Source organism: Capra hircus, chromosome 4 (genome assembly GCF_001704415.2).
Source record: "Capra hircus breed San Clemente chromosome 4, ASM170441v1, whole genome shotgun sequence".
NCBI lineage: Eukaryota > Metazoa > Chordata > Mammalia > Artiodactyla > Bovidae > Capra > Capra hircus.
Window position 1 is genome coordinate 87,487,224 of NC_030811.1, and position 104,096 is coordinate 87,591,319.

General features: G+C 42.0%; 1 protein-coding gene across 2 annotated transcripts; it reads right to left on the reverse strand.

The window, feature by feature from the left end:
• On the reverse strand, positions 974-103,704 carry ABCB1 (ATP binding cassette subfamily B member 1). Of its 2 annotated transcripts, XM_018047300.1 has the most exons (29): positions 103,482-103,672; positions 102,828-102,901; positions 102,299-102,425; positions 97,690-97,750; positions 85,752-85,923; positions 73,511-73,562; positions 71,024-71,215; positions 70,422-70,593; positions 62,918-63,042; positions 50,149-50,320; positions 49,091-49,204; positions 48,836-48,946; positions 48,623-48,748; positions 48,313-48,516; positions 46,874-47,044; positions 44,707-44,868; positions 43,490-43,666; positions 42,821-42,967; positions 41,521-41,628; positions 38,307-38,384; positions 35,543-35,626; positions 29,169-29,372; positions 20,426-20,526; positions 17,851-17,991; positions 14,666-14,822; positions 12,855-13,052; positions 5,811-6,017; positions 2,453-2,599; positions 974-1,588 (listed from the first exon to the last, which is right to left on the reverse strand). In XM_018047300.1, exons 4-29 carry the CDS (start codon positions 97,690-97,692, stop codon positions 1,385-1,387), a joined length of 3,729 nt encoding a protein of 1,242 aa, XP_017902789.1. In that variant the 5' UTR covers positions 97,693-97,750; positions 102,299-102,425; positions 102,828-102,901; positions 103,482-103,672; the 3' UTR covers positions 974-1,384. The 2 variants fall into 2 exon arrangements, with proteins under 2 accessions (XP_017902789.1, XP_017902788.1); XM_018047299.1 differs by lacking the exon at positions 102,299-102,425 and having other exon boundaries at positions 103,482-103,704.

Genomic DNA, 104,096 nt, shown 5'->3' on the forward strand with positions numbered 1-104,096 from the left:
CACTACTCAAGGGTTTGTCATTTTAATCTGCATTTCTTTGGGACCGTGCACTTTCTCCAGCGTTTCTTCTTTGGGAGTTTCTGGACCATGTTCTATTCCCATTTTTCCTTGGAGGTGATGGCATTTTTGTTCCTTTTAAAATTCTTTGTATTTTCAGGATACTAATTGTTCATAATAAATATGGCAAATATTGCTCCCAGCTTGTGCCTTTCAGTCATGTTTATAGTGCTTTTTGGCTTTTTTGTAGTCGGAGCACCATTTTGATTGCATTTAAACTTAGGGCACATTTTAATCTGCCACCAGAAGGATCAATTTGGAAGAGACCAGTTTATTGGAAAAAGTGATTCAATATCAAAGCAGAAGAATTTTATTGTTAAAAGTACAAAAAGGAACTTCTTGGTAGTCCAGTGGTTAAGACTCTGTGCTCCCAAGACAAAGCAGCCTGGGTTTGATCCCTGGTCTGGGAACTGGATCCCACACGCTGCAACTAAGAGTGTGAATGCAGCAAACAGAGATCCCACATGCCGCAATGAAGATCGAAGGTCCCACATCCTGTGACTAAGACCAGCGCAGCCAAATAAATACATGCAAATATTTTTCAAAAGTACAAAAAGATGAAAATTCTGTAAAAGCCAATGACAGTGCAACATAGTCAACATACACGACAGTATATGCTTCACAGCTGTCCATCCTCTGCCCATTTCAGCCCCTAAAATCCTGTACTGATCTATGTGACTGGTCTGAGAGTCAGCATAATGTGGAAATACAAGAATCAGCAGGATCAAGTTCAGGAAGAAGCCATATGGCTTTTAGAACCCAATGTGAAAAGGCATGTACAACAGGAACTAATACACAGTTTAACCATTCTTACAAAATTAATGGGAGTTTTTAAGGAATTCCTTTTTTTAAGTGCAGAAATGATCTTCAATAGTCCAAGTGAGAGATGACAGATTTACAGGCACTTCATACAAGATGACTCATATAAAAGTTTAGTTTTATTATAGGCACTATATGCAAACATTCAGTACTTTTTGCTACTTCTATAATCTTTTAGCAGGGTCGTCAGTTACAATTCGAATAAGAAAATATAAATAAAAATTATACACTTTATTAACAAAATCTACTTTGAATGATTCTATAACTTGTCTAATGCAAACCCACTGATTTACTCCCGTCGGTGATGCTTCTTTCTGTTCTTTCAATTATAAAGTCTCTGAAGACCCAGAACAGAGTGGGATGGATCTTCCATTGCGGCAGGAAATGTTAAATAAGTAACTCTACATAGTTTCTCTGGTAGGTGTTCGCTTTTTAATTTTTATTAACTGCCATATTTTAACAAAAGTACTATAAGACAATATTTGACAGCTTATATGGTCACCGTTCACTAGCGCTTTGCTCCAGCCTGGACACTGACCATGGTGAAATAGATGCCTTTCTGTGCCAGCAGCTGCTGGTGTGTGCCGTGCTCCTTGATTCTGCCATTCTGAAACACCACTATCAAGTCTGCGTTCTGGATGGTGGACAGCCGGTGAGCGATCACGATGCAGGTGCGGCCCTCTCGGGCTTTGTCCAGGGCTTCTTGGACCACCTGTTCAATAATCACACAAATTACCTCTGGTCAGAATAATCCTTCCCCTTGAATTCCTCCTTCACAACAAGCCTCACTATTAATGTATCCAACGATAAGTGCTTCTTTAACAGTATCAGTGGAATATAATACGTATTTTACAAAGCAAGGGATCTGTTATACTGGAAGATACCGAATCCTAGTTTGGGTTAGTTCTTGGGTAGGGGCTATCTCCAAGTTGTGACTATAAATACAGCCCCTGCGATCACTTAAAAGCATTCAGTAGTGGGCTTAGCCACGCAGCATCCTTCTGGTCTAGCACTACAGTTAAGTCAGGAAGCCTAGGCACGGGCCAAACACAGCTTCTTTGAATTTTGGTATTTTTAAGATTAAAAAATAATTCTCAGTACAACATTATAAAACAACTGTATTCCAATAAAAGATTTTTAAAAAAACAAAACTCAGAATGAGATTATCAGTCAGATACCTGAATACTCAACTTTTTCTCAAACTAAAAACAATAGCTAGTATTTACCTTAAGGAACAGCCAGGTTTAAACATTTTTCTGCGCTTCCACTTTTTTATACAGTTGTGGAGGAGATGCTGTCAGTAGAGATGGGACCATGCCTCCTGAATGCAGCTTCTTGGATCAATACACAGTGATCCAGGGCTATCTTTTGGAGCACACGTGCTCTAAGACTAACTGCCTCATTTCATCTTAGTTCTCTTGAATGACAGCTACAGAAAGTGTTTAAATTCCACTGAAAGTAACAAAATTTGTTATCAGCCTGAATTTTGTTCTCTACTGTGGAAGAGAGTAGCGCAAATTTAAACCATCTAAGGACAGCTGCTTCAAGTGTGAATGAGACCAATTGAAATTCTCACCTTTTCACTTTCCGTGTCCAGAGCCGAGGTAGCTTCATCCAGAAGCAAGATGTGAGGCTGTCTAACAAGGGCGCGAGCTATGGCAATGCGCTGTTTCTGGCCACCAGAGAGCTGAGTTCCTTTGTCTCCTACTCTGGTGTTGTATTTCTGTAAACAGGGTTTTGTTATTATGAAAAGCAGAACTGATCAAGCTGTGAGAAAGAGTCTGCTTGCAGAAAATAGGATAATCACGTCCATATACACAAAAAGGTTGAGGTTCAGAAGCTAAGAATGGGTTGATGGGTTTAACAGCAAAAACATAGCTCTAAATGGCAGGATTAATTTCTCTTCTTGAAAACAGACATTTGTGTCTTAAAAATTATGTTTTAGTGTAGACAAATTAACATGAGGAAGACTACTGCTGCAATGTTAGTCTCTTCAAGCCTTCTGGTTTCACTATATTTGGCTCAAAGACTGGTCAGAGGAAGGAAATTTGATTTTAACAGGCTATGCGTAATAATATAATTGAAGCTCATTTTATTTATGACCAGTAGGTGATGCTCTCTGCATTATTTCAGAAAGTGAGGAAGAGAAGATTCTTAGAATGCTAACCTTTTGCTGTCTGTTTTTATAAGACTATTTCCAAAGCGTCAACAATTTTAATGGATGCTAAGAAATTCTATTTTGGTATCTAACTTGAAAAGCTGAACTCTCCTGATTTACTTTTGTTTTTAGATTCTCCTGAAATTTTTCACATATTGTTTCCCACAGTAGATAATTAAGTACTAAATGTGATGATAATGACTAGAATTAATAGGGCAAATAAGTGAGAGGAGAAATGCAATGTATAACCTAGAAAATCACATTATCTTTTTTTTAATTCTCAGATCCTTGCCAGGCTGAAATCCTGTAAACTGTGGGCTCTGATTCTGACATCCAGAGTTCGATTTTAAATCATGTCCTACCTCCTACTCTGTTGGTAAGAATGTAAGCTGGTGCGGCCAGTATGGAAAACAGTATGGAAATTCCTCAGAAAACTAAAAATAGACTTAGCATATGATCTAGTAATCCCACTCCTGGGCACACATCCAGACAAAACTCTAACTCAAAAAGATATGCACACCCCTATGTTCATAGCAGCACTATTCACAGTAGCAAGACATGGACGCAATCTAAATATTCACCAGCAGATGAACAGTTAACAAAGGTGTGGTACAATGGACTATCACTCAGCCATAAAGAAGAATGAAATAATACCATCTGCAGCCATGTGGATACAACTAGAGATTATCACACTAAGTGAAGGAAGTCAGAAAAAGAAAGACAAATATCACATGGTATCACTGACATGTGCCACCTAAACTATGACACAGATGAACTTAGCTGCGGAACAGAAGCGGGCTCGCGGACACAGAGAACAGCCTTGCGTTGCCAGGGGAGCGAGGAGCGGGAGGGACGGAGAGGGAGGCTGGCGTAAAGCAGAAGTAATTATTATATACAGGAGGGATACACAGCAAAGTCTAGTATGAACCACAAAGGTGAAGAAGTAGGTCCTTGGACAGAAAGTAGGACTTAAGGGGTTTTGCCTTTTCTTTCCACATGTAGACACTGAGGAAAAGAATTCTGATGTGTACAGGCGTGTTCTGTGGACAGAGCCCAGAGCCCAGGAAGATGGGTCCCTGTGGCAGACAAAGTGAGAAGAGGAAAGATACATTTCATAAGCTAGATAATAATCACTCTCAGTATTTGTCTTTGTTAACCTCTAGCCCAGTAGTTGTCTAACTGTACCTGCATCAGTTATCACCTGGGGTATTAGAATACAATTTCCTACACCCCAGTTCTAAGTTTCTGGTGCAGCAGGTCTGGGGGAGGGCCTGAAAACCTGCATTTCTCACAGGATCCCAGGTGACACTGAGGTGCTGGCCCATGCCCAGACTAACTGACCTCATCACTAGTGAAGGGGACTAAAGGCATGCACTGAATGTTCCAGCCTTGGGAAGGGCCCATTATCCACAGACGGGCTAGAAGGTTAAAGCAGGGGAGAGAGGGGACACTGCTTCTTCCTGGGGGACTGTGATGTGTGGTGACGGCAGTGATCCAGAGAAGAGCCTCAAGAAAAGGCAGTCTCGGGAGCAGCCTAGGGCCATAAGGCATTGTCATCTTTCCCCACGAGGAGAGGACCTTCTCTGCCGGTTTGAAGCTGAGCTGTGTTTTCACGGGGCAATTCCTTATGATAAAGAACGTAACTTGTGACAATGGGGGGGCATGAGACAAGACAGGTCTAGTGTATATGTGTTGTCGTGTCTGAGTCTTGCAACCCTGTAGACTGTAGCCCGCCAGGCTCCTTTATCCATGGGATTTTCCCGGGCAAGAATACTGGAGTGGGTTGCCATTTCCTACTCCAGACAGTCTAGATGCACTTAAAATACAGGACCTAAGTGGCTTAAGAGAGGGTAAGAGGCTCCATTTATCTAACTTCCTAGGAGGAATTCAGAGGGCACCCATGGGACAACAGCCCAGGGGGGGCTTCAATATCTGTCCTGCAAGTGGGGCGTGGGGCCCATGGAATGTGCAATGGCGAGAGATGCCACCATACCACGGACACTCCAGTAACTCACCCTTGCTCAGAGCCTTTTTTCTGAATGGGTCCAGTCCCCTGGCCTGGCCTGACTCTACAGAGAGAGGCTCGAGGCTTGGGGGAGAGCTGCAAGGAGGTGGAAGGAAGGTTCGGAGAGAAATGATGGGGAGGGTCACACCTGCTTCTGTGGGCCCCGTGCCCTGATGTGGAGGGAAAGGCCTCCCAGACGTGTACTTTTAGTCAGACTGCTCACAGGGAGTCAGGCAGGTGGTTGGGTAGACATGACATAGGATGGGGACGGGAAGTGTCATAGAAAGATGACACAGATGGGGATGGGAAGTGTCTTGTAAACATGACATAGACGGGGACGGGAAGTGTCCTGTAAACATGACATAGAAGGGGATGGGAGTGTCTTGTAAACATGACATAGACGGGGACGGGAAGTGTCCTGTAATCGCGACATAGACGGGGATGGGAAGTGTCCTGTAAACATGACATAGATGGGGATGGGAAGTGTCATGTAAATATCACATAGATGGGGACGGGAAGTGTCATATAAACATGACATAGACGGGGATGGGAAGTGTCCTGTAATCATGACATAGACGGGGATGGGAAGTGTCCTGTAATCATGACATAGACGGGGATGGGAGGTGTCCTGTAATCATGACATAGGATGGGAAGATGCTTGTCCACATCGGGGGTGTGTTTTGGTTGCTCATTTCTCTTCACCTTTGGGATCCAGCCCTTTACGAATCACAACCACAGGCTCCCAGGCACCGCATCTGGTGAGAGACTTACGTCCGGCAGCATCTCGATGAAGGAGTGGATGTTGGCCTCCTTGGCCGCGTGCTCAATCTCCTCCTGGGACACGACCCGGCTGTTGTCTCCGTAGGCGATGTTCTCGCCGATGCTGCAGTCAAACAGAATGGGCTCCTGGGACACGATGCCCATGTGTGCACGCAGCCACTGGACATTCAGCTGCTTTACTTCCTTGCCATCGATAAACTGAAAACAAGAGATCATGGATCGGCCTCAGAACCAGAACATTTTTGAATTTAGCAAAATGAATGTTGTCATTTCCTACGTTAAGACTGCCAAGTTGTTATGAGACTGCCATTGTGGCTTTTAGTTTGGCCTGTCAAGGTTAACTGAGTCAGGTCATAACTGCATGCTGTAGGGAACTGTCATGTTTCTTCCATTTTAACTCTGGCTCCTGATATACGCATCTGGAAGGCAGAATAATTGCTGTCCCTTGGACTGCGAGATCAAATTAGTCAATCTTAAGGGAAATCAACCCTGAATCAACCCCCCACCACCACTGGCAGGACAGATGCTGAAGATGAAGCTCCAGATTCACATCAGATTTTGGTCATCTGATGTGAAGAACTGACTCACTGGAAAAGTCCCTGATGCTGGGAAAGATTGAGGGCAAGAAGAGAGGGGGTGACAGAGGATAAGATGTTGGATGACATCACCAATGCAATGGACATGAACTTGGGCAAACTTCGGGAGTTGGTGAGGGACAGGGAGGCCTGGCGTGCTGCAGTCCGTGGGGTCGCAAAGTTGGACACAACTGGGCGACTGAACAACAGCAACAAGACATAATCAGGCCCATCTCCTCCATCCAAGATATCCACGGTCTAATTCATGAAACCTGCTCATGTTATTCACACGCAGAGAGAATTACAATGGGAGGTTGCTCATCACCTGACCTCACATGAGGAGCTTATCTTGGATTATCCAGGTAGACCCAGCATAATCATAAGGGTCCTGAACTGTGTGGGGGTGGAAGGCAGGAGACTGGGGATCATAGTGAAGCAACATGGGGAGGACTCGATCAGTCGTTGCTGGCTTTGAAGATGGAGGAAGAGCCATGAGCCAGAAAAGATAAGCAAGCAGATTCTCCCTAAGGGCCTCCAGAAGGCACACAGCCCTGCTGACACCGTGAGGTCTACTTTGGACATCTGACTTCCAGAATCTATAAGACAGACCTGTGGGGTTTTACTCCCCTAATTGGCTGTAATTTGTTATAGCTGTCACCAGAAACTAATAAAACATATTCTATTTCTGGAATATATTCTGGCATTCTTTTATTTTTTAAATAAGATGACTTTTTAGTTTTAGTTTTCTGGCTGTACCACGTGGCACACAGAATCCCAGTTCCCCAAGCAGGGGCTGAACCCTAGTTCAACTGGAGTCTTAACCACTGGACCAGCCAGGGAAGTCCCCCACCCTTATTGCTATGTACTGATTTTTCACAGGAAAAGCATCCACGATTCAATTGGAAATAACTAACTGCTATCACCACATAACAGGCCTGGAGGTCACATTTCTGACCTGACCTGTTAGTTAGGATCAGGTTTCTGAGGACTCAAATGAAACAGAAGTGAGCGTGGGAGGATGCCGCTATCTCTCTAAATAGTTGTTGATCTTAGGAAAGTGAGTTAGTATCTCAGTTTCTCTGCATGTAAAATGGGGATGATTAGAATCCCTAAACTCCAGAATTGAGGATTAAGGGACGTCAGCAGGGACCCCACTGGGCACAGGGCGAGGCACAGAGTGTGTGAAGGACTGTCTGTGGTTTGGCACGGCGCCTGTGTGATGCACTCGGAACCTCAGCAGAGGGACAGATGTCTGAGGGGATAAAAGGATGGACAGACATGTACAGCTTACCCAGAGCAGCAGGAGGGAGAGCCTGGCCTTTCTCTAGGGACCTGGCTCCCCTTGGATCACCCTGCAGAAGCCTGGGGCGTGCCCATTACAGCCTCGCAGATAAAAATCCTTCCTCTCTCATGGAGACGTATCTGCCCCAAAGATCTACTTTGCAAGAGAACGCTGGCATTCAAGTGAGAGCTGCCATAACCGCAGAAGAAGACATCAGTGACTCAGCTTTGAGCTTTTCTAATACTGATGAGTATATCCTGAGCTATAATGAATCCCAAGTGCCTGGCTGCACGCCTCTGGGAGACAGCTGGCCAAGGACTGGGTACATATAGTCTTTGCTGTAGGAAGGTAGCTTCTATTTGTGAAACTAGCAGGTGCAAAGCTGGATTGAAAACACAGCCATGACCTCAACAGTATCCAGCCCAGTTGTCATGGAGACTATTCCAAGCATCTACGCTCCAGGTTTCCTCATGGTGTTAAGTGAAAGTGAAAATTAGAGGCTGAAGAGAGGAAGGACAAACCACACAAGGATGGTCACAAACCATATAGCAGGTCAGGCTAGATGGAACACGGCGTACGTGAGGAATGGAGAACTGAGGAAAGAAAAAGAATTTTTTTTTTCCAGACTTGTACCCTTAGGGGGCTTCCCTGATGGCTCAGACACTAAAGGATCTGCTTGCAATGCAAGAGACGCAGGTTCAATCTCTGGGTTGGGAAGATCCCCTGGAGAAGAGAATGGCCTGAAGAAGTCTGTGGACAGAGAAGTCTTGGGGCTACAGTCCACGTTGCAAAGAGTCGGACACAACTGAGCAACTAACACACACACACACACACACACACACGAGAAAAAAAGACACTGTTTAACTAATATAACCAGATGACACACACACACACACCTAGGAGAAAAAAAGACACTGTTTAACTAATATAACCAGATGAATATGACTGATCCCTGCAAGCTTCAATGTGTTTTTCCACCAGACATATAATAAGATGCTTAGAGCTCCTCATCCCCACACTATACACAGCTACTGCTAACTATTTAAAACTTGCGTTTCCTAAAGGATCCTTTCCTGAGGGAAAATATGTTTAAAAGTCCAAATGTGAAAAGATCAATGCACATCTTCTTTGGCTGAGGCACGGGTGGTGGTCTGAGGAAGACCAAGGAAATCCAGTGAGTCTGTGAACACTGCTCAAAAGATCCTGGCCTAAATGAGAATCTCAGGTAACACGCTGACAGTAACAATGAAAGGCTACATTAAAATGATGAGCTATCCCTCTTCTAGACTTAAATCTACTGCCTGATTTCAGTAGCACAACCAAATGTTAAATATGTATCATTTTCCTGTTTGTATTTACTCTGAAATAATCATTTTAGATAAGTTATTGAGCACTGATTATATTATAGGTCCTGTGATTAAGTATGCCTCATGCACTCTCTCATTTCGTCTTGACAAAACTGGCAAGATAGGTGTGATTTTAATCCTCATTTTACTGATGAGGATACGAGCAGAGTTCGGTCGCTTGTGCAGGGTCACATTCTTAGTGGCTGAGGAAGCTCAGGTCTGCACACTACAGGTTAGATTTTGGCTACACAGTGGTTGAGAATTGAAAAATACTTCCCCTCTTCTTTCAAAGGAACAATGTGTCCATCTTAGCCTAGGTACCCACTGGGTAACAGCCAGACAACAGGCTTCTAGCTGTGTCCTAAGAGGGAGAGAGGACTCTGATGGTGGTGTGTAGCATGGGCAAGGGGACAAAGGAAAGGTCAGCGGAAGACCCAAGACTCGAGTGAGTCTCAGTGAAGCTAATGAATGTAAGATTCAAGGACCCTCATCTGCAGGCAAAGGCTGGGAGTTATAGAATGTCCTGGGTGAGGGGAGGCCAGGCTGTAGTCAGGGGGCTTTTCTGGCTAAGCCTTTAGGATAACTTGCCTAAAAAGGAGAGGGATCAGAATCCTTAAGGCTTTAATATTTTGTTGTGAATTTTTTTCATTAGAAGTAAATATTTACTCTTGTGACTAATTCTGTGTTCCTAACTTCGGACTCTTTCAAGTATAGTCCCTGAAACTGTACAACTTTCAGGCCCCACAAAACTTAGAACCTCTACTCTCTGAACAATCCCATAGCTTCCTTTTGTAAGACTCGCCACAATGTGACCTGAAACTTGCAAAGTTACCAGTTCAGCGGTTCTCAAAGTCTGGTTGGCATTAGAATCATCTGGGAAAGTAAAAAATGAAAAGGCCAGGTCCTAATCTGTGTAAATGAGCCAGGGTGGCTGCATTCTTTGTGAGCTCTCCAGGCCATTCGGACCCACACCAGTCTGAGAACCACCGCTCAGGTCAATGTTGCTAAGTGTGACTTGAGGCTTGCTGATGGTCACGAGGATTTCCTGACCTCAGGGTCAAGTCCTTGCTTCAGTTCTTACAATCAAATGATGCTCCAGTCCCCAGACTCATTTTTTTTTTCATGGCAGTAAGAACTAATTGCTAATAACCTATTAACTTAGTCTTTCAAGATCACTAATTGATGTTCATAAACAGAACTTGGCACATTTACTAGCCTTTATTGTGGGCACTTGACTAAGAAGCCTGGCTGCTGTGTAGCACTTGGTGGCATTTCAAAGCTCTAGTGCAAACACACGGGAGCAGATCATCGTGTTCCTCCAACAGATGAGGGCACTTTGCAGGGCATCATCACTGTAGTCCTGAGAGGGTTATTCTCCTGTGCACTCAGCACTCATGTCCATATTCTCCTGTGTCTGTCCTTTCCCCTGTCAAGGGGCTGCAGGTCTAAAATCTATTTCCTAGGCTCCCTTCTGGTGCCAGAAGTAACTAGGGTCTACCAGTGAGATGCCCTGTGCAAAACCTGGAAACAGAAACTGTGGTGAGCTGTCAGCCGCGTTCTGGCAGAGCAGCTCTTGCAGCAGCGAGACTCTGTTCTTGTGCCTTCAAGCTCGGAGCAGCTGAGACACGGGCACAAGCCCAGCAGCTCCCTGGCCGCAGGATCACAGCTGCGGCACTGATCTGCATGCTGGGAGCGCTGACTCCGACTCCCCCTCTGCCAGTGATGACGTGAGTGCTGAACCCCTTATTAAACGTGCAGCTGCTCCGATGCCCACAGCACTTTGTTTCCTACGCCGAACCATAACTGACAAGGTTCACGTCTTTAATTTTGCTCCCTGCCTTAATGTATGTGGAGAATACTCATTTATTTCTTCACTTTCTTGTAGTCTGATTATTTTACTGTTTACCATTATTGCTGTTTTCAACTCCAACACTCTGTTATTACTAAGAGTTTTCCCACTACAGTGACTATGAGTGCAGCTGGGGGGGCTGGGTGGGGAATGAAATTTTTTGCCTTTCCTAACTGGGTTATAATCAAACAAGTTTGAGAGTCATTATTCTAATTAAATCTGCTGTTTCAGCCAACTTATGCTGCATGTGGACACCATTAGTTGCTTTTGTTGTGTCTGACTTTGTGACCCCATGGACAGTAGCCTGCCAGGTGTCCATCCTGGTTGGGCAGTGCCCAGGCCATTCCAGTTGTTGAATATTTTGAATGTCACCCCTGAGTATAACCAATAACTCAAGGCCTACATAATGGAAATGTTTTGCTATAAATTTCACTCCTTCCTAATTTGATTCTTTTCTAGTCCCCATTACAGTCATTTAAAAATTCACTATTTGGGGGAGATCCCTGGTGGTCTAGTGGTTACAATTTTGTAATTTCACTGCAATGGCCCAGGTTCCATCCCTGGTCAGGGAACTAAGATCCCACAAGCTGCACAGTGCGACCAAAAAATAACAATAAAAAATGTCCCTACTCCCTTCACAACACTTTCCCCGTGCCTAAGATAGTCCCTGACAAGCACTCATTGACAGTTTACTCAATGTCCCATGAATAAATCTGACCCTTCACCTAAGATAGTCCCTGACAAGCACTCATTGACAGTTTACTCAATGTCCCATGAATAAATCTGACCCTTCACTTACCCTTTTAGTTTAGAAAGAAAAGAGAATCCCTCCATGTTCTTTATCTGTTTCCCAAATTTGTTGATATCGCTTTTTTTTCCCCTTAGAAGGTGTGTGAATTTCCTTTCTCCATCAATGGTTTTATCCCATCTTCAGCCATAACAATGTTCACGATTCCCCATGATGACCGTCTCCCCTGGGTTCTGCCCCGGAGTGTTTTCCTTCCCTCTCCTTTGGTCTGCCACTGGCCTACACACACTTCGTGTCCGTTCCCTCCTAGCCACTCCTCAGCCATGCCACCTGTTTTCCCCCAGCACCACTTCACTGAGCAGCCTGTGAAATGCCAGAAGCAGCCCATCAGCGGCCAGATCCTCCCACGTCTCTGCAGTCTTCATCGTGCCCGTCTCTCCACGGCATCTGCCACTGGGGCCGCCTTCTCCTTGCCATCCCTGGCTTCCACCTGGTTTCTCTCAGCACCCCTCCTCTGCCTTTCTGGATTTCCACTCCCTGGACCTTCTCATGTAACTGAGACCAAGGGGAGGGGGAGGGGGATGGCAGGCAAAAAGGCTGCCTGTAGAGGAGGGGAGGGTAGCAGAGTTGAGGGAAAGGACCAATTGGCTGGAACAGTGGACACAGCTTTGAGACTGTATCAAGCAGGTCAGGCTTTAAGTGGAATCATTGTTTAAAGGTTTGTAAAGCCATGGCTTATTGTCAAGAATTAAATACATCTAGGCATTAAGAAGATGAAAAATTTGGAATGAGCTGAACAAGAAAGGATGCTCAGAAGGACCTAGAGATCATTATACTAAATGAAGTAATTCAGACAGAAAGGCAAATATCATATGCTATCACTCATGTGGAATCTAGTTTTATAAAATTATACAAATGAACTTTACAAAACAGAAAGAAGACTCTCAGATTTCGAAAACACACTTATGGTTACCAAAGGGGAAACATGTTGGAGAAGGATAAATTAGGAGCCTGGGATTAGCACACACAATCCTCTATATATAAAAAAGGTAACTGACAAGGACCTACTGTTGAGGGAACTCTACTCAATGTTCTGTAACAACCTATATGTGTAAGGAATCTGAAAAAAGAGTGGATATATGTATAACTGAGTTGCTTTGTCATATACTTGAAAGCAACACAACATCGTAAATCAACCACACTCCACAAAAAAATAAAGAAAATAGTGTGCTCACCACTGTGCCAGCCAAGGGGTCATAGAACCGCTCCAGGAGCTGGACCACCGTGCTCTTCCCGCAGCCGCTGCTGCCCACCAGGGCCAGCGTCTGGCCCTTCTTCACCTCCAGGCTCAGCCCCCGAAGCACCGGGACGTCTGGTCGAGTCGGGTAGTTGAACACGACGTCATTAAATGCCACACTTCCTTCTACTGTACTCTAAAATCAGGACAGTGAAAGTATATTTCATTGCTGCAATCCTGAAAACTGACTTTAGAGCCAATCCTCTGTACTGCCAGGTATCAGAAGGCAGCAATCTTGGATTCCAATCAAGCTTCAGTTGTAACTGCTAGAAAGTAATACAGATCTAAAAGGGTCAGTGTTCCCACCGCATGTCTCATTAACACAATACAAATGTGATAACCCAAAGCTATAACAGAATTACCTACACATAATAAAACCTGATTCGCAGGATTTGTGTATAAAATGGGCAGTATTCCTATATCCCTGTGGCTTTGTTATATAAAAGTACTAGATGTTAACATGCATCAATATTATCAGCATGGGGAGGGAGGTGGGAGGGGGGTTCATGTTTGGGAACGCATGTAAGAATTAAAGATTTTAAAATTTAAAAAAAAAATAAAAAAATTAAAAAAAAAAAAAAAAGATGATAGGAAAATTCAGAGCAGACCAGTATAGAGACATTTTCTCATAGAATACTAATTTCAGTCTTTTCAGTTTCTTAAAGAAGTAGTACTAGGATTCTGTCAAAAAATTCCTGCATATACCATTTTATATCATTATATCTATTCATTCTTAAATTTACATACTGTAGTATTAAAGTCTTACCTAGTGTTTAGGATGAACCATTAAACATGTGTAATGAAGAGAAAGATGATTCTTATTATTGATAAAAACCATTCTTTACTATCCACAAACTTTCTAGTAACTGTAACTCCAGGTCGGGACTTAGATTGAAATGTTATTTATTCATTTGGACTTTTTACATGAAAATTCTTGTTTTCTAGGTCTCTTAATTGAGAATGTCTGGATTCCAATTTGCTTTCAAGCTTTGTGACCTATTCAAATGATTTATGTTTTCTAAGTTTTACTTTCCTAATAATTGAAGGATAAGTATCCAAAGTATCTAAAATGTTATGATGTGTTTGTGAGGATCAAATATGATAAATGATATAAAGTATTTGTCCCAGTACATGGCACATATCAAATTTTCAAAAATATCATTGTCATAATGAGTATTAACATATGTTCTCATGCTACTTATTCATATGTAAAATGAGTTTGTATTTTTAGTCTGAGAAAGAAAATATTAATTAATGTGTTCATTAAACTATTTAATGCCAACTAAAAAAAAAAAAAAAAAAGAAAAGCCTTAAACATCATATAATATTAGGAAATAAAAAATAATTTACAAGAGTTTGTTTTATAAGACTACTAACGACATGCCAAAAGTATGCAAAAACCAATTTAAAGAGGTTCCTGTCACTCAAAATAGGACGCTTTAAGCATAAGAACATAATTTTAATGAATTAAAAGTATTTCAAATAGGTTTAAGTACATAAGTCGATATGTAAATACTGAAAACAATAAATTTACTGGTCCTTTTTTGGAGGATGATGGTGTCAATACCTTAAAACTAATAAACGAAAAGAAAGAAAAAAAAAATAAATAAATAAATAAAATGAACCCATGATCAAGAAAGTTTCATTTTACTACCAGCAAGTACAAGCACAGATTTTATTAAACTTCCACTTAGATTCCATTCATTCATCAGTTAGGAGCAGGTCACATACTCAAAACACGAAACTGACCGGCTTTAGGCCTTCCGTGCTGTAGCTGTCGATCAGAGGAATTTTTTCAATGATATTGATGACGTGGGCTGCTGACACTTTGGCCTTGGCATAGTCAGGAGCAAATGAACTGACCTGTCCCACAGCCATGGCACCAAAGACAACAGCTGAGAACACTCTGCCAACAACAAAGACAAAACGTGTCAAGAGTTACCGACTGCGATGCCAGAGTGACACTTCTACAACCTGAGAGCGCTACCTCAAAGAATCCCAACACATTAGCCAAAAAATAAGACAACCGTTTCCTATAAGTTCATATCAGTGTGGTTAACTGATTGTAAAATGACCCCATGTTTCATCTCTCTCTGGGTTTTTCCCTTCTTATAACGTGACCTTGCAGCCTCTCCATGGAAGAAGTGGAATTTGTCTTCCTACCCTTGGAATCTGGGTTGGCCTAGGGACTTGCTCTGGCCAACAGGATGTGGTGGAAGCGACGGTTTCCAGCTCCAAGCCTATGATTCAGGGGGCCTTGCATGCTCCTGTCACAACCACAAGCCCGGCTGGCTTGCTGGAGGACAAGGCACAGACAGAAGAGTGTTGTGTGGGCCCCAGCCAACCAGCCCATTGCTCACTGCACCCACGCGTGAGCCCAGCTGAGATCTCCTCTGCCTAGCCCAGACAGCAGAACTGCCTGGCTGACCCACTTAAGACTTCAGAGCCAAGAACAAATGTTCACTATTGTGCATTCCTGGGGGCTAGTGGGTGGCTGCCTTGTAGCAGTATCTGTGGCCATCAATAATGGACATAGGCAGTTTTGGGGAACTGGATCAGAGCCTTAGAAAAGCTGTGAGCCATGCAGCAAGGAAGAGAGCTCCTTACACAGCCAGATAGTGTGCTGCTCTCAAGATGCACTGAGTTCTTTTGGGGTTTTTTGGCCATGCTGCAGCTTCTGAGATCTTAGTTCCCCCTAGGGATCGAACTCAGGCCACAGTACTGAAAGCAACTGAGTCCTAACCACTGGACCACCAACGAAGTCCCTACAAGGCCATCCTTAATCTACATCATGAGAATCATAGCAGCTTCAAGTCGGGAAGGACTTCACAGGATGTCGAGTCCAGCTCTCCAAGTTTGTGCCAGGGCACACACCCCAGGCCAGCTCCCATCCTTTGTTTTAGGAAGGAGGAAGTTTGCTAGAGGAAGTCTTTTGTTAAAAAGTTCCTTTTCAAATCAAGGAGAAATGTACGTCCTTTTGCCTAATACTGCCCTTCAAAGAACTGGAATATAAGTTAAAAAGCCCTGTGCATCTTTGGTAACTCCTTTCACTCCCAACATTCCAGCTGCCCTTCTCTGGACACATTGATCAAAATGTCTTTTTAAACAGTGGGCCTAGAACCGATACAACATGGGGATCTTCCCAGGATCATACCATGAGTCCAACAGATCCATTTCTTTGGGCTCTATGCCTGAGCTAACGGAGCCCGCAGCGCTGTTTCTAAACACCTCGGAACAAATCACTCAGATGGTTCATTTGGTCTTCTTATCTAGACCTGTGGGATCTTTTTCAAACAGATAGCTCTTCAGACAGGTCTCCCCTATCCCTCACTCAGAAGACTGCTTTTCCGAATCTAACAATCCAAGAGTCAGTAACTTCCATCAGTTGAATACCTTAACCTCAGAGTAAAGCACTAATTTGGATTCTCTGGTGACTTAGACGGTTAACAGTCTGCCTGCAATGCTTCTGAACCGTGGCATTGGAGAAGACTCTTCAGAGTTCCTTGGGCTGCAAGGAGATCCAACCAGTCCATCCTAAAGGAGATCAGTCCTGGGTGTTAATTGGAGGGACTGATGGTGAAGCTGAAACTCCAATACTTTGGCCATCTGATGCGAAGAGCTGACTCATTGGAAAAGACCTTGATGCTGGGAAAGATTGAGGACAGGAGGAGAAGGGGACGACAGAGGATGAGACGGTTGGATGGCATCAGTGACTTGATGGACATGGGTTTGGGTGAACTCCAGGAGTTGGTCATGGACAGGGAGGCTTGGCGTGCTGCGGTTCATGGGGTCACAAAGAGTTGGAGACGACTGAGCTGAAATGAACTGAGTTCAATCCCTGGCTCTGGAAGACCCCTTGGAGATGGAAATGGCAACCCACTCTAGTATTCTTGCCTGGAAAATCCCATGGACAGAGGAGCCTGGTAGGCTACAGTCCATAGAATCACAAAGAGTCAGACATGACTGAATGACTACACTTTTACTTTCAAAGCAATAATTATCAAATAATTATCTAATCAAGCACCAATACCAGTGATGCCTGATTATAATCTTTTGGTCATAGTTATAAAGAGCACCTGCATATCATCTGTCAGAGAGGTTGGGTGGAAATTTTACAATCTTCTGTTGGGGTCATCCTGAGAAACCTGGAATGCATGCACAGATCGACGTCTAAATAGGATGGGAATGTTATACTGACACATACTTCCAAGTTTCCATGATGCTGGTTTAAATATAAAACTGTCACCACTGAGTATGGTATGCTATCAAAGGGCAGCTCACACATCACCAAATCAAGACACTCAGAAAAATTACACTCACTTTTCACTACCAAACCACATATTTTAGTTTAACTGTATATTCAGTATTTTAGAAGGAAGTCCAGGCCTGTCTTCTGACCCAGGTACAATCTTCTGCATTTCAGAGTGATGAGCCAGATATTCCCATGGAGCTTTCCTTTTTCATTCCTCAATTTCTCCAGCTCTTACCTTCTAATTCCTTTTCTCTTATCAAGCAAAGCAAATGTATCCTAGAATATTCCAGGGCTCTCAGAACTCAGTGCTCCACATCTATTCTTTAGCTGCCCTGTTCAGAATCTTCTCAAAGGAACTAAGTACTTGACTCTGGGTGAGGCTCCTTCCCAAACACCCAGGCCTGCTGGAAACCCCTCGATGAATCACAAACCCCACCTAGACATGGATTTGAGAAGGTCAAATGTGTGAGTCAGTACTGGGGAGAAGGGCAGATACCAATTCTCCAAATGAAATGGGATGCTTTCAGAGTAACACACAGAGACTCAGAGGCAAAATGCCAACTTCTAAATCACCAAAACCTCTTCATGAAGCTTCACAGTAAGGCTTCCTATCCAGGCATGAAGCACATGCTCCTTGGTTTCATTTCTAGAGCCCGACTGTCAATAGGAGCCCCATACTTACAAGAGAACATCCTGAAACTCCATGATGCCTTGGGCCACCAAGTAGGCACCAAACCGGAAACAGCCAGCATAGGAGAAATACATCATTGCCTGAGTGATGGAAAATGTAATTCCAAAGACATGCGCTTTCCTCAAAGAGTTTCTGAAAAGAAGACATTCTCACATTTACTTGACTTTCATTTCTCAGTCCTTAAAACATAATCTTTGATGCATTAGCAGTAGGGGATGGTGGCATAGCAGACAAAGTGGGTTTCATTTCCAAAACATTAAGTTTGGTCCTCATATCTCCACTTTAACGGAGAACTAACCACACCCTGAAGTGTTGAGGTCAAGGTAAAATAAGCCAAGGACAAGAACAGTTTCTTCGGGGTTAAGGCACTCTTATTTGGAACCAGTCTGTTGTTCCATGTCCAGTTCTAACTATTGCTTCCTGACCTGCATATAGGTTTCTCAAGAGGCAGGTCAGTTGGGCTGGTATTCCCATCTCTTTCAGAATTTTCCACAGTTTATTGTGATCCACACAGTCAAAGGTTTCTGCCTAGTCAATAAAGCAGAAATAGATGTTTTTCTGGAACTCTCTTGCTTTTTTGATGATCCAGCAGATGTTGGCAATTTAATCTCTGGTTCCTCTGCCTTTTCTAAAACCAGCTTGAACATCTGGAAGTTCACGGTTCATGTATTGCAACAGACTGGTTCCAAATAGGAAAAGGAGTACATCAAGGCTCTATATTGTCACCCTGCTTATTTAACTTATATGCAGAGTACATCATGAGAAACGCTGGGCTGGAAGAAGCACAAGCTGGAATCAAGATTGCCAGGAGAAATATCAATAACCTCAGATAAGCAGATGACACCACCCTTATGGCAGAGAGTGAAGAGGATCTCAAAAGCCTCTTGATGAAAGTGAAAGAGGAGAATGAAAAAGTTGTCTTAAAGGTCAACATTCAGAAAGTGAAGATCATGGCATCCGGTCCCATCACTTCATGGCAAATAGATGGGGAAACAGTAGAAACAGTGTCAGACTTTATTTTTGGGGGCTCCAAAATCACTGCAGGTGGGGACTGCAGCCATGAAATTAAAAGATGCTTACTCCTTGGAAGAAAAGTTATGACCAACCTAGGTAGCATATTCAAAAGCAGAGACATTACTTTGCCAACAAAGGTCCATCTAGTCAAGGCTATGGTTTTTCAAGTGATCATGTATGGATGCGAGAGTTGGACTGTGAAGAAAGCTGAGTGCCAAAGAATTGATGCTTTTGCACTGTGGTGTTGGAGAAGACTCCCGAGAGTCCCTTGGACTACAAGGAGATCCAACCAGTCCATTCTAAAGGAGATCAGCCCCGGGTGTTCTTTGGAAGGAATGATGCTGAAGCTGAAACTCCAATACTTTGGCCACCTCATGCGAGAGTTGATTCATTGGAAAAGACCCTGATGCTGGGAGGGATTGAGGGCAGGAGGAAAAGGGGAGGACAGAGGATGAGATGGCTGGATGGCATCACCGACTCAATGGACATGAGTTTGAGTGAACTCCAGGAGATGGTGATGGACAGGGATGGACAGCACTCCAAGGATGGCATGCTGTGGTTCATGGGGTAGCAAAGAGTCGGACATGGCTGAGCGACTGAACTGAACTGAATTGAAGGTACTCCTTCCCATTTCCCCCACCCGTGGACATGTAACATATATGTACTCTACACTGAACAGTTGCTCAACACGTGTTGACCCAACACCCATGAGCTGCAGGGACGTGAAGGGCCATGCAGAGGTGCCAGCTATGTTCTTGTCCTTGGGGACCCAGGAGCTGAGCTGGATGACTCATGCAGTGGAAGTTTCCCTTGTAAAACGTTACAGCAAGAGAGGAGGAGGCACTAACCCTCTGGGGCTTTAGGGAAGGCGCCCCCAGGGAGTTAACATGTGTGGTTTTGAGCCACATGGAGCTGGGTGGTATGGGCACAGACTGGTGAGTGGGCCTGTTTCAAGCAGAGCACCTCTGCTTCTGTTTCGAGGACTGGGATTTAAACAATTTTTTTCCTTTAAAAAGGCTCTATTACAAAACCCAAGTCTGCTCCTTTCATCGTATAAGAAACAAGAGAGTCAAAGAGGTCGGGCCTGCTCGTATCCACGTCACTTTTTAGAGCACTCACCGTGAGTTCATTAAAGGACAAAGGGTCTGCACTGGAGACAGGTAAAGAGAACAAGGAAGGGAGGGTGTCCTCAGGAAGCACCCCCTCAAGCCTCACAGACACCCCGAATTTCATGTTCCACAAAGAACTCATTCCCAGCAGAATCATGTAGTAGGGTCATCACGCAAACACAGGGTCAGAGGCATTCTCAGTATCCTCGCTCCCTCCCCTGCCCTCGGTTACTTGTTCTCACTGGATCTGCCTCAGAGATGTCCTTGCCTTAGGTCAGGTCCCGTGATTCCTCTCTTGGAGAATTACAACTGCTTCCCAATTGGTTCCCTTCTAGAAGTCTCTCCACTTACTCCCTACCTTCTGGTCAAAGTAATTTTCCTGAAAACAAACCTGATGATTGAAAACCTCCCCATACTCCCTCCTACTCATCAGTGGCTATTACCTGTATGGTACCTGCAAACTCTGGGCATACATATATTCAAACCTCTCCTCCCGAGTCAAAGAAACAACAGTCCGGAAGTTTTCTATCGCTTCAGTGGCAATCTGTAAGAAAGAACACTCCGTCACTAAAGGTACAAAAGCCAACAGTGGCAATGAGTTGGAATTCCACTAGAGAGATTAATATTACATATTAAATAATATTTATCATGACCTCTGAGTTTCTTTGCTATTGAAAGAGATACTAAGTACATTATTAAATTGAGTTTTAGATCTGGAAAGAACATGAGCTAATTTAAACTCCTCTCTACAGAGAGAGATTCTCAAATGTCAACAGATGAAGGCCGCTACCTAAAGCCACATAGCTTTACAGGAGGGAAAGTAACCTGAGAATTCAGTATTTTACCTCTATTGAAGTGCTCTTTCTTTTATGATGGTCACATAATTTTCAGTTCATAATTATTATATATAAATTATAATATCATTATAATTGCTATTATTAAAACTATATAATGTTTGTATTTTTCTCTGCATAATTGTCATTTGAGACAACTACAGAATATTTGTTAAATACTGAAAAGGTAAAGAAGGTAATAAAAAGTTACATATTGGTGTATTTTACATAATACCTTACATGCTGTTATTTTCTAAAAACATACCTGTTTAATAAAATTGAACTGAAGTTCTATGTTTGGCTTTACAGTCTTATTTTTTACTTTAACAAATATCAAGAGCCTTTTCTAAGGTTATTAAATATATATATTAACAATGAGTTGTTTAAAGGGCCACTGAACAAAGCTTTTACTGAACAAAGTTTTCCATTCTTATTAAAAAGACTGCTGTGAAAACATCCTTGTACATTTATGTCCCAATTAAATTATTCTCTTAGACATTCTTAAAAGTGAGTTAACAAAATCAAAGAAAATAATTTTTAAGGAGTATAGCACATATTAACAATTTGTTTTCCAGAAAGTTTCTATCATTTGATTATGCTTTAGTTGAAAGTTAACTTCCAACAAGGCTATCTCATTAGGACGAATACATCATTTACCACCTTTTAGAGTCGGGGTAAAAAGGCTATAGAAAATACAGAAAACACCAGTGTACAATACAAAATGATATTTCAGCCTGCTTCAGTGTGGGACCTTAAAACATCTGTCTTGTTCTCATCTATAAAATGAGGGTAGACAAGAGGGTCTCTGGAGTCCCTTTTAACTCTAATTTTAAGACAAATAATTTTTAGATTGTAAGTCTAAATTATAAATCACTAAGAGAAATTACCCATATTAAGATGTACTTCCTTTCTCTGGCCTCTTCCCTGGTCAGAACTGACTCTAATACAGACAAATTCAATTATATGAGAGTGATTTATGGCAAAAAAAAATCACAAATCCAAAATCTCACTGATTACTGAACCCTATACCAATACCTACCTTCAAAGATAATAGTGAATATTTGACAGGATGTTTCTGGTTTTAAAGACTAATACAAAAGGCTACTAGAAGAAAGAAATTAATACCATATTCTTAAAAACAAAAAAAAAGTATTTTAAAAATAAAGTTAAAAATATTATATTCTGACCCAGCAGGCCAACAAGACTGAACTAAGTTTACCATAAGCTACTAACAAATACAGGGAAATGTCCAGATTCAATTTATGTTAAAATATTTTATGCAATTCTTTACATATTATAAAAATTATACTTATTTTAGAAAACAGTAACAGTGCAGAAAGCAAAAAGTTAGAGGAAAAAAACCCACCTCCAATCAAACCCTCAGAGATAATCATTGGTAGAAATATTTTCATTTATGAGGCTTCAAACAAAGAAAAGAGGCTTACTTTGCAATAGTTAAGAAAATTCAGCAAACTTTAAAACTGTCTGCTGAAGAAAACCAGACTTTACTGTGAATTCCAATGTAATGATTTTAAGAAATACTTATTTTCTGGGCACATTTTTTCTAACGCCAGTGCGTATTGTTTGGTTTGTATCGTCATCACTTTATAGAGTGCGTGGACAGCCCAATAAAAGTGAGAGTTCATGAGTTACACACCTTCAATAATGAGTAAAAAATATAATCACTGCACAATCATCTTCATCTTGTCACACAAGAAGAAATTAGGAAAAGGCTTAATTAGTATTCTGCATCCTCACAGCTTCATTTGCTCCAGATTTTACATAGAGACTCAGTAACCACTGTGAGGAGAGAGAAGTTGTAATTCAAGAGGAGGAAATATCGATAGCACTGGGTTTCCCTCAGAAACCATCATGTACTAAATAATTTTTAGGAATGCAAAAAATATGCATACATTTCCTGAAAAACCTCACACTTCTCTTTCTACCCTTGTAGCAACTCAAGCGTGATTATGGCTTTTATTTCTAAAAAAGAAAAAGCACTGATTCTATAAAAATGTTCATTTGTGAATAATGTGACAGAAATCAATGGGGCAGAGATCACGAGCAGTGTAGAGGTTTTAAGAGCCGGCTCTGAGATCACACAGTCCTGCTCTGCAATCCTGGACCTGCTCCGTCCTTCTAAGGGAAACAACAGATATGCTACTGGTCCCCACCTAGGTAGGGAAGACGGTCATTAATCAATAAACAAGTGGGAAAGAAACAGCAAGTGCAGAAAAGTGTTAGGAATGAACTCGAATGTCAGGAGAGACCTCTCAGAAGAGCTATGAAGACCAGAGGGAACCAGCTTGGAGTTTTGTAGGAACTGAAAGGAGGCCCATGGGGCAAGGGCAGGGTGGATGAGGGAGACAGCAGCGCAAGACAGGGTCAGAGCAGTCATCATGGGCTGGCTCACGCAGAGTTTCATAATCCAGGGTTGATTTTATTGCCAGTGTGATCAGAAGTCACAAGAGGGGTGGAGGTTCAGTTCAGTTCAGTTGCTCAGTCGTGTCCAACTCTTTGAGACCCGATGAACCGCATGCAGCACACCAGGCCTCCCTGTCCATCACCAACTGCTGAAGTTCACCCAAACCCACGTCCACTGGGTGATGCCATCCAGCCATCTCATCCTCTGTCGTCCCCTTCTCCTCCTGCCCTCAATCTTTCCCAGCATCAGGGTCTTTTCAAATGAGTCAGCTCTCAGCATCAGGTGGCCAAATTATTGGAGTTTGAACTTCAGCATTAGTCCTTCCAATGAATGTTCAGGACTGATTTCCTTTAGGATGGACTGGCTGGATCTCCTTGCAGCCCAGGGGACTCTCAAGAGTTTTCTCCAACACCATTGTTCAAAAGCATCACTTCTTCGGTGCTCAGCTTTCATTATAGTCCAACTCACATTCATACATGACTACTGGAAAAACCATAGCCTTGACTAGACGGACCTTAGTCGGCAAAGTAATGTCTCTGCCTTTCAATATGCTGTCTAGATTGGTCATAACTTTCCTTCCAAGGAGTAAGCGTCTTCTAATTTCACAGCTGCAGTCACCATCTGCAGTGATTTTGGAGCATAGAAAAATAAAGTCAGTCACTGTTTCCACTGTTTCCCCATCTATTTCCATGAAATGATGGGACTGGACGCTATGATCTTAGTTTTCTGAATGTTGAGCTTTAAGCCAAACTTTCACTCTCCTCTTTCACTTTCATCAAGGGACTCTTTAGTTCCTCTTCACTTTCTGCCATAAGGGTGGTGGCATCTGCACATCTGAGGTTATTGATATTTCTCCAGGCAATCTTGATTCCCCCTTGTGCTTCTTCCAGTCCAGCATTTCTCATGATGTACTCTGCATATAAATTAAATAAGCAGGGTGACAATATACAGCCTTGACATACTCCTTTTCCTATTTGGAACCAGTCTGTTTTTCCATGTCCAGTTCTAACTGTTGCTTCCTGACCTGAATAAAGGTTTTTCAAGAGGCAGGTCAGGTGGTCTGGTATTCCCATCTCTTTCAGAATTTTCCACAGTTTATTGTGATCCACACAGTCAAAGGCTTTGGCCTAGTCAATAAAGCAGAAATAGATGTTTTTCTGGAACTCTCTTGCTTTTTCCATGATCCAGCGGATGTTGGCAATTTGATCTCTGGTTCCTCTGCCTTTTCTAAAACCAGCTTGAACATCTGGAAGTTCATGGTTCATGTATTGCTGAAGCCTGGCTTGGAGAATTTTGAGCATTATTTTGCTAGCGTGTGAGATGGGTGCAATTGTGTGATAGTTTGAGCATTCTATGGCACTGCCTTTCTTTGGGTTTGGAATGAAAACTGACCTTTTCTAGTTCTGTGGCCACTGCTGAGTTTTCCACATTTGCTGGCATATTGAGTGCAGCACTTTCACAACATCATCTTTCAGGATTTGAAATAGCTCCACTGGAATTCCATCACCTCCACTAGCTTTGTTCGTAGTGATGCTTGCTAAGGCCCACTTGACTTCGCATTCCAGGATGTCTGGCTCTAGGTGAGTGATCACACCATTGTGATTATCTTGGTAGTGAAGATCTTTTTTGTACAGTTCTTCTGTGTATTCTTGCCACCTCTTCTTAAACTTAAGCTTCTGTTAGGTCCTTTATTGAGCCCATTTCTGTCCTTTTTTGAGCCCATCTTTGCAGGAAATGTTCCCTTAGTATCTAATTTTCTTGAAGAGATCTCCAGTTTTTCCCATTCTATTGTTTTCCTCTATTTTTCACTGATCGTGGTGGAAGGCTTTCTTATCTCTCCTTGCTATTCTTTGGAACTCTGCATTCGAATGGGTATATCTTTCCTTTTCTCCTTTGCTTTTCGCTTCCCTACTTTTCACAGCTATTTGTAAGGCCTCCTCAGACAGCTGTTTTGCCTTTTTGCATTTCTTTTTTGGGGGATTGTCTTTATTCCTGGCTCATTACAATGTCACGAACCTCCATCCATAGTTCATCAGGCACTCTGTCTATCAGATCTAGTCCCTTAAATTTATTTCTCACTTCCACTGTATAGTCAGTCATAATGGATTTGATTTAGGTCATAACTGAATGGTCTATTGTTTTTCTCCACTTTCTTCAATTTAACTCTGAATTTGGTAATAAGGAGTTCATGAACTGAGCCACAGTCAGCTCCTGGTCTTCCTTTTGCTGACTGTATATAGCTTCTCCATCTTTGGCTGCAAAGAACATAATCAATCTGATTTTGGTGTTGACCATCTGGTGATGTCCATGTGTAGAGTCTTCTCTTGTGGTTCTGGTAGAGGGTGTTTGGTATGACCAGTACATTTTCTTGGCAAAACTCTATTAGTCTTTGCCCTGCTTCATTCCGCATTCCAACACCAAATTTGCCTGTTACTCCAGGTGTTTCCTGACTTCCTCCTTTTGCATTCCAGTCCCCTATAATGAAAAGGACATTTTCTGGGGGTGTAAGTTCTAGAACGTCTTGTAGGTCTTCATAGAACCATTCAACTTCAGCTTCTTCAGCGTTACTGGTCAGGGCATAGACTTGGATTACGGTGATATTAAATGGTTTGCCTTGGAAACAAACAGAGATCATTCTGTCGTTTTTGAGATTGCATCCAAGTACTGTATTTCAGACTCTTTCGTTGGCCATGATGGCTACTCCATTTCTTCTGAGGGATTCCTGCCCACAGTAGTAGACATAATGGTCATCTGAGTGAAATTCTCCCATTCCAGTCCATTTTAGTTCACTGATTCCTAGAATGTCGATGTTCACTCTTGTCATCTCCTGTTTGACCACTTCCAGTTTGCCTTGATTCATGGACCTAATATTCTAGGTTCTTATGCGATATTGCTCTTTACAGCATCGAACTTTGCTTCTATCACCAGTCCCATTCACAACTGGGTATTGTTTTTGCTTTGGCTCCATTCCTTCATTCTTTCTGGAGTTATTTCTCTACTGATCTCCACTAGCATATTTGGCACCTACCAACTTGGGGAGTTCCTCTTTCAGTGTCCTATCTTTTTGCCTTTTCATGCTGTTCATGGGGTTCTCAAGGCAAGAATACTGAAGTGGTTTGCCATTCCCTTCTCCAGTGGACCACATTCTGTCAGATTTTATTGCCAGTGTGATCAGAAGTCACTGGAGGGGTGGTGGTTAGCAAGACCTTATTTGTGTTATAAGAGATGACTGTGGCCTCTGTTAGACAAATATAAAACGTGGACAAAGGGACCAATTAGGCTGCTGCTATGTGACTTTTGTCAAGTTACCTAACTCCTCTGAACCCTGAGTTTTATGATCTAACAGGGTAATTCAAAAGGGTTATTGAGAGTATCAAGTGAGAACATGTAGCATTCTTAGCATGATGCCTGGTATATAATAAACAATCAATAAATGGAAGCCTGAGACTGATGATCAGATGGGAGCTGACTTTTACTATTTCATAGACTGGTTGCTGCAGCAATCACTTCCCCTACCTGCTCTTATGTCTCTCATGAACCACCACTGATTTAGAGCATTTACCTCACTCCCGACCTTTATCCAGAAAACCTGCTAAACTCAAACATCTCTGTTTCCATCTGTACCCCTTCACCTGCCTGACTTCCAACAAATTACCAGAGTCTTAAAGCTAACGCAACACTTCGACGGAAAACCTGTGGCTTGCAATGAATCAGCTTTCGACTGGTCTTCTTCCTACAAACAACCTGAACCTCCTCTCTGGGGCACTTTGAACACCTCCGTAAAGGATGACACCAGAAACAGTAATGCACTTTCTTCGTGTGCACGCTTTTCCATCTTCTCATTAGACGAATCAACACCACAGGGGAAAATCCCACAAAGGACAGGGTTAAATGGAGTGACTGGTCACAGGACGGACTCCCTGCCAGGGGCCAGCGTCACCTGGGCCTGACCACAGCCAATGTCCGAGGGCCAGCACCATGCTGCTGGACTTCAGGACCAAAGGGAAACCTCACATGAGGACTTTCTCCCCCAGACAATCACTGAGAAGCACTAAAGCTGATCCAAAGAAGTTTCCTGAAGGAATCCCAAGGACATAGGTTACAGAAAGTCAGAGGAGAGAGCAGGGAGGCAACGGAAAAAGCGTGAGTGCTGATAACCAACCAAAGGACCCCTTTCATCATCCTTATTGGTGAAGTGCCTGGTCCAGAGACAAAGGACCCAAGGCCACTGGATCTGCCCGGGTCACTGCCTTGACTCTTAGGGACCTTGGAGGGTCCACAGGTAGATGTCACCCTATCCTGGACGGTAGGCCTAGTTCTGAGGGAGCTCGGCTCTGACTGCTCATTTCTGCAGTGATACAGATCATGTGATATCAGACTATGCTCCACCATCAGCAGACTCTGTTTTATTTTTTTTAATGGAGGATAACTGCTTTACAATGTTGTGTTGGTTTCCTCTGTACAACAATGTGAATCAGCTCTAAGTGTACGTATACCACCTTCCTTCTGAGCCTCCCGCTTCCCCTCCATCCTACTCCTCTAGGTCAGCACAGGGCACTGAGTTGAGTTACCTGTGTTAAACAGCAGCTTCCCACCAGCTATGTATTTTACACATGGTAGTCTGTATATGTCAAAGACCTCTTTGTTTCTTAACTGAGGTACAACTTGGGAGCATGACTGTCTGGGTTTGAATCGTGGCTCTGAAACTTATGAGCTCTAAGGCACTGTGGCATTACCTGCCTGTGCCTCAGCCTCCCCTATGAAAGGAGCTAATAGAAGAACCTGTCTCACAGGCCACCCTGAGGAGCAGAGCAACTGCCGTATACACATCTGTTCAAAACAACAACTCTACTCAAAACTCGGTAATAACCTAAGTGAAGAAAGAATTTGACAAAGAACAGAGACATGTGTAACTGAACCACTTTGTTGTACACCTCAAACTAACACAACAGTGTTAATCAACTATACTCCAATATAAAGTAAAACTTTTTGGGAAAAAAAGGGGAGATTCAAAATGCAAATCAAGCAACAATAACAAACAGGCAAGCATGCAACATGCTCCCCCATCCCCAGCAAAATGTGTTAGGGTAAAGGGTAAACGGGGCTTCCCAGGTGGTTCAGGCACTGGTAAAGAATTCGCTTGCCAATACAGGAAACAGGAGACGCAGGTTTGATCCCTGGGTTGGGAAGACCTCCTGGAGAAGGAAGTGACAACCCACTCCAGTTATTTTTGCCTGGGAAATCCCATGGACAGAGGAGCTTCGCAGGCTATAGTCCATGGGGTTGCAAACAGTCGGACATGACTGAGCGACTAACAACAACAGACGGCAAACACAGGTAGCATGAAGGGAGGAGGTGTAATGATGGGGAAAGAGTGATAATATCTTAGCCAGTTAGAGTGAATACCTTTGAGACTTTTCAAGTTTTTAAAATCTCCCCTCCCCACATCTAGTTAAATAGGCCTCCTTTCCTCAATAAAGCAATGGATTTCTGGAGAAAGGTGAAAGGAGAAGAAAAAGTGATATGAAAACAATTGTAACTAGAAAATCCAACAAAATGAGTCATCAGTCTGTGAGTCTAAGAATTGGTTTTGCTACTTTTCTTCAGTTTGCAATCTGCTGAGTAAGTGTCAAATAAGACAGCTTTGAGGAATGGTTATAAAAACATTCTCAGAGACTTCCCTGGTGGTCTAGTGGTTAAGACCCCTGTGCTCCTAATGCTGGGGGTCAAGGTTCAATCCCTGGTCCAGGGACTAAAATCCCACATGCTGCAACTAAGTTCACAGGCCACAACGAAGACTCAGCACAGCCAAAGAAACAAAAACCAAAGCCATCCTCAGAGCATAGAAAGTAGCCATGACTAACAGAACAACACTGCTTAGAATATTTTACTCGACCCAGGTCAGAAATTTTATCTCATTTGACTCACCTTCCCAGCACCTTCCAGTTCTTTCTTATCTTTCAGGGCTTGTCCAGACAGCATTTTCATTTCAATAACTCCTGCTACTGCAATGATGGGTACAATTGCTAACAGGAGAAGTGTTAACTGCCAGCCATAGATGAGGGATATAATAATGCCTGTGCCAAGATTTGCAATATTCTGGGTAATTACAGCAAGCCTGGAACCTATAGCCTGCAAAACGAACAGAAAACACTGTTAGAGAGACACCTTCCGATCATCTCTGAAGTCCATGCTTATGTATTTTCTTAGGGACTGTGAAAATTCAGCTTTGTGAAAATCTCATCTCCTCAGTTATGAGCTAATAAGTTAGTAATAAAAGTTTACATGTAAATGTATTTGGTTTCCCAGATGAGGATTTCCATGACCTCAGAATAAATACTGAAAGTAGGTCAATAATTCGAGTTCAATTACATATTTCTATCTCATTTGATTTTTTAATACCACGAAACTTTTCATTAAACAATGACACCATGATCCCTAATACAAACTCTGCAAATTAGCAAGATAAAATAGCCTGACAATTACGTTCAACTGCGACTGTTGGAAAATCCAATGTTAGATGCATAACTACCCATAATTTAAGCCCAATATTGAACATTGAGGGTATCCAAATATTTTGTGGCTTATTTGAGATGCTTCTTGTGTTTAGAGGGCTTCCCAGGTGGTACAGTGGTCAAGAATCCACCTGCCAATGCAGGAGACGCAGGTTTCACCCCTGGGTCAGGAAGATACCCTGGAGTAGGAAGTGGCAACCCGCCCCAATATCCTTGCCTGGAGAATCCCATGGACAGAGGAGCCTGGTGAGCTACAGTCCATAGGGTCTCAAAAGAGTTGGACACGACTGAGCTAGAGCTAGAGAGACTGTGTTCAAAAAAAATACACAGATCTGAATGTTACGGAATTTAAATTTACAATACTAAGCAGACATCCGAACCTTCAGTTTACATGCCAGAAGGAGCCTGAAGCATAACTGTCAGAAGCTTTCAGTTATTTCCAACTGAAAAGTCAGAAGTCAAAATACAATGTGAATTCACTTCACTACTCTACACTTCTCTCCCTTACCCTGGAAACACCCCACAACCTCAAGCCTTTCCAAATTCCTGCTCTGGCCCATGTCTTATCAACACTCCAAATTTCCTCTGCCTGAGTGGGGCCATTCTCAGGGAAAGATTAATGATGGAGAACAGTCTAGAATGGTCTCTCCACCTCTGGGGCCCTGGTCAAATTTTCCCCAATCCCAAAATGACTAGGTACACTGATTAATAACCAAAGTTTCTGGCGGCTCTGAGTTTTAAGACAGAATTCTTTCCAAGCCCCCTGCCTCAATGTCAACCTTCTGAAATCATTGAAACGTATGTTGGTATAAACACCAAACCAGTAACTAGCGGGAAACAGTATTAAAAAAACTACCAATAGCTCTATAATTAAACTCCATACCAAGGAACTGCACCAGGGCTGCAAGAAACGGCATATGTAACAGAGCATTTATTTTTATCTGATGCCATCACTGAGCTTATATAAAGAGAGGGTTAGCCATATCTGGCATAAGTCAGAGTGGAGTGGGCTTTCAAATCAGCTCTGTATTTGCACATTTTCAATTTCAAAGTCAAGGGTTATAATCTGAAAAGAGTCTGTGGCACAGGCAAGATGGAGACTGTTCCTTTCTCAGTATCCCCAAGCCCTTACTCAGAACTCATTTCCCACAGCACCTGACTGCAAGAAGCACTCAGAATATCCCCCAAGTTCACAGCAGACAAATTACTCCAGTACCTAAGCTTCCATACACATAAATGTTTCACTGAGGATGGCAGCCAAGGCCACAGAAATAAGTAAAATGGATCAAAGATGCTTCATGAAAGATGATCCAAAAAGCCTAGAACCTTAAGCTGGCGGGGAAGTAAGCCCCTTGGCATAGTATGATTAAATGATTCTGGTGACATTGCACTGGTTACTGTTCTTTATTCTAATGACACATTCACCATCCCAATATCTATTCTTCATACAGAAAAAGAGTCTCTAGAACAATCCAAGGGAGAGCATAGATTACTAGAAGCCAGAAATTTTTCATTTCAGCAGTGAGGAGGAGGGCAGGTAACATTCTAACGCCAGAGCCCAAGAGTGAAACAAGGTTAGGGCAAAAATGCTCTAATATCTGAAACTCATGAAGTCTATCCTCGAAATCTCTCCACCCCACTATGCTAGCACATTTTTCTACCCACCTTTTCCAGTCTCTCCCTCTCTTATTATTTATTTCCTCCTCAGAGCACCATCAGATCGCTTGAGACCCATTTTTAAATATGTGTGTTTACTAGGAAAAAAAAAAAAAAAGCCTATTTCCCAAACCTCCTTTTGAAATTAAGAATATTTCATCTTTCTCTCATCTCCCTTCTCTAGAAATTTTTTTTCTAAAATATATAGTTTCTTTTGACTTCTGCTGCTGTTGTTGCTAAGTTGCTTCAGTCGTGTCTGACTCTGTGCGACCCCATAGACGGCAGCCCACCAGGCTCCCCCGTCCCTGGGATTCTCCAGGCAAGAGCACTGGAGTGGGTTGCCATTTCCTTCTCCAATGCACGAAAGTGAAAAGTGAAGGTGAAGTCTTTGACTTCTATATGGCCCTTATTTGCTTTTTTTCTCAAAATTCTAACACTTCTATGAAAATTAAACAGCCCACCATTTTATAGGCAAAATATTGAGATTTTTGAAAGAAAATAAAAGTTTTCTTCTGATTTATGATTAGCAGGATTAAGCAAGCTACTTACTCAAAAATATCAAGACATCAGAGAAAATCATTGATGGTGAAGTTAAATATGAAAAAATTAGATGAACATCATTACTAACTATATACACACAGACTTGAGTTTGCCCTGTTTTATGTGGCAATGAGTTTTGACAGCACTGCTTGCCTAACATATGTATATATGTATATAAATTATACTACTTCCTACTGGAAAATAGATACACACATGTATATATATATGTGTATGTATTCTCTATTCGAGCATGCTCAGTCGTGTCCAACTCTCTGCAACCCCATGGACTATAGCCCAACAGGCTCCTCTGTCCACGGAATTTTCCAGGCAAGAAAATTGGGGTGGGCTGCCATTTCCTCCTCCAGTGGATCTTCCCGATCCAGGGATCGAACCCGTATCTCCTGCATCTCCTCCATAGAAGGCAGATTCTTGGCCACGTGGGCCACCTGGGGAGCCCCGTGTGTGTATGTATGTGTATACATTTATACAAATACAGCACACATATCCACCATCATAGGCAGGTCAGTTGGTGGCATGGAGGGGATTCAACTGTCCTCTCTCAGCCAATTTGTGACAACAGCTATTCTGAGCTTTCTGGTTCTGGTGAAGCTCCCCTATCTGCAGTATCCAGGCAGCATCTACTCAACGTTAGGCTGCAAGGGACCGAATTAGTGGGCTTCCTCCAGGATGAGTCCTCCACACCAGACGGGATGTGGGGCGTGTGTGTCGGTGGGAAGTACCTGAACACACATGGCAACGTCTCTGTGAAAGAGACACTGAAGTTATGGAATCAAAGTTTAGCTAGGGAATACTGGCTTTAGGAAACTTCAGGACACAATTTGTTCTCAGAGATCATTATCCCCAGGAATCACCCTTCCAAGGAGCCAGCACAACAGATGAACCCCAAGCTTGTGGACAGATCCTCATGCTAATTTATTTATTTATTTATTGCCATTCTATGTTTTATTTTGAAAGTTATGGGTATTTACATTTATGAAATTTTAGTCTCTTTTTTTCAACTGGAGGATAACTGCTTTACAATGTTGTATTCATTTCTACTGTACAATGTGAATCAGCTATCATCTTATGCTAGCTTAAATTAAAAATAAAATAGAGTAATACTTTACATCTTCTTCCACCTACCACCCCACTTCCCTGCCCCACTTACCAGGAAGTCTTATAATGATTTGTCCAACTGTGTCCTATTCCTCTTTCCCTCTTTGTCTTAAATTCATTCCCACCAGGCTTTCATCCCCATCACACCATGGAAACAGGTCTTGTTTGAACCACAAGCACTTCCAAGTGGCTACAACACTGTACAATGTATGCTTGTTTTGCATGCTTATCAGCAGGATTTGAGACCCTAGACTGCTCTCTCCTTAAAATGCTTTCTCATGTTGTTCTAGGATACTGCCCATCTCCCTCAACATCCAAGAATTCTTGCTCTTCTTTGCTGGGTCATCCTCGTAGCTGAGCTCAGACTATGCTGTTTTCTCTACCACCCATGCTCCCTTGGCTATCTCCTCCTGACTCGTGGCTTTAAAAGCCACCCAGGGGCTGAAAAATCTCCTAATGTTTATTTCCAGACGTCTCTGCTAACCTCCAGACTTGCAAACCTATTTGCCATCAGGACATCTCCCATGTACTGTGGGCATCTCACATGTACCATGTCCCAAACACAACTCTTTTCACAGGTTTTCTGGTTTCATTAAAAAATAATTCCATTTCTTCAGTTGTACAGATCCAAAATTTTGGAGTCATCCTTAAATCTCCTTTTTCTTATATCTCATAACCACATTCAGCCACTCAACAAATTCTGTTGGCTATTTCTTCCAACTATATCCAATTTGATTTTGTCATCACTTTCACTATGACTATCCTAGTCTAAAACACTATCTTCCCTCCCCCTGGATTACTGCAATAATCCCCCTGCTTCTCCCTGGCCCCTTTACCCTATTCACACAGCAGTCTTCAGAATTTTCAGATCATGTACCTACTATGTTCAAAACTCGACAATGGTTTCTCATATAACTTCAGATATGCTGTTGATCTCAACTTACGACATTTCCTTTCACTCTTTTTATTCCCAGCTATACTATCTTCCTGATACTATCTTTCTTGCTGTTTTAGGACCAGTTGTGGAAATACAGGCTCCAGGAGCCTCAGGAGCTTTGCACTTGCTGATCCTTCTGTTAGAGAACATGCCTCTCTAGACATCTACAGGGCTGGCATCTTTCCTTCCTTCATGCCTCTTGAGTATGTCACCATACCACTGAGCCTGAGGCCCTCCTTCCCCACCATGCCCTAACAGCATATCCTGCAGCCATTTTTCCCATAGCACTTACGACAATCTGACATCCTGTGAGGACTTCATAAGGGCAACATTATTGTCTGTTGAGGAAGTTCAAAGTTACTGCAAGTGATGTTTACATTCTGTTATATTACATTCTGTACAGTTTGACCTAAACCTCAATTTCTGTTGATGTGTTTGCTTTAAGAAAAGAGATCTGTATTAAAATAACAATGCCTAAGATTTTATTGTGATTTTATAACTCTGTATGTGCTTCCACATTCATAACTGAATTTATCCTTATAGAAGCCCCATGTATTAGTTAGAAGAAATGTAATCATAGTACTCTAAAAGCTAAAGATTGATCTGGTTCAAGGGAGGAGAGATCACATGCTCCCCCCGCCCAAATCCCACATCATCCTGTGGATTTTTGTCATAAAGAGACCAGGTGGCACTAGTGGTGCAGAACCTGCCTGCCAATGCAGGAGACATAACAGACGTGGGTTCAGGCCCTGGGTCAGGAAGATCCCCGGAGGAGGGCACGGAAACCCGCTCCAGTGTTCTTGCCTGGAGAATCCTCATGGACAGAGGAGCCTGGCTGGCCACAGTCCATAGAGTCGCAAAGACTCAGACACGACTGAAGCAACTCAGCTGCACACATGGTACAGTTAAAGAAAAGACAGTCACTTTACCCACCAATCAAAACCTGCTGGTTTAACAGTTTCCAGTTGTATTAATTAAAGAAATTCATGTAGCAGCAGAATTTAAGTTTTATAGTCTGATAAAATTGTTCCTTTTATCCTTGCTTTAATTTTTTCATACTGTTTTCATTTCTTTCAACCTTTGTCTAAATTTTCTTCCCTCCCCTCTGAATTCAGTGACCCTAAACTTTCTTGCAGCAACTACACACACTTTTTTTCAACAGCAATTACAATTTTGGGGGGACTAGCAAACCATTAAAACACATTGAAAAGATTAAAAAAAAAAAAAAAGCCTTGCATGATACACTGATAAACACTTCCTTTTAAAATAATTATCCGTCTACATGTATTTAGATAATAGCACGAATAAGATGGAAAATAACAAAACAAAGCTCAAAAGTTATCACTGTTATAGTGATACAGCATGTGATATTTAAATAGATAATATTTTTTCTGTAAGGCACATGATATATCGCATAGGTTAAAGGTTTGACATTTTCTAAATGATGATGAGAATTAACTGTAGGGAGAGAATTAGTTTCATGCTCAAATTCTAAATGGCCCATTAGGACAATCACAGCAGAAAGGAGGCTGTCATACCCCTTTAACTTGAGCGGCGTCATTGGCAAGCCTGGTCGTCAATGCTCCCGTGGTGTTTTTAGGGTCATCGAACCAGCTCACATCCTGTGGCAGAGAAACTCATTTCATTATCTTAAAGCCTGACGCATGAGACCTTCAGCTCAAGAGCACTGACAGGGTGCCCTTATTATCCTACACTAAGCACTTAGGATTTGACACTGAGTAGATAAGAAAGGGACTTAATAAAGTCATAAAGAGATCATCTCTCAAAAAATTTTTGAGTGCCTACTCTGTTCCAAACATAATTGCTACATGTTGAACCTATTCAACACTGAACAAAAATGACAGAGTTGCTGCTTTCATGAAGCCCAGATTCCAGGGACAAAAGCCACAAATTAATATACACCATGCCAAGGGGTAATAAATGCTAGAAGAAAAACAGAATGGGGTAAGAAGGGAAAAAAAGTTGGTGGAGGCACCATTTTATAGATTGGGGAGGTGAGAGAGAAGGCCTTGCTCAGGTGACCTTTGAGCAGAGACCTGAGTACAGAGAGATGAGAGTATCTGGACAAGGAAAGAACAGCACGTGCAAAAGCCCCGAGGCAGAGGCATTTCTGATCCGCTCACATACAAGCAAGAAAGCGTAAAGGTGGTCACCAGCCTTAAAAGCACCTCTATGTAAATGTACAGAAGCTGCCTCTTCCTCGGGACAGACATCCATTCTCACTGGGCTCTCCCTCTTCCCTACCCCCATATCCACTTACGTCAGCCAATGTGTAGGGAGTAGACTGTGTATGGGGAATGAGGTGAAGCTCTTGGAGATGAGGTCTGGGGAGGTAGTGGGGACACAGGGTTTATGACTTTATTAGCAAATGCAGAGATTCTAGATTTGGGGAATTCCCTGGTGGTCCAGTGGCTAGGACTCCATATTTTCACTGCTAGCGGCCTGGGTTCAATCTCTGGTCAGGGAACTAAGATCCCACAAGCTGTATCATGTTGACCCCCCCACACACACACAAAAAAAAAGATTCCAGATTTTACCCTGAGAGATATGGGCAGCTTTTAAGCAGAGGGATGTAATTTAACTTTTATCTTGGAAGAACGATTCTGGTTCTTGGGCAATGAACCTACTGGACTAGGATAAGGATTGAGGCAGTGAGACGGGTTAGGAGGCTGTTGTAATATCGGACAGAGAAGAGGAGACAAGACAACTCCTAGGACTTTAACCTGAGCAACTGGCAGAATGGAGGGGCCATTTACTGATATCGGGGAGGTCTAGGTAAGGAGTAAGCCCTTTGGCGAAGGGTGGGAGGGGTGTCCAAAGCTCAGTTTCGGAGGCATTTGGTATGAAATTCTTAATAGACAGTCAAATAGAGAAGTCAAATAAACAGCTGACTATGGTTTATGGCCGAATAAATGAATTGGGTTAAAAAAAAAGATCAACCAATGAAATCTAGATTAAACTTTAACATTCAACATACAACAGGACTTTATTTATAATAACACTTACACTTTTAAATGCAAAAATACTAAAAATACTGTGAGTTTGAAGTCTCAGTTTGTATCTGTTACAAAAATAACTAAGGTCATAAGAAGTTATCTCAACTGTGATTTGCAGTTAAAGCAGCGTTTATCAAATATTCAAGAAAAAACTAAATATAATGCACTATAAATTATTATAGTACATATCCATTTGCTTTTTAAAAATTTTTAAGTGTTTAAGTGTCTCCCCCATTGGAACATAACTGCCGTGTATACAGGCACCACTCTGACTTGAAGACCTTACAATACCTAGTATATCATGCCTTGTAAGCAGAAGGCACTTAATGCATGATGGCTAGACTGAATAATTGGTGAAGAGGGTATGACACAAATCCTCAGCTCAAATCCAAAGTATAAGGGGCCTAGGAGTTGGCCTACGGCCTGGCTGGGGAATGGGGCATTTAGCCCTGGGCCCAAGCCCTGAGTCTAATTCGGATCTTTCTGACTGAAAATCCTGACAAGAGGCCCTACACCAAACAGTGCTCTCTCACTCCCTGGACTTGGTCCTGGCTCTGTCAGTCCTGAGCCAGCAATCCCCATAATCAGTCTTGTTTTTAAGCGGCCAGGGGTCACCATGCTTATGAGCCAGGGTTCAAACCCAGCCCGGTGCCCACAGGTATATCTGAGGCATTCTTGTTAAGTATCACTGTATTAGTGATTTTTAAATGGAAAGTTACAAAGTCACAGGCAAAATGTGTGTGATTGTTAAAGACACCTTCCCCTTTGCACTGATCTGCTTTGAGTGACATGTCTAGGACCCCCCTCCCCCTTCCCCTAAGCAAACATTCACATCCATGTGCTGTCAGGGCCTGGAGGGTGCCCAGTGGGGGGGACCTAAGTCACTATCGGCTAGGAACAGTGCAGCTTGAACGAGCCTATCAGTCAAGCCCCAGCACAGAAACCAAGCAGCACCAAGTGGGCCACGGGCTGACTTTTGACCTGTGGAAAGAAAGGGTTCAGAGGGCACTTCTTGGCAGGAATAAACATGAGCATCACGGGTCTCCCAGGGAGAGAAGGAAACAAAGAGAGGAGAGGGATGTGGGGGCACGGAAGATCGCTTCCATCTCCTCTGCCTACAGCTGCTGAGGCGGAGGGCGGAGGGGAGCCTGCCCGGGAGACGCCCTGGTCCCGAGCCCATCCCCGGCGGAGCACCCCAAGCTCACTCTGCGGCACCGACAGCAATCCCGCCGCCTCCCCACAGGGCACAGTGCACACCCCCGGGCGCCATCCCCGGCAGGCCTACCTGTCTCAGCATCGACCTGAAAACCAGGTACCGCAGCCGCCTGGTGAGGATCTCGCCTGCTTTGCCGAACGTGAAGCCCTGTGGAGAGGGACACGCCACAGGGAGAAGGCTGGTCAGAGGCCCGGCCGCCGCCGACACCATGGGAAAGGGACGTGGGGTCAGCGCCGGGGCAGGACACAAAGTTGGAAAGCCCGGTTTCAAGGCTTGGCAGCTCTGCTTCTCAAACAGCGACCACGAGCGTGGCGCGCCACCAGCAGAGGAGGGAGGATCTGATTTTGAAATTGACACTGCTGCTCCCCAACCAGCCGGCGAGCCCATTGCGGATCTACAAGGAAGTGGTTCCTCTGTCTCCCATCCCACTCCCGCTTCTCTCTCTCAGCAACCAGGGCCTGCCACTGAGGAAACTGGGAAGTTGTTCCCAAGGCAAGGGAATTCGACTCTAACCCAGGGGTTTATATTATGAATCATCCCAAGCAGGAAATTTCTGAGAGTGAATGAGGGTGGAGGGATGGCGGGCACTGGTCACAATTACACCAGACCTGAGGTGCAACCTGGAAAAACAGGAATCTGCAGCCCCTCCAGCCATAAAAGATGCAGAGAATAAAGATGTCAAATGCTTTGTTTCCAAGTTAAAAGAAAAGCCAAAGTCTAGGAGAGAAATAGGCTGGAAAGGAAGCTTACTGGAGAGAGTTTTCTGCACTGATCTCCCCCTTCCCCAAGGATATGACCTATGCCTGGGAGGAGAGAAGAGCATAAGATGTGATTGTGTGGCCATGCTGGGCCACATCTGGGGAGGAAGGAGGAAAGACCCTCGTCCCGGAGCTTGGGGATATATAGGGCCAGACTGAGGCACTGCGCCACTTTCTCTCTGGAGCTCCGGGAAGGGGAGGTTCACAGATGGAGCCTGCCGCACAGTGGCCCAGGGAGAGCAGAGTGGAACTGGCTGGATGGTGCACTGAAGGAAGGGAAGCCCTAGTAAGAGCCCAGAGTCTCCTGCCGCATCCGAGACATGACGGAAGGCAACTGTAGCTCCTCCACACTCCCAGGGGGCAGGCTGGACATCATCAAGAGAGAGAGAAGAAACACAGGCAAAGAGCCCAAGTGGAGAGAAAGTGAACTCTTCCTCATGGTCCTGACCAAGGGGGACAGCCAGGCTGGACCGTGTAACTGCAGGCCACCAGCCCCTCTGGTCACCAGTGTGAAGCAGGGGGCAGGGGAGGTGCACAGACCAGCGCCCCCCACCCAGTGCTACAATGCTGTGTACCCTCTGCTAAGACACACCAAGCCAGGGACAAGGGGGAGAGAAAGAGACCCTGGATTAACTGAGTTGAAGCCCTCCATTACCAAAATGATTAACCTTACTAGGAAGTGACCAGATGAGGGTTTCTGCTTTAAAATGAATAAAACCTGAACTATCCTGCCCACTATGAGAATACTACTCCTGTCATTTGATTGAGAACTAGCCAGTGATAAGTATGTCAGGAACATTCTCTCTACAAGTCCTCAGGACAAACCTATAATTACCACTTTACAGAAGAAATGGAGGTCGAGGGAGGCTGGGAAGTGGCCAGAGGCTACAGTTCTAAGGTGCGAGAGCTGGAATCTGATGTGCATCTAAGAGAATCTTAACCAGAATGAGCACCCAGAGCCTGGGCTGTAATCCCCCAGTGAGCTCCTTCCTTGCTTTTCTAAATGAGGGGCTAACACCATCTAACACCATGTTCTAATCCCATTGTTGGCACAGTGCCACCTCTGCACTTCCAAGATCCTAGAATTCACAGGCTTAGTTCTTACCTCGGTTTGCCAGGCAAGCCAGGCTCCACTCTCCCTGGGTATCACTGTGTGACAAAGGTACCACCTTAACTGCCTTTGCGTCACCAGTTCAGATTTCCAGCTCAAAGCCTATCCCGCTCCAAACTCCTTAACCAACTGCACCCTCAGCAACCTCTACATTTTCCCAACTTCTCTGGCATTAATACTTGGTATGACAATCTTGCATACAAGTTAGAGTGTCACATTTATTCTAATATGATCAGATTCCCCAAAGAGACTTGAAGGACTCAGTAACAAAAGAGTCCATGGTTTGGGATCTCCTATCATGTCCAGAAAAGTGTCCTGTCTATTCAAAATATATAAACATGCTCACACCATGCAAAATAAAGAGATCTATTGAGAGTTCTATCTTTAAAAAATGCATGTGACTAATCACTCACTCTGGAGAAGGAAATGGCAACCCACTCCAGTATTCTTGCCTGGAGAATCCCAGGGACAAAGGCGCCTGGTGGGCTGCCATCTATGGGGTCACACAGAGTCAGGCACGACTGAAGCAACTTAGCAGCAGCAGCAACCACTCATTCATTTAATAAGTGATTATGTTTATAATCATCTCACACACAACTAGGACCTCACCTCTTTTCATCATCAAGAGTCAGCTACCATTATCACCATTTTAATAGATGAGGGAACTGAGGCTTACACAGTTCAGTTATGTACTTGTTCAAGGACACAAAATTAGGAACTGGTGCAACTCATACCTGACTCTACACCTAACACCAAAGCCCATACTGCCTTACCATGTGGAGCTTCTAGAGTGCTTAAACTCCTGGCAATTTCATTTCAGCCAAATGATCTGCAATCTGTAAAATCTGATACTTTACATATGCTTACTACACTTTTTGTTTGAAGACTGACATTCTTCCATCATCAGAAAGGTTCCTTCTTCTTCAGGAAAAGAATGACAAACTCTTCAAATATTTTTGAAATCAGCATGACTGGCTTGTGGGGCTCTAAGGTTTGTTCTTGCTTTTAGAACACTGGAAGATACTTGAGTATCAGAACTGGATGGCAGTACTTATATACCCAAACATGTGTCCACAGCTCCCCTAGATTCCATTTCTAAGACCCCTGCTTTTACTTCCAATCATTGTGTTAGATCAAACACTCTCCGTTCCCTCTGACTTCATGAACATTTCAAGTCAGGGGAGAAGGTGGGGAGAAGGAAGGAAGCAAGGGTTCCTTCCCTTGGGGTGTAAGAGGAAGCCAGAGGAAGCAAACATCTTTGGTTTAAGCCAAGGAAACTGACTGCTAAGAGCCCAGTGACTAGAAGAGTGACTCTGCTAAACAGCAAATCACACAGATGTTTAATAAATTCCCCCAGTTGGGTAATGATACATTTCTCCAAATGGAAAAAAACAGTGAAAATGTAGACCCTTACCTGAAGGAAAAATGTAATAAAAGAAATAATTCCAAGGATTAGAAACAACAGTGAAAACAAGTTACTGTTCTGTCGTTTGGTCTCGTCATCGTCACCTCTGGTGAAGATCTGGCAAAAGAAAATATTTAAGGGTTTCAGTACCACTGAAGAAATCATTCAAAGTCTGACCCATGTTACATCGAGTTATAGTATTTGGGGTCAAGAGGGCCTTAGCATGTGGAGCTCAGGCAGGCTTCCCTAAGGCCAGACTTAAATGGGGCGGTATCGTGCCTTCCCTGGGGGCCAGGGCCTGTCATTCATTCACTAATCTATCCAACTCTTTCTCCGCTCATACTCCTTCTTGAAGTAATGGGTGCTTCAAGTCAGCACCAAACCCACTACTGCAGAACTGGGGACAGACACTCTCCTATTCCTGTGATGGAGACTACACTGTATGGCAGTCTGTTGTTTCACACGGGGACATTTCCAACTGTCCCCAGGTGTCTGGAGACACATCTGCTGATGTGGTTTTGGTGAGCCCAGGAGGTGAGCTCATATATTCAGCCCAGGTCTCTCTGAAGAAAGGATGCTTCTTTAGCCAGCCTTCTTTGTAGGGTGGCCTGTTGGACAGTGGGCAACTAGAGCCAGCTCACCCAGAACCACACTCGGAGACCTTGGTTAAAAGAGCTAAACAGGATGCCTTGGGCTCAAAAAGCATGCAGAGAACAACCACTTCACAGGGAAAGGAAACCATCTTCCTTCACACTGGGCCAAAATCTGACTTTAAGATTGTAACTTTATGGTTGAAAATGACATCATGAAAAGCAGGTGCGACCAGTATCTGTCAACCTGAATCTTTTCAAGCCGTCCCATTTGTTTTCCTCTTAATACTCGGGACAGACATCCCACAGAGGCCAAGTGCCCATCACATCCTGACAAGCACACGAATCAGAGAGTGGCTCTCCATTGAGCTGGTGTGATGAACACGCGAGGAACCCTCTCTGTACACCAGTCACAGAACTGTTCCTGTGCCTGACTCAGAGTCCAGCGATGGCAGGTAGGGGACAGTGGCCTAGTCAGTTTCATGGACTGATTTACAGGATCTCATTCCCAAGGCCCTAGGGTAGAAACCAACTGCCACGACAAAGGAAGTTTTGAAAAATCAGTTTTCCTATCACAAATAAGACTTCTACATCTTCAAGCTGTTATATGAAGGTACAATGCATGTTCTTGTGGCTTTTATATAAATTTACAAATACAAATAGTTCATTCTTTAGTCAGGACTCACAGGTATGTCCCCAAAATGAACATAAACACTTACTCCTATAATCCTTGAAAATATGACTGAGAATGCTGGTTGCAGAGCTCCATTTATAATGGCGCAAAATACACCAACCACAAAATAAGGCCATTCAGTTATATTCAGCTTCAGAATCCTCCAAAAGGAAACGGGAGGTACACTTTCATCCTGGAGAACACAAAATATTACAACAAACTCGTTAGGAAAATAACTGATCTTAATGGATTGAACTGACGTACAGTTCTTCTGTATGCACAACAGTTTTTAAGCAAATATATCTTATTCCTACTTCCTTATCAATTGATGGCTATGGAACTTTTCTTAAAGAGTGCTGACAGATTCTGTTACATTGTGCCTTCATTTTTAAAGGAATACATGATGAGTCCATAAATATTTAAGTCTGACCAGACATCTGGAATGTGACAAGCATATTTGTAAGGATGAAAGAACAAAAATGTTTGTATTTGAAGACCCACTATTATCTCTTTACATTATAAACTCTAATTCTAAAGTTCTTATCCTATAAATTATCATTCATAAATTCCACCTTAGAGTTAACATGCTGAGATTTGGGTCTGTGGACCAAGCGAAGGGACAGGACAGGGAACTCTGGATAATCCTTTCTTGCTCCCACTCCCATCCCAGCCTTAGCCCTCTGTTAAAGACATCAGTCTGCAGCCTCTTTTGTACCAAAGTTTCTTCTGTACTGAGCTTTCTGTCCTGGCTTTGGGATCCACGGATACTCCTGCGAGTTGATTTTCTTCTGATTAGACTGGATCTTGAATCTTGGGAGGACGTGTACAAGTCATCAATTTTACTTAGGGATTCACCAGGGGTATTTTCCAATTCAAGTTCATTTCCTTTTGTCTAAAATAAACAAGAAATATGCATAAGTTGGTTAGGCGGAGTTAACCAACAAAATCTAATCGCTCAACAGCAGGTATCAAGGAAAATGGTAATTTAAGTCCTTATGGGAAAGGATGAAATGGAACTGCTATTTTTTTGGTGTGATTATATTTGAAAATTGAAACCATTAAATAAGGATCCCTATAAACTATGCTGAAACAATATGGCATCCATTCCAAGTATCTTATCTAGTCACCTCCTCTGTGTGAGTGATTTTGGCTCAATCAGATTTGCTTTGGACCAGTGACATCACACAAATAACGGTGCAAGTCATACTGTGAGACACAGTGTTTTCAGTAGACATGTCAAAAAAAGTGACAGGTAAAGTTAACTTTAATAATATATTTTATCTAACCTTTAATGTATCTAAGATATTAATGTAATCAGCATAAAAACTTTTTGAGATACCTTGCATTTTTCTTTGGACTAAGTCTTTGGACTCTGGTATGCATTTTCAACTTACGACCACTTCGATTCAGATTAGCCACCACTAACGTGCTCAATAGCCATGAGTGGCTAGCAGCTGCGAGAGTGGATACTGCTGTGGCTGCTGGTTAGCCACTCAGTTGGGTCCTGCTCTTTTTGCCACCCCATGGGCCATAACCTGCCAGGCTCCTCTGGCTATGGAATTTTCCCAGCAAGAATACTGGAGTAGGTTGTCATTTCCTTCTCCAGGGCATCTCCTGACCTAGGGATTGAACCCACATCCCTTGCTTGGCAGGCAGACTCTTTACCACTGAGCCACCTGTGAAGCCCCTACTGGAGTGGATAGCTCACTTTTAAGCCTTTATAATTTTACCTTTCTCTACCCTTCTTCATTTCTCTCCTTTCAAGAAGGAAAAAAAATATCTAAAATCTGGTGTGATCTTCCTTGCTTCCCACCCCAAAATTTTTTCCCTCTTCTCAAAATAATCAATAGTAACATTTATTTATAGCACCAGATACAGCAAAATCGGCTCATGCCTGGGATACTTGAGGAAACTGCTAGAGTCAGACTGCACCTGCATTGTGACAAGTTTGAAGTAAATGCCTCTCTTCCCCATGAGCTCATCATGACTGCCTTCCTCCACGATGACTCCATCATCAAGACCAGCGATGACGTCAGCATTGCGAACCGTGGACAGACGATGCGCTATCACAATGGTGGTCCGGCCTTCTCTGGCCTAAAGGGAGAAAATCTCGTTTTTGAATACATGAAGGATTATATGAAAAACATTCAGTAATTCAATGTATACTTCCTGACCACCAATGCCCTGGACATTGCAAAGCTGTGTAAGCCATATGAGGCAGTCTCTGGCTTCAGTAAATGTATTGTTAATGGTTTAAATGATGTTTTAATAAATATAAACACAAATATGATAGTCTCATATTAACACTATGTAAGCCTCTAAGATTTTACTCAATCTCTACTAGCCTAAGTTTACGTAATCATCCAGGGCGTATACAGAGGTAAAACACTCGACAGCCCAGGAATCAGTCAATCGGAGCAGACACAGGCCCGCTGCTATCCCGTGAAGCCAGCCAGCAGCAAGGCCCCCTGGAAGTCCCCCTGTGCTCTCTCACAGACATCTGGATGACCAAGACCAACACTAAATGTGAGGCAACACAGGCCAGACTTCAGTGTTGCACTGATCTGAACTCAAACCTTAGTTCTGCTCTGTATGAGTTCCAGGATGTTATACAAGCCTTTAAACCTGTGCAAGGTTCAACTTATTCACATATCAAATGGGGATAACAGTGCAAGGCCACTTTCTGGAGTGGTTGTGATATACAATAATGCACAGGTAGCACTGTGATGTACACAGTAAGTGCTTAATAAATGATGCCTATTTCTAGGGAGAAGCATTATGGAGAAACTAAGGAGCTAAGTAAATGTCTTAAACACCCAATCTCGTTTTTATTTTCATATGGAACAAAGCCAGATAACCAGCACTTGTCTGAGATTTCTTTAATCTTTATAATTTCCCCAGTGCTTATAATTTTTCTTACTCATATTTCTGTCTTGGAACTAGCAATAAAATTCTCAGAATAAGCTAGCAAAAAGAGGTATATGGATCAGTATGAAAAAGAGAAGTGAGAAAAAGTCTAGGAAGAAAAAAAATGCACATCAGAAAAATTAGGTGGAAACAACCAGAAAGCAGAGAAGACAATGCATCGATTCTTCGGATGTTTTCAAAGGATGAGATGTGGAATGCCCCCTTCAAAATGTGCATTAAAAGGAAAGGTATTTTTTAATGCAATCTTTCTAAATTCATTTTATTAATAATTTAATACATAGAAACATGGTAGAATAGAAAGAAAACACAGATAAGCAAAGTGAAGAGGGAAAAGCCGACTCAATCGCATCTCCATCTATTCTGGTCCACCAAATCGTTAGGGACCTTTTTTCTTTTTCCTTTCTCAACAATCTGTTACGCACTCTGACAGGATGTTTAGCGAAACAGAGTTGTTTTGTTATTAGAAGAGGGGGATAGTTGGAGCAGAAATGAGCTCATCTTTCAGTTCTCCCGGGAGCACTTCAACTCACAGCACTTATGGGTGAAAAGGTTTCCGTGTTCCGTGTCCTCACAGAGCGAGCCTACTTGTCATCAGACACCGGAGACCAAGCACACGGTGACTGGCGTGGCACACACTCAGTCTAGCCGGTGAGTGAGTCACGTGGACTCAGGTACTGCAGGAAGGTCGAACTCTCCAGATGGTCAAGGACATTTCATTTCATTCCCAGCGTCATCAACTCTCTGGCACTCTCCTCAAGATAAGATGTCTGTCATTTCCCAATTGTCTTTGATAGGCATCTGATCTCCTGAGAACTAGATGTAAACCTTCCTCGTGGTGACAACAGTAAAAACTCATAAAACCTAGGTATCAGGGTGATCTCTAAGGCTAAGTTTTTAAGAGCACAATGAAGACCAACTTTCACCTGAGTCTATATTTCTCATTGTTTAACTTAAAAAAATGTGCAAGTATCTTTCAATGAAAGTTTATTCATCTCTACCTGAAAATATACCAGAGAAATAGAAGTTATACAGATCCAGAGAGGCCTGATGGTTTTAGTAGCTTAAAGAATTACCTTAGGAGAGATTTCTTTAAAAATAATATTAAGAAGAATTAACAACAGAATGTTCTTATGCTTATAAACCAGCTAGGATTGAACTGAGGTTCACCCACCTTATCCAGGGCAGCCTGAACCACCGCTTCACTCTCCGTGTCCAGCGCTGAGGTGGCCTCATCCAGCAGGAGGATCTTGGGGTTGCGAACCAGGGCCCGGGCAATGGCAATTCTCTGCTTCTGTCCACCGCTTAGCTGGGCTCCTCTCTCTCCAACCAGGGTGTCAAATTTCTACAACATCGAAAACACAGGAGGATTAAACAACAGAATAAGCAATCTCAGCTCAGATTTTTAAGATGGGAAGTAATCCTATAAACAACCCAAATCTAACAGGCAGTATGCTCTAGTTTTGTGTGTGTGTGTGTGTGTGTGTGTGTGTGTGTGTGTGTGTGTCTCTGTGTGTGTGTGTGTGTGTCTGTGTGTGTGTGTGTGTGTGTGTGTGTGTGTCTCTGTGTGTGTGTGTGTGTGTGTGTGTGTGTGTGTGTGTGTGTCAAGTCACTTCAGTCGTGTTCAACTCTGCGACTCTACGGACTGAAGCCCACCAGGCTCCTCTGTCCATGGAACTCACCAGGCAAGAATACTGGAGTAGGCTGCCATGCCCTCCTCCAGGGATCTTCCCAACCCAGAGATCGTCTCTTATGTCTCCTGCGTTAGGACGTGAGTTCTTTACCACTGGCACCACCTGGGAGGCCTCAAACTTAGCAATGCTGCTGCTGCTGCTGCTGCTGCTGCTAAGTCACTTCAGTCGTGTCCGACTCTATGCGACCCCATAGACGGCAGTCCACCAGGCTCCCCTGTCCCTGAGATTCTCCAGGCAAGAATACTGGAGTGGGTTGCCATTTCCTTCTCCAATGCATGAAAGTGAAAAGTGAAAGTGAAGTTGCTCAGTCATGTCCGACCCTCAGCGACCCCATGGACTGCAGCCTACCAGGGTCCTCCGTCCATGGGATTTTCCAGGCAAGAGTACTGGAGTGGGGTGCCACTGCCTTCTCCACAAACTTAGCAATAACCAACCCTAATTAAAAAAAAAAAATGTCAGGTCTTCCCTCATTGTCCAGTGGTTAAGAATCTCCCTTGCAATGCAGGGCACACCTGTTTGAACCATGGTCCGGAAAGATCCCACATGCCACAGAACAACTAATACCTTGTGCCACAGCTATCGAGCCTGTGCTCCAGAGCCCCGGAGCCACGACTACTGGCACCTGGGTGCCTAGAGCCCGTGCTCTGCAACAAGAGAAGCCACCACAATGAGAAGCCCTCGCCCGCAACTGGAAAAACCCTGCTGGCAGCAATGAAGACCCAGAGTAGTCAAAAAATAAGCACATGTTTTTAAAAAGCATGTCTGCTACTAGTTGATGCTAGTTGAGCTTTAAAATCTGGAGTCATCTTGATCTGCCACCTTGGGAAGTTCCTCCAGTTTATATTCCTGCCCTGACTTCCTATGCATCAGGCCGGCGTGCCATGACCCTCCAGCACAACAAAGATGGAGAAGGACTCACATTAGGCAGTTTCATGATAAAGTCATAGGCGTTGGCTTCCTTCACAGCTTTCTGAATCTCATCCATGGTGACATCTTCACGGCCGTAGCGAATGTTCTCAGCTATCGTGGTGGCAAACAGCACAGGCTCCTGACTCACCACCCCGATAATCTCCCGCAGATACCTTACGTTGATGGTCCTGATATCCTGTCCGTCAATACTGACCTAAAATAAAAAGGAGCTGTGATATGCACATAGCGCAGATTTGTGATGTGCGACCTGCTGAGGTAAGTCAGAGCTGCAGCATCTGGCTGAACAAGAGTCACCTCACCATGCCCTCCGTGGGGTCATACAGCCTCTGCATCAGCTGGACGGTGGTGCTCTTCCCACAGCCGCTGTTCCCAACCAGGGCCACCGTCTGCCCACTCCCTACCTTCAAGTTGAGGCCCTTCAAGATCTATGAGAATGAACGAGAAATAAACTTAAACCACAGATTTCAGGACTACGTACATTGTTGAATTGTTGAGTCATCATTTCATTGTACCTTAACTTCATTTCGAGATGGGTAATGGAAGTGAACATTTCTGAATTCCAGATTTCCTTTAATATTGTCGGGTTTGTGCCCAGTGTTTGAATAGCTGTCGATGCTTGGTTTCTAAACAGAATACAATTTCAGAAGGTTACAGCAACTACTAGGTTACAATAAATACATTACAACTACATTTGTGGAGAGCTGAATAAAAGTGATAAAGAAATACACTGTTTTAGACAGACAGATAAATGGCCAGCCCAGACTTACGTTATCAATGATCTTGAAGACTTCATAAGCTGCTCCTCTTGCGTTTGCAAATGCCTCAATGTTTGGAGATGCCTGTCCAACACTAAACGCTCCAATTAATACAGAAAAGAAGACCTGAGGAATGTGAAGTAAAAGCATCAAGTTAGTTAGTATTTAGTATGCTTTTTTCATATTTTTAACATCGTTAGTTAAATTTTTACATGACAAGATAACATATGAATACTGACTAATAAAACTATTATTTTTAAAATTGAGGTACTTTTCAGTTGAGAATGCTGAATTAGTCTCACTGGATCTGTGAAATAATAAATTCTATATGACTGCAATATTTTCATATGTCTTCAAAACCCAAGAATTTTGGTTTAGAGCATCAGCAGGGTATACTGGAGATAAACCCTACTATGAGAGTCAGAAACCTGAGGTCTGAACCCTGGATTAAGCTCTAAATGGCTGTATGTCTTCAGGTGATTCTCTGACAGTCTGGACTTCAATTTCTTTATTTGCAAAAAGAGACAAGATTCTGTTTTCCCTACCAAGCAATCTTAGTGTTGTTGTATCAAGTGGAACGGTACTATAGGAAAATATTTTTTAAATATTTTGCCCAAATGAGTTTCTTATCGTACATTTGACACTGTTTCTCTAGAGATGTTAAAGAGGACTAAAGTCACTGTTCATTTCTTTGTAAATCACACAGTAGTTATATTATCCAACAACTTACAGAGAAGAAATTTTGCTAAGTGTTTCTATATTCACTTTCTCGACTAGTCCTTACAACAACACTAAAAGTTACGGCGTCTTAACTCCTGTCATTTCCATTTTGTGGAAGACGTAACAGAGTCTTCAAAAGTCTAGGTCGCTGAACCAAATCATACAGGCAGTAAGTGGCACAGCCAGAATTTGAATCAGATCAGCCTGATATTAAATCCCAGGCTCTCACTCACTCTTCTTGGCCATTATTTAATAATTCTTCAAAAATAATTCTCTAACAGTCAAACCAACACTACTAAATTTCACTGCCATTTTAAAGGTGATTCATCTCTTACTATGATATCACTTACTGTGAGCACTTGTCCAATGGAATATTCTCTTGAGAGGACCAAGGAGGTCCCATACCAGAACGCCAGGGCATAGGATGCATAGATCAACAGAAAAGCAGCTCCCATAGAGATGTTGGCCGTGATAGCCTTCTTTATTCCAATTCTCTTGGCTTCTTCCAAGTTTTTGTTGTACCTGGGAGAAGTAACAAATTATCACACATGCTTGTAAAATCTTACAAAATGGGTCAATACAGCATGATGGTTGTTGAATACTCAAGACGTGCCAAGGCCTCTGATGGGTGCTTTGCATGCATTTTCTCCCTTTTGTCCACAGGTTGACCCTATGATGTTAGTACTATTTTAATCTCTTTGTGTAGAAAAGGAAACTGAGGCCTTATGGAAATTAAGTAATTCGTGGAGGCATGTTCTAAAAGCACCATCTCTGGCCTTAGCAATAGTGAAATAAAAGAAGTAATACTTAGCAAACTTACAGCACTTGCACTGTTCATATATAAGACAAAACACAAGCTATGAAAACACTTGTGTTTTCCCTTTAAAATCTGCATGCATTTTAAATGTATTAATAAAATGAAGATATAATGCTAGAAAGTACTCAATATAGATGCTTGTGGAGATGTGGACCTAGAGACTATCATACAGAGCAAAATAAGTCAGAAGAAAACAAATATCAAAAATTAACACAAATATGGAATCTAGAAAAATAGTATAAACGATCTTATTTGCAAAACAGAAATAAAGACACAGACATAGAAAACAAACATATAGACATCAAGAGGGGGAAGAGATGGGGTGGGATGAATTTGGAGGTCTGGACTGACACATATACCACTACTGATACTATGCAGAGAACAGACAGCTAATGAGCACACGGAACTCTACTCAGCGCTCTGTGGTGACCTAAATGGGAAAGAAATGAAAAAAAGAAGGGATATGGGTGGGTGGGTGTGTGTGTGTGTGTGTGTGTGTGTGTGTGTGTGTGTCTCTGACTCTCTTTGCTGTATGACAGAAACTAGCACAACATGATACAGCAACTATACTCCAATAAAAATTAATTTCAAAAAGAGAAAGTACTCAATATAAGTAAGTCCTTGAAACCTCTGCACATCAAGGATGAAGGCAGTTTGCTCCCTGCCCTGCCTTCCTCTGGGGCTGCTGGAAGGACCAAATGAGAAAAACACATGCGTAGGAGCAATCTGAGTGCTCTGAATTGCCGTCTAAGACTGTTTACATGTAAATAAACCATGTCCTGTGCTAAGTCCTGTCGACTCTTTGCAACCCTAAGGATTGCAGCCCACCAACCTCGTCTGTCCCTGAGATTTCCCAGGCAAGAATACTGGAGTGGGTTGCCATGCCCTCCCCTCCAGGGGATCTTCCTCACCCAGGGATTGAACTCAGGTCCCCTGTATTGCAGGCAGATTCTTTACCATATGAGCCACCAGAGAAGCACCCATGAATAATTCTTACAGCAAATACAGGGGATTACACAAAAGAGGGCAAAACTGAGGAAGCAAACAAAAACCAAAGCAATGCTGGAGAACATTGATAGACATTTCCCTCTCATTCTAATCACTTAACATAATTTGAGCACTTTTTAAACCCTGAGGAAGTGGTTAATTTCTGATATTCAAATTAAAGGAGATAGGTGCACAGCAGACTGCTCTGCTTAAGAGAGATATGGAGATAAGTGAATGGGGATCAGATTTAAAGGAAAAGAAGGATCTTTGCAGATACAGACCCATGGTAAAACTATCAGAGAGAGAACAGACTGTAATTAAGCCTTAAATCTGTCCTTATTCTCTTAATACAACTCCCTCAGGACATCAGAACATTGCCTTGCAGAAAGAGGAGCTCATAATTGCTGAAATGAAAGAATTTATTTTTAATAGGACGTATATTTTGAGTTCTTTGATCCATAAACACAGGATGGTATAAACATTATACAGGATTATATTAATTTTTTTGGAGGATTTGTTCCATTTGTTAGAATGTACAAGCAGAGGTCAAGCCCTGCTCAGACATGAGCATGATTCTTTCATGCCCTCATGACATTTAAAAACTACTTCACCAAAAACCAGTTACCAAAGCATGGCATGGCCCAGTGAAATTTACATGATTACTTCCTAAAGAGTAAATTTAAACAGAACTTTACAGTGATAAAATGGTAATACATTATGAAAGTTTCTCCCTCCAAAAAATGTAAATCTCCAACTAGCCAGTTATAACCCTTGACCAGAAAATTATTTTTGAGAAATGTGCTCCAGTGGTTGAATATACAGTCTCCCACTTTATGAGCTGATGTGATATGAAAGTACCACTGGGCATAACTTATACATGATTACATTTAAGGAACTTTAACGCTCATGACTCACACTTTGTTTTGCCTTTATTTCAGTTCTTGCTTACCGAGACTAACGTAGAAATCACTGTGATATGCTGTGTCCCAAGCAGCCAGAAGAAACTTTTGCACAGGAAGAAGCAACAAGGAAGAAAATCACTTAGATGCCAGAAGAGATAAATGAAAAAAAGAAGGGGGTAAGGAAGGAGGAGAAGCACGCACTACTCCTTTTGCATAGGCTTTTTGATTAGCTTGTCAACAAAAATGTCACATGTACAAAATCAGATATTAAAATCATCAATTCATTAAAAACTCTAGTATCAAAATGGTAAAGTAGAATTTCCTAAAAGGGGTCAAAGTTACATAACAAAACACTGACAATTAGAAAAAACTATTTTTCTTAAGTAATATGAACACATTTATCAATGATGCAAATAGCCACCTATGGGAGCAAGGAAAAATTTCTGCTGTGTGTGCGTGTGTGTTAGTCACTCAGCTGTGTCCGACTCCTTGCAACCCCATGGAGCCTGCTAGGCTCCTCTCATGGGATTCTCCAGGAAAGAATACTGGTGTGGATAGCTACTCCCTTCTCCAGGGGATCTTCCCGATCCAGGGATCAAACCCAGGTCTCCTGCATTCCAAGCAAATTCTTTACCCTCTGGGCCACCAGGGAAGCCCCACTGTATACTACTGAATTAAATTCACTTTAAATTCTGAGAGAATTTGAGAGATCCTACTATACCTGCTAATTTGAAGAGAAAATTAGAGTAAGACCTTAATTACCTGTCTATGTGGAAGCAGCAAAGGGAAGAATAAGAACTAGAAGGAAAACTGAAGAATTATATTTGGTCTAAGAATAGCTTTAATAATTCTATTATCGCTGTTGTTTAGTCACTAAGTCGTGTCTGACTCTTCTGCCATCCCATGGACTGTAGCCCACCAGGCTCCTCTGTCCATCAGATTCTTCAGGCAAGAATACTGAAATGGGCTACTATTTCCTCCTCCAGGGAATCTTCCTGACCCATGGATTGAACCTGTGTCTCTCACATTTACTGAACTGGCAGGCAGATTCTTTACCACTGAGTCACCTGGGAAGCCCCTTAATACTTCTACTTTCAAATTAAATCCCAAATCCAGGGACTTACCATCCTTCTCCTAGAATATTTCAACAGTTTTCTGAGCAGTTCAAATTTTTGATGGCTCTCATCCATTCACCTCTCGGCCCTACTGCACCTGCGCAGCCGCCACTCCTTGGACATGGGGTTGCTTACTCGGCTGCTGGCCCTGACCTCGGGTGTGGGGTTGCTCCTCTCGGCCACCGCCCTTGACCTAGGGTGTGGGGTTGCTCCTCTCGGCCAACGCCCGACTTCCGGCTTGGTGAAGCTCCTCTCGGTTGCCGCCCCTGACCTCGGGTGTAGGGTAGCTCACATGAGTTACTCCATGTTGAAGATCAGGATGGGCTGCCGTGAGGAGATACCCCTCGTCCAAGGTAAGGAGCAGCGGCTGTGCTTTGCTGGCAGCCGTGAAGAGATACCCCACGTGCAAGGTAAGAGAAACCCAAGTAAGACAGTAGGTGTTGCAAGAGAGCATCAGAGGGCAGACACACCGAAACCATAATCACAGAAAACTAGTCTATCTGATCACATGGACCACAGCCTTGTCTAATTCAGTGAAACTAAGCCATGCCTGGTGGGGCAACCCAAGATGGGCGGGTCATGGTGGGGAGGTCTAACAAAATGTGGTCCACTGGAAAAGGGAATGGCGAGCCACTTCAGTATTCTTGCCTTGAGAACCCCATGAACAGTATGAAAAGGCAAAATGATAGGATACTGAAAGAGGAACTCCCCAGGTCAGTAGGAGCCCAATATGCTACTGGAGATCAGTGGAGAAATAACTCCAAAAACAATGAAGGGATGGAGCCAAAGCAAAAACAATACCCAGCTGTGGATGTGACTGGTGATAGAAGCAAGGTTCGATGCTGTAAAAAGCCATATTGCATAGGAACCTGGAATGTTAGGTCCATGAATCAAGGCAAATGGGAAGTGGTCAAACAGGAGATGACGAGTGAATGTCGAATTCTAGGAATCAGTGAACTAAAATGGACTGGAATGGGTGAATTTCACTCAGATGACCATTATATCTACTACTGTGGGCAAGAATCCCTTAGAAGAAATGGAGTAGCCATCATGGTCAACAAAAGAGTCCGAAATGCAGTACTTGGATGCAAGCTCAAAAATTACACAATGATCTCTGTTCATTTCCAAGGCAAACCATTCATTATCACAGTAATCCAAGTCTATGCCCTGACCAGGAATGCTGAAGAAGCTGAAGTTGAACAGTTCTATGAAGACCTACAAGACCTTTTAGAACTAACACCCAAAAAAGATGTCCTTTTCATCACAGGGGACTGGAATGCAAAAGTAGGGGGTCAAGAAACACCTGGGGCAATAGGCAAATTTGGCCTTGGAATATGGAATGAAGCAGGGCAAAGGCTAACAGAGTTTTTCCAAGAGAATGCACTGGTCATAGACAAACCCTCTTCCAACAACACAAGAGACGACTCTACACATGGACATTACCAGATGGTTGACACTGAAATCAGACTGATTATATTCTTTGCAGCCAAAGTTGGAGAAGCTCTATGCTCTATGCAGTTACCAAAAACAAGACCGGGAGCTGACTGTGGCTCAAACCATGAACTCCTTATTGCCAAATTCAGACTTAAATAGAAGAAAGCAGGGAAAACCACTAGACAATTCAGGTATGACCTAAATCAAATCCCTTATGATTATACAGTGGAAGGGAGAAATAGATTTCAGGGACTAGATCTGATACACAGAGTGCCTGATGAACTATGGATGAAGGTTCGTGACATTGTAAGGAGATAGGAATAAAGACAATTTCCAAAAAAAAAAAGAAATGCAAAAAAGCAAAATGGCTGACTGGGGAGGCCTTACAAATAGCTGTGAAAAGAAGAGAAGTGAAAAGCAGGAGAAAAGGAAAGATATAAGCATCTGAATGCAGAATTCCAAAGAAAAGCAAGTAGAGATAAGAAAGCCAGCAATCAATGCAAAGAAGTAGAGGAATACAACAAAATGGGAAACTAGAGATCTCTTCAAGAAAATTAGAGACACCAAGGGAACATTTCATGCAAAGATGGGCTCGATAAAGGACAAAAATGGTATGGATCTAATAAAAGCAGAAGGTATTAAGAAGAGGTGTCAAGAATACATAGAAGAACTGTACAAAAAAGATCTTCATGACCCAGATAATCACGATGGTGTGATCACTCACCTAGAGCCAGACATCCTGGAATGTGAAGTCAAGTGGGTCTTAGAAAGCATCACTGCAAACAAAGCCAGTGGAGATGATGGTATTCCAGTTGAACTATTTCAAATCCTGAAAGATGATGCTGTGAAAGTGCTACACTCAATATACCAGCAAATTTGGAAAACTCAGCAGTGGCCACAGGACTGAAAAAGGTCAGTTTTCATTCTAATCCCAAAGAAAGGCAATGCCAAAGAATGCTCAAACTATCGCACAGTTGCAGTCATCTCACACGCTAGTAAAGTAATGCTCAAAATTCTCCAAGCCAGGCTTCAGCAAAACGTGAACCATGAACTTCCAGATGTTCAAGCTCATTTTAGAAAAGGCAGAGGAACCAGAGATTAAATTGCCAACATCCACTGGATCATGGAAAAAGCAAGAGAGTTCCAGAAAAACATCTATTTCTGCTTTATTGACTATGCCAAAGCCTTTCACTGTGTGGATCACAATAAACTGTGGAAAATTCTGAAAGAGATGGAAATACTAGACCACCTGACTTGCCTCTTGAGAAACCTATATGCAGGTCAGGAAGCAACAGTTAGAACTGGACATGGAAAAACAGACTGGTTCCAAAAAGGAAAAGGAGTACATCAAGGCTGCATATTGTCACCCTGCTTATTTAACTTCTATGCAGAGTACATCATGAGAAATGCAGGGCTGGAAGAAGCACAAGCTGGAATCAAGATTGCTGGGAGAAATATCAATATGCAGATGACACCACCCTTATGGCAGAAAGTGAAGAGGAACTCAAAAGCCTCTTGATGAAAGTGTAAGAGGAAAGTGAAAAAGTTGTCTTAAAGGTCAACATTCAGAAAGTGAAGATCATGGCATCCGGTCCCATCACTTCATGGCAAATACATGGGGAAACAGTGGAAACCGTGTCAGACTTTATTTTTCTGGGCTCAAAAATCACTGCAGATGGTGACTGCAGCCATGAAATTGATAGACGCTTACTTCTTGGTAGGAAAGTTATAACCAACCTAAATAGCATATTAAAAAGCAGAGACATTACTTTGCCAACAAAGGTCCGTCTAGTCAAGGCTATGGTTTTTCCAGTGGTCTTGTATGGATGTGAGAGTTGGACTGTGAAAAAAGCTGAGCACCGAAGAATGATGCTTTTGAACTGTGGTGTTGAAGGAGACTCTTGAGAATCCCTTGGACTGCAAGGAGATCCAACCAGTCCATTCTAAAGGAGATCAGTCCTGAGTGTTCCTTGGAAGGACTGGTGCTAAAGCTGAAACTCCAGTACTTTGGCCACCTGATGCAATGAGTTGACTCACTGGAAAAGACTCGGATGCTGGGAAGGATTGTGGGCAGGAGGAGAAGGGGACGACAGAGCATGAGATGGCTGGATGGCATCACCAACTGATGGACATTAGTGAATAAACTTCGGGAGTTGGTGATGGACAGGGAGGCCTGGCGTGCTGCAATTCATGGGGTCGCAAAGAGTCGGACACGACTGAGTGACTGAAATGAACTGAACTGATTCATTCACCAGACCAATTACAGACAGAGAAATGATTTTAAAACATAAAGTAGACATCAATCCCTTGTTTAAATCCCTCAACTGCATCCCTGTGCCCCTGGAGTTAAATCCTGACTCCTTACCAGGACATGCCAGTCCCCATGTTCTGGCCCCCACCCACCCTCAACAGCCCCTCTTCACCTCAATCTCCTCTCACTCAACTGAGTTCCAGTCACACAAGCCTTAGGATATTTTCTAGAATATACCAAAGTCTCTGCCATCTCGGGAAACCTGGAAGATTCCTGTGTCCCTACCCTACTACAGCAGGCTTTTTCTCTTCTCTCAAGTACCAGCCTCCAGGAAACCTCAAATAGCCAACACGCATGCCTTCCCTGACCACCATGGTTAAAGTACACTTGTTCTGCTCACCCTCATCAGCACATTCTTTGATTTCTTCAAAACACGTTTAAACAATTCAAGATTTAATTCATGTCTCTGATGATTTTTTTCTCCCTTCCTGCTCTCCTCCCTCCCTTCCTTCTCTTTTTTTTCCACCTTATTCTTTTGACCAGAGATCATATGAGGGCAAAAAAGGCAAAGATAAAGCAGCATATCAAGATGTCCACAGACATACAGACTTCCTATAACTCAGAGCCTGAGGAAATGTGCTAATTCTTCCACAAGGTTCACATCAACAGGGAAGGTAAGTGTAGTGTTCTAAATACAAACTGATGAAGCATTAGGAATTATCTGAAAACTTTAACAGAGGAATATGATTATGACCTGAAACTTCCTTTTCTTAGGTTTGCAACTGTTTAAAACACTTTTACACTTACTTTTTGAATAATCATTATAAGAAATAGTTATATAGAAACAGCTTTTCAAGGAAATTCTGAGATGAATACCAAAAAACATCACCTAATGCATAAGTAAAATTAAAATTGAATAAAATTCAGAAAACTATTTCTGTCATATTCTGGAGGGTTTAACATAATTATATCCATATTTTGAGAAAACATTTCTAAATTTTCATTTTGTTTGATTTTGAAGCTTTTTGATGTTAAAAAAAAATCCAGTGAGGTCTACTTTGGTTTTGAAAGTTTATTATAATTTTTGAAGACCTGGTTACTTATTTGTATCAACTTAAAAAAAAAAGCAAAACACTGCTTAATTGAATCAGTTTAATACCAGAATTAAAACTCTATAAGAATGCCAGGATTTAATATATGAATAATGCTAGAATGTATAAAGAAATCAGCCTGAGCACTGATTAACAAAGATATTTTTCTTTCTATTTTTTATTCAAAGATTGGAGAAGGAAATGGCAACCCATTCCAATACTCTTGCCTGGAAAATTTCATGGACAGAGGAGCCTGGCAGGCTATAGCCCATGGGGTCACAATGAGTCGTAACGACTAGACAACTTTCACTCACTGCCAATACACAAGTGAAAACCCAGAGCCTAGCACAGTGCTTGGCAGATAGTAGATGCTGGATAAATTTGCCAAATGAACTGAACGTTCCAGAAACAGCCAAGCTGGAGAGAACCTTAGGTCATCAGGCTGTAGTCTTGAGTCTACTCCTGATATTCACGAAAAACTAATTTCCAATAATTTCCAATTTTCTAGGGGACCTTTCAAAGACACAGTCCAGTAAAAACATCTTCTGAAGAAACAATTCTATATATAACTGTGTAAGTCCATTTGCTTGTTAAAAAGTTGATCACTATCTTCTATAAAAAACAAAACAAAAAAACCTGTATCTAATTACTTCAGTTCAGTTCTGTCTCTCAGTCGTGTCTGACTCTTCGCGACCCCGTGAATTGCAGCACGCCAGACTTCCCTGTCCATCACCAACTCCCGGAGTCCACCCAAACCCATGTCCACTGAGTCAGTGATGCCATCCAACCATCTCATCCTCTGTCATCCCCTTCTCCTCTTGCCCTCAATCTTTCCCAGCATCCTTGTCTTTACAAATGAGTCAGCTCTTCGCATCAGGTGGCCAAAGTATTCGAGTTTCAGCTACAACACCAGTCCTTCTAATAAACATCCAGGACTGGTCTCCTTTAGGATGGACTGGTTGCATCTCCTTGCAGTGCAAGGGACTCTCAAGAGTCTTCTCCAACACCACAGTTCAAAAGCATCAATTCTTTGGTGCTCAGCTTTCTTTACAGTCCAACTCTCACATCCATACATGACTACTGGAAAAACCATAGCCTTGACTAGATGGACCTTTGTTGACAAAGTAATGTCTCTGCTTTTGAATATACTGTCTAGGTTGGTCATAACTTTCCTTCCAAGGAGTAAGTGTCTTTTAATTTCATGGCTGTAATCACCATCTAATTACTTAGATCTCTCCATTAAAAAATACTTTAAATTCCTTTCAACTTTCAGTGAACTAAAATAAGATTTATCTAAGTTTTGAATATCAGACTTGACACCTTTCCCTCCTTACATCCAGGTTATACATCATTATAGTTTTTCATTGCTAATAATATCTTCTAAAATTATCATGTTCTTCAAATTTTGGATGCCATTAATCAAGAAGTATTATAATCGTGTTATTTTATGCAACAGTAATAAAGGAGTTTAATGGAACACTCCATATACAGCAGGGACCCAAAAGGCTACAGCCTCAACGTAATAAGCATGTGCACCATGGAAAGTGGCAGCAGGAGAACCTGCTTGTCTCAGCCTTGACAACAGATGAAGGGTGGGGGGAAAACATGTCCCCTGGGAACTGGAACCATAAAAGGCAATGCTTATACAGGTCTGAAAAATATGAATTCACCACTGTGGTCAAAAACTCCTAGGCAAAGAATATAATGTACACGGGCTCAGGTTAATAGTGCCCCCAGTGAGTGGCAGAAGCAAACACAAATCCTTCCTGCAAGAACTCAGCTTCTCTGTCCAGACCCACAGCAATTGTAAGATGGCTCTGACTGTAGGATTTGTCTCAATTTCAGAGACGATGAAATGCAAGAGAAAAATGTGCATCCTAGAACTGACGGAATACTACATGTTCTCTAACTGCTCCCTGCTCTTCACAGGAAGGCCATGTTTACCCCTGAACTGTCATCAGGTACCCAGGGGCCTTCCCGTACACTGCTGGTCTGCAGAGCTTATTACACTGTTACTGGACTTGCTGTGTAGACAATCACATACTCTATACAGAATGAGAGTTTTGCTTTTTGTCTAGCAACCTAATAACTTTTCTTCTTTATTTTTATTATTCTTACTGTTATTTTTTCCTTAATTTTATTATCTTGTACCAGTACAACCCTAAATAGAAATAATGTTAGCAGACATATTTGTTTCATTATTTTAAAGGAATGCTATTAACATTTTACCATTTAATAAAATTTCCTGTAAGTATCCGGTACATATTCTTTATTAAATTAAGAAAGTTTTTGTCATGAATCATCTGTAATTAATACTTTTACTTAATCCATCAAAACAAAATGTCTTTCTTCCAATCTGCTAGTGTGGTTAATTATATTCATGGATTTTAAATCATCTTTGCACTTATGGGATCAAGCCATCAGGTTCAGAAATTTGTTTTAATCTGATGATAGTTTTCACATTGATTCATTTGGCAAATAATTTATCTAGGCTTTTTGCATCTATATTTTAGATGAAACTGCCTTATAATTTTCCTTTCTCATAAACCTGCTATCTTGTAATGATGTCAAGGTTATACTAGCCTCATAAAATGAACTCACTGTTTTTTTCATCCTCTCAAACAATCTCTGTAAGATGGGGCTATCTCTTTCTTGAAGTTTTGGTAAAATCTGTCTGGAAAATTATCTGGACCTGGTGGGTTTTTGCGTGTTTATGCGTGTATGTATATGAAAGGCAAAAGACAGAGATTTTACACTGGATTCAATTCCTTTAATGATTATGGTTCTACTCAAGTTTGCGTCTTAAGTGAGAATTTTAACCTATATTTTTCTGGGATGTAATCTATCTCATCAGGGATTTTAAATTACTGGTATAAAACTGTAACTCTTAAATTTTTAAAAAGCTGTAGCAACGTTTTCCCTTGTTCTCTTGCATTTTGTTCCTGATTTAACCTGCAAAATACTACTTCATTATTTATCCATATTTTCATAAAAATTAATGATTTTTTGTCAACCCTTTGCTTCTTTATCTTTATTTTCTATTAAAATGTTTTTGCTCTTAATCCTTTATCCTTCTTACACTTCCTTCTCTCTGTTATTCTTTTTCTAACTTTTAATTTAGCTGCTTAGTTCACAAATTTTCAGCAACTTTTAAATTTCTTCTACCCAACACCCTAGTGCTACCAATGGACTCAGATTCATTTTTAATGTGAAACCCTCAGCTTTAGAAGAGAGAGCTCCTTGGTCCTCAGAGTATTATAAATTCAAACTCTAGCAGCACCTGAAGGTGAGGCTTGCAATTTTGATTTCTACGGAGAGATGCTTTCCCTTGGTGCATAACTAGGCAGAATCAGATAAGATTTGTCGCCCCATGTTGGTAAACAGATTCTTTTTCTGATACACCTCTCCATCGAGAAAAACTGGAAATGAACGCAAAGTTCAAAATTTCATCCTGTGTCTACTCAGACATTTATTTAGAAAGTACTTTGCTGAATACTCTTGAAACAGTACCCCCATGACTCTAATGGAGAAGGGGACGACAGAGGATGAGATGGCTGGATGGCATCACTGACTCGATGGACGTGAGTCTGAGTGAACTCCGGGAGGTGGTGATGGACAGGGAGGCCTGGCGTGCTGCGATTCATGGGGTCGCAAAGAGTCCGACACAACTGAGCGACTGAACTGAACTGACTGAACTGAAACAATTTTACCCCAACTGGTACATCTTGTTGACCTGTGGTTGTTTGTATCTGTCCCCTCCCCCTGCCAGAATTTAAGCTCCAAGAGAAGGGCAGCTTCATTTGACTGGTTATTTGCAAGGCAATGAAGCAAGACTTCCCATTTTTTAGTCAGACACATGTTAAGGCAAAAGCAAAAACCTTCGCAAAAGGTGAGACAGAGCACAGATATTGCTTTCCTCTGAACTATGATAGGTACATAGCCATCAAAAATCTCTCAGAGGATATCTTTATAGGTATGAAATACATCATATGAGAAAAGTACACTCCAAACACAGTGTGTACAGTTTAAAGAGTATACAGTGAGCACTCATGTAAGCACAGCTGAGGTCATGAAATACAACAATGTCAGAATCAAGATGCCCCTGCCACGTGCCCCGCTTTTATCACCAACCCCTCACCTCCCCAAGGAGTAACCATTATTTTGACTTAATAACCCCATCCATCTACCACAAAATATTCATTCATAGAGAATCAAGAATTAACTTGATGGAGAAAAATTATCATCAGAGATATTAATTATGTTTCAGCCTTAAGAAACTATTTTATCTCACTACCCACCTAGGAGACTCTAGAAAACACTTTGAATTAGCAGATATAAGAAGAATTACAACAATTAGAATCACAACTTCTCCAGAATATTAACTATGCTGTAATATATCCAAGAAGCTGTTTAAGGAAACATATACATCAGAGAATACCTTATAATCATCACCTTCAACCTGAAGGGCATTTAAGATGACAGAATTTAACATCTCTACCAACTTAAAAAAGGAGACTCAAACCTTTCAAGTTCTTTCTTTTGTCCTCCAAATGCAATCACAGTTCTAATAGCCGCTAAGACCTCTTCAGCTACTGCTCCAGCTTTTGCATATGCCAAAAGTTCTTTATCAGTAAATGAAGACAGTATCTGTTTAAAAATGCAATTGCAGATAATTTAAATTTTTAAACAAGTTAATTTTACCTTTTGTACACAAATGCTGCTGGTACATAGTATACTGTACTGTATATAAGTCTTTTACTCGTCTTTGGTTATGAAGTCCTGTTTGCTAATATACATATTATAGCTATTTCTTTTTGGACTGAGATGGTATATAATAAAGTAAAATTTCAACTTTCTCACTATACGCCATGGATTCTCATACAAATAAATAAATCTGGGACTTTGGGGGAGATTTTACATCTTAAAAAATGTGTATACTCTAAACATTAATAAATACAGAAAATGGGGCAGTATATCAAAAAAATAGGTATACTCAACATAGCAATTGCTAAGTATACTCTGGTTCAGAAATACCAAGGTAGGAGGCCAGGAGAACACAGGGACCAAGCACTGTGCAGTGACAGGACCTCAGGGAGGTTTCGAATGGCAGGGAAGCAGAGCTCCTTCCAGCAGCGTTTCTCAGCACCACATTAGGCCACCATGGAGGCCTCTTTTATGGACGCTCTTTGGTTTTTCTGTTTGGTCCCTGAGCATCTGTTCTCTGGAAGGAACAGTACCGGGTCCTTTACATACACAGGATCTCCTTCACCGATTCTTCTCAATTGTACCAAGAAGTAAGCATTATTTCCCCCTCAATACATGAGGAAATAGAAAGAGAAAGAGGTCAAGTCGTTTGCTAGTAAGTGCAATATCCAGGATTTAAGGCTTCACAGCATCAATCAACAGCCACTGGAGTGAATCTCTCTCTAAAACCAGCCACCGACATGTGTGGAATCCCAGAGGGCCCTGTGAGTAAAACTGAGTCAACTGACGAGGGCAAAGGACCACTATTTTTACCTGAAATGCTTGACTAGTCAACCATCTAAATATTGCATACAAGAATTCAAATCAAATTCTGAGTAAATATATTATACTCTTTCAATAAATAATTTATAGTATCTGTGGACTCATTTGTATAAGCAATAACAGCCTATTCCTTCTTGTCAGAAAGAGTTCTATGCCTTCTTATTATAAAAACAGTCCATGCCTTCTTCTTATAAAAAGTTCAAAGCTGTTTTGACTTTAAGAGCACATTTCTTCCTCTGCTGCGTGCGAATGTAAAGGAGCTACGGCAGATGCAGGAATGGGTGGCTGAGGGAAACGAACCTTTACCAACCAGGCTCCACGGCAGATGTTGCACGGTGGGCACCTTGCTCTTTGGTTCCCCAAACAACAACCCACCGATGCTCTAGACCTTCCTGACCTCTCAGAATGACCCGCCTAGGGCTGCCCTATCACATCTGCCAGAATTGCTCCCAGCGCTGGGCCTGACCCAGGGAGATCCCTGTCATCCCTGAACAAGCAGGTCTGCATAAGGCAAGAGGTGCCTACAATACAGTTTAGCTCTGCTTCTCTGCTCTTCTTGAAAACCTCAGACATCAACCACACCAGAAGCAGCTGACAACAGAAGATAAGCAGAACTATTTTTGAATGAGAAGTTTCAAAATGTGCTATTCTAATTTATTGTTGAAATATCAAGTACCATTCCAACTGATTCAATAAACCTGGCTTCTCTATGACCTTCCATAAGGATAAGCATATCCTTAGGCAAGACTACGGTAGAATGTTCATGAAGTGTTTTATTTTTTAACAGATAATGTCTGTTGAAAGAAAAAACACACTTTCAAATACTCTCAGAGATGTGAAAATTGAACTTTACTGTTCCTCTAATATAAAATAACAGAACGCTGATACTTCCATTATTACAATCACCCACCTAAACGATATCAAATTTCACTAACTCATCCCTTCTTCCAAAGGCTGCTAATTTTTTTTTAACAAAGCCTAATTGTACTAGTGCCAGACACATGAAATTGTTATTCCTTTAAGCTAAAAGCTAACACAGGCCACTATATATTGTTGAAACCAATACATTCAGAAGCAATAATTTTGACCATGACAGATGTTTTGACCTTCATCTTTGTCCCTTTTTTCTAGCTCAGTGTAGGCTGTTATTTCATTTTGTTTGGGATAATTTATACATGCTTTATTTTGTTAAACTTGTTATTCTGAGATAATTGTAGACACAAGCCAGTTCTAAGCCCATAAACCCTTTATCTGGTGTTCCCCAAACAACAACATCTCCAACATCTCTTCTGAACATGATCCCAGCCAAAAATTTAACACTTAACATCAATTCAATGTTATTCAGATTTACCAGTTTTACATGCACTCGTGTGTGTGTGTGTGTGTGCGCGCACGTGTGTTAGTTCCAAGCAATGTTATCATCTGCTAGATTCATGTGACAACAGTCACAACACAGAACAACTCCATCACAAGGATCCCTCAGTCCTGCTTTTTGTAGCCACAGCCACCTCCTTTCCTACTCCTCATTTCTCCTCCCCTCCACACCATCCCTAACACCTGAAAACCACTAAGCTGTTCTGCCTGTTATTTTGTCATTTCAAAAATATTATATAAATGGAACATAAGGTGTATGATCTTTCAGAACTGGCCTTTTTCGCCAAGTACAAATTTCGCCAAGTACAAATCTCTAGCGACTCATCCAGGTTGTGTGTGTATCAGTACTACTTTCCTTTTTATCATTGGATGTACCACAGTTGCTCAACCAGTAACCTGTTCAAGAATGTCTGGGGTTGTTTCAGTTTGGGGCTATTACTGATACAGCTGCTATGAACACCTGAATACAAATTGAGTGAATATATGAACATAATTTCTCTTAGATAAATGTCCAATACAACTGCTGGATTGTATGGTAATTGCACGTTTCGCTTTGTAAGAAATCACAAACTATTTTTTCAGGTTGGGTACCATTTTACGCTCCCACCAAAAATACATGAGTGACCCTGTTTCTTTGCATCTCAGCAGCATTTGGGGTTTCACTTTTATTTTAGCCATTTTGGTAGATGCATAATGGTATCTCGTTGCAGTTTAATTTGCTTTTCACTGACAACTAATGCCGTTAAACAACCTTTCATGTGCTGACCTACCACCTGTATAACCTCTCTGATGACATTTGTTTATTTCTTCTGCCCATTCTCTAACTGGTTCATTCGGGGTTGTTTTTTTTCCCTTAATATATATATTTTTTATTGAAGTATGGCTGATTTACAGTGTCTCAAGTGCACAGCAAGGTGATCCAGTTATACACAAACACACATTATTCTTCAGATTATTTTCCATTACAGGTTATTATAAGGTATTGACTATAGTTCCCTGTGCTATACAGTAAACCTTTGTTGCTTGTGGCATATTTATTTTTTAATTAGAAATCAAGCATTCTATTTATACTAAGTCAAACAAGTAGAATCAAAATGTCATCGTTTTTTCAGTTAGGCAAAAGTTTATAAGTTTTCTAAAAAATATATATTATACATACTATTTATATATATGTAGACAAAAGATTTTCTACTATGCTTGAATGAGAAAGAACATAAAAAAAAAAGAGAGAGATGGAGAAATTGGAAAACATAAACTAAATGATATGCCAGCACTGAATAAGAAATAGAAAGTGAAACAAACTAAATAAAATTAAAGATCATTATACAGTCCAGTAGTTTTGAAACATGGTGGCTTATTAGAAACATATCTGGAACTCTGGAGGAAAAAAGCAATACCTGGGCATTGGTAGTTTTCAAAAAATTCCAAGATAATTCTAATATGTATCTGGATTTTAAAAAGTGATTACAGGTTTTTCTATTAAATAGTAGTTTTGGTGATTTTTTTTTAACTATCAAATTTTGAGAGTTCCTTATATATTAGATAAAGACTAATCCTTTGTCAGATATGTGACGTGCATGTTACTTTTTTCCCAGCTTGTAGCTTGTTTTTTCATCTCCTTTACATGGTTTTCGAAGAGCAAGAGTTCCCGCTTTTGGGGAAAGCAGATAAAGTCTTCCTTCTTCTAGGGGAGATTGTATAAAATTGGTGTCAATTCCTCTTTAAATGTCCAGTAAATTTTTCCAGTAAAAGTTGACTGTGCCTGGAGAATTCTTTCCCAGGAGCTCAGAACTTACAAAATAGATTTCTTTAATTACTATTTCATCTTAGTTGTTCTGGATATCACAATATTCATAGGTGACATAAAAATCTACTGGTATCAACATTTTACCACTTATAATTTTGGGTTCAATCACCAAATATGATTTAGAAATCTCCTGGGAAAAGAAAGGCCCCAAAAAAAAGAAAAAAAGAAAGGCTCAAATTCCTGCTCTTTCTGTTGTTCCTTTTCCCTTCCGGATGCTCCAATATGCCTTGTATCACTTTCCTTCTGTTTGAAGAACTTCATTTAGCCAGTCTTTAATAGGAAGTATGCTAATGCAAAGTTCCTCTATAGTCTTCCATGATCTGGGAATGTTTTCATCTCCCCCATCATCCCTAAAAAATACTTCAACCAAGTATCCATAGTTGACAGGTCTTTTCTTTAAGCACTTGAAAAATAATTTGCCACTTCCTTCTAGTCTTTATGGTTTCAGATAAGAAATATATTGTCATTCAAATCGGTGTTCCCTGTAGGTAATGTGCTGTTCATCTTTAGCCAATTTCAACTTTTTCTGTCTTTAGTTTTCAATGATTTAACTATGATGTGCTTTAGCATGGATTTCTTTGGATTTATCCTGTTGAGGTTAGCTTAGCTTCTCGGAGCTGAAGGTTTGTCTTTCACAAACCTTGGACATTCTCAGCAATTATTTCTTCCAATGTTCCTTCAGCCTCACTCCTCTCCTTTATTTTGGGACTCTGATGGTCACAAATGTTCCACATGGTACTACTGTCCCACAGGTCCCTGAGGCGCTTTCATTTTCTGTTTCATGCTGGGCGACTTCTATTGTTCTACTTCCAGTCCACTGACTCTATCCTGATCTCTCCACTCAACAAGAGTAACCCCTCCATCGTGACTTTTGTTCTACGGTTGTACCTTTCAGTTATCTAATTCCATTCTGTCCTTTTTTCTTAATTCCTTTTTCACTGCTGATATTGTCTATTTCCTTTTGTTTTAGGATAATTTGTAATTGATTAGTGAAGCATTTTTCTGATGATTATTCCAAAATCCATGCCAAACAACACTGACATATGAATTATATCAGCATTTGTCAGTTAAGTGTTTTTTCTCATTCAAGTTGTGATTTTCGTAGTTCTTGGTATGACAAGTGGTCTTCTTTTAACTATAATCTGGGCGTGATATCTATTATGTTAGGAGACTCTGGGTCCTATTTAAAGTCTTTTATTTTAGCAAGCACTTACCCTTTGGGGATTTAGCATATAATTCTTAACCTACTTCTGAGAGTTGTGGGTCAAGCAGCAGTTTTACATTCAGAGTGTTTGTGGTATTACTTTCGTCAGCATGGTTTGTCTGCAGTTACTGGGGCCCCTGCTTCTGCTACCTGAGGGAGTGAAAGTGTTCTTAAGGTTGGACCACCTGCTGTAGCAGTAGGATATGGTAGTTTCCCCTCCCTTTGCCCCTTAGCTGACCCAGTGTCTCTGGGCTGGGTTAGAGAATTGCGTGCAGAGATCAAAAGAGGCTTTCTGGAGTAGGAAGCTTGCTGGGGCCAAGCCTCTTCCTGTTCTGCCTTCTTGCCCGTGGCCTCTGAGGTACAGAATAGAGCCTCAGAATCATGGGGACAAAGCAGCTTCCTCCACCAGGCCTCATTTCTTTTTTAATAAGACTGACAACCGGACAACTGAAGGATCCATTTATTAAATAGTATCTGAAGTAATGCAAATTAATTATTACAAGATTAACTTACTGCTTTTCCCCCTAACTTAACTAGAACAAACATTAATACATTTTAGAACAGTTTTTTAGCAAATACTGATATGAAGAATCTGTCACCTGACTTGCCTAACATGCTAGTAAACAGAAAAATCAATTAGCACAAAGGCTTTTGCCAAATATGTCAACAGAGATGCAGTTTAGCCACCAAGAACACCATTCAAACATTGTGTTAGTCTGAACAATAAATTAATAAGAGTTCTCAGAACTTCAATTTTTTCTTCTGTTAAATGAGATGATGTCTAAACTTTACAAGAACATGTATTTCATGCCTTTGAAGAAGAAGATAATATGATAGAATGAGGGGGAAAATAATCTGTAATATTCTACAAACTTCTACTTCATATGTAGAAAATACTATAGCTAAATACTGCAAAAAGTATAACTAACATTTACTAATTTGGGGGGAGATTAAGATATGTTGTTATTTTATACTCTGAAATTCCCTGGGATTTTTTAACCTAAAAAAAGTGGAATCTGGGTAACAGGGTCCTATTGTATAGCACAGGAAATGGTATTCAATAGCCTGTGATAAACCATAATGGAAAAGAATATGAAAAATAACATATATATATGTATACCTGCATTACTTTGCTGAGCAGCAGAAATTAACACAACATTGTAAACTAACTGCATTTCAACAAATTTTTTTAAAAAGAGAAAAAAATATGTATTTGCCTGACACAGTAGATACTTTAAAAAATGGCAGTTACCGTTTATAACAGCAAAACAATATCCATCCCACAGGGTTAAATTTTTAAATTTCTTAATACCGCCTGATTTGCTTTGTGTTAGGCTTGGGTTTGCTTGGCCCTCCGTTATTCTACATCCTTTTGCCATGTGAATGTGTAGCGCTGTCTCTCATTTTTCTAAGAAACTACATACCAGGCCAATCTCTCCACAGCCACCTACACTTACAGGAAATCAATTTAGAATGAACACCACACCCAGTCTCAAGAGGAAGGCCTCCCTGTGGAAGTGGGGAGGGCCATTTGCATTGCTTTGCTTTCGTGACAGAGAGGAAACCACAGACCTCAGATGTACGTGCATTAGGGGCTAGAAAAAACCTCTTTTTAGAAAACTGTCTTCACACCAATGGACTTAAGTATGTATAAACACAGAGCCATTTATAACACTGACAAAACTGTTCTGCCAACAAAATAAATAAAATCTACAAAAACACGGACATCAATAATGGTGACTGAATGGGACTTACGTGTTAGTCACTGAACTTGAAGCTCTACTTGTGAACGTGGAACTGTCTACCGGGGACACAGCTCTCCAAGAGCCGAGCATGCCTTCTGCATGAAGGCAGAGAAGGAGACGGGGAGCTCCATCTTTCCCCTCCCCCAATCACAGCACAGAGTCTGGGTGGGGACAGCTCAGTGAGCTCACATCTGCCTATTCCCACTGACTGTGAAAAGAAGATTTAACACCAAGACTGAACAGAAGATTTAACGTCATCGTCAGTGTCGGGGTCATCATGTGACAAAAAGAGCCTCTACTGGAGGAGTCGTGGGGTGTTTTTTGAGGGTGGAGAAGTTTAATAGCCTGGATTCACAGGCTTCACACCTACCTTTGCCCAGATAGCAGCTGACAGGCCAAGAACAGGACTGATGGCCAGAATCACAAGGGTGAGCTTCCAACCTCTTGTAAATCCTATTATAAAACCGGTGAAGAATGTCGCCATTGCCTGAAAGAACATTCCGATTTTGTCACCAATTCCTTCATTAATTTTGGAGACGTCACTGAAAGAACAGTGTTAGAAATAAACATCAGGATTATGAACACCAGAACTTTTCTCCTGATTCTAGTTGACTGTTTGTTTGCCTCAGTGTGGGGTAATCAGTTTACATCTAGGATTTTGCTCAGAAACGTTCCCAGCAAGTATCATGGCGCCGCCCTAATGCTCACTCCCACAGGATGTCTTGGGTCTGGCAAGTCCAACCCCTCATTCACTACCAGTCATGCAGGACCTCTTCATGCCCTGCCAGGGTTCTGGGAACAAAAAGACGCATGAGGCACGATCAAGACTCAGAAGGAATTTAGTTTCAGAATTACTTCTGAGGGATGGGCATTACCTCCAGGGATTACCTCCTGACACATTTTATGACCTCACTTCCATTTTAAAAGAATAAGAAGCACACGTCAGAGTTCAACACACACCCAGGTACTTACTCTGTGAGGCGGGTGTTAAGTTCTCCAACGTCATGCACATCAAACCAGCCTATCTCCTGTTGCATGATGGCATGAAAAAACTGTTTTCTGATTCTGTGTACTTGTCTTCCAGCGGCCAGACACCAGAACGAGACCTGGATGTAAGCGGCAATAAGCACGCCAGCACCAATTCCACAGTAATAGTAGGCATACCTGGAAAACAGCAAGAAAGCTGCACACACGCCACTTTCTCATCAATGCACTGTCCCCAGCAGACCACCCCCCCTGCCCTTTTCAGTCATCTGGCAACCTTGCCCTCCTTCAAAGCAGCGCTGATGGTCAGCATCCAACCCTGGCCACCCTGGTAGAATGTCATGGTGAAGAGTGTGCTTTCTGTTTTGGCTCAAATCCAAGCTCTTAACTGCGATACAGGCTGACTTCACCCAGTTTTCTAACTGGCAAAATGGAGATAAGAACTGTAAAACAGTGGGACTTCCCTGGCGGTCCAGCAGTTAAGACTCCATGCTTTCATTGCCAAGGGCATGGGTTCAATCCCTGACTGGGGAACTAACATCCCATATGCCTCATAACATGGCCAAGAAAAAGAACTGTAACACAGTAACATATAAGAACACTTGCGTCTGTGCCTGGCACCCAATTAGCATGTAGAGAATGCCAGTTATTGTGAAAGACGTGAGTGGTGCCTAAAAGCATCACAGCATTAGGTGAGGTCTACCAGTGTCATCCTGCACACCTGGATTACCCCTATATCAGCTGATGAACACTTGGGATGGTTTCTGCTCACTGGGGAATGGAAAGAAGGGGCAGAACTTGCCAGAAAGTGAAACCAAGAGATGGAGATGGTCACCTGACCTTTTGGATTATTAATCTGCCAGACAACTGAGAATAAAAAATGTTTTTATATCATCTGCCCAACTGACCATCATGAGTTATCCTGAAATGCTTAGTGAATCAAGTAGCAGGCCCCCCAGTTTAAATTCTAATGATAAAAAAAATGAGCATCTTCTAAAACCAGACCCTTGATCAACTAGAAATGCCAAATTTGTGTTTCCTTATCTGAGTCTTCATACAGAAAAAAGCAAACAACTCATGTGCCTCACTCAGCAACTACTTTTTAGGTAAAAAAAAAAAAATTCAAAAATGAAATACAAGATTCCAATATTCCCACTTTTAGAAGTTCACAACTTGCCACCCTCAAAGAAAAAAACTTATATGAATCATGCAGAAACTATAAAAATGATGATGTAATAACCAGATAGTTGCTGATATCGATGCTCACAGCCTGATGTAAATGTATCTTCCCTAAGTTATACCTGGTCATGTACAATGTCTTTATCAGAGAAGACAGAATTAGAATACTAAATTTTAGAATACTAAATTTTAGTTAATATATAACTCAATATTTATTATCCAAGTGTTAATGATACAGCAAGAGATAGCTAAAAAGAAGCCTCATTTAACAAGTGGAACGTGTGCTTTGAAAATGAGCTAATGTATTGTAAGCCACCAGTCTGCATTTACTCAGAAAAAAATACCTGTATTTAAGCATTTATAAGATGATTACAGGCTTCCTGGGCGTTTCAAATGGTAAAGAATCCACCTGCTATGCGGGAGACCTGGGTTCGATCCCTGGCTTGGGAAGATTCCCTGGAGAAGCTAACAGCTACCCACTCCAGTGTTCTGGCCTGGAGAATTCCATGGACAGAGGAGCCTGGCAGGTTACAGTCCATGGGGTCACAAAGAGTTGGACATGACTGAGAAACTTTCACTTTGAAGATGATTATAAGACACTGTTTTTCATCAATATTAAAAAAGTGCCTCTCCATAAGAGTATCTGGAGGTGTTTGCTTCTCAACTTTCAAAATATGGTCAAATATGTCCATTTTCTTCAAACCTACTTGAGTACTTACAGGATAGTGTGAAATCATTTTCTTCTGAATCACCAACTCATACCTTTGGACATGTTTTATAAGCTGTTCTGAGAGCAAACTTCAAGGTAGGTAAATCATTAATGAAAGCTTCCAAAGTGAGTTAAGGTTAAAAGGACTATATTTATTCTGGTATGTCTTATTTCATTGTTCAGAAAAAGATGCTATATTTTTAAAAATCCTGTTAACTGATCTTATTATATTATGACTAAAGCCAGCCAAGAAGCAAACTAATGATACAAAGCCATTGCAAATAATGTGATTCTTAACTGCATTTTAAACAAGCTCACTTTGAACCCCTCTAATTTCCCAACAGATGATATTCTATATTTACCAATGCATACATCAGTCTGATCCAGGCTCAGCCTTCCCTTTAGAGTGTTTTATGAAGCAAATTCTTTTAAGAAAAACACCTATACTGTATCCTCCTAAAAAACTAACAATGATGTTGCTCCCCTCAAAACTTTGAATCTTCATTATAATCGTGCAAAATTTTAAACTTTATTACAACTGGATTAAGACAGAAAAGCTTAGCAATAGCAGAAAGATGTCTACTTACGTGGTCATTTCCTTCTCCAGCTTCTTGCCATACTCTGTTCTGTCTATAGTACCTAGTTCACCACAAAACAAACATACACTGTTACGTTTCTTTATTTTCCATTAAAAATATGCATATAAATAGAACTTCCGACATAGTCCAGTATTAATAATCTGCCTTCCAACGCAGGGGACATGGGTTCAATCCCTGGTCAAGGAAGTAAGATCCCATATGCTGGGCATGACAACTAAGTCCTCACACTCTGGAGCAGGCAGGCCCCAACCGGAGAAGCCCACGCGCCCGGACAGAAGACGCCAACCCGCCCCGAAAGGAGAAGCCCACGCGCCCCGAAAGGAGAAGCCCACACGCCCTGACAGGAGAAGCCCACGCGCCCTGACAGGAGAAGTCCACGCGCCCCGACCGGAGAAGCCCAGGCGCCCCGACAGGAGAAGCCCAGCACGCCCCAACCGGAGAAGCCCACGCGCCCCAACCGGAGAAGCCCACGCGCCCCGACAGGAGAAGCCCAGGCGCCCCGACTGGAGAAGCCCACGCGCCCCGACGGGAGAAGCCCACACGCCCCCCAAAGTCCCACATGCCGCAACTGAGACCCGCCACAGACCAATGAGGAAGTTTCAGAAAGATGAGCGTGTAAAAATGAATCAAACTGGTGTCACTTAACTTACACAAAAACAGGTCGAACTAATTGCGATTATCTATAAGCATCTGTGCAAATCCTTTACTACTGGCTGTGTGCAACCACACACACTAAATTCAGTGAAGCTTATTTGCGAGAAGAAAGCTGCATTGATTAAGAAGGAGTCTGTCAGCTGAGATACTAGTTTCCCTGGGTTAAAATGTTTTATGAAATTCCACTCCAAGATGACATGGAGAAAAATCTTTTCTGTGGGCTTTGTCCTGATAAATTTTAGTGCAGGCTTGACCCTAAATCATTTAGTATTTCAAACTGAACACCACATTTCTTCAGTTTTTATTTTAAAAATGTAAGATACAAAGAAGAAAGTAATAAACACCAGTGAGCTCATTATGCAGTATTAGCAGATGTTAACGTTTTAGGACAAGGTACATTTAAACTCTAACACCTCCCTACACACACACACACACACACACACACACACGCGCACACACACGTGCCTGCATGCACTAGCCACTGTTCATATTCTGGTGTGAATTTTTTTCAGATTTTATTTTCTATATGCAATTTTACACATACATCAATATACATACATGCTTATTTTAAAACACAGAATCACAGTTCACATTCAGTGGCCAATTTTCCATGTCAGTACGTGTGTACATGGGGCCTCCCCGGTGGCTCAGTTAGTGAAGAATATGTCTGCAGTGTGGGGGACCTGCGTTTGATCCCTGGGTTGGGAAGATCCCCTGGAGAAGGGAATGGCTACCCACTCCAGTATTCTCGTCTGGAGAATTCCATGGAGAGAGGAGACTGGCAGGCTATAGACCACAGGGAGGGTCGCAAAGAGTCAGACACGACCGAGTGACTTTCACATGTGTGTATATGTGTATCTTTGTTTTTTCAAAGTTTCATCTATTTCAGTTGCTTCCAGTCTTACTGTTACATGCAATGCCCCATTAAACATACCTGTCCACATATATTACATATGGTGAATATTTTTGTAGAATACATTATCATAATCAAGATGGCTGGATCAATGCAGAGAGCACACTTTAAATCTTGTAGTCATTTCAAAAGTTACAATGCAACATAAGAGGGCCTGGTTCAGGTGAGTGAGCTCTTGACAGGTATGGGAAAGAAGAAAAGTTTTTCTGGCAAAGAGAACACTGCATGTGTGAAGAATGAGTAAGCTGCTTTGGCAGGAGTATGGGTGTGTTGTGTGGATGGAAGGAGGTGGATACATGGTTGAAAAGATCATCCAGGCTCCCTAGGTATGGTATATAAAAACTAGTAGACATTATGTGTATATGAGTGTACATATATATATGTACATGTATATGTGTGTGTATATGTACCTATATATACTTTTCTTCAGATTCTCCAACATATTGAGTAGAGTTCACTGCGCTACCCAGTAGATCCTTGTTGGTCATCTATTTCATATCCAGTAGTGCATACATGATAATCCCAACCTCCTAATTAATCCCTCCCCAAGAAGCAAAGTCAAATATTTAAGTGTAGCTTTTATTTTAATAAAATACTTGCTTAGATTCTTGACCACTTTCTCCCCTGGCTTCCAGAACCTCATTCTCCTCGTCCTCCCGTAACTCTGATCCCTCTCTCTCACTCTTATCCACCAGTTCCTCATGCCCTCTCCTCCCTCCCTGCTGCTGCCCCTCAGAATTTTACACTCACCCCCAGGGTGGCCTCTGCCACCTGTGCAGCTTCAGTGACTCCTGCATCTGTCCGGGAGCCACTCAAATCCTCTCCTTCCTCACAGCCAATGTCTGGTTCAGGTCCCCATCACCTCTTACATCTGCTCTAACAAGAGCCTCCTAACTGGCTCTTCTGATCCCATCAAATCTTTATCTTGCCACCACATCTTCTATTTGGGAACAAAAATGTAATTATATTGCCTCTGTTAATAACCTTAAATGACAGTCCACTGGATAAAGGACAAAGTCCAAGAGCCATAATAAGCCCTATTAGTCCCTTTGCAATCTTACCACAATAAGCCACACAATGACTTTCCAGATTTTTTTTAATCCCCATACTTTCTCCTCATCCCAGTAGCTATGGCACTGTGCAGTCACCATCTGGGGTTGGGGTTAGGGGGCGAGGATACCACAGCATAAAAGGAAACAGAGCCCAAGTCTGCTTGATCATCACATTCCTGAAGCCTTTGCCCTTGGGACTGGAGAGGAAACGGAGCACGACAAAAGATGCTGCTTCAGTTTCATGAGACTAAGCTCTGTCCTTTCAGACAAAAAGCCACTGTCCACATGCAGAGATGAGATGGAGGGGAGATGTGCTGACAGCCTTGCTCCTCTAAGCCCTTCTTCATTCTCCTCTCTCTACCTGGACTGCCTCTTCCTAGCCTTCCTCCTGGAAAAGACTGGTCCTTCACACATGAGCTCAGTATGACCTCTTCCCAAGTGGCTTAGCTCCAGCAGGGTGACCCACAGGGTTCCAGAGTAACTGACGCACGATTCAACAGACTAAGTCAACCCTAGAACAGACAGGCCACGGTTCATACCGACCTCCTCCTCCCGTTTCCGCTGGTGTGAGCGCCTGGAGAAGACGGCTATGCCATTTACCTTTGTGCCCTTGGTGCACAGCCTGCTGCTCTGTCTGCGGTACCTGAGCCTGCTCCAAAGACGTTCAAGGATCTCACAGAGCCAGCAACACGCAGACCGTTTATAAGACCATTCCAACAATCATTCTATTTTGTACACGTGTCTTGCATATTGTGGGGTTAAACAGAGATACAGCAGAACACCACCGTACTATCTGCAGTAAGGAAGGCCTTTTCTAAATCCAAGCAAGACTGCAAAGAAACCTACAGCTAAACAGGCTTCTGCCTGCAATGCAGGAGACCACCTGCAGGAGACTCAGGTTCAATTCCTGGGTCAGGAAGTTCCCCTGGAGATGGAAATGGCAACCCACTCCAAACTTCTTATCTGGGAAATCCCATGGACAAAGGAGCCTTGCGGGCTACAGTCTATGGGGTTAGAGTTACAAGAGTCAGACACGACTTAATGACTAAACCATCAAACACTGTCCAGCATTACAACTAAAGATTTCATACCATTTTGGAATCACATTTAATTACATTTCTATCTGACCCAAATATCTCAATAAGTTTAGTAGTTTTAACTACTGAAGACTTAGTAACAGTATAAATAACAAGTATGTGACATGGATAAATTTGTGATTTCCTAACTGGTAAAATTAGATTATGTTATAAAGGGGGTTTTCAAACCATCTTACACATCAGGCACTGTTCTAGATACTCTGGACACAACCTAGAACGAGAGTGCCACTTTTCTACTCTCACTGGATTTCTGTGCAAGTAGGAAATCCTTTCACTATCAGACCCCAAACTGCATGTGATAGGGTACCACTGCTAAAATATTAAGGTAGTTAACTTAAGACAGGAACTGTTTTTCTGTTATACCTTTCTTCCCATTTGAGAAGCTGTAATAGCCTGGCAGGCTGCAGTCCATGGGGGTCGCAGAGTCAGACATGACTGTGCGACTGAACTGAACTGGATAAACAAGTAACTCAATAAATCAACAAGATAAGTGTAATAACTCATAAAAGGGAAATAAAGCAGTGATGCTACAGTAACTTTGGAGTGGACTGGGGACAAAGGTCTTTCTGAGAGAGAAATAAATGATAAGAAGCTGGGGCAGGTTCTACATGGCCCCTAGCCAGGGAGGAAATGAGAACATTCATGGAACAGTGAGAAGGTCACTGTCAGTGGGTTGTACTCAGAAAGCAATAAGCAATGAGACTGAGGAGGCAGGAGGGGGCCAGATCAGGTGGGCCGGTAGGCCAGTGGAAGATGTATTTATTTCAGGCTATGGAAAACCATCGAGCATAGATGTGACCTGTCATATGTTTGTAAAAGCTCATTTTTGAAACACATTTTTTCAAAAAAATATTTTAAAGCTCCTCCTGGGAGTGTGTGGAGAACTGGATACTAGTGGGCAGGGATGAGTGGAAGCACAGAGAGGAATTGGGAAGAAAAAGGATGACTTGGCACAGGCTGCAGCCGGGACATATGTGGTGGCGACATATGCGGTGACTTCAGCCCTGCGGCCGGGTGGTCGAGAGCCAATTAGCAGAGGTCCCCCCTCCACCACTCTCAACCAAGGAGGCCTCTCTGTGAGCTGCTTTCCCCAGGCAGCCACTGTGACAGACATTATCACACAGGAGGATTCTCTGATCACAGACATGAGGAAACCACTGCCTTCAATGGCCTGTCAGGGCCGTTCTGGCTCAAGAATGCTAGGACTCAATTTTTCCCGTTATCTTGTGCAGGAAGCTCCATCAGACACAAGCAAGAGCAGCTTGGACCTTCTGCTTAGATGATCACTCCCCTCTGGCACTCGAGTGGCTGGTGGAGAAGGCAATGGCAACCCACTCCAGTACCCTTGCCTGGAAAATCCCATGGATGGAGGAGCCTGGAAGGCTGCAGTCCATGAGGTCACTAAGAGTCAGACACGACTGAGCAGCTTCACTTTCACTTTTCACTTTCATGCATTGGAGAAGGAAATGGCAACCCACTTCAGTGTTCTTGCCTGGAGAATCCCAGCGATCGCAGAGCCTGGTGGGCTGCCGTCTATGGGGTCGCACAGAGTCGGACACGACTGAAGCGACTTAGCAACAGCAGCAGCAGCAGCAGGGTGGCTGGGCTCATTGCAGGTGACCGAGGTGACTCTGGGAGCCACAGTCACTCCCGGCCTGAGGAGCGGTACCTAGGGGCTCCCCTGCCTTGATACACTAATATGTAAGTCCACAGGGTGGCATCTTAGGGAGAGAAAAGACCAAATGAAAAGTTGGGTTTGAAGCGTTTGCTTCAATTTTAGGCAGAATTTGAAACCACCAATAGAGTAGGGAAAATACCAGAATAAAAGGCAAGATTCCTGGCCCAGGAATTCAGCAATGCCCACTAGCAAGCAATTCCATTCTGGGCATGTTGGCTCAACTTCCTGAGCACTGGTTTCTACATCTACAAAATTATGGGTTTGGGCCAGATGATTCTCTGGGCTCTTTTTCATCTATAAAATTCTGATTTGGTCTCTCATTTATTCATGTCACTTCTTAAGCACCTAGGACAGGTCAGGTATTATCTATCTTCATTTTTGCTACTTTTTATAGAGTTTACACTGTAACTAACCTACTTTTTTAAAAAAGCTTCTCCCCCATAGTAACAAAAAAAACTGACTATTCTACACTACTACCACTATTCTAGAAAAATTAGACATATTTTAAGTTTTTATTCAAACTTAAAAAATAAACTGCCACATTAAACAATATACTTACTGCAAAATATTTTGCCATTATTTGCTATTTGATTTTTCCAGAAATTTCTAGGAATTCTTCCAATGAAATAGTTGGGAGTAGAGGAAATCCTTGAGCAAATAAAAAAAAACCACCATCATGGAAATTTTTACAAAGTACTTAGAACTGAAATATCAGCTATCATTCTAGTCGGAAGCACACTCATCATGCTGGCCTTGACGACACTGACGGCAGAGTTTTCTAATTTTCAACACCAAGGACACACGCCCAAGATCTGCATATTCTTTATATGTTCATAGTTTAAGCAGCAGAATACAGACATTATTTTGATTACTGGCATTTCACGAATAATTTTCATGTTCCTCATATGAGTTTTAGTGAGATAAGAGTAGAAATGGTAAAAGATAAATAGAAAACTAAGTTATTTCTACTTTGTTTTCCTTTTTCCCTGAATTACTGACTTGTCTCAGAAGTTGAGTGTCTCCTTTTCTCCCTTCCTCAGCCCACAGTCTGGTAGGAGACTAAGCAGAACCAGCCAAGATATCATTTGGGAGAAAAAGAAAAGTCATCCATGTACCATCAATTGAACCCCTAGAGACAAATAATCAACAGCTTATTTTCAGGGTACCTCTGGGTGACATTCACACCATGAGACATGACAGATCTCCCCCACGTACTTTCATTTCTGGATTAACATGTAATCCGCAGTGTCTTCCTTTCTGGGTCTCCCTCTGTCTACCTGATTCCTTGGACTTGGGGCTGGTCTGCATGGGTTCAAATAGTGAGCAACTCTATAATCTCAGTCAGTTAAACATACTCAGCCCTCTGAGCCCTGGTTTCCTCATCTGTACTGTATAGATAATAACAGTATCAACCTCATGCCCATGAAGAAATAAAGGCATTAATACACATAAAGCACTAAGAAGAAAGCCCAGAAGATAGTAAATGCCCAATAAATCTTGGCCCAGGAGATTTATCATCCCTTCAACTCGAGTGATGCCAAATCTCTAGGCCTACTCTTTGTGCCAAGATCCAGTCTCTTACCTTCAACTGCCTGGACATTGTTTGCACTTGTACCCAACCTGTCACCTTTAACACAACATGTCTAAAAATGACAATCCCCTTTATTCAGGCTCATTTTCCGGCAGTGCATAATCTCATGAGGAAGATGAGAACTCACAGGATACTACAGAACTGCAGCACTGGTTAAGCTCTGTGCAAACAAGAGGACCAGAGTTCACAAGGCCCAAGTCAACAGAGATTTTAAAGCAAAGGCAAAATCTAACAAGATGGAGATACAAGGGAGGATATCAGGAAATCAGGTCCACAACAAAAAGATAATTAAAGAAAGGTGTTACAAGAGGAGAAAGCTCATAAGAGGTCTATTACAGCAGCAGAGAAGGACATGCTCGCTCAAAAGCTTTTATGACTGTCTAGTTAAAGCCTATGTTTATTGTAAAACTCCCAGACTTTCAAGAGCCTTAGCAAATGCAAGCTTCCTTAAGCAAGGAATACTGCCTGTCCAACAAGGAGGCCCTGGTACCTAGTCTGCCCCATGAAGAGGTCACGAGGTTCTACCTGGAGAAGGACAAGAAGAAAGATCTGAGAGTGTCTGGGGTCCCAGAAGGCTGACTCTCCCACCAGCAAGCATCAGAAAGCTCACTTGCCCTCGTCTCCAGGACCTACATCAAAACCTTTGAAATCCTTCCCATCCAGGCAAATTTCAGGACATCTGGAAGTCTGAATCTGTAAACAGGTTTATAACAGAATACTGACTGTCCTAGGGTAAAAATTACCATAGAGATAAATCACAAAGACACAGAAGGATATATGACAGGGAAGAGGCAATCATGAGTAGTGGTGAGAGAAGGGTATTAGCTTTGTTTTTTATTTAACATTTGTTTTTAAATGTTTCACTTGTTACACAGAACATGTCTATTTTGTGCATGAGAGAGATACCAACTGACAAAATTTGGTTATCACCTCCTCTTGGAAGTCTCAACTGATTCCTAGATGGAGCCAAACACCCATCCTTTCCTTCCCAAGTATTTTGTGCATCTCTGTATCATAGCACTACTCATATCCAACTGCACTGGTTGGCTTCCTGTCCGTTCCACCCATTATACCAAGTTTCCTGGGGGCTGGAAATGCTCCTTTAGGACAGACACTATTGCTGGTACATAGAGCACTCTGTCAACTTTTTAAAAAATGCATGAGAGAGTTGTGAGCTAAGTTTTATTTTAGGCAAAATGAGGGCTATAGTCTGGGAGATAGCATCTCAGATAGCTCTGAGAAACTGCTCCAAAGAAGTGGCGAGGGAAGGACAGTATATACTTAATTTTGGTGAAGGGGGAGTTCACGCAATCAAGCACTTATCTTTGCAAAGGTTTTCTGCCAGTCAAGAGAAACTAATGTCACCATGAAGGAAATAAGTGCTTTTCTAGATATGAGGAGATGCAAGAACTGGGCTCCTAAGATCAAATCCTGAAAACATCTATCTGAAGACCTGTTCTGGCAGTTCTCCAGAGCACAGAGTGCCTCATTTCTGATTTCCATCCTAAACTCCCCTAAAGGGAGTAGCCATAAATAGCATAGTAATGTCTGTGGCTTCCATGAAAGCAGCCATAGATACTATGCAAACAAGTGGGCATGTCTGTGTTCCACTAGAACTTTATGTGTAGATACTGAAGTTTCAATTTCAAATTATTTTATAATGTGTCACAAAATATTTTTCTTTCATTTTTTCCCAGTGATTTACAAATGCAAAAATCATTATACGCTCATAGATGGCGTAAAAAGAGGCAATAGGCCAGATATGGCCCACGGGCCATAGTTTGAGGCCCTTGCCTTCCCTGAAAGGCATGGCTAGCAGTCCATAGTTACTAAGGAAATGCACCTGCAAAGGACGGCTTCACATTTATAACAGGTACTGAGTGACTTGCAGTATGCCTTTCAACAACTCTAAAAACTGAGTTAGTATCACAGAGTTCTGAAAAGATGAAATGAGATAAGGAACCGTATCATTGCAAGTTATGAAGGTTCATTTGTGAGGAACATGGAAACATGAGCTTCTTGTTGATAATTATTACAAATATTAACAATATTGAGCACCTTTTCATGACTAAACCCTCTTCTGTGAGCCTTAAGTGAGGAATCCATTTAATTCTCACAATCATTCTATGAAGTAGGTTCTACTGCTATCTAACTGTTCCAAAGATGAGGAAATTAAAGTATGAAAATAATCCCCCATCGTCTTAACTAAAAAGTGGCAAAGGTGGAGTTTCAGAGCCAGGAAGTCCTACACTCCAGAGCCAGCCTTTTAACTACTGGATACAGTATCTCTTAAGAAGGTAGCAGAAACAGAGACAAAATGTCCAAATATTCCTCTAAATTTCCCCAAGACTGGAAGAGGGAGCTGAACGGGAAGGGCTGGCAAGGAATGCAACATGAACTACATCCCCAGGTGGAAACTCTGTGATCCAAACATCTATGAAGATGCGTGCCGAGGAGGAGCAAGTCTCCACAGCTGGACCATTTTGAGAACTTATATATGCTACTAGGGAACAAGTCAGGTTACTGTCCATCTCACATGTAAATATGGACCAGGCAAAGCCAAGACACAGTAATGGTTAGTACTCCTACTTAAAGAGATTGATTATTTTCTTATGAAAGTAAGGGCCAAATAATTTTTCAGTGATCGAGATAAAATGCATGTAAATGTTAATGCAGTTTTAAAAAAAAGACCAGTTGAACACACATCCCAATGCTCACAGCAGCATTATTTGCAGTTGCCCAAGATATGGAAGCAACCTTAGTGCCCACTGACAGAAAAATGGATAAAGAAGACGTGGTGTATATATACATACACAATAGATTACTACTGAGACACAAAAGAGAACAAAATTTTGGCACTGGCAGCAACATGTGTGAACTTCTTCGGCATTATGCTAAGTGAAATAAGTGAAAAACAAAGACAAATACTGTATGATATTACCCATTACACGTGGAATCTAAAACAAAAACCAACAAACTAGTGAACATAATGAAAGAGACGCAGACTCACAGACACAAAGAACAAACTAGTGGTCAGCAGTGGAGAGGGGGAGAGCAGGGGAGGGGCAGCACAGGGCTTGGAGGGGAGGGTACAAAACTGCTGGGTGTAAGACGGGCTACAAGGGATGTACTGCACAGCACCAGGACTACAGTCAGTATTTTATAATAACTGGAAATGGAAAATAACCTTTCAACATTATGTAAAATAGACTTACACAAAAACATTTTCAAAAATAAAAATAAAACTTGAAAGAGACCGATCCACACAGCTCCAGGTGCGTTTACCGTGGCCCATGTGAGCTCAGCTCTGCTAGCTGCAGGGAGCCATGTGATAGCCCACTCTTCCCAGACTGGGCCAACCTTCAACAGGTGCGTTAGCAGCCCAGTATTTCCTGACTAGCACAGCTGGGTTCAGCACCGGCCCTCCACGGAGTGCATGTAGGTGCACAGCGTGGCTCGTGGAACACCTCCCACAGTTAGATCAGTGTGTGTCTGGACTGAATTTAAAAATGAGTTAGATCAATAGGGGTCCCAGATGTACATATAAAGTCGGCTGAGCTACCACAGAGCACTGAAGGATCCTTGCATTGCAAGGTGGTAACAACTCCACAGAATATTGCTAAATTACAGCATGCACGGGAACCAATGAACACAGAGAGGCCTAAGCATTTCCTTTTGGGGACTGCTGTGAAGAAAGGCACCAGTCCAAGGTGGTGCAGCATCTTCTGGCTGCTCCCTCTGAAGGGGCTTAACAAACACATGAGAATTTTACAGAGCTCAGACACACAGTAAGATTCTCTAGCCCAGCTCATTACTGGCATTCACATAATTTGAAGCAGCCCTGCCGCAGGGTAAAGAATGTGCTCTTCAGGATCACACACACAAAAACAGTTCCTAGGATCCACAGACAGGTATCAGAGGATCCATAAAGACCCCCGAATCACATATCTACGTGCATATTTCTGGGGGAAGGGATTCATAGCAATCATCAGAGACTTAAAGGTCCTGCAAAATCTATGTCACTAAATCCTGGAGTGTACAAACAGGCCTCTTCAAGGTTTCCATGACTTGAGTGCACATCAGGCTGTAAGTCTTTGTGCAGTTTAGTCGAAATCAATGTACACTTGACCAGAGTTGACTTGGGAGCTCACAGTTATGAGCCAGTTTCTCCTCAGTCAAGTTCAAGGACGTGAAAGTGTGTGACACCCTAGTCCACTCACTTTCTCACTCTGCTAAGAAACTTGTTTTAGCTTGTTTTGGCCATGCCACGCAGTTTAGGAGATTTTAGTTCCCTGACCAAGGATTAAATCTGGGCCCTCAGCAGAGTGTGGAGTCCTAACCACTACATGGCCAGGGAATTCCCAGAACTTAATTTAGGTTTCCTTTCTTGATCAGCCAAATGTCTTGCTTCCTATTTGACTGAGAAGACAAGTTCTACAAATCCTCATGTCCAAGTATTCCAACCTTTGGGCACTGACACTCAAATACTCTGTCTTCTCACCCGTTATTGTTGGTGAACTGTTCATGCCTGTACTTCAAGCAAGTATTTCCTCTTAAGCATAACTTTCCTTCCTTTCTCAAGGACAGCACTCAAACGAATCTCTCCGTCTCTCCCAAAGCATCACTTGCTCTTCTATCTTGGGTAATTTCTATCAGCATACAAACAAGCTGTCATTCTCCCATCCTAAACACACACACAGCTTCTCTTGTCCCCATTTCTCCACTTCCATGTTTCCAAAAAGCCCAACCTGTGACGACGCCCAAAATTAAATTTCTGGTATCTACTGCCAAAACTGACCTCCCTCTATCTTCCTCATCTCAATTGATAGTAACTGCATCCAGCTTATGCTGTTTCTCAGACTAAACACTTTAGAATCATCTTGGATTCCTGTCTCTTGTACCCATAATCAATATGTCAGGGAACTGCGTAACTGATTCCTACTTAATATTCAAATACCAGATTAGGTTCCAATACCTTTTCCTGAAACTGCCTGGGATATTTCTGACTTCATAGAGCTCTCTCTTTTCCTATCTATCTCTACCAGCACTTCCACTGTATGTTCTAATGATTGTGAACATCATCTTCTCAAATTCATTACAGATATGAGCTATAGCCAGACCCCTCCATCTCCCACAGCACTAAACACACTCATGCATACTTAGTGAGGACTGCACAAATTTCACTTTGAGTCAATGATTTTTCATCAAGCTTTTAAAAAAATCAATACCACAAACAACACTTACTTGTATTACTTATGTTTGAAAGAGTTATGTTCCCGAGATTTCCAGCACCTGCAAAGCTATCCGTCATGTCTCCAAACACTAGCATCATGAGGGGGAGTCCAGCTCCGTGGATGATGGCAGCCAAAGTCCCCAGCACCATACACAACCTATCAAGCCAATTTGAATAGCGGAACTGAAAAAGGAGAAAATACAGACAACAGAAACAATTAGCACGATGTCATGGAAGGTTAACTCTACTTTCCGAATGCATCCAAAATCTAAATAGTTACCTGTAGACTACTATCGCAGCCACCTTGGCCTAATAACCTAAGAGAAGCAGGCATTTGCTGCATCTTCTTCTTTTTTTTTTTTTTTTGAGTTTTGACCTTCCTCTTTATATTGGACTCAATCTATTCACTTTATAAAAAATTAAACTATAGTTGACTTACAATATATTAGCTTCAGGTGTACAACAGTTACTCAATAATTTAATGGATTATACTCTAAACTTATTATAAAATAATGGCTATATTCCTTATGCTGTACAATATATCCTTGTAGCTTATTTTATACAGTTGTTTCATACCTCTTAATCCCTACCCCTATCTTGCCCTTCCTATCTTCCCTTTCTCCACAGATAATACTCTTGATCTCTGTATCTGTGAATCTGTTTCTTTTTTGTTATATTCATTTATTTTTCAGATTGCACATATGATAACATACAGTGTTGGTCTTTCTCTGTTTCACTAAGCATAATACACTCTGGATCCACTCATGTTGTTGCAAAAGGCATAACTTCATTCTTTCTATGGCTGAATAGTATTCCACTATATGTATGTGTGTGTGTATACCACATCTTTTTTACCCATCTGTCAATGGACCATTAAGTTACTTCCACATCTTGGCAATTGTAAATAATGTTATTAAGAACTCTGGGGTGCAGAGAGCTTTTTAAATTAATGTTTTCACTTCCTTTGGATCTATATCCAAGAGTAGAAGTGTGATTCTATTTTTATTTTTTTGAGGAACCTCTATACTGCTTTCCATGGCAGTACCAATTTACAGCCATACCACCCTGAACGCGCCTGATTTCATCTTCCTTTTCTTACATACAAGGGCTTCATGAGATGCACTGGACATTCTGGAACATTAGAGAGATCTATAACAGATGTTCAAGTTGGTTTTAGAAAAGGCAGAGGAACCAGAAATCAAATTGCAAACATCCGCTGGATCATTGAAAAAGCAAGAGAGTTCCAGAAAAAAACATCTATTTCTGCTTCATTGACTATGCCAAAGCCTTTGACTGTGTGGATCATAATAAACTGTGGAAAATTCTGAAAGGGATGGCAATACCAGACCACCTGACCTGCCTCTTGAGGAATCTGTATGCAGGCCAGGAAGCAACAGTTAGAACTGGACATGGAACAACAGACTGGTTCCAAATAGGAAAAGGAGTATGTCAAGGCTGTATATTGTCAGCCTGCTTATTTAACTTATATGCAGAGTATATCATGAGAAACGCTGGGCTGGAAGAAGCACAACCTGGAATCAAAATTACCGGGAGAAACATCAATAACCTCAGATATGCAGATGACACCACCCTTATGGCAGAAAGTGAAGAGGAACTCAAAAGCCTCTTGATGAAAGTGAAAGAGGAGAGTGAAAAAGTTGGCTTAAAGCTCAACATTCAGAAAACGAAGATCATGGCATCTGGTCCCATCACTTCATGGCAAATAGATAGGAAAACAGTGGAAACAGTGTCAGACTATTTTTTTTGGGGCTCCAAAATCACTACAGATGGTGACTGCAGCCATGAAATTAAAAGATGCTTACTCCTTGGAAGGAAAGTTATGACCAACTTAGATAGCATTTTCAAAAGCAGAGACATTACTTTGCCAACAAAGGTCCGTCTGTCTAGTCAAGGCTATGGTTTTTCCAGTGGTCATGTATGGATGTGAGAGTTGGACTGTGAAGAAAGCTGAGCACCAAAGAATTGATGCTTTTGAACTGTGGTGTTGGAGGAGACTCTTGAGATTCCCTTGGACTGCAAGGAGATCCAATCAGTCAATCCTAAAGAAAATCAGTTCTAGGTGTTCTTTGGAAGGACTGATGCTAAAGCTGAAACTCCAGTACTTTGGCCACCTCATGCGAAGAGTTGACTCATTGGAAAAGACTCTGATGCTGGGAGGGACTGGAGGCAGGAGGAGAAGGGGACGACAGAGGATGAGATGGCTGGATGGCATCACCGACTCTATGGATGTGAGTTTGAGTGAACTCTGGGAGTTGGTGATGGACAGGGAGGCCTGGTGTGCTGCGATTCATGGGGTTGCAAAGAGTTGGACACGACTAAGCAACTGAACTGATAACAGCTCAGTGTAAGAAATATAGTATTTGTGACTCTGATTCCCAGGAGTGGAAGCCACTTTTCACCTCAAGATTTTTCTTGGTTAAAACACCATGATTGCCAAAGGTCCCTCTGAGGACACCATTGAGGAAACATGTTTTGTTGCTTTCAGAAAGTGGCTTGGGTCAAATATCTGCTGCCTAACAGCACTAGCATAAATGTTAAGTGGTATTAATGTAATTAGGCCTCCATGCCTGTGTGCATTCTCAGTCATGTTTGAGTCTTTGCGATCCCATGAACTATAGACCACCAGGCTCCTCTGTCCATGGAATTCTTCAAGCAGGAATACTGGAGTGGGTGGCCATTTCCTCCTACAGGGGATCTTCCCAACAGAGGAATTGAATCTGCATCTCCTGCAGCAGCAGGCGGATCCTTTACCACTGAACCACCTGGGAAACCAATTAGGCCTCCATAGTGAGAAGGAAAGGGAAAGCAATGAGTTAGATACATGCTTTCCAAGACCAGAGCAGATCTGCATAAACTCTTTATTTGCAGGCAAACCACAAGAAAAAAAGAATGAGCTCCTGAGATGCAAACTTGATAAGAGGACACAGTAGGGGAGTGGGCTTGGGGCTGTGACAGGCCCACTTGGGAATCGATTAATACTGCTCCCATTCGGGAGGATCTTCCTGACCCAGGGGTCGAACCCGCATCTCCTGCACTGGCAGGCGGATTTACCTTCTATTAAAAGCTATAAAGTGGAAAAGTATTGAATTCCTCAATAGAGGAAGAAAAGATAATTGATATACAAAGATTTGAGGAAACAAACAAGCATTAGATTTTTTCCCCTTCTCCATACAAATTTAAAAAGAGGTTTCTCTTAAAATTCTGTGTTGTCATGAGGACACCTGGTTCCATCTGAGCTTAACTTTTCTCAAACCTTGAGAGAACCAATGCATTTTTCTTAGGGAAATGTTTGCCTTAAGCTATGTTAATAGACTATGCTTTTACCCTAGACTCTGTCTTCCAGTCTGTTCTGCCTAAGACTCAGAAGGACTTGACAAACTCATGCAAATGTTCTCTTATGCTGTGTTAATGAGACTGTATTTGCTTGGAAACCTGCCTTTCTTCAAGATTTATGTCAATCATTTTATGGCCCAGGACAACTCACCTTGTGCCAGTGTTATTTCAAAATGCATGTTGTAGGTGAGGGGCCTGGTGCCAGTCTCTGAGTTCTGAGACATTTCCTTTCTCTAATTAGCAGACTGCTAGCAGCAATATAACATCTGGCTAAAGACTAGCAGTGGGGCACTCTTTCTGCCCTCTTCTGATGCCTATGTCAGAAGCTTTCTATCTCATTTATTCCTTAATAAAACTTTATTACACAAAAGCTCTGAGTGATTAAACCTTGTCACTGGCTCCAGATTGAATTCCTCTCCTCCAGAGGCCAAGAATTCCAGCATCTTTCATGGCTCAACAACAACCTTTCAATTTGAGGGTAGTAGTAACATTGCTGAATAGGACAAAAGCCTCAGGGCAACCTCCCACCTCTGTCATTTACTCAAAAGGAGACTTTGGAGGGAAAAAAATCTCTTAATAACCTTCACCTTCAATTTCTACGTTTATAAAATGAGGAAAATACTCATATACAGAAAGTTTCACAAAGCTGTTATGGGACTAAAACCAGTACTTCATAATAGAAACATTTATTAGGCATATAATACTAATATACAATATAAGCAGGTACTGTCATCGGTTTTAGAAATATAAAATAGGATTCTTCAGGAGCTTACAGTAAGGGATCAAGCAGACAAAAAAAAATGTATACATAGGGTGAAATGTAAGAAAGTGAAAGTGAAGTCGCTCAGTCGTGTCCGACTCTTTGCAACCCCATGGACTGTAGCCTACCAGGCTCCTCCGTCTATGGGATTCTCCAGGCAAGAATACTGGAGTAGGAAATGCCATTTCCTTCTCCAGGGGAATGTAAGACAAAAGTTTGTTTACAATTAGAGCCCTTTAAATACAAGAAATGAAAACTGTTTGGTCAGATACTTACAAGGAAGAGAGAAGGGATGAACCAGAATCACACAGGGAACAGGGTGATCAGGACTGAAAGTCAAGGGGTGGATTTCCCAGGGCAAAGAAGTAGAAGGTGCTGGCAAGGGAGAGGCTTAGGTAATATCCAGTAGGCAAGATGGTGAACAAGATCTTATCATGGCACCTGGCTGGAGGCCAAAGTCAATGACTTCATTCATTCATGCAAGCATTCATTCAACATTCAAAAAATATTTATTAAGCACCTAGTAAGGAGTACATCCGGAGAAGGCAATGGCACCCCACTCCAGTACTCTTGCCTGGAAAATCCCACGGATGGAGGAGCCTGGTAGGCTGCAGTCCATGGGGTCGCGAAGAGTCAGACACGAATGAGCGACTTCATTTTCACTTTTCACTTTCATGCATTGGAGAAGGAAATGGCAACCCACTCCAGTGTTCTTGCCTGGAGAATCCCAGGGACAGGGGAGCCTGGTGGGCTGCCATCTATGGGGTCGCACAGAGTCAGACACGACTGAAGCGACTTAGCAGCAGCAGCAAGGAGTACATCAAGGCTGTATATTGTCACCCTGCTTATTTAACTTATATTCAGAGCACATCATGAGAAATGCTAGGCTGGAAGAAGTACAAGCTGATGTGCAGATGACACCACCCTTATGGCAGAAAGTGAAGAGGAACTCAAAAGCCTCTTGATGAAAGTCAAAGAGGAGAGTGAAAAAGTTGGCTTAAAACTCAACATTCAGAAAATGAAGATCATGGCATCTGGTCCCATCAATTCACAGATAGTGAAACAGTGGAAATAGATAGGGAAACAGTGTCAGACTCTTATTTTTTTTGGGCTCCAGAATCACTGCAGATGGTGACTGCAGCCATGAAATTAAAAGACGCTTACTCCTTGGAAGAAAAGTTATGACCAACCTAATTAGCATATTCAAAAGCACAGACATTACTTTGCCGACAAAGGTCCATCTAATCAAGGCTATGGTTTTTCCAGTGGTCATGTATGGATGTGAGAGTTGGACTGTGAAAAAGGCTGAGCACCAAAGAATTGATGCTTTTGAACTGTGGTGTTGGAGAAGACTCTTGAGGGTCCCTTGGACTACAAGGAGATCCAACCAGTCCATTTTAAAGGAGATCAGTGTTGGGTGTTCTTTGGAAGGACTGATGCTAAAGCTGAAACTCCAGTACTTTGGCCACCTCATGTGAAGAGTTGACTCACTGCTCCCAGACTTTGATGCTGGGAGGGATTGGGGGCAGGAGGAGAAGGGGACAACAGAGGATGAGATGTCTGGATGGCATCACCGACTGGATGGGCATGAGTTTGAGTGAACTCCGGGAGTTGATAATGGACAGGGAGGCCTACCGTGCTGTGATTCATGCAGTCGCAAAGAGTCGGACACGACTAAGTGGCTGAACTGAACTGAAGGATCAAGCATGGTTCTAGGCACTAGCTACAGTGACTAAGAGCAACTATCACTCCTCATAAAGCTTGTATTTTACTAATATGCAAATAAAGAGAAAATAGACATATTTAACAATCATTCACAATATTCAACATTCATTCAGTATGCAAGTCCCTATTAAAGTTCCAGGCACTGTTCTAGGATCCTGGAGCACAGCAATGAAGAAAGCACACCAAATCGCTCTGCCCTCATGGAGCTTAGATTCAGGGAGAAGACAAACATAAACAAGAAACCAGACAGTGGTTACTTATTCAGGAGAAATATCACACGGAGTCAGGTGTCATGATGACAGGTAGCTGGCTCAGACTGGTGGGGCAGGGAAAGTCACTATGAAAAGGCAACATCTGAGCTGAGTCAGCAGTCATAGGAAGGAAAAAGTCACGTGACAATCTGGGAACAGAGGATCCCAGGCAAAAAGAACAAACACAAAGATCCTGGGGTGAATACAAGCCCTGTGTGTTTCAGGGACCAGACATGATGACCACTGTGGCCAGAAGAAGGTGAAGGAGCCCTGTCTAGCATGAAATTAGAGATGAGACGGAGGTCAGGCTATAGATGGCCTTTGATGGCCAGAGGAGGGAGTTTGTTTTTATGCTAAACCTCCCATCTGAGTGTAAAAGAAAGGCCTTCCTTAGACGGTTTTCAGGCAGGAACTCAGGTGACTTGATGTGACCACCATGGGTAGGGTAATTTGTAGAGGACCTAACGTGGAGCAGGGGGACTAGGAGGTAGAGAGTGGTTGACAGAACCAAGTCCAGAGCAGGAGTGGGAGGCAGAACAATGCCCCACCTCCCGAGCTTGACCACATCCTAATCGCAGGAACCTGTGAATATGCTTCCTTACGTGATAAAAAGGACTTTGCAGACATTAAGGATACTGAGATGGGGAAATTATCCTGGATTATCCAAGTGGGCTCAATGTCATCATAAGGATCCTTATAAGAGGGAGCCATGGGGACCAGAGTCAGTAGTAGGAGAAATGATGAGTGAAGGGAAGGGGCCAGGAGTCCAAGAAGGCAGGAAGCCTGTAGAAGCTGAAAAAGGAGGGAAACATTCCCTCTTGGAGCCACAAGGAGAATCCAGCCCTGATGGCACCTTGAGTTTAGCTCAGTGAGACTTTGAGCCCCAGAACTATACAATAATACATTTGTGTTGTTTTAAGCCACTAAGCTAGCGGTACTTTGTTCCAGCAGCAATAGAAAATAAATACTAAAAAAAAAAAAAAAGGATACTGAGGAAGAATGGCCAAGCAAGAGGGATCAGAAGTAGTTGGGGGGACCAGGGGGAAGAGGTTTATCTGAGTTTACAGCAGCACAGATGGGCGTCCACCCAGATGATAAACCAAAGGTCTTTGTTCATAGAGTAATTTACTAAAGGAAGGTAGGGATGAAGGCTGTTGGAACTGAAGAGGTCAAAGAATGTGGTACCTAGGAGACTTTAATAAGGTGACCAAAATAAAAGAATGCTGAGAGCATAGGTGAATGAAGGAGAAGCAATCAAATGCCAAGGTTCTCAATGGAGAAGCAGAAGTGACTAGAAATCAGTAGAAGGTATATCGCTGCCAATGGATAGAAGGTATTATAACTGTGCAGAATGAAACAAATATGGAAGGAGTTCTGCATGAAAATGATTCAGAAATGGCCACGTGAAACTAGAAAAAGGCCAACAATACCACTGACTCCAAGGATTGGGGGTGGAGGAGCTCTAAGTTCACAGGCAAAGGTGACACAAGAACAGAACCAAAGAACTGGGAGGAAAATGAGCAGACTCTGGCATCATAGAAGCAAACAGGAGGAATGAACATGGTGAACAGCGTCAAGTGCTACTTAAGAGTCAGCAGAGACTGTCCACTGAATTCGCTGAGTGGTGGGGACAGAGCCAAATTAGAATGTAAGAAGTAATTTGGAGGTGAAACAGACAGAAAGCAAAGTCACCTCCTATTTGTGAAGCAAGCTAGAGGAGGCTTAGTGAAACGGAGGGCATTAGTGAAATTAAAGATAGGTGACATGTAAATACCAATCAGAAAGACCCAGTTGAGAGGGAGAGAGGGAGGATACAGAAGAGAAAGGATAATCACAATAATGTGAGGTCCTTGAGAAAGCAGAGGACACAGGAGCCAAAGCACAGTGCACAAGAGGGCGATTAAAGAACCAGATGCTTCCTCTGCTAGAACAGGAGGGAGGAGGAAGCGACTGACCTGGGTACCGGGGTGTCTGTAGACTGAGAAGAGCTGAGGAACTTCTGTCGTCAGGGGGCTTCCATTTGGCTTGTGAAATTTAAAAAAAAGGGGAGGGGTCATCCACAAAGAGCTGGGGCTTGTGGGGAGACGTGGGAAATTCATAAAGGGCTTAACATACTCAGCGAGAAGAGGAAGAGTAAAATTTCTGTGTGGGATACACGCTGCCATGAGGTTTTTCTCCAGCATCCATCAGACGTAGGGGTTCAGGCACCAAGAAAGAAAATTGTCGATCTACCTGGGCTGAGCTTGAAAAGTGACAGGTGAAAGGAAGTCTGCAGCTCAGGCAGGAGCATAACCAAAGTGATGATCATTGCTCTAAGGTGATAAGAGAAGGGAAACAAGAAGGGGCTGCTGGGAAATTGACAGGTCAGGGGACTCAGGATCCAACAGTGAGCACTGAGCTCACTGAAGAAACAGTGAGCAGATTGAAGACAGAGGAGTAGCTGGCTAGTTCTATCTAACTGCTTCATAATGGCACTTTAGATGTAGAACAGTTTCAAATAACAAACCTAGGATCTATGTGTGTGCATGGGTGGCTGGAATAAAGGGGAGAGAAAGAGTGGTTATCTTTATAACACCATTAAAGTCACCCAAGACAGGAGGAGCACCAGGGGCGGAGAGGGAGACACTGAGCCAGATGGTAAAGTCTCCAGTGAGGAATGACCAGGTGGCCACAAGGTAACTGCACCAAAGAACCTGTCAATTCCAAGCAAATAAAAATTTAACCAATCACATACTATCATAAATGATTAAAGCTGTTAAAGGCTCTGGCTCTAGTGTAAGCAAGGCAACCCACTCCACTATTCTTGCCTGGAGAATCCCATGGACGGAGGAACCTGGTGGGCTATAGTCCATGGGGCTGCAAAAGAGTCGGGCATGGCTGAGTGACTAAACACCAACAAAATGTTGCAACAAAGCCTGAGAGAAAATAAAGGCCAGTAGAAAATTTGAATCTATTCCTTACCTCTTTGTCATCATTTTCTCAAGACTGCTAAAAAAAAGTCTTCTACTAGAAAAAAGTGAACAGGCCTGGTGTACAGAAAACAGTTAACACTGCAAGCCTGAGCCTGCATTCAAGGCTAGCCCTTGGCTGGCATCTAGAATTTGGATTTTGGGAAGAATAACCATCACCCTAACTGATAGAAGTGGCCAAACGATTTGTACAAACAACGTGCTTTATGCTGAGGGTCTGCCTTCCTTCTGTGAGTCTGGAATTTTGGTACACGCTGTGCCTACATCATCAGCTCCCAATCAGAAACCCTTGGGCACTGAGTCTCTATGGAGCTTCCCCGACAGCATTTCACACACTGAGTCGGCACAACTCATTGCTGGAGGAATCAAGTCGACTCCACTAGACAGGACGCTTGGCGCTTCTCTTGGACCTTTCCCACCTTCCTTTTCCCACTGCTGATTTTGCTTTCTGTCCTCTTGCTGTAATAAATCTTAGCCATGAGTATGGCAATAAGCTGAGTCCTGTGAGTCCCCCAAGTGAATCATCAAACCTGGGGTTCTTGGAAACTCCCAACACAAGTGAGTTTTTATCTTAGCTGGAAATTTTTATTAATCAGCAATGCTAATGAAAGGTTGTTGCTGAACCACGGAAGACACTGGGATTCTCGGCCTCCAGAGGAGAATTCAATTCGGGGCCAGAGATGAGGCTTCATCATTCAGAGCTTTTGTGTAATAGAGTTTTATTAAAGTATAAAAGGGACAGAGAAAGCTTCTGACATAGACATCAGAAGGGGGATGGAGAGTGCCCCCTCACTAGTGTTAGCAACAGAGTTATATACCTTTTAATTAGTTATTACAATGAATCAAAAGAACGTCTGGAGGTTGTAAAGATCTTACTAGACCCACTCTCATAATTCACATTTTAAGATAACAGGATTAGCCAGGTTTTCAGGAAGGAGAAACTGTCCTCAAGCAGGATACATTGTTGTTGTATAATCCCTAGTACAGAGTTTAAACTGAGTTGTGTAATTGACTAAGACCAAGGAACGTAGACAAAAAAAAGTTTGTCCTTTCCTCCTCCTTGAGAATTCCAGACCCCTCTCTCCTTGGGGACCCCCGGATTTCTCATCAACCTGCCTAGGAATTGACTCTCTCACTAATAGCATCAGCATTTTACTGTCAAACATTCTGAATATGTCTCTGTCTATATAGATTTTATACACAAGTTCAGTTTTCTGTGTCAACTCCTTTAAGAGAAAGGCATGAGGAAAAGCCACATAAACATTCAGTATGGCTTTCCATCAAAAAGCCAAGAATATATTCCTTCCTTCCTATGCCAACCTGAGCACTATGTTTTAGTGTGACTTTCTCAAGTCTGAACCATGGCCCTGATGAGTATTACTGGGCAAGTTATTAAGTCTCACCTCCCTTTCTTCATCTACAAAATTAAAACAATTACAGTGTCTATCTCCAAGGGAGTTGTAAAGATTAATGCATTCACATAGAAAGTATTTATTGCAACCCATGGCATAAAAAGCTATATTTGTGTTGTAATTATCACCTGTCCTTCAAACTCCAGATTTTTATTCTTTGGTGGCCTGAACTGGTTTAATAGTCTTACCTCTATATATTAGGTCTGATAAATTTTCTAAAACATAATACTAATTTTTTAAATTTAACTTACTTATAAAAAATGAAATTACAAAAAGACAGAAATATTCTAGTCTCAAAATGACAGAACTGGAAATTAAATCTTGGGAATAAACCCTATTTTAACAGCAAAGCTTCTTTTAATATAAGAATATAAAATGAAATGTAAAACAAAAACTGTCACTTGGTTATTTCTGAGAATAACCCGAGTACACAGTCTCATGTCCCCAAAATTCCAAAGAGAGTAAAGACAGACTCAAAGGTGGAATTTTATCAAGAGCAACTGAAGTGCAAGAAGATGTTCATATAAGATCACTGGAGTGTAAAAGGCAGCTCTTTTTTATGCTTGTAACCATACTTAATATTCAATTTTACAAATATTCATTTTATAAGATAGCCTGCCACACACACATACACAAATTTTACAAGTGTGTGGTGCATTATGTCTGAATTACAAAGTGTGTACTACAAGACTTAATTAGCTCAGTAAGTCTTCCAGGTTTTAACTGCACAGTTCCCCTAAATCTGCATTCTCTGGAAAAAAAAAAACAAAACAGATACAGGTAAAGAGGGCTCATCAACCAGCCTGTCTTATTCCAAATCTGATTAAAGAAAATCTAAGTGGCCACCAGGAAACCAGAAAATAAGACAAAGAAGTATATTAAGGTTTTCAAATTCCAGATTTTCAGTTATTCAGCACAGAAGCACAGTGACAGGTACTAAGCCACAGTAATTAATAACCCATTGCTAACTTCTACTATGAGTGCCTGGGACTTTGACCTCAAACCTGCCAGGATTAGAGCCCTTGGCGACAGGGTACCCCAGGTTTTGTTTGAACCACACTCCATGAGGCTGGTTTCCTCTGTCTAGGACTGAGACCACCAATGGGAGAAGTGCTTGTGTAGTTGACATATCACTGGTGACATAACTGGTTAGGAGAATACTGAAACCCAGGCCAGGACAGGGGACTCTGGAGGCTCTCTGCACACAGCAAGTTTGTGTACAATGCTCATCATTCCCTGAAAACAAGCTGAATTAAGTGAGTTCATTTTACCTCTTTATTAACATATTCCCCAAGAAAATATTATACCAGATGAAACCTCTTTTTTAGATCAAGAGAAGGCACAGCACTTTTTCTTTTGTATTGCTTTGTTTTCATTGGAGTGAGATTGGTTTACAACCTTGTGTTGGTTTTTGCTGTGCAAAGTGAATCAGCTGTGTGTGTGTGTATATATAGAATAGTGAACACATTCAAACTCACCATTGTAAAAGTACTGACAGTTGGTTTCTTTTCTTTCTTCTCATCTTTTTTACTGAAAAACCTAGCAACAGAATTACATAAAACTTTAAAAACTATGTAAATCTATATCCAATCAACGTAGAGCTTATATTTAGCAACAACCAGGACAAAGAAACATGTCTACAGTGTCATTAAAAAAGCAGGTTATAATACGATCCCATTTATAAAGTTTAAGTATGTTTACATATACCTAGAAATCTATACACGGGGCTATCACTGGGTGTTGAGATTTCAAATTATTTTCTTCCTTGTGCCTTTGGTATTTCCTAATTTTCTATGATGTATACACAGAGACACAGAAATTTGGAATTAGAAAAACTAACACTAAAAAAAGAGAGCTTCCTGTCTTTCTTCTACTTAGAACTCACTCATGCTCCCCAGAGTTAATCCCTTTAATTATCATCTCAGTGATTTTAGCAACAGATAGTCTATCCTTCTATCTACCTAGACATTATCCTTCATCTACCTAGATGTTATTCCTTTACTTCAGAGAGAGTAGTGGCAAACATGCAGGGCAGAAATTATCCTAAGAAAGAAACATAATTCAATCACTCTCCATGAGCAAATCTAATTCTGAAAAGATGTCTGGAGCCCTAAATGGGCCGTGGTGGCAATACACACAACCTAGAAAAAGCACCATCAAAAAGGATGGTTTGTAAACTGAAAAAAGAGCTGTCCTCAGGCAGAGAAAGGTCAGTTATTTCGAGCACAGATTCAAAACTCTCTAACTAATGTTCTACTCTAACTGCCATCCAGCATATGAGAGCAACCTCCGCATCTGTATTTTCCTATTTCTAAAAAGAAAGACTATCTCAGGGAAGAAGTACATTCTTTTTACACAGCTTTTCAAGTTCAAAAAGTAAATTCATCTGTGTCTTTGTTCTTTATGCTAAGCAAGGTCAAAGAGTCGAAGAAACTTCTAAAGAAAAAAATCCAGAGTCTACTCCATATTTGGCTTTGGAGCGACGTTCCACTGCTGAGAAACACACAAAATATACAAACATAGTTCTTCAGATTCGGTTCCACCCTATTCCCAGTAAAGGCACGGTTTCAGTACCCCTGGAATCAGGGTGAGAGAAAAATAGCCATACAGAATTGAGTTTTAGCTCTAAGCTTTTTATTTATTTTTTCATTCTCCAAAACTGCGGCTACTCTGAAGAATTTATAATGTTCCAGACACTGGCTAAGTAAACACTTTCCATACAAGACCTCATTTCATCTTAATCTCTGTGAGGCAGGCACATTTTTATCCTTCCTTTATAGACAAGAGAACTGCAGGTGAGTAGAGTTAACTCACTTGTCCAAGGTCACACAGTTAGAACAAAGCCAAGCTTTCCACGGAGAAGTCTAACTCCCAGACACCAGGCTATCTGGTGCAGTGTCAGACTTCTGAGATGCTCCCTGCCGGGAACACTGACTGTCACCCCTCCTAGAAGATTCATTTATTCCCATTTGCTCCAACGCAGTGCTGACAAATAGGAAGTTGCTTATAAAATCACATTTTAATAAAGAATCTTTACAAATACAAATAGGCCAAAGGGTACTATTACCCAAGCATTATACCTATTCACATTATCAGCAAGTCACATGCTTCTTTATGACTCTGAATTAGAATATACAGTTTAAAAAACAAACTCATAGAAAAAGAAAAGATTTGTGATTTCTAGAGGGGGAAGACAGGATGAGAGAAAGCTGCTCCAAAGGTACAAACTTTCAGTTATAAGATAAGAGTGCTAGAGACGCAATGTGCCACAAGATGCCTACAGTTAACACTGCTATATGATACAGATGAATCAGCTGTTAAGAGGGTGGATCCTAAAATTTCTCATCACAATATTTTTAATTCAAACCATTATGCTATACACTTTAAACTTACAAGGTACTGTAGGTCAATTATAACTCAATAAAACTGGAAAAATACATAGCTTTATAAAAAACAGATTCACATCAATAATGGTGAGCACACTTTAATGTTACTTAACTAAAAAAAAAAAAAAAAATTCTAGTTTGAAAAAAACGTTTGTAGACCATGACAGCAATCAACAATAAAATGACAGTATATGCAAGTTCAAAAGAAATAGTTTTCAAAATATGGGCTCTTACAGAAAAATAAATAAGTAAATGTCCCACAAATATTTATTGAATACCTTTTTCAAAAAGGGTCGAGAGGGAAGGGACATATGTATACCTATGGGTGATTCGTGTTTATGTTTGGCAGAAACCAACACAATACCGTAAAGCAATTGTCCTTCAATTGAAAATAAATAAATTTTTTAAAACTGAGGTATAACTGACATACACTGTATTAGTTTCAGGTGTATAGGAGAATGATTTGATATTTGTATATATTGGGAAATCATCACCACGAGTCTAGTTAACATCTGTCATCATACAAAATCACAGAATTTTCTTCCTTGTGATGAGAACTTTCAATATTTACTCTTAGCAACTTTCAAATATGCAATACAGTGTTATTAACTGGAGTCACACTGCTGTACATTATACCTCCGTGACTTAATCTGTAACTGGCACTTTGGACCTTTTGACCCCCTTCACCCGTCCCCCTTTCCTCCACCTCTGGAAACCACCAATCTATCAAATAAATTTTTCCTTCCACAGAGCCTTAATACTTCTTATCTCAATGTCCCTAAGTGTTTGCATCAAAAAATATGTATTTTTTAACGTACCAAGTTTAAAAACTTAAAAACAAAAAGGGATGTATCTACCTTCCACTCTATATAATCTATTTTATGAAAATTTATTATGAAAACCTTCAAACAAAAAGAATATTAATAATGACTACCCATTAAAAATTCACCTAGATTCAACAGCTGTGAACATTTTGACCTTATTTTCTTTAATGCATAAAGAAGTTTGTAACTGTTAATCGCCAAACTACTTGAAAATAAGCTGCAAAGATCATGGCACTTCACATGTTTTCCTACCATTATCACATACAATAAAAATAACAGCAATTTTGATATCAATCCACATTTAAAATTTCCAAGAATGGTTTCTATAGGTTTTTCCTTTTTAGAACTCTGATGTAATTAAGGCTCATGTATTATATGTGGTGGTTTTGTTTCTTTGTTGTTGTTTAGTCACTAAGCCGTGTCTGACTCTTTTGCCACCCCATGGACCGTAGCCCGCCAGGCTCCTCTGTCCAAGGGATTTCCTAGGCAAGAATACTGGAGTGGGCAGGCTACCACTTCCTTCTCCATTAGTCTCTTTTGTCTCTTTTAAATCTAGAAATTCTTCTCCCTACCTGCTACTGCTGCTAAGTCACTTCAGTCGTGTCCGACTCTGTGCGACTCCATAGACGGCAGCCCACCAGGCTCCCCCGTCCCTGGGATTCTCCAGGCAAGAACACTGGAAATATTGACTTTTTATAGAAACAAAAGCAGTTGTCTTATAGAATGTCCCACATCTTGGATATGTCTGTTTCAATCTTTGTCCAAATTGTGCAGTAAGTATGAAATACAGATTTGAGGATACATTGTAAAAGAGAATGCAAACTATCTCATTAATAATCCTCATTACATGTAGAAATAATAGGTTTAATATACTTGGATCCTTAAAATGTATTTCCAACATTAATTTCACCTGTTTCTTTTTACTTTTTAAAGGTTGCTATTAGAAAATTAATAATTACAAATGTGGTTTACATCGTATGTGGTTCACATTATATTTCTATTGGACAGCATTAGTCTGAAAGCTTGATAAGTTAGATTCACTAAATGATTTTGCAAATATACTTCCTAGGTGGTGTCATGTCACTAACGCAGTCTATTCCAAGAGCCAAGCCAGGTATGATCACCTGGTTAAGGTGACTAACTGCAGTATCTTTCCACCAGAAAAAAATCACATTTTCCTTTTTCCAATTAAGAACTGTGGCTAATTTGTAGATTCAACCTTTCTCTGAGTGGTTTAGGATCCATTAACAACCCTTGCCTGAACCAATTATAACAATGCAGGTTTCAAAATTTTTCTGTGAAGAAGGTTCTCCCTCTCTCTCTCCCCCCTTCTCTCTCCCTTAGTTTTCCTCCCCGCTCTCAGAATTTTATTTAAAAGATTAATTTACTCAGTATTTCACAATCAAGTACAGTCATTATTCTTGTTGATGCTCAAACTGTCCCAGATGTGGGCCGGTGAAAGCCCCTTCAAGCCAGCTCCTGTGTCCTTTTTGATAATTGCCCTCCGCCTCTCCTTTTCAGGTACCACAAGATACTCCAACCTTGGCCTCAATTGGCATTAACCCTTTCTCTGTTGGGTGCAGATTTCCTTTTTGTAAGGAAACATTGAGAAACCAAGATTGACATTGAGTGTGCTCTCAATGGACAGAAACTGACCTATTTAAAAAAAATCATGAAATAACATTCAGATTCAACATTGTTTTAAAAAAGTCTACTTAATGTCCACACTTGTATTTCTTTTCTCTTACACTGAAAAGCTTGGTTTCTAATCATATTAATAACTTTACTAATTTAAGTTTACCATTTATTACTAACAGAGCTGAGTGAAATTAAAAATTTCCTGTACAGATATTGCACTGTGATCAAAATTTACTTACTTTATTTTTCTTATGTGATTACAGAACCAATTCTATACATAGTCAGGATAATTTTACACCATTCTAATAATTCTTTGGTAGTACACTCGTCTCACAATTACTTCTACCACAGTCAGATACTCATTGCCTTAAAAAGAAAAAAAGAATACTTAAAAGCAGTTGTGGCCTTCTGTCCCATCTGGTGCGTGCCACTAACATGCAACGTTTATGTGACTGTTTTACCAGAAGGAACACACTGGACCACAAAGCAGGCTCGCGGACGATCAACATCACACGTAAAGCAGAAGGAACACAGGAAAGGAAATGAACCTTGGCCTGTGTGGGACCAGAAAGCTGAGGAAGAAGCTCACCGTGCAAATGCTGGGCTCAACTCAAGCAAGCGAACCTCCGCAATTGCCGGCATTTAAGATACAGAAACCCATCACCACCACCACCACCATCATCAGCTCGTTTAATTCAGAGTTGGAGGCTGGAAACAAATATCCCAAGTTTCTGAAGCCACGGTAAATATGAAAGTGAAACAAACTACCTTTTTTTGTCCCTTTTCAAGAAATTTCCCCCCCCTGCTCTTCCATTGCGGCCGTCTTCAAGATCCATCGCGACCTGAGGAGCAACCACAGCCAATCAGTCAAACGTAAGATCCTCAGAAGGCTAAGGTGAAACTGAACTTTCCTACAACTTTACTCCGCCGGCAGAAGGGCGGAGCGCTCGCCCTGATGCTTCAGCGGCTCGTGGCCGCGAGGGTCGCCGCAGGGACATGCCTCAGCGTCAGGCATCCAGCCGCCGCACGCGAGCCGAGGGGCAGAGCGGCGGCCCGGCCCGGACTTTGCCCGCCTCCACCGCAGCGCTCCCTCCCGGTTCCCCACGCCATCCATCTGCCTGCGGGCTCAGAGCCCAGCTGCCCGCACAGCGCTGGCTCTGCAGGCTCGCGGCAGCAGACTCCAGGGCGCATAACTAGCTCAAAAAAACCCCCAAAACACCAACTAGAGACGGGTGCCTCAAGAGCTCCCCAACTGAGAATAAGTCTCACCCCTTTTAGTCCCCGTGGACTTGCCAACTGGCATCTCCCCTTCCCTCTCCTCCGAAGCCCTCCGCCCCAGGAGACCCAACTCAGGAAATTAGAGAGCCCACCCATCCTCCCCCCGAACCTTCTCCGTCTAGTCCCCAGCTTCCCGCGCCCTACCTCGGGCTTTCCCTCGGAATGTTCACCAAGGCGTGAACCTTTGAAGAAGAGATTCAGACTCCAGCGGAAAGACGCGGCGGATGCGAACAGCGGTCTCGGCTCCTGAGAGTCTTGAAGAGCCGCTGCTCGAACGCGCCCCGACTTCCCGTGGCCCTGCGAGCAGGGAGCGGAGAACTTGCGCAAAGCCCACGCCCGGTGCTCTGCGCTCGGCCAATCAGCCGCAGGCTCGGGACAGCTCCGGCCGGTTCTATTGAATCCTGATTGCGCCAAGTTACGAAACAGGTTGGAATTAGGGGAGGAATGTCCTCGCTTCTCTTGCCCCTCAGTAAAAGGGCGAGCAGGGGAACGCTTATCAGCTGAATCACTGAGGGCTTTTACGTTTAGAGAGCCCTTGTCTGTACAAGTCCACGAAACTATGAATGTATAGATAGATATAAATGTCAGTATAGAATTCGCTTCTTGTGACTCGAGTAGATAAGGGAAATTTTCTTTGATATCGCATCCAATATATTCTAATAAAACAATATCCGGCTTTGCCCATTCTGTAGGTTATTCCTTCCGCTCTCTTATATTTTGTTTTTCATTAGATTACACATCGTTACTTGTTTTTTTTTT

Bases quoted from the DNA above. Each gene is read 5' to 3' on its own strand.
- ABCB1 (XM_018047299.1), bottom strand. From the start codon at position 102,895: ATGGATCTTGAAGACGGCCGCAATGGAAGAGCAGGGGGGGGAAATTTC. The intron at 41,629-42,820 runs GTAAGTGTTTAT...TTCTTTTGCCAG, and splicing joins TATTTTCAAGGATTATAGGA to ATCTTCACCAGAGGTGACGA. The intron at 17,992-20,425 runs GTAATAGCCACT...TCTTCTTTTCAG, and splicing joins AGTTTGCAGGTACCATACAG to AAACTCTTTGAGGAAAGCGC.